Below are 144179 nucleotides of genomic sequence, written 5' to 3'. Positions count from 1 at the left end.
CATTTATGAGGAGTGACTTAGCATTATTTTTTTCAAATTTTATGGATAAAAAGAAACAAAGACTGAGCAGAAAGGCAGGGCAAGTGTGGTCTGAACAAGGACTGAAAAATAGTCAAGATCCATCAGAAATCTGAAAAAGTTTCCGTCACAACAGTAAAGATCACACAACCCAAACAGAAGTTTCTACAAGTCTTACATTGCATGTGCATCAGATAGTCATCACATATAAATTATTTGTATAATTACACTTACTTTCCCTATGAAGTTAAATATGAAACAGGAATAATAAAAATCTTTTCTATTACCAAGAACTAACAAAGTAAGTTACAAAGACTAACTGAAAAGGCAAGTGCATATTGAAACACAAAGTGAAAATAATCTTACAAGGTAAAGATATGTGGCAAAGATCTTTCTGTGACCCAGAGGCAGAAGTCCAACTACTCAGCTGCACTCTGATCAGCACCTGCCACCAACACCTGGGGAAAGCGTTGCAGATGTTACTTGTGGAAGCCAGAAGAAGCCTCTCACAGGCAGAAACTGGGACAGCGATGGCAAATTTAGAAGAACAGATGAAGATGAAAGTCCCATAATGAGGCTGATGCTGCTAGATGAAAGTTAGTCTCTAGTCCTTAATTGATTGCTGAAAATGAACATGCATTTATTTGCATATTTTAAATAATATTTGCTTCGATAACCATACCTAAAAATATGTTTATAAAGGTTTGTCATCTGATATAACTAAACTTTCCAGCAAAAAAACTTTTTCTTTCAAATGGAGAATAGTCACTGGTAGTTGGGGGAAAACCAAGGCCCCTCTACAAGCATCAACAACAGTCTTCAACCATTTCTTAGCTGTTTTCTCACCTTAAAACTAGTCCAGTTATACCTTTATAATGTTAACACTGTTTTACATGATGATATTGTCTTTTCACGCTTAGACAGTGCTGCTTTGAAAGTAATCAAATTCTCCAACTACGCATTCATTCCAACCTTGTAACATCCAGCAACAGCAGTCATCTTTTTCCTTGAGATACAGATCTCAAGGAGTTTGCTGGGAAACCTTGGTGTGAGAATAAAAGAATATAGAGATCCAGAACTGCATATGTTGCTTTTTTTTTTTTTTTTTTTTTTTAAACACTATTGGTGCTTCGAGTGTGTTATAATAATTTTGGTAGACTTTATCCTATCTCAGGAACAACATAATGCTAAGTAACATGCTATGAAACTCGTGTGAAACACTTGATTTATATATATAACAAAACTTTTTGGTGATCAGTATTCAACAAATTCTTACAGCTATTTTCTCTACAAGCTCATTCTTCCTCAGCAGAGGTAATAAATAACTAAAGGGAACATATAATATGTTACTGTCCTTGAAAGAGGTGGAAGCATGATTTGCCCTTCCTCCTCAATAGACAGATGGTGATGGCTTGGTAAATATCACAGATTTGTGGATCACAACCATTTACAACAGCTTCTACTTTTTTGCCAAGAAGCAGGGAGTCCCAATGAACTAGTTAGACACTTCACATAGTGTCTCACCTGCCAATAAAGACCTCTGGAACTTGAACCCAAAATACTGGGAGGAAAGAGACAGTGCAGCCACCAGCTACCCCAGCTTTTAGATGCTTCTGATGGGCTTCATGCAGCCTGGCCACACTCCAGTCTCTCCTGTGGAGATTCTCATTAGGTACAAGGCCAGGCATTATGATGAAGGAGCAGAGTCTCCACTGTATTTAGATTAAATCAGGGAAACTTCACTGTGTTAATGGCTCACCTCTTCCCCTCACTTCAACCAGCTCCCACCAGGGCTGGCATGTTCAAATCAAGGCTTCTAGTTTTTCCTGTTTCCCCCAACTGTGTTTAATTATATTCCTTTATTCTTTGAAGTCTAGGGAAATAGATCTACTCATTTCAATGAAGATTTGGGCTGGCCTTTTATTTGAAGTATTCCACCTCACTGTATCTTCAAAAACAGTTGTCCATAGGGACAGGAACACATCTATATGAAGACTAATAAAAATGCAATTATGGTATTATTAATTGAAGAAATAAGGTAACATTTTTCAGTGTCAGGGAACTTTACAACACCCATGAAAATAGTATGGAAGTGTCTTGGTTCTAAACTAGAAACAACATAAACACTGAACAGATCAGAATAATTTTCCTCAAAAATTGAGTAAATAATCTGATATTCTTCAGAAATTCTGAAGTGTTTCCAGTACTCCACAATGAAACTAAGTGAATTTCACTCAGTGAGATGTGTAGAGATTTATTTATTTTCATCTTATAAGCATGCAAAGCTTTATAGTTCTATTTCCTTCTCCATGTTTAAAAATAATCCCACTGAAAGGAGCATTTCCAGCGACCCAGCTGTCAGTACGCAGTGGTTTATGTGACTTGCCTTGTAGGGAGTTTTTCTTTCCACACTGCAAGCCCAGAATTGCAATTTGCTTTAACAAACCTGCTCCTGATTGCACCCTGATGATGTGCCCTCAGCGCAGCTCGTGACACCGGTAAGATAAATGAGCAGAATGAGAAGAGGGGCAGAACACTAATATACGTTGCTTAGCTCAAAGAGATGCAATCGGGCCCTTTCAATATTAGCTGGTGTATTCTAGACAATATTATGAGGCAATTAAAGGCTATATGTATTGGCTGCTGGAGGTGAATTACGGTAAATTCCAGGAGGCATTTGTCTGAACCGGGAGATGCTGATTAATTACCTAGCAATAACTCATTATTAAGATGGTCGGGTCTGCTTGTGCCCCACAAAGTCAGAGGGAGTAACAGACAATAAATTGTATAAAGTATTGAGACCGGACAATGTTTGCAGCTACAGCCTTAGGATCGTCTATATGCAGAGACTTTTTTTTTTTTTAAAAAAATGAGATCCTCAGAAGCAAATTATCAAATTAAGCCAGCTGAGGGCATCCATGCCTTGTGATGCATGATCAACATGTGCAGCAGCAGTGCCTACCATGGGAACCTTGTTACCTCCCAGATGTCCTGGCTTTCTACGGGGAGCAGCCACCATACACCTGACGGTACAAACTTGGAGCCAGACTGTACAGCCTCAGGCTCGCATCTCTTGCTGTTCAACCAAAGTGAATGGACATGAACTGAATAAAAACAAAAGCTGAATCCTGCTTTCAAGATAAAGATCAGTACATGAGTACTGATGTTAGTTGACTAAGTATAATTTAAAGCAGATATTGCCTGTCAACCTTATGATCACAGAACATTTTTCAGGTGTGTACAAATACAATGCATCCACATTATTTATTTATTTTTTTAGCTACCATCAAATCATTGACTCTTATTGAATTGGCCCATAAAGGGTTCCCTAATTAGTGAAGAAGTGGGTTACTACACAGTACTAAATTAGAATTATTACTTAAGTATTTTACAAAGGGAATTTACTAAGGTAGCAGTCCTCAGGAAGTCACGACGTTTTAAAGTTCACTGTCTTTTCTCACCAACTAAGTAGATCCAATTTTAGACGTGACTCAAAATAGAAAATTTCCATGCAATTTTATTCCTCCCCCCTTCTGACAGAGGGTTTTCCTCCAAGTTCTTTTGTTTTAAAAAGCAACTGGGTGACACCCTTAAAATCCAAGCAGTTGAATTGGAAAATGATTCTCTCACTCTTGCCTTGATCAAGATATTTGAATCATTATTGATTTTAATATTCTGTGTTATAGAGCTTCCTGAAGCTCAGGTATACACTGCCACATGGGGAGTAAAGGTATTCTGAACCGATCCCTCAGCATCCCTTTTGCCTGGGCCTTGCTGACCCGAGTATATTTTATAACACACATGCAAAGCATTTAATGAATCCCTCTTATCATTTAATATTTTCTCTTTCTAACATCAGTTTTTGACCAGAATCTCCATATTTTCAGACCAGGGAGTTGCTGAGATAAAGGAATTTTCCTGACAAGCAATATGTTTTGTGATCCATCTGAATAAGGACCGTCTCCTGAACCTTGCACATTTTACATACCCAGAAACCTAGGTTTTTGATTATTTTTTGATTGTTTTGATTAATCTTGGTTTTTACACTGCTTTTTGGTGTCCAAATACAAAAAAAATCACAACACCAAACACCTGAACATTGCCACAGAGTAACCTCCTTCTGGAGAAATCTCTCAATCAACATCTTTGGCTCAAATTTGCTTCAATAACAAGTTCAAACTGCAGAATCTAACTGCCCAGTGTTGTTATCCTTAAACGTCAGATAGACAGTTGTCTGCAGATAGATGGTCTGTCCGTCTTGTGAAGCTCCGGTGTAATTCACCTCAGGATACTGAACAGCTCTCACATCTCACAGATGATGCATTCATCCAAGATGAGGGAACTTGTCCACAGCAATCATATCATGTGCCTGAACAGACTCCTTAGGCATTTGAATTCACAAGTTTTAAGTTGTTTTGCTCTTCCACTCATGACAGGAGAAGGATGCTGTAGTCTGTCACAACATCCATGCTCTTTGCTTACCTTTCTACATTATTGGGCACTAAGTTTTTCAACAAGATTGCTAGAAATCAGCTATAATCCCTAAATCCTCCATGAAAAGATAACGTCATGCAGTATACTGTTTGCTTCAGCTGCTATCTCCTTGAGTAAGACAAGTCAGTACTAAAGGGGCATATATGGGACAGCAGAAATAGTTTTGTTCCTAACAGATGCACATCAAAGGTCAGGTTGAACATTTTTTTTTCTTCCAGTTCCTTATAAATGGATAAAGAACATAGTCTGTACTTGTTTACTTAATATTAAGTATTTTTTTTTCTTTCTGCAAATGCTTCCTCATTAGCTTTTCTCTGCTTACTGATCTTAATTCACTTTAAAAACAAAACAAGAATGAAAATAAGCCTGTAGCTGTACTAAATATCATTACTCAACTGGCATTCAATTCATTAAAAACAAAATTTACAGTCAATAACTTAGAAGATTAAAAACAGACTTCTTCAGAACCAAAACTCAAATAGTAAATGAAGAAACAGAAGTTGTCCCCTGACAGTAAAAGAAGTTACTTGTAATGCTATTTTATGCATGTTCAGGAGAGATTTCAGAAACTTTGTTTTGTGTAGTTTTTAATGTGACCAGTGGTGTCCAGCTTGACCTCAGCAGTAAGGAGAAAATGAGCACAGTGTTATTATTGCACTCAGGCACACAATACAATGACAGCCACCAACAAAAAGCAGAAAGCTATCAGCTCCTAAAAACAGGACAATATCTTTATCTTACTGCGTCGAGTTTTAGAAAGCACACCTTATTGGGCAAAGGGTGAGGATGAGTAAAGAAAGATAAAGATCTAGCACTCATTTCCAGTGTATATCATGTCCCAAATCTTTCATACATTTTTGCAAAAACAAAATATGAATTAGATCAAGTGTTTTGTATACTTGGTGTTTATCAGCTCTGATATTTTTCCTTCATTGAAAACCTTCACTCCATTTTTTTTTTTCATAAAACAAATTATGGGTAAGAGACAAAATCTCATTTATTCTCCTATCATTTCTACACCAACCTCACTACAATTCTCAGTCCAGATATGTTACCTAAGCAAAGAGAAGAACTGCTCAATATTTCTGTACGGTCATACTCACTGTCACACAAGGATTTCACCTCCTTGCTGGAGTCCAAACATGATCCCAGTTATAGTGGTTGCTACCTAGGGATCCCAGTACAGGAGCAGAGGAAACTGAAAGTAGCACTTAGACAGGTAGTGGAAAGGTTTGAGAGATTCCAAGTAGATTCCAAGTGAGGATTTATTTAATATCCTCCTTCATACAATGCTATAATAATCTGTGTGCATTTCAAGTAGAAAAAACAGTTAACTAACTGCAATCTGGTTATATTCTGGAGCCAGTCTACTCATACATTTCACGAGAGAGAGAAAAACAAATGTAGATTTCAATGAAAACTGCCTAGGAAGCAAACCTGAGGTTTTGGTCCAAGCAAGTTGGTCAACAAGCATGGCTGAACAGCCAAGAAACAGCTATTTCCATAGAGTATATTTGAGCCATAGTATATTTGGTTTTCTTGTAATATTGAGTTATGTAGAAATTAGTCACTGTATATTCTAAAGGACAAGTTCTGTTATCTACATACAAAGTCTATAATACAGGATTATCTATGTTTCAAAAGGAAATAGAAGTGCAGTTTTACATGGCTCTTGTCTTCTCACAACATCTATCTTCTGGAAAAATACTTACCTGTACTATCTGTCATCCGTAGAACCAGAAAAAGTTGTTGGAAAAGCCAAAACATTCTATATATTTGCATGTGTATTTCCACACTTAAATAATGTTTCTTTGTGTTTAACCATGATCTGTCTGTTTATTCAATAAATGCTGACCAGCATTCACAGAAGGTCTGCATGACCTTTGTGCAGAAAAAAAAAAAAAACTGGCAGGCCTTCTTTTGTCGTTTTAGGCAATCTGAAATAGTGGTTATTCTGCATAACCATCAAATATCAATTGCAGGAATTCTGTTATGAAGTCCAAAAAGTATTAAAATATATACAATCTAAATTCTGTATAAGCTTTACCCTGCTTTGCATTCAAAAAAAAGGCAAAAATGAAAGTGTTCACTATTTATGATCATAGTAGCTGTATGCTATGGTTGATAAAGTCATCAAACAACGACTACAGAACTTCATGCCACTCATCCAGGAAATTTGCAAGATACCCTCCTATATATAAAAAAAATAATAATACTTTTACTTAAATGCCCAAAGAAATTCATCAACACAATCCTATTCACACATAGAATTTCTGGATCATTTGTTCACATATATGGAAAACCTCCTGAAACATAACCTAAGAAAATAGAGCACATTTTTGATTAGTGTAAATGTGGAAGTAATGTATGACCTATGTGCAAATTTACTCCTCACAGCTATAGTCACTTTTGTATTCCACTGACAATTTTACATCAGTTACTGGTTTGATAAACCAACTGACCAATTTCTTGTAAACGTTATTTTCTCTCTTGTGGTGTTTAGTAGGCTTCTTGTCTGTTAAATAAATCTCATCTTCTTGAAATCCCCTCTAGGATTTTGATCGCCTAGCAAGATTACTGCTCAAGAATGAAGCCTGATACTCCGTGAAAACCCTATTCTATGATACATCCAATAAAATTACTTCACAAACCTGAAACCTCAACAACTTTTATGATTTATCCATGTAAACACCCATCATGTGTTGTTGAGTCTACAGGGATGTGAAAAAAAAAAAATGTACTTTTTAATCATTATTGAAGTATGAAGATGCTCAATGTATTTTCATCCCAAACAACATTTTTTCAAGTAAATGGTTACATGGTAAGTATCTTCTTCAAATATTTATTTGCTGTACCTTGAAGACAAAGGGAGAAAAATCCCTTATTAGTATCAACAACTCTGCCCTCTTGTCATTAGACATACAAGCTGTGAAATAGCAATGCAGAAATCACTGATGCATAGAAGATACTGTCAACTTTGTAAACAGATCTTGTCAAATGCTTCCCATCTCTGCCCAGGCTATTTTAAAATTACAGATGTTCCCAACAAAATAGGTGCATTCCACTAAGGTATCCATTCTCAAACACAAAATGCATTATTTTATTATTTTTTTTTTTAACATAAAGGTTACAAGTCATCCAAAACATTATTACTAGTATCATTTTAAGTTATTAGGCAGAGTTTAAACAACGGCCTGCAATTGGTCTATATCATTATTTTTGAGTAATTCAGCACAGAACAGATTTGATACTCACAGAATTCAATAAGAAAATTGCTGAGATAATTCTTGAGCTATTGATGTAAACTGGAGCTGCATCATGCCTCCTTAAATAACGGAGATATTTTCATGACATTTGGGTTTTTCTAAGTATCTTGAAAGAGTTTGAGGAAAGGTTAGTTATAGAAGTTTGTTATCCAGCCAGTACAGTTTATACTTGGCCTTTGTATAAGGCAGAGTTTTTCACTTCTTAAAATAAATAATAGTAATGTAGATAATGTCTGCTTGGTAGCTCAGCTTTACAAAAGGCATTATTGGATAATATTCTTTCTTTTAATCTCTTTGCAATCTCAAGGCACAGGTCTACAACCTGTAGCTATGCTGAAATCCTCTTCATGGGTGACTTTGGCACATCAGCAATCTAGACACACCCTAGAGAACTTCTTCCAAATAGGCAGATAAGGAAAAATATACAGATCTGAAGCGTGTACTATACACTTTCTGATATTTTCAAAAACAATTTTAGTAGATTTGCACAGTACCTCAACCAAGGCAGAAACACTATCCCATTTTCTATCATGGGAAATGTTGTGCACGCATAGGCATACTCACACCTTTTAACAGGAAGAGAACTATTTGATACGCCCTTTGCAGGCATATGTGTCTTGAGTTGCTGACCCTTCTCACTTGTTTAGAGGCTCTCTCTTCTAAACAATTAAAATCGCACAAGCATTCACATACAATAGATTATTTTTCAAAGATAAGTGAAAACACTTGCCCCTTAAAATGTAAATTTTGAGTATCTCATTACTCGTATTCCAGCAGTAAACTGTTTTAAATAGCTACTAATTAGAAGGTAGCATGGCTTTGAAGCAAGAACCCACTTTTAAGTTTAAAAGCAATCTATACTAAAGTGGAAAAATAATCATCACTAAGTCTGTTAATATTTTAAGCCTGTAAAGTCATATTATGATCATGGTGTTTATGACGTTAAGGCAATCCACACAATATTAACTGTAATTTTCAATCAATATTTCTTGCTTCAAATCTTTAGTATCATACTGGAATAAAGCATCTGTCAACAAATTATTTTCTACCCAGCAATAGTCATAAGAAATATATCACTATATACACTTAATAAAAACTAGACACCAGAAAAGTGCTAAACAGGGTTTAAGAAGCTATGTAGATTAACATTATTGCCTTAACAATTGGTGCAAGGCAAAGCATATAGCCTATGGATCTTTAGTAGGTAAGATCAGAGAACTTCACAAGAAAGTTTACTGCTCAAGTGACTGAATGCCTAATTACTCCTCCCCTACCCCTCCCACAAAAAAAAAAAAAAAAAAAAAGGAATGGAATCTAGCCTGCTACTAAATATGAAAAAATCAAGTTTTGGTTTCTTTGTACAACTGAAGTCAAGGAAACAAAGTTGACTTTATTCACTGGTAGAACACATCAGAATCTGCTTAGCATCTTTATATTTAACCAACAGATAAAATAAGAACACGCACACCTGCTAGTCCCAGCCCAAGCAACATGTCAGGCCATTCAGCTTTCCCAGCAGTCAATGGAAAGTGCTGACTGTTTCCACCAAGTCAACATAAAAATTTGTTAATAGATTTTATGTACTAGGTCTGCTTTGAAGTTGCTGAGCTCTCCTCTCAGCCTGTGTATTTAGCTGTTGAACCGATGTCTCTCCACTGTATTGGATTTTGTGCGACATTTCTCTACTCTTATTTTCTGCATTTGAAGAACTGAGCATTTGGCCCCTTACTGAAATAGCCATTTCGCTTTTGATTTAAAAAAATGCTGTGTGCACTTTTAGTTAAGAGACATCTGAACAGACACATTTCAATTTCTATATATTCCAAGGTCTAAGTTATGTTCTCAACTAAGTTGGGAGATTTGGGCCACTTTTTCTGTCTGTTTCCAATCCATTTTCATTTACACATAAAAATTCCTCATTATACTTTTCTGAGCATGAACTCTATCTTTTTAACCATATTGCCATTTCAACTACGTGGATAAAAATATCAGGAAAGCAATTCCCGACATAATTAACCCATATCTCTTAATCATAGAGTTAAGAGTACTTTAAAATGTGGAGCATCTCCTTGATTGATAATTATGAGTGATAAACAATCAATTTTTTTCAAATCCAGTTCTATACTGTTGAACTCTTGTTTTCCACTGTTTATACCTTTTATTATAAGTAGTAGTATTCACTGACAATGATTAGCTCAAATCATTTGGTAAAAAGATGACAATCAAGTAGTTGTGGAGTCTGTTCAAGTTTTTAAGCAAAATAAAATGGAATGGACATGCACAGAAACATAAAAGGTGCTATCACATGATTGGAAAATGAAAATTTCTCTGCCACTTCGCTTGTTCTTTTGATCAGGGAGTGGGATCATTAGTAAAACAACTTGCCTGCCTCTGTACACAGCATAAGAGGGTCCAAGTGCACACAAACATCTAGTGCTGTGGCAGCCACGTCCTGTCTTGTGTTCACTCACCCCTCCAGAAAGAATGCCATCTGGGTAGCTTGTGCCATATTTGCCAAGCCACTGGGGTTATTTTGGTTATCACAGGGCATCTCAGATGGCTCTAGGAAGCTCAGACACCTCAGTTCTTCCCATAACCTTTAAAGTATTGCATATTATATTTACCAGGCAGTTCCTGACCCATCTCTAACATCACTCGGCCTAGTCGTGTCAATCATGACAATTGGTGGGCTTTGTTGCTGTCCTTCGTAAAGATTCCACCACTTCTGTTGACAGAAGAGGTGTCCAACCTATTTTTCAGAAGTATTTGCTCATTCCATTTGACAAATGAAACAAGAATGGAGTTGCCCATGCATACTACTCAGAAGTACTTTGTACTTCAGTACAGCTCGGTATTGTGAGGACATTGAATCTGTTAAGAATAGCCATTGTTAGTCACAAAATAAGTCAGGTATTGATTATAATTTCCAGCCATCTCTAACAGGAGCAGACCTTACTTATCAGCACATCAGACAGGTAGCAGCAGCAGTGCTAGCTTTGTTATGGAAAGCATTCAGTAGAAAATACTCTAGCAAAGGAGAGATTTTTAAGGCAGATTTGAGTTCAATGCAGTGCTTATTGTGAGTCTGCTCAGGTACCCTTGAAAGAAAAAAGTAAAAAATACAATGGAAGTTTCTTGACTGAATCATCTTTTTACAGCTCTTTTTGTTCCCATGGAACTGAACACGAGTTTTGCCACTGCCCCTTCTGTGAGTAAGACAAATATCACACATAAGGGAGAAGTGATTCTCAGTCACGAAACCAACATCATTTCACAGTAAGTGCTCTACCAAGAACACAGATACACGAGAGAACACAAAGAAGGACAGATGTGCCGTGAAATCCGCTTCTGGACAAGCCCTAGTCCATTACAGCTTTTTCACAGCTGTTTCTTCTGTCACATTGTAGAAGGCCTGAAATATTGTTGACAGATTGCCAAGCCCTCCTGCTCCCCCTTTTATTGTCATCCATGGTGTAACAAAAGGATTTCAGAAAAAATTGAGGCAGGATGAGCAGCCTCTACAGACCAGCTTATCTACACAGCCTACCACAAGTTGTTTCAGGTTTCAAGTCATTTTGCATTTATAGCTCCAACTACGGCAGTGAGTGTAGTCAGTGGAGTATTTTAATGCTACTATTTTAAAGGTTTCACTACAGAACGTGATGAAGTTATTGGTTGAGTCTTTTCTAAAATAATGGATCACAGTTAACTCAATATGAATCATGATTCTGCTATATCACATCTACTCTATTACGATTTAGTTTTCAAGTCATTCATAAAAGTTTTTTTGTTTGTTTGTTTTAAAGAAGTAATTAGGAAAGAGAAAAGATGGGTCTCAGGCCATTTTAGTTTCGGCCCAGTGAGTATTTAAGGTTTACTCTAAAGGCTATCAATTTTTCTGACTGCCTCCACACAAATTTCAAGGGATTCATATTGCATATTTATTAATTAAAACTCAATCACAAAATCACAAAACGTTACGGATTGGAAGGGACCTTGAAAGATCACCTAGCCCAATCCCCCATATAGTGGAAATGCTTAGACTTAAATATTTAGAATTCTGCACCTCTTATTTGTGTTAAAATTAGCTTCTTAAGTATTAGCAATATAGGTCCAAGCCGAAAGGAAATGTGCATTTTGATTTTTAATAAAATCACATTACATTTCCCTGTGCGCTGTGCCCAAGCTAGGAAAGACTTCTCATTTCTACCAGCTTCGCTGAACACACTTCAACATGACAGAATAGGATCTTTAAATGACTCTACAGATTCTGACAGGTCTGATGGCAGTTTCTCTTTCCAGAGTATCTTAAGTCAACTGTGCTCGTCAGCTCTGTTCTTGCCCACATCACCTCATGCTACACAAATCACGTGGCACTCTTTGCAATCCCAGTGGATACTGGGAATGTTATCATTACTTACTAAATCTAATTGCTTGGCTTGCTTTTTTCACTATGCTCTTTTAAAATGCTAATAAATATTATCTTTGTTGCTTCTTATTGTCAACTGCTATTTTCTGAACAACAACAAATAAACATGAACCCACTGAGTAATATTAGAGGAAAGGAGAGTAAACCAAAAGCTAATCTTAACAATGAATGAAAACCAGCTTGGTTTATTAAGAAAAGTCACCACAAATGAGTTGTGATTACTTGAAACTTGTAAAAATAGGTATGTTGATAGGACTTGGCCAAATAAGGCCTGTTAAAAACTATCCTTTAAATAATTATGATTGAGTTTTTTGTTTGGTTTTGTTTTTTACATTTCCATCATTCACTGCATATAGACTTTCACTCCATATGAAGCTCCCATAAGAGAAAACTCTGCATTCAGTGAATGAAAAATATCAAGTTCTCAATTAAAACAATAGATTTAATACAAAAGCTTTTTTTAATTCCAGTTATGATCTTTCTGCTGTCATTATTGCCTTGGCATTAAATCAATATTTTTCTTACATTTAATTTTCTAGTTATTGAACTTCTTACTGTCTTCCACTGCTCTTCTAACATTTATTTGCTTTAAAGTTATTATCCCAGATATCTTAGGAAAACAAGAAATCAAGAGTGAGTTTTAACAAAATCATTATCAGAAAACTTGTTTTAAAAAGTACAAGAGAGCCTTTCTTCTTCAACCAGCACCTTCAAAATGGGAGTGTGTGTTTTCTTAACTCCTCTGTATCTTTGCAGTACCTTCAGATCTTGTCTTCAAAAACCAAGGTGTTTTTGTGATTTTTTCTTTGCCACTTCCCTCAAAAGAACACAAATTCAACATTATCCAGGTCAACCTGGCAATGAAAACTGCAGCGACAGAAGAGCATGGTTTAAATAAAACGTATTAATGGGAATTATTAACTTTGCTTATTTGTTTAAATGCTGTATTTCAACAGTAATTGATTTTAAAGATGCACTGACATCCACTGTCCCCTTTATATCTATTTCACACCTTCAGTTTGATTTTGACCAACAAGATGGTTCCAAAGGCAGTGGGGGAGAACTTGCAGAATTGAAAGTGACCTTCATGGATCACATCCTGCTTTACCAGCTGCTTCATCTGTGCACTAAACTATGGAAACCTAAGACACATTGAAGGGCATACGTACTGCTGCTTTTTATTCTGCTGTAGTAAAAATCATTAAGGGATTAGAGCAAAAGACCATGGGAGAACTGTTCTATACAAGTTTGAGTGATCGTAGGATACAGCACATTAATATATTTAATGGGGAAAAAAAATGGGCTAATAAAAGCCTTCTTTTATTCCCTCTGTAATACCTCCCCATGACTTGACCATCTGTACATTGATATATGCGTAAGAAGTATGAATGTGTTGTGCCAAGGGACTTGTAGATTTGTGGTAGCTGACTACAGCAGCACCAAGTTGAATACAGCCCTTGGGCATCCTTCAGCTGCTCACAAGCAGCCAAAGCTTAATGTTTCTCCCTTCACCTGTTTCAGATTCATGATGGCTAAACTAAACAAAGACTAAGTGGATCTTCATGAAACACTCGCTTAACTAAAGCAAAATATGAGAAGAGATCAAGACAGATCGAAGGTAAGAGAATTTAGAATGGTCTTGCCTCAGTACAGATGCTACTACCTATCAACTTAATTCAAATACCCAAACTCATTATTTTTGTCACCTCTCTAGTTTTATTCTTTAAGATAAATGTACTGTAAGTAATAATTTCAAGATTGTTGTGTGGAAGATGTTCTGGAAAATATCACACTTCGTACATAAGATTTAAAAATCCTAATTTTGAGCAACTTGAAATTCCATTTTTAATACAGCAGCTTTGTCAAAACTTACCCTTACAAGAAATGAATTGCTAAAGTCATCAATGGTAGAGCCATAAGATGAAGCTCTTTTCCAAGAGCTGAGCTCTATCCTGAACTCTAAGGTGCACTCAGTTTTGTTTCTTGATTGACTGAAATTTGTTTCTTCTGGTATGAAAGCTGTATGACAACCTTTCTGTTCTCAAAACTCAAAGAAATTTCAATGAAAAATTAAATATGAGAACAATTTATGAATATTTTAAAACACTATGAAAACAAGAGGTGTAATTCCTTCTGCTTTAGATTCACAGCAAAATAATTTTACTAGGAAAACAATTGCTATACAGACTTGAACTGTGGCTTCCAGAAGTTTAAGTGGCAAGAAACAGTTACTATAAATTCATGTCAAATCTGGCACTATACCATGCACTTGAGCAGATGAGGTTATCAGGAGCAGCTCTACTATGAGTGTTTTTCCCCTATAGTACACATAGGATTTTAGACTAATTGAGAACATAGTAAAAATGACTAGAGCTAAGCAGGGAAAATGCTTGATATTCCTCCATTTCTGCAAGAGAACAAGGTAGCCCTTCTACATCTTTGTCCTTTGTTCTTACTGAATTACCTACTTTGCACAAAATCAATGACTTTGGTGCTGAAATTGGACCTGCAAACCTCCCAACAACAGGGATGCAGTGTGCCTTTAAGAGCAGAGAAGCATCAAAAGATAGTAAACTTTGCACCAAATCAATGGTTTCAAGTACAGATAGCTAACAACAGAAGAGTTAATCTACACTAAATGAAAAAAAAAAAAAAGCGCATATCCACAATGCAGAGGTTGGAAATTGTTCATTAAAATAAGAAGTCTCCAGCCCTGGATACTGCTTCAGCTTTCTTTCCTTTTGATCATAATGTGAAACAATTTATAACATCAAAATGGTGTTATAGTTTAGAACTTTAAGTTGTAATGCCAGCATTCATAATAGTCATAATTTGCTTTTCAAACAACCTTTGAGAAGAAAAGCACATTAAAAATTATCATAATAAATCCCTTGGAGGATTATTGTTGCACTGGAATATCAAAGAATTTAGGATGCATTGAGGATTTATTGTCATATGAAACACTGAAATGTTAATGATATTAATCTCAAATTGGGTGTTCTTCCTTTGATTAGATGCTATACATCAGTCTGACAGTTAATACTTTCTGGTTAGACTGATAAATGAAATCAATTTTAAGTTATATTACTCACAATGCCTGCTAGTTAATCTAGAAATAAAATGATTTCTATATGAGATTTAAATGATAAACTATTGTGCTATGCTCACTGCTGCATAATGCACACAATTCCCCATCCCTCCCCAACCTAAGAAAATTATAGAAGTTGTTCTTCTATATATAAGGAGTTCTTCTAATATAACTTATAGAAGTTTTTCTTCTCAGCTGATGACCCTCCTTTTAAGAAACGTTGGCGTTTGAGGTGATGACGACACGTAACACCTGAATGGCCATCTTAAATTAAGTAGCAGCATCCATATCCTTACAGACTCGTTTATGCAGACTGTATATAGTTGGCTGATTGAGGAACCAAAGCTTATTAGCCCATGCTTATTCTGAAGAACTTGAGAACACATACCTAAATCCTATCCTTTTAAATTTGTTTCAGAAACTGTATTGAAAAGATATAGGCATGCTTAAGTATTTTCCTAAATAGCGATGTCCTTCTATACTTACACCTAGCAGTTGACTTCAGTAGACACATGGGAAATTCTACTCCAGCATCACACTGGATCAAACCATTATTTACATTATTTTTCTTTCTTAAGGATAATTTTCATGAGCCAAATGAGAAGTGGTATGAAATGAGATAGTCTTTTTCCACATAACATAAATGACAGGAAAAAAGAACATGGTTTAGAAAGCAACATTTGCATGAACTGCTAGCCTTGCCCTATCAGCCTTTGAAGTTCCTTTCCAACAGATTGGCACAATGGAAGGAGAAAAGTCATGCCATTCTATATTTGAAGTAAATAAAAGAAAAGCCACAATTTCAGATTGGATAATTGTGTGAAGTTCAATTCCTAGACAAGGGACAACTGCTCAAAGTCAGTGCTCCTGAAGTAATAAACATATTCTACAAGTTTTCCACCCCAATGAGTAAATTACAATCCCTGTGTATACACCACTGCAGATTCAGTCACCTACAAGGAACATGTCAGTGTTATTAGGTAAAAACGTAACAGATAACACTTGCACGCATCCCTAAGTCCACAAGATGCCTCTGACTTCCATTAAGATGACAAGCAACCCACATTTCTTTGAAAAGAATAATCAGCACTGTATTCTTGCCCATACAACCAGGTGGCAGCAGCAACAAGAAAACCAGCAACCAAATTAGAAATAGTATCAAAGCAGCTACCTGCTCTGCATTATTTCCATTCCGTCGTGCCACAGATCAAGGCATTTTTGATGACATGCAGTTTACAAACCATATATAAAGGTCCTTTGGAATAACTGCATGAACTCATTGAATCTAATGTAATTAAAGAATTCCTAGTCACAGAAAACACTTAATTACAGAAGTTTCTTATTGCAGTGTAAAACTGGACGTTTGACAGTACTGGCTGGGCAAATGAGAAAAGATTTAGGTTTATTATACGTAACACTTTTTTTTTTTTTTTTTTTTTTTAAACAGCCCAGTATTATGCTACCCTGTTTCAAAAAGCAGAAAAAAAATAAGCACTTTCAAATGGCAATGCCTCAAATTACACCTGCTCAACTCCACAGTAAAACAGGACCTACTGAATTTTCTTCTAAAGAATATTTAGTTATGGTGGGTAATACTCACGTCAGACTTTTTGGGTTGCATTTCATGACTAAGCTGCCTAAAAGAACATATATTGGTGTAACAACATCCAAACATTAAAAACAATACGAACTCGGTTTCCTAAGGTTCTCCAGTTTCGAAGCTGTCTGTGGCTTTGTGCTTCAAGAGATGCACGCCAGGAGCAGATTTCAACTGTATAAATTCTTTTGGCTCAGATTTTCTAGCAACACAGCAATTTTTCCTAAGTTTCCTCAGAAGTTCTGTATTCCTGAAAATGCCACTAGAAGGGTGAGACACCTCGTCTACACTTGACTTAGTCAGGAAGGCATGGCAGATATTCCAGATAACAAACTTAACTAGTCTAGGTTGAAAACAGTAGTATTTAAGAAGTGATAAAGCATCAAATGCTACAGATTGACATACTACTGCAAATCCTCTCCTTTAAGATCTCTTAAGATGAAAGTTTTCCCAAGAATGCCCTTTAATTCACCTGCATCAAGAGTCTTTTGAACTCCCTCTCCTTGTCACTTTCAATTGACCATGGTTCATCTTGCAACTAAACCAAGTCCCACCTAATAAAAATCAAAACCAAACCTAAAACCACCCTTTGCTTTCTGCAGACAGCTTCATATGAATCTCTTCATTACTCTTTGGATATTTCCCTACCAACACTATTTTCTTTTTCTTTATTAAGGGAAAAAGGGATGGATCTTCATCAATTTGGAGATGAGCATCAGAGCTGATTTCAGCATAACATCTCACACTCCATTATCTGTTTTACTTAATTTTATGTAAACCCAAAGAAGGGAAATACAGATATGCCCCCACTCATTTTCAATAACACTACTGTAAGTGGGCTCTATTGCAATGCTAATTTACCGTCAGACATTGATCTGCCCGTTGCACTTTAGGACTACTTGAATAGGACCAGTTTTAGACCTATTGATTTATTTAAATATTGAGATAAAGAAGAGTCAGTTAAAGCTTACTGTTCGAAAATGAAAGTTCTCATCATGCTAAGTGAACTTAATAGACAACGTAACTAGCTTTGTAAGGTGGCTACTGGCCAGCTTGTTACTCTGAACTGCATTCTCAAATACACCAGTCCTCACAAATGGTTACAGGTAAAACACAGTTAAAAATGAGACCAGTGGCTTATTCCAGCATTTAGATACAGGCACACGAAAAACTTCTGCTAATATGAAGTATAAAAGCACTAAGCGTGTATATTCCCTTTATTTTCCAGCAGTTCAGAATATAGGTGTGCACATTAATACACACAAGCAGATTTACGTAGTTGCAACACACAAAATAAAGTTGATCTCTTTAACCTGTAGACCACATGCAGAAAGCAAAACAAGTAACACTTTGACCTTAAATCACTGAAGTCATATTGTTAAAATCACAGAATCACCGAATTTCTAGGTTGGAAGAGACCTCAAGATCATCGAGTCCAACCTCTGACCTAACGCTAGCAGTCCCCACTAAACCATATCCCTAAGCTCTACATCTAAACGTCTTTTAAAGACTTCCAGGGATGGTGACTCCATCACTTCCCTGGGCAGCCCGTTCCAATGCCTCACAACCCCTTCAGTAAAGAAGTTCTTCCTAACATCTAACCTAAAACTCCCCTGGCTCAACTTAAGCTCATTCCCCCTCTTCCTGTCACCAGGCACGTGGGAGAACAAACCAACCCTCACCTCGCTACAGCCTCCCTTGAGGTACCTATAGAGAGCGATAAGGTCGCCCCTGAGCCTCCTCTTCTCCAGGCTGAACAAGCCCAGCTCCCTCAGCCGCTCCTCGTAGGCCTTGTTCTCCAGGCCCCTCACCAGCTTCGTCGCCCTTCTCTGCACCCGCTCAAGCACCTCCATGTCCTTCTTGTAGCGAGGGGCCCAAAACTGAACACAGTACTCGAGGTGCGGCCTCACCAGAGCCGAGTACAGGGGGACGATCACCTCCCTAGCCCTGCTGGCCACACTGTTCCTGATACAAGCCAGGATGCCGTTGGCCTTCTTGGCCACCTGAGCACACTGCTGGCTCATACTTGGCCAAGCAATTTTCTAACCACTCTTCTCCCAGCCTGTAGCTCTGCTTGAGGTTGTTGTGCCCCAGGTGCAGGACCCGGCACTTGGCCTTGTTGAACTTCATGCAGCTGACCTCAGCCCATCGGTGCAGCCTATCCAGATCCTCCTGCAGAGCTTTCCTACCCTCAAGCAGATCGACACACGCACCTAACTTGGTGTCATCTGCGAACTTACTGAGGGTGCACTCGATGCCCTCGTCCAGATCATCGATGAAGATATTAAAGAGGACCGGCTCCAGCACCGAGCCCTGGGGGACGCCACTAGTGACTGGCCTCCAACTGGACTTGGCTCCATTCACCACGACTCTTTGGGCCCGGCTATCCAGCCAGTTTCTAACCCAACGAAGCGTGCGCCAGTCCAAGCCAAGAGCAGCCAGTTTCTTGAGGAGAATGCTGTGGGAGACGGTGTCAAAAGCCTTGCTGAAGTCAAGGTAGACCACATCCACAGCCTTTAATAGCCTGTCAACAATGGTGATGGGTAACTTGGTTCAGTAGTATATCCACCTAAATGACATTTATACACCCTCCTTTATGTGATCTTTTTTTTTTTTTTTATCAGCTACAAAATACATGTAGTTTCATCTTACGTAGATATAATGGTAAAGCGATCACAGCATATTAATATGAAAGCACATCTCTGTCACTGAAAACACTGCTTAGGTTCTTAGACTGAAGCATGACTACAATATTGCTAAGATCAAGCAAACACTTCACCTTGTTTTTCTGTTAAGAACCGAGACTGATCTTGACCTTCCTGTAGATAATTCAGTTTAATATTTTTCTTTGTTCAAAAGTGAAAAGTCTTAATATCTATGATATCTATTTCAGATGCCATTTATGACACTGAAATTCTCGTAAGTCATTCCTGGCACAGTTTTAGATCACAACTGTGCTACTGCCCTAACAATAGGACTAACCCACAATTAGACAGACCTCTCAAAGCCCTGTTCACAACAGATTCAAAAATACATCACACAACACGTAAAGCATACCAAGCTTATTTTAAACTCGGCAGTAGCAGTTTCTTCAGGAAATACGGAGCTCCCTTTTACAAAGATAAGGGAGAATGCATAAACAAACAGTCACTTTGCACATGTCCTAAATCAACTAAATTGTGTTCTTTTAAAGGTAGAGTGGGTTGCCATAGTCAGTACATATTAGACTGAGATGGGGACTTTTTTTTTTTTTGAGGGGAAGGGGGTGGATGTTGTAGGCTCATCCATTAGCCTGCTGGATGACAATGCACCAGCTACTTCAGCTTTCTGTACCCCAAGTTGCTATTCATACAATACCCATCTCCCCACTACCTTCTGTTGTAAAGCACTGGCAGATGAATTCATCTCTCTCAAAACTGGGCTGCACATAAGAAATAGTGTTGTCATATCCTCAGATGTTAGCGTTTTTATTATAGCCATTTCTTAGCTGTCCTCATCCTGTAGCTACTTAACTGGAACTTAACCTAGATAAATAGAAATCACCTTAAGAGATAAATACCTTTCTCTTTCATTATATAAATACATATCACTATAAATATCTAGTGAAAGAGAAAGATTCATAAAGATTCAGGCAAACATTTCTTGAAATATTTACAACGTGCCCATACATACATCTTCAAACTCAGTTTACATTATTCCAACAATTACTGAAATCATTCTACTGAGACAATCAAGGAGACGGGAACTGTACCATCACCTAGCAGGAACTTTCTTCTACTTACACAAAAGGCATTTACTGCCACCTTCAGGAGCACCCGCCAGTCTTAGCCTACAGCACATACATGTAGTTCTTTACAGTACAAATCATATCATTACTTAAGATCGAGGGAATCAAGTGACCTCCACAAAAGATATAATTAAAACGAAGCAAGGTATGCCTTTTGTCTCCTTAATAATTAGACCTGGGTGAAACAATTCAGATAATCAAAACATGCTCAAACTTCGTCAAATTGCACCAAAGACTTGAGCCCAGAATGTTGTTTCATTTTTCAAGTAATTTTGCAGATACCATTATTTACAACCAAGTCAAAACACCAGAATGTCAGAAATACACAGAACTCTGACTCCAGTAAGTTTAAGGCAACCTAAATTCTAATACAGTTGAGATTTTTTCTTTCCAAAATCAGCAAAACTTTTACAAAATAGCATCCAGCTTTTCAGAATTTCATGACAGAAATTTAATCCACAGACCTGCTAAAAAAGATATTTCCAGTACTTCTATGTACATTATATATTTTAATGCAGTAGAAGTCATTCAAATCATTAGAGAGAAGTAAAAGGGAAACCAATGTTCTTTACTATTCACTGCCTTGTGCTTCTAATAGCCACTTATGCCATACAAGGTCTAAGTAAAGTATTATTCAGGGCTAAATCACTTTTTTCCCCATTTAGCATTTATACCATAAAAGGGATATGGAGCATAGAAGGTGCAGTAAAGTGAAGAATGAAGAATTTCTACTTAATTGCTAGCAGTACATCTTGCAAGAAAGTATTTTAGTATTTGTCATATCCTTTTTAAAATAAAAGGAAATTAAAAAAAAAGCTGCAAATGACTAAGAAAATACATCGAAGAAGGTTGTCCTATTATATTTTTAATAACTGCTAATAAGCTCAAACACAGGAGCTCCCTCAGGTCTCAATGTGAGAACAGTCAAATTCTAATTGCTGTGGGCAATTATTAATTTATACTGGCAGCTAGTGTGTATACACTAATTATACATATAATTATATGTTATGTTTTATGCATTACAATAACAAATTAGTCTGCAGAATTTTGAAACCTTTTCATAATTTAATACTTTTTCAGCAATCTTGTACAGGAAGTTTTGTGTCTAGCATGGAAGTCACCAACACAGATATCAACAGTGCCTGAGCATGTTAATGCCTCATCAAAAGAAATCCAGTAAACTTCAATTAAGAATAGCAACTCGGGATGATTGCCTGAGCAATTCTTTGTCAACGCGCTCAGTGTAAGTGATCTGTCACAAATATAGAAGAAGCGTAACTCTATCAAATTCTTTCCACTGAATTAACAACTAGTGGCAGGAATGACTACAAAAAGTAGTCCAGGCACACAGATTCTTGTGATTAAGAGGCCACTGAACTATACTAGGGATCAGAGTTGCTGTCTGCACTTCTTGTATGGAAGCTTACTGCAGGAGCCCAATGATCCCTAGGACGAAATCTGTCTCTCAAATAATAGAAGATTCTCTGAGCTTCTGACAGATAAACCAATTAGCACAACCTTATTTGCATTTGTTTATTATTAGCCTCTTTCTACCCTGACTCAAAATAACTTCCATGCCAACTAACTAAAAATTTTGCAAATTATATCCAAATCTATCTAGAAAACAAAAGTGTTAAGTTTACTACATCTCTACTTTAAGCTTCACGTAGTTTCCCCAGCTGTGAATTCATGTTACAAATACAAATTTTATTTTAGCTCTAACTCCCATCCCTCGCAAAGTACTGAGTCCCATTTCTGCTTAGGAATTCCACCATATCTTTATACCTTGAACAAAAATAAATACATCATGTCTTCAGTATCTTTTTTTTTTTTTCTTTAAAATATCCCAAAATCAATGGACTTGAAGTTTGTCACTGTTGGAGATGTCTTCCACACAGGGACATACTTCCATTCCTTCAATGACTGTTCACTCTTGACTCCCATGATAATCTCCCCATTTTTTCAAAATGCTTTCACAGTTAGTTGAGTGTCTAATAGGGATGTCACCATACAGACAAGTTTCCTCCCTGTTACAGTTAAGTATTCCCCTGTTTATACATTCAGCATCACTTTGGTCCTCGTTGCAAAAGTATCACACCAAGTGTTCATGTGGAATTGGAAGTTATGTCCAAAAATTACCTTGTGATCATAGGAGGTCCCTTTCCACAGGGTTTTACTTCCCAAAATAAACCTGATACCAGACTAAGTCAACTTTTATTATTATTATTATTATTAGCACAAATCACTGAGTTGTGCAATTATTCCACATAACAGATTTGTCATCCTCATTTCTTCTAGTTTGTTTTTAAAACAAGTGTTTTAGTGCTGACCATAATATTTATGGATGAAGTTTTGCAATTACTTCCAGTTTAACTATGAAAACATTCAGCAGAAATCCTCTGCTGGCCTGGACAGATGTTTCCCCAAGGGACAACTACTTTTGTGATCTCTCCTTAGTCAGTTCTTAATGCACTTAATACAGGGGTTAAGTGACAGTAATTTCAACTTTGTAAATCAGGAAACCACGTGGTAGAACTTAAAAAAAACTTGTTGTTGTTGTTGTTGTTGTTGTTTTCCCAAAACCTTTAGTATCCAGGTTCAGTTCTCCAAGTCCATGTTATTCATTAAAATGCCTTCATTTCAACATCAAAGGACATTTTTAACTGTAATACTCATTAACCTAGTATGGTGGTGAACCAAATACCACTGATAATGGATCACCATAATTATATAAGCATCAGATTTTTGAAGTCTTAAATTCATGCTCAAAATAGCTGTGGTATACAGTTGACAAACATCATCTATAATGTGGACATTAGAATAAAACCTGTTTCTTTCTTAAAATTCATGTTTTTAAAACTATTATGAATACCTCAGTTATTTCTTCATTCATGTTCTTGGGCAGGCTATAACGGAATTTGAAGTTTATCATATACAATTTCATACAGATAATTTTCTAGAATTCTTCTATTGTCAGTGCAAGCTCTGAGTACCCAAAAGCAAACCTAATATCCATAGAGAATATTTAGGACACCACTCTGGTTAGGATAATATGCAGAAGTAAGACAAAGGCTATAGTGTAATTCCCAGAGCACAAAACTTAGGCAGTATCATCGTGAAAAACACGTGTGGAACAATCCAGGCTACAGCAGGGTTATTCCAGGCATGGAGTTGATGATACCCCAGAGCAAACAGTGCTGGCACTGCCAGAGACATCTTGTCTGCCCTTCATATCCCATTACTCATTTAATAAATAATGAACACGATTGTTCATTAAGTGGTTCGAAGAGTATGGCAGGTGAGAAAGGTGCAGGTCTACAATGGGCAAGATTATAATCCTTTGAATCTTTCCTACTAAACCTGTCTCTGAATTTTGCACTCTTAAAATTCTTTTGTTCAATTCCCACTTTGTTTTCTCACTGCCTCATTTTCCATGTAAGAAGTCAAAAGGACCCTCTTTAAAGCTAAAATTTGAATGACTCCTTTCTTTATTATTTGTGTTTACATACAGCCATGATATGACTTTTCAGACACATGACCTGCATCTTGCTAACCCTCATAATTACATAAATGGCAGTAGAACGTAAGAGACTGGACAAGCTACCTAGTTTTTTGGGGCGATAAACTTTGAATATGGGGGAATTCTGACACCTTATGGCTGTTCCGGTGCATTACCTACAGTAAGCACTGAAAAAGCAAGGTCCCAGCACTAGCAGAAGCCAAAAGATCACTTAACTGCTATGCAGATTCCTTTAAATTAATTTAAACATTCGCACATACTTGGCACAGAGCTCACTGATGCTCAAACTATGTGTCCTTTTTAAGCTTGAACTTGTTTTGTGTGTCCTATTCACTTACAGCTGCACTCATTCACTATTCCTAGTGCTCTAGGCCCACTGGCAGCAATGCCTAATAGTGCTTTGTATTATTTAGAACCGTTCTTACCACCATCCCCCCAGATCAAGTCAGCAGGTATGGCAAGTGTGTCTCTGGTGTATGAGAGCTAACAAAACCTCTGCACAAGGTGCAAGTCATTTCTCACTAGTGCTTGGAATTACCATTGAGGTAATGACCATGAGTACATGACCACAAAACTTGAAATAGTGACTTACCCCTTTTTCACCACCAAATTAAAAGTGTGCGCCTGCCTATATTCGTTTCCAGTGGATTTTTCTCATTGCTTTTCCATATCAAGTTTTGCCTCATCTCACAATGCTTTTTTGTGCAGGACTCTGCTCTTAATCAAAACTGTCAGAACTTCTCTGAAAACTTGAGATTTTTTTTTCCTCAATTACTTCTACAATTACCTGAGGAAAAAGGAAAGCAGTGAATAAAAGGTTAGTGTAACACACACTGTTGTCAGAAGATACAGCCATGGAGCTGCACAGCCCTTCCTAAAAGCTGGCATGCACTCAGTTTTGCTTTCAGAAAGGTTTAATGAGATTTCTATATAGATAAGTGCAAATTACATTTCACCTGTTAATACATACGGCATTTTTCAAGGGAAAGGCCAATATATTAACCTTGCAGCTTTCCAGGATGCCCTATCATCCTTGTTTCTCCCATTTCATGGAGACAAAGGATTAAAAGCCTATTATTTCTAAAAGCAATTACCTACTCCATGGAATATAACAAGGTAAACAATTGAAGAGAGCCACTAAGAATTCTAAAGACATTCTAAGGAAGAGCCTATTTCTACAAATCCTTTCTTTTCTCCACATGTCACAAAGCATCGTTATTTTACGCAGGTGTTTAGGGTTCTCAGATTTACCCAAAAAGCATCAGTTGATGGGGCAGGTAAGGGGGCATCCCAGCAGACAGAACAGAGAAAAACACTGCTACACAGATTTAAAGGAGGGGTGGATACTAGGACAATATTTCAATGGAATGCCATGCAGATTTATAAAATCCCATACTGACAAATTAAATCTCAGTAAATGCAAATATATTTCCTACCCCTGCAAATGCACTTAGCTGTGAGTTCATGATCAGCAGAAATTAGCCTAACTGTAGGTTAGGAGTAACTTCCAGCAATTATGAGGTAGACAAATGTGCTTGTAGACATAAAATATTCTGTTCCTGTAACAAGACAGGTTCCTTCCAACAGCATTTTGCTTAGTAATGCAATTAATACTGCCAACATAAGGTAACTGCTCCCTAAAATCAGTGTCTGATGAACTAAGGAGTAACTTCTTCCTACCAAGATCTGGGTTTCAACTTGTGACAAGACATCACGGGATTATGAAATGTGCCAATTTGGGGGAAAAAAAAGTGTGAAGAAGTGTATTGACCATAGTAGTTTAGTGAAAATAATGAAATACCTTAAGCCTATTTAAAGGAACTATATTGACTAAATTCCCATTTTTCGTGCGGCTTAGGAGACAAAACCAGATGATAGCTAACATTAACTAACATAATACTGAATTTCTATATACTTGTTGTTTGAAACTAAAGGAACATATTGCATGTGTCAGAAATTAGGCGCAAATAACCAAGGTTATCAATTATCGAACAATCCCAGCCAGAACCACACTCCTGCGCAAGGTCAAGTCTGCCATCACCAAGCTTTCACAGGACTGAATTCCAATTGAGAGAATATATCTACTTCATTTAAGTCTAAAACAAAATCTTTTACAAAAAAAAAATCATTTATTAAGTGCAATATGCTATTACAACAATTATTTAGCACTATTTTTGATAGCTATAGTGTTTAGTTATCTGCCACTGCAACATAAATGATGGCCTAATGACAAAGAAAGGAGGGTACTCTAACACACAAAGCTCACTTAAACAGTCCAACACCTGACTAATACCAAAAGAAACAAGATTTTATTTTTTTTTTTCTAAAGTTCTAACTCCCATCTTTAAATAATTTCACTGCAGGAAATACCATGATCCTGTTGAGTAACAGGACTTAAGGCTAGGCCTGCAACAACAGGCTCCCGTTGATCTTTGCTACCTTGTAGGCCCATAACTAGGCCTTTTCCCTCACCTTCCTTTGTATATTCATGTCTCCAATTAATCAATCATGTAATTATAAAGGAAAGGTGTTAATCTAACATAATACAAGATTTTAGCACAGATTGAGATTATTTCTCTTGAAAAAGCAGATTATTGGTAACTCTGTCTCAGTTTTTAGTTTTTTTTTTTTTTTTTTTTTTTTTTTTTGTGGATATTGTGTGTGTGTGGTGGGGTTTTTGGCTGGTTGTGGTTTGTTTTTTGTTGTTGTTGTTAAGATTAATACAGCAACTGATCTAACAGTAATCCAAGTATCAACGAGGCAGCCAGCAGAGGAGCCTTCTCTCAAAATGGCTGCTACCCACCACTTTTACCATTTCTCTGCAGGCTCGAAAACGCGTTTAGGCTTCAACATCCACTGATGCTGCCACAGAGGAAACAAAAGTTTGTTTTTCTATGCTGTTTTTAGAAAACTGCACACAGGCAAACCAAGCAACAGCCGCGCAGCAAGAGGCTGGCCTTCCCTCACAGCGGGGCAGCAATGGCATCCATCTCGGCTGGGCCCTCTCCTCACACGGCAGGCTGCGCAACAGCTGCCCTGAGCCCAGCCTCGTTCTTAAACAAAACTTCTTTTCTTCACATCAGCCAAGTCTAATACCTCAGATATGTGACAGAACAGGGCTTGGTTTTGTCTGAAATTCACCCCACACATGTACCTAGGCTGTGGCTTGCCTGTTCATCATACTTCCGTTTATTTTTTGGTTGTGTTGAGAACTTACTAGAAGCTGTTTGCTTTCTTCCCTTTCCTACTTTTTCCTGAGGGGAAAAAGCATGTTTTTAAGTTCCCTCTATTTTGTTCCAAAAAGATCCTTGCAATTGGATTATACAGCAAAGCAACTTTAAGGGTATATAATATTGGATGAATTTCCTAAATATTAAAATTTTCAATCACTCATCTTAAAGGCCGAAGTCTCTTCAATTTCTCAATTAATATGTCAAAAGTAAAAAGATAAAGACTTCACAACTCTAAAAATTGTTTTGTTGTATGTTTTTTTTTTTTTTTCCACCCTTTTTTTATTAGGTTAATTGCCTTCTTTTTAAGCCATGTTTTCAGAAAGATTTTTTGTCCTTAAAAGATAACTTAAAGCCTGAAGGACCTTCTCATACCCACAGGCCTTGAAAGATAACTGATAAAATTAGTTATAGGAAAAACTAGTGTAATTAAGATACAGCACAAGTAAGCAGTAAGTTAGTCACCTCAAGAACATCTAAAACAGGTCTTTCTTGACCCTTATCAAGCTTAAAACGTTCTTACCCCACTAATACAGGTAAATAACTCTCTTTAAGCAGCACTTACGTTACTCTATTTACATTAGCTTTTATTCCTACCGTGTGAGGCAGCCCACAAATCCAGACTAACATAAAAAACTTCCCTTAACCTAAGCCTACATAAATTTACCCCAGGCCTTTCTCATACTTCACCACCACTAAGCCCCAAAATATATATATCAATATAGATACAATAAATAAGCAAACAAAAAAGCAAAAAACTATAACAGAACTCACTTTTCAATACTACCCTGACAGGAATTACAGGAGATTTATCAGTTGCTCAGAAAAAGTATATACAGCACTTTTCTCTCCCTCTGAGACTAGTAAATAATGCTATCCAGGTGGCTTTTACCATTACCCATAACACCCCCCACTTAATTAACCAATTAAATTAAGTAACTTAAGTAACCAATTAAGTTACACTTGTTCTTATAAAAATGTTCTGTTAAGGGGGAGAGTAGTGTTTTATAGGTATATCTTTACATTGTTGTTTGAATAGTATGATTATAGGGGCTGTTTTCGATTAATGGAATATTAGGATTCAGACATTTTAGGAAGGATAGGCTGAGAAGACAAAGAGGGAATGTTGGTCTTTTTGTCGGCGAAGAGTTGGAGCTTGTGGACTTTGCCTGGTGTTGGATGAAGACTTGACTGAGAGTCTATGGGTTAGGGTTTGAGAGAACATAGATTGGTGATGATACAGTGGTAGTCTGCTGCGGGCCCTCTTACCAAGAAAACCCAGCAGGTGAAACCCTATATAGCCCCATAAGCGCAGCCACATGTTCACAAGCCCTGGTCCCCGTAGGTGATTTGCAGTGCCCCAGTATCTGTTGGAGGGACAGCACAGCATGGCATAAGACAGACCTGGACATACTGGAAAGAGTCCACTGGAAGGCCAGTGAGATGATCAAGAGACTGAAGTATTTCACTTTCATTGTGACACTGGAAGAGGTGGCACTGCTCAACACGGAGAAGAGGAGTTCTTATAAATAGTCAGGGGGAGGGAGGGGAGCAAAGAAAATGGAGCCAGGCTTGTTTTGGTGGTGACCAATGGAAGGATAAGAGGCACAAACTGAAATACAAGAGGTTCTGTCTAAATATTGGGAGGCAGTTATTTACTATGTCCCTGAAAGAGCACTGACACAGATGTTGTGGTTTAACCCGGCCAGCAGCTAAACACCACACACTCACCCTCCCTCTGCCCTCTCTGGTATGGAGGAGAGAAATGGGAAAGTGAAGCCTGTGAGTTGAGATAAAGACAGTTTATTAAGACAGAAAAATAATAACAACAACAATAATAACAATAATGATAATAGTACTACTACTAATAATGTGTACAAACAAGTGATGCACAATGCAATTGCTCACCACCTGCTGACCGATGCCCAGCCTAACCCTGAGCAGTCCAGCCCTCCTCCCCCCAGGCTAGCCACCCCTATGTATTGTTCAGCATGACCCCAGATGGGATGGAATGCCCACCCCTTTGGCCACTTTGGGTCAGCTGTCCTGGGTCTGTCCCCTCCCAGCTCTTGCTGCACCCCCAGCCTGCCCACTGGCAGGAAGGACAGAGTGAGAAGCTGAAAAGTCCTTGGCTTGGTGTAAGCACTGCTCTGCAACAATTAAAACATCAGCGTGTTATCAGCGCTCTTCTCATACGAAGCCAAAACATAGTGCCCTACCAGCTACTAGGAAGAAAATTAACTCTGTCCTAACTGAAACCAGGACAACAGGTTGCCTAGAGAGGTGGAGTCTGTCTTTTGAGATCTTCCAAAGCTTTCTGGACGTGGTTCTGGGCAACTTGCCATAGGTGTCCTTGCTTGAATAGGAGGGTGGTACCAGAAGATGTCGAGTGGTCTCTTCCAACCTTAACCATTCTGTGATATGTAAGGTAGCTTGAACTGAGCTGATGACAATTCGCTATTTCTGCTTGGACTAAGAGAGAATAGCTTGGAAGAATATGCTATGTACATGTTGTCTTTTTCAGTCTCTTTATGGCAACTTTGAACCTGTTACTGGGGTTCAAGACAATCAGGCAAAGGTGTAGAGGGCCAAAATATTATTTTAGTACAACTGTGAAAACAAGTGGGTCATAAATGTTACTGGGGGATGAATTATTCAAACACAAAAGCAATACCTAAAGATGAGAAGCATCAAGATTTTCTGATGCTAGTGAAAATTGCTCCTTGTTCAGAACCAAATGCCAACTGTATTTCTTTGACTGCGCTTTTGTAAGTTCATGCTCACTTTACTTTCTCATTTAGCATAAGTACATGGTAACATTTTTATTTCACTGGAAAGAACAGTACAATGCATTAAATTTAGCTTACATTTTTATTTGTGGAAAATGCACACATAACATGGTGAAACAATAATTTGAAAAGTAAAATTGGTGCTTGAGCTACACATAAACATTTTAAATTCAGTTATTCATTTGTTATTCATTCAATTATTCATAAAGCAATTGGTGTTAGTAAGAACTTAAGGATCTTAATTGTCATGGTACAGAAAAAGAAAAGAAAAGAAAAGAAAAAAAAAAAAAAAAAAACTAGAATTACCTCAACTGATATCTCTATGGTTAATTTAAGACCTTTTAAAATGAAATGTCATAGGTAGCACTGATCTGTATTAGCTCACAATTTGAGCATCAGCTAGTTCTAAATTTAATGGTGAATGTCAGCTAGAACCAAGTTGCATAAATTTCCAGGAACCTGAAATAAAATGCTGTTATTCACGCTGAGATGGATAACCCTTTTAAGTATGCATTTCATAAAGAAGTACATCTGGAAACAGACAACCAAGACCCTGAATTATCTTGCTGTCTCTGGTAGTTTACAGTGATTGCACCTCAAGTGGTGTGATGTATTTCAAATGTCTGCATCCAGGCCACAAAACTGCAAAAAGATGTATGCGATGCACTCCAGATGGAGTGCGTGTCAGGGGCACACAGGCTGCAGGTCAGTAAGGCAGGGAATGCACAGAAATACTAGTCTCAAATTCCCAACCATCAGCAATGTTCTCCCAGCTTGCAACTTCAGTAATTCTAATCTAGTGATTAGAAGAGGCAAAGATAACTTTTTTTTTTTTTTTTTTTTTTGAGCATGCAAGCAGTGACATGTATTATAGCTGGTAGTTATTTAGCTCAGCAGTCTGAAAAATCAGGATCCTTTCTTAAAGTAATAGAATGGCTTCTGTTGCAGATCTTCAGGTGTGTACATTCTGGTAAGAACAGTTCTCTTGGTAAAACTGCCTGTTGTCTTATTTTGATGTTCATGTTGTCTCATTTGGAGTTCATTCAGGTTTCCTACACCCTTTCTACAGAAAGATGTGTTATTCTCGGAGGAACCCAAATCCAGCCTTGGCACTTGGTAAGATGAACTGAAAGCTTTTCTCCTCTCAGGCAGGCTGCCACTGTTTTACAGGCTAAAACCTGGCCTAGGCTGACTGCACTGAAGTGCAGCCTGCCTTCTGCAGTCAGACTCCTTATTTACACGTGATGGTTTATTTAGTAGAGTTCCACTGAGTAGCTAATGCCCCAACTAAGCTCTTTACAGTAGCACATCATTCTCTCCCTTCAAGCCCTATCAACTGGGCTTCAATGCACCAAAAAATCGTGACATTCAGTACAATTTTTGGGGGGGCAGTCTTCAGAGAAAAACGTGGAGTTGTGGGGAGCGGCTGACTTGAGGTTTATGTGTTACTGTAAAGTTGGAGTAGACTGGGAGAGCGTCCTTTTCTCTGCCTTGTGATTGCCTGGCTTGTAGGTTGCCCAACATACTGGTAGCATGGAAACTGCTGCTGGCACTAAGCTGGAAGGCACTCCCAGAGCAGCGATTTGATTTTCCTTCACGTGGCAGAGAGCAGCAAAAGCCATCACCCTGCCCAACACGCTTCATCTCCACAAGACACATTCCTCCCCGAGCACTCGGGTGCTGCGTGAGGGCTTCCCCCATCCCCTCTCTGCGCCACCACAGCCTGCGGGAGGCTCCCCAAGATGGCGGCCGCGCCTCAGCGCGCCGCTTGGCGCCTCCCCGCCCGGCGGCGCGCGGCCTGCCGGGACGCACCGGGCGCTGCCTTCCCAGCCTGCCCCGCGGCACCGCCGCTTTCCGGTGCGGCCTCCCCGGTGGCGGCGGCGGCGCTGTCCCGGCCGGGCCCGTCCCGTCCCTCCCGTCCCGGTCTCTTTCCCTTCCCTTTCCCTTTTCCTTCCCCCTTCCCCGCCCGCCATGCCCCCCAAGAAGCAGCAGCAGCCGGCGGGGGGCAGCAAGAAGGCGGACCAGAAGAAGAAGGAGAAGATCATCGAGGTGAGGCCGGGCCCCGACAGCGCCGCGGGGAGGTGGAAGGGGGGGGGGGGGTTCTGGTGTCGTTGCTGGGTCCGGCTGTGTGGGATAATCTCGCTTTTATGTCGGATAATTTCGCTTTTATGTCGGGTCATTCTTTCCCAATACATTTCTTTATTGATAGGCTTTCCAAAGGTGTGTTTGAACTACGCTGTGATCACTGGGTGAACATTGTTATTTGTTCCAGAGAAGGGAGAAAAAAAAAAGCTGTCAAATCAAAGGCACAGAGAGTTTTAAAACGCGGGTATTTCAGCTACAAATAATTTCTGTTTCAGATACGTGTGTGAAACAGAGCCATCCTTTTTCTTTTAATGGAAACTTGAACAGGTTTGGTATAGAAACTTGTCTCTAGTAATAAAACTGAAGATGTGGAGGAAGAGTTGGCTCAGGCAGTGTAAACAGCAGCTTATTGCAGCGGAGTTTAGGATATGCAAACACACGTCTGGACTGGATGTGGGGGAAACACTTAAATCAGTACCGTAAGAAAATGAAATGCTTACAAAATACTTGGGGAAAAAGAGGAAAATGTTGAATGCGGCAGTGTTGACCTGCATGACGTGAAGATCAAAGATTTATGTATGAATACTTGCAGAGGGAAATAGTAGGTGGTTTCAAGCAGATAGAAGGAAAAGACAGTGTTTATGACTATTCAGGGTTTTTTTTTCCAGATGTAGCTTGTAATCAAAAAGATCTTGCCTATTTGTCTTGAGGAGTCTTAAAACACTGCGTGCAAACACGTGCATTAATATTTGGACGTGATTGGATCTGGGGAGAAAAGCAATAGCTCACAAAGCAGCAGCATTTAGTCCTGTCTTTGGAAAAGCGAATTTTAAAGATTGTACAAATGGGGAATGCTGTCCATCTTGTTTCTTGGATTGGTCACGTTGCTAGATGTGCTAAATGTTGCTAAATTTGTGTTTAACTAACAATCTGAGAGGAGTGGCAAGGGTTTTGTTATGTGTTTTTTTTTTATTTTATTTTGTAATAACTTGAACTTGCTCTAATTGTTGGTCAGTCTTAAATAATTCATGCTCATCTTTTGACTTTTAGGACAAAACCTTTGGCTTAAAGAACAAAAAAGGTGCAAAACAACAGAAATTCATCAAGGCTGTGACTCACCAGGTTAAATTTGGTCAGCAAAATCCACGCCAGGTAAGCAATGCATCTGTAACGTTTTTCCTACTGGGTAGTGGAATCATCTTTACTGTACGTACTGATTGTCACATGATACTCAAGTAGAAAACAAGTTCAAATGCTCTTTTTTTTTTCGATTCTCACCTAATCTAAGAAATAGCAAACCATGAAAAATAAAAATAATTTGTATTTAGTTGGGCATTGAGGTAAAGTTTGAAACAGTTACAAACTCTCATGTGCTTGTTATTCTACCCATGGAAGTACTTACTATAATTTCAAGTGGACACAAGTCTTACAATTGCATGTCTGCTTGATAAATTGGTCAGAGAAACTGAAATTTGGAGACACTGCTATACTGCTTTGCTCTTATTTTGTATCATGAAGTAAAATGTGATGTGGCTGAGTTACAGTGTTTTGCTTTGTCAGAAAGCACAGATTTCACAGAAATATTACTCCAATGGATGCAAGCCAGGTCTTGCTGCTACAGTGCTAGAGAAGTTAGCTGCTAGGTATTCAAACAGCTTCCTGTTACATGAATAAGCCTACAGAATAATGTCAGCTAACCTCATGATGTCATAACTGGTGTTGAATTCCTTACATAGCATTAGGATAATCTAATAAATGTCAAATGCAACTTTAATGTTGATGCTCATGTCATGAGATGTAAAATCCTTGAAGTGGTAAGGATTATTTGATGGCACTTTGAAAGCATAGATACTATTCAGGCAGTCCTGAAATTTCTATCTCAAGTCATGTAGCACTTAAAACAATACTATATGTAAATTAATCAGACAAAAATAATTTGTTCCTCAAATACTCCTAGCTATTAACTGGTGGATGTTAGAAGCTAGTTTCAGGACAGTTTATGCCTGTCTTATCTTGTAAAATACTTTTCAGTATTTAAATCTGTCAAGATTAAAAAAAAAAAAAAAACAACTATTTTCATCTTCATGCTTCTGGAATCCTAGGGTGAATCAAAAAAAAAAATTAAATAAAAAGATGTTTTTGTTTATAAATTACTGCTTATTGTTGAAACATTAATTTGTTGAGTTCATATAGGTTTAAACAAATAGTGTTCCAAAAGTAGTTTGCTACTTCTACAGACAAATACCATGAACATGCTACTGGTATACGTGACAAGAATAAAATAGCACATGGGATACAAAAGAGAAGCTTTTTGCATGGATCTTGAAGTACCTGGATAGATTAGTTGCACTGCTAAAGCATCACAAAAGAGCAGCTAACTTTTCCTTTCCTCGTTGTCCGTCTTGCACTTGGTTTACGAGCTGGTAAAGGTGGAGTAGAGGTAGCAGCATCCCAGACCTTTGACAGATTCTATTTAAAGTGTTTTCTGTTTGAAATGTCACTGCCAGTAGATGGCGTTCGCCGTTCATAAAAGGACAGGAGTTCGGAGAAACGAAGAAATCACAGGCTCCCTGTCTGCACTCCCCTCCCTTGCTAATTGAGAATGATTTGCTGTGCTATTTTAATTTACCATTCATATAAAGTGAGTAATGGCATTCTAATTTTCTATTAATAATTTCAAATTGGGGTCATTGTAGGCTGCTCAAACAGAAAGTGAAAAGAAATTAAAGAAAGAAGATAAGAAAAAAGAACTACAAGAATTAAATGAACTCTTCAAGCCCGTGGTTGCTGCACAGAAAATTAGCAAAGGTATGAGTAACTAAAACTTCCTTTATGTACTGTTTTCATACGTCTACTTCAGGTAAAATAACCTGCTAAAAATGCCAGCTCGCTGGCTGGCTCACTGCCAAGTAGATAGGTCATTTCTTCATATAGTGTACATAGTATTTTGTCTGTAACTGCTTGGCATTTTATTAGGAACTCCTGTGGGGTTACTGGATCTTTAGAATACTGAAGGCTATATTGATATCGACAGGACTTGTAAATACTTGTCCAGTAGATATGTTTCTACTGCCTTTCATTTCTTACTTCCTGAAGGTCAAATAATTACGTCAGTGTGGTGGTGTTTACTTCAAAACCGTAGTTAGTGGTTGAACAGTTCATACTGTAACAACATGTTTATTTTGGAGCCCATGACCAGCCACCTGATTTCTTTATAAAAGAAAGAAAATGATCTGAATGGGTGTGGTTTAGGTTAATGTAATTTATTCCAGCATGTTACTGATTATATTACGGAAATGTTGACATTGAAAAGATGCTTTAACATGTATTAGAGGCAAAAACAATTGTTGTATAGGGAAGATTTTGCATAGAGTGCTATCTGCTATGCGAATAGTTTGTTCAGGCACACGCTTCTGCCACATTTATTTAAGTAGTCAAATGTCAGCTTTGAAATTCAGTCCAATTACCCCACTGTATGAACTGTAATGACACCTTTATCTGCTTGAAGGAAGGAGAGGTGATGAACTCCACATGAAATAACTTTAATATTTAACAACGTGTTTTCATTCTATGCAGATCCTAAAGATGGGATCCTAGCCATTGTGTCTCAGAACTTTTAAGATGTAGCTTTTGCTCCAGATTAGTGTTTACCTTATAAAAATCACTAAAATATGACAATTTTCCTCACTCAGGTGCTGATCCCAAATCTGTAGTTTGTGCTTTCTTCAAGCAAGGGCAGTGCTCTAAAGGAGACAAGTGCAAGTTTTCTCATGATTTGTCTTTGGAAAGAAAGTGTGAAAAACGAAGTGTCTACATTGATGCAAGAGATGAAGACCTTGAGAAAGGTATATAATGCTTCTATGAAATGATAGATAAAAGGTGGCTATTCTGGTTTTGCAATTGTATTGTTAAGATTAAACGAGTTGTGTTGCGTTATATGATCCTGAAGACCAGGGCAACCCATACTGCTGTTTGAAAGGAAGAACAACAGTGAAACATGATTTTAAAAACTTTCTTAGAAGTATTTTTTTGAAGTTATTTTTGATAAAGTATCACATAATGGTCTTGGTGTATTTTAAACCCTGCTGTGTGAAGCGTTATGTTATACAAGTAGCAGTTTGTATGGTGTTTGATCTTTGTTGTAGTTGCTAATTTTGTGCAAGTTCTCCAAAATGCGAGTGCGTAAGGAACAAGTGTGATGAGCAACTGTAGCTGACTGAGAGAACTGTTTCTAATGTTTGCCAGTTGGATGCGGTTTTTGAATTCAAGCTGCTTGAGATTTTTTTCTGAGTTTTCACTTCCTTTTCCCAAATTATTTGCTGGCAAAGTACTCGGGGTTTTACTTTCCCTTAGCAAAGATTAGGGATCTTTATATTAAAATAAATTATTCTGGTTTTCCACAACAGATGAAGTCTCTGACCCTATATAAATTGTAGCTTCTGTCATCCTACATTAGTGTGATTGGATCCTATAGATGCTACTATCCTACTGTTACTGTTCATAATCTTGCTTCCTTTGATGGCACATCCTTTTACCACTGAAAATTTGGTATGTTTAGTATTCAGTTATGTTGTCTGTTCTTCTGGACGTTAGTGTCCAGCCTTTTCTTTTATTCTGTCATCTTGTTCTTCTCTCCCCTTTTCCATTCCAGATAATGTACATATGGAATGACATGTTTCCTAGTCTTTAACCGAAACACACTTTATGCATGTCAAAAGATAAGCTTCTAAGGTTTTTGAGGAAAAGGTCTTGTGAGCATCACAGGAAAGTCTGACAAGTTCACTACAGAAGTCTGAATTTATCTCCCATTCTGTAGATTAACTAAAATGTAAGAATTACTGATTAAAACTGCTAATCAGGAGAAAAGCCACAGGACGGTGCTGTTTAGTGTTTGGTGTGTTTGTGAAATGACCTGTTGTCTTCTTCTAGATACAATGGATAACTGGGATGAAAAGAAGCTAGAAGAGGTGGTGAACAAGAAGCATGGTGAGGCGGAAAAGAAAAAACCCAAAACTCAAATAGTATGTCTTTTTGTCCTTTTTTTTCATTGAGTTGTACTATGTGTTACTTAGCAGCAGAGAGAAGCTAGTTCAGTCATTTGTAGTTCCTGATCTCTTACTTGAAGAGTATTCTTTAGTTTGTGTGCTAAATGCTATGATACCTTTCTGTTGTTTTTTGGGACTATTCACCTTATTTTCAATACCAAATAATTATATGTTCTATTGATTCTTCCTAAATTTGCAAAAAAAATTTAAATTCTGGTGGTTGTGTTACGAATTGCTTGTGGGAAGTTCCAGAATGGTGTATCTTTACCTCAGGATCATGAGCTGGAACGTGTAACATCTGCGATTGGTTACATTTATTTTGATTAAAAGTACACTGGCATTGGTGGGCTGGAATAGAAAGATTTTTAGCATTCTTTTACCTGTGCTGCTCGGTTTACAAAGTACCCAGTTGTCAGTCTTCTGAGTCATCCTGTCTTTCTCAGATTGATTGATAATAAGGGAAAAAAGCTATTGGAATACCTGATAGCTTTAGATAATTAGCTGCACTTCTTTTGTCTACCCTTTTTTAATAGCAGTGCATTTCACACGTTTCTTATCTTCAGTTTTGAGCACACATGGCTGATTTACTGTACTTATGTAGTAGCTATACTAGTATAAATGGGGCTGAAAGAGAATGCAGTGCTAGTGACCTTTGTTTTATGCAGGTCTGCAAATACTTTCTTGATGCTATTGAAAACAACAAATATGGATGGTTTTGGGTCTGTCCGGGTGGCGGAGACAATTGTATGTATCGCCATGCGCTCCCTCCAGGTTTTGTATTAAAAAAAGACAAAAAGAAGGAGGAAAAGCAAGACGAAATTTCCTTAGAAGATCTAATAGAAAAAGAGGTAAAGTTGTCAACAAGGTACCTGTTGGTGGTGTTTTCTTTTCAGTATAATGAAAACAGATAAAATTGTAAATAACTTCCTAATGAATAATTGAAAAGTATAAAATGGTTTTAGAGGCTCTATGAGCTAGGGTGAGGGATACATAGCAATTAATTCATGGTTTCTATTTCAGTAAGTAATTTTCGAAATTAGGTCTGAATATTTACTGTTAGGGTGGATATCCCTAATCCTGTTTTAGGGGCTTTCTCTTTCTTGCTTTTTCCTCTTTTTATCTGTTACAACTGCTTCTATGGGCCTTCCTCGTCCTCAGTTCACTGCTTCCTTGGTTGTCGCATAACTCAATCATGAGGAAGCAACACTAAGAACGGGGCCTCCTCAAGACTTTTCAGCTCTGCTTCTGGCACCGTTGCCTGACAGTGTCAGTTTGAGGAGAACCTAAACTAATGCCGTTGGTTTCTTTCCTCCTACGCTTTTCATGTTAGCTTTCATGTCAGCTCATCTCACTAACTGGAAAATCGTGCGTGGAGTCAAACTTTATGTTGATGGGGTGTGTTTAACAGTGGTAGGAGTGCAAAAGGAATTAGAAAGAAATGTTTTTAATTAGATTCTGGAAAAGAGTAATTAAATCTTTAATATATAGCCTTTGGAAACAATTTCTACCATTAATCAGTCTTTTTACTTGACAGCGTGCTGCCTTAGGACCAAATGTTACCAAAATCACTTTAGAGTGTTTCATTGCATGGAAGAGAAGAAAAAGACAAGAAAAAATAGATAAGGCTGAGCAAGATATGGAAAGGAGGAAAGCAGACTTCAAAGCTGGCAAAGCATTGGTGGTACGTTCTACACTTCAATTCTTTAATATAAGAAGAAAGAGTAAATGAGTTTTGCATTAAGGTAGCTGCCTTGGAATTGTTTTGTTTTTTTTCTTTCATTTTCCTTAATGGCATTTAGAATTCTGTGAAGTGATAAATTAGATTTCTTTCTGTTACTAGATTAGTGGACGTGAAGTATTTGAGTTCCGACCAGAGTTGGTTGATGCAGATGATGAAGAAGCAGATGATACCCGCTATACTCAAGGAACAGGAGAAGATGATGAGGTAAAGAACACGGGCAACTCAAATAATATTTCCAGTTACAGTATCGCAATTTACATGCAAGCTTTGTAAGTTTTTTTGGAGAGTTTAGTAAAACTTAATTTGAGAGTGCAACTCTTACAGTGCAATTCATGTGCTGGGTTCACAATTGAACACTGCTACAGAATATATTTTTCTCAGTTCTGGTGTCAAAAAGGAAGATGAAAAAACATGTAGAAAAACTGCTGAAATTAGAATTTCTGTGGAAGCATCATTTATAGACAGCATCTTGGTGTACTTTTCAGATGGAAGATCCTGTGTGCATAAACGATGTGGATTTGAGCCTCTATGTCCCGAAGGCTGTTGATGAGACTGGTATTACTGTGGCTAGTCCTGAGCGATTCAGCACATACACTTCAATAGAAAAAGACGGTAAGTTCATTATTTAGGTGTCACTTCTAAGGGAATGAATTGTTAAATGCTTCCCAAAAAGCAGGTAGAAATGAGTTCTTGATTCTCCAAAAAGCATCATTTGTTATTTTATTAATTTAAAAAAATATGATCATGGTGTTTGTCGTTACTGAAGGTAAGCAAATGCTATACACTTCAAATTTTTCTGAAATTCAACTTTAAATAAAAGGTAGTGTGTTTGTCCACTTTAAGAAAATCCATGCAACACCTGTTTATTTGGGCAATTCCCCCATCTTTAAATTTAGTAAACAACCAAATGAATAATATCAAAAAATCCAAGCTTCTCTTAATATTTTTCTATCTATCTTAGATTAACTTGTAATTTCTTCAAGTAAAGACTTTATCATTCTTTGCTTGTGGAATGCATACCCCAATTTTTAAGGTTTAACCTTAAAAAAGTCTTTAAAGTGCAGGTGTTGAATTGGGAGTAACTCATTGTTTGACTCAGTTACAATAATAGTAGTTAGTGTTTGAGTTTGTGTTTTTTTAAGCCCGTTCTAATTAATGATCCAAGCCTGTGTATTAATTGGATACATGCAATTTAGCTTATAGAAGTTTGCATATGTAAATTGAAACTATATGAAAAGTGATGATCTCAAAAATTTCAGAGCCTCTTCAGTAGGATTGTGGACTAGTGATTAAGAAATTTTTGACATTGTCATGTGTAAAATCAATATTTTCATTATTTTCAGATAATAAATTAAGTGAAGCTTCTGGCGGTGAGATAAACATCAGTGAGCAAAACGATTTAGAGGAAGATAATGATGGAGATGGGGAGCTGGAAAATGGAGTAATTGATGCAGTTCCAGTTGATGAAAATCTTTTTACTGGCGAGGACTTGGATGAACTAGAAGAAGAACTAAACACTCTTGATTTAGAAGAATGAATTAAAAAGTTCAAGTGCGGATTAAAATCTATGTGACAAAGTGAAAACTGACTACATTTTTTTCTCCTTTTTGAATAGAATTCTTAAACAGGATGTTTATGGTTACCCAGCTGATTCTGAGGGGCATGTGATATACCAGGAGTATTTTCCTTCAATCTCATCTACTCCAATCTTGACTATTATCACAGTAAAATATTCAGAGTAGTTTGTAATTACCTGACAGCTGAATTCACAGAAAATGAGCTGGTATATTTCAACTAAAAGTAGGAAGCGTAACTGCTTTGCCAGTGTGCAAGTGTAAGTGGGCACGTTGATACCAGGTACAGTATGAAATCAAAGGGAACGTTCTTTACCAGAACTTCATTTTAAATGGCGATTGTGTTGATTTAGAAACTGCCTGAAGTATTTTTAGGCAGTATACTAATGGAGCTGATGCAGATATGCTTCTTGAAGTTCTGATAAGCTTTATTTGATCAGCTGGATCCTGAGGATACGGATTGTGAACTGATACATCATACTGTACAGTGATACAGTGTCCTCTGTTTAAAATGTTTTAAACTTTCCCACTGCCTTTTGCCAACAAAACTGTAAATAAAAATTATCAACTTTAAATGACCCGTGTTGGTTTTCTCTTAAGTGAGGATATTACAGCAAACTGTTAACTTCATTTTTTTAATACACTGATAAACACTTTCTCTCCAGTCCTGATACAGTAATGCAGATGTTGGCTTAAGTTAAATTAGGGCTAATTGCAATTAGATTTTTTTCTACACTTTGTGCAGCCTGTAAAATTGAGCAAATTTACAGATTTAAAAACAGTGACTTTTCCCTCCTCCTGTTCTGCTCTCCTACCTGTCCATTAACAGTTTTAATACACCATACGACACTTGCTGCTGTTTCCAGCTAATGCTTTCCCTGCTGAGTTTGTATGTTAGCTAAGACTGGGAGCACTGCAGAGCAGGGACGTTATGGTCTGTCTAACAAATGTCTGTCAGATCGTTGGTGTTATAGGTAACACCAAATTGTGCAGTAATAACACTCGCCTCAAAGTGGAGCAGTGGATTTCATTGCATACCCTGCAGGGAGCAGTTACTAAGGTTTAAATAAGTCAATATGCCCTTTGAAAATTTATCAAAACCTTACCATAAGGACTTTCCTGTAGCAGTGCTTTTTCAAGCGGGCTGTGGGTTATGCCTCATTGCCATGGTACTAAGTGTCTATAACAGTACTGCTGTTCTAATGATACCGTTTGTATCAACGTTTTTCTAAAGGTTTCAAGTTACTTCTTAAAGACTGTTAAAGTTCATGGCATTGCTAGTGAGCTTACTTGAACCGCTTTTGATTGGGAATACTAGCTTTAATGGTTATTTTTGACACTGCTGAATCAACTCTTATTAATGCTATTTCTAAAATAGCTGACCTTTTTTTTTTTGCCCTTTTAGGAATCTTTGTGGACTTTTTTTTTTCTTACAGGAACAAGAAGCAGTGTTTAGGAAGCAGAGACCTACTGGAATTGACTTGTAACTCTAAGTGTTTAAGGAGAAGCTGCAATATCAGATAATAAATGTTTATTTCTGGAGAATTTTCTCTCGTGGCCAAAAGTAAAGTGTTGAGAGATTATTGTATTACACTGGCCAGCGACAGGACAGCTGGATATCAGGACACTTAAGAATGCAATTCATGTTTGAATGTATGATGCGTAATTTTTCAAAGTTGTATATTTTAAATGGGAATAAAAGTGATTTAATCATCATTACGGACAAAAATGACTTTTGTCTTGGAGGCTGTTATTTTGTGTGTAATAGTGATTTCTGTAATGCTGATCCATTGCACTGATCTAAAAATCTTAGGTCTTCACAGTTGTGCTAAATGTTAGGATGGAGTGGCCTTTGATACTACTTAAATACATTGAATATCCATGAGTTGAAGAAAAAGTTACTTTCATGGGCAGGAGACATTGTATGTTAATATTTCTTACTGGACAACAGTCCTCAACTATTTTTTATGGGGTGGGGGGGGGGATGTCAATGAACTTTGAATGAAGCAGTGGTACTTTTTGTGGTGATTCAGTACTGTAAATATTAGATAGTTTTTCATTTCCCAAATAGATTATATAGCAAGAACTTGCACATACAAATCAGTGTATTTTATGAATACTTTCGCAATTCTTTAGTCAGATGTATACTTCGGCACTCATTCTATGCATCAGATATCTTGAATGCTGATTTCAAGCTATTTTGTAATGTTTATGTGCCTTATTTAGAAAAACAAAATCACACTACTATAATAAGCTACGCAAATTGAAATATTTTTATACTTGCTTATCTGGCAAAAACCACATTTGGAAGCTTCATGAGCAGTGTTTGTTATTCCATGTGTTGCTTTGGAATAATAACTTGCTGAAACTCTAGGGGTGATTGACTATAGCAAGTCAAGTCTTACAAGGTTAGATCTTTGTTTACCTCACAGTGAAATTATTACAGTCCTAAGTTGAGAGAATGAAATTGCTCATGTGTAAATATAGCTCATATATATTCACCTAAATATCTCAGGAGAAATACCCCCTGAAGAACAACAATAAGAGTAAGATCGCTGGAGAAGTGAGACCTGGGAAGCCAAAGGAATAGCAAGAATCAGACAGGGAGACTGCTTATCACTCCAAAAAGCAGGCACGTGGACTAGAAAGAGACAAGAACAGGGCGAGCCCATGCACTTCTCAGCAGTACTCGTCATACATAGTCTCCTTTTTCTGTCTAGACGATTTCCTCAACCCAGTTGTACTTTGTGGCTCTCTCTTTACAGTATGTGCCCTCTTCTCCCCCTTGAACCTCTATACATCTTTAGCATCTCTTAGAATGCCAATTTGAGTATTTCAGTTCTGAAGAACACCAACTTCTTACTGTGTTTCTAAGCTAGCAATTTTTTTTAATACAGAATTAGAAACTCTACCTCTTCATGGTGCTCAAGTTTTTGCTACGAATGGGCCTTAATCAGCAAAATCCTTAATGAAGCAAATAGTCTTTGCTCTTGGTTATGGACCAGATGTGTTTTATGTCTCTATAATCCCATAATGTGCTTTTTGTAGTGATATCTGCAAATCACCTTTTCCCACATGCTGGTATTAGAGACTTAAAAGTGACCTTGGCTTAGATCTGTCGCTTGTAGTTTTTTGCCTTTCAATAGATGCTCTGTCTTTTTACAGAGAGTGGCTGTTGCTGGTGTTAGCAATAAGGCCAAGATGTTTTATTCATTTATGATGTTATAGCCCTAATATTTGAACACAATGGGTTCCTTCAGAGCACACTATTGAAATGAATGGTGAAAATAATCACTTCTTTTGATCGTAAGTACCAGCATTCCAGTTGTGTTTTGTGAAAGGGACTTCAGTTATCTTTATTTTACATTTGTGATTAAAAACTTCAGCAGTGTAATGCACTCAAGAAAGGATGGCATGAAAGTGTACTCAGACTTAAAAATATGAGATGAGCTCCTAAATTCGAGGAAGATAGAATGGAAAACCGTGTATTACAAGTTGCCTTTTAGAAATTGTTAAATTGCTATAAAAGCACACGGGAAGATGCAAAACATTCCTGAAGGGCAAAGATGAGCAAGTTGTTCTAGAACTAAGTTCACAAGGCAAAATCTTGATCTTTGTATGGTAAGCCATGAGGGAAATCTGCTCTACCAGTGCTACATCACTGGATCCATGTTGGAATGAAGCTGTATTGTTAGTGTGTGATACCTTTTTAGAGCATTTTTTGTAGTTGTAGAAAACCTTTTATTAGTAACCTAATAAAAAATAACAGGTTTGCTGTTCCAGGAGAACTTTTGTCCTGTTCATGTTTGATCTCCACTTCTGCTTAATTCCTTAGTTTACGTCCTGACACTGGGGCTGTCACTGTTGTGCTCTGGGTGCTGCATGTAAAGATTGTCTCGAGGACTTTACTGTACTTGGGTGTCTGCAAGATAATACAAGTCCATCATAAGCTCTCTATCAGTTTTCTACTAATCCTGGAAACATTTAATATTTAAGTAGGTGTCATGGTTAGAGAACAGTAGACAAAGTCTTTTTTTGTTGTTGTTGTTTTAATGGTGATTTGATGGCCATTTAGAGATCCATAGTTTCAGTTTAATGCCTCCTAAAAGTCTCAGGCACAAACGAGATGATAGTGACATTTCTAGCCAGGAAACTTTTAATCTGCCCTCTTCACCACCTTCTTTTGTGTCTTCTCTTCCTTCTCCCAGAGGCTTTGCTGACTGACCTCTCTTGGTGGGCCTGCTGTGCGAGCCAGCTGGCTGTGTGAGAGCAGGCGGCCTCCAAGGCTCCGCAGCGCCCAGCGGTGTGCTCTGCTGGGGTAGCCCCGGGGCTTGGTTTACGAGCGGAGAGAGGGGTCAGAAGGGACACAGCGAAGACGTGATCGTGGTAAACGTGTCAGATGAGTCAAAGTGATCAAAAGGAGTTGATTTAATCGTGGTTACCTTACTTTTGTCACCTTTTTTCTTGACTAGGAAGTTAGTGGGTGTCAAAAACTGCTTTTTGTCAGTAGTATCGGCCCTATGCTGGTCTCTTCAACCTTCTTGCTGTCAATACAGAAAGTCTGGGTTCTGTAAATAGCAATTCTACATTTCATGTCCCCCAGTGTTTTCCACACAGGAAACACCAAGTTAGTTTGACAGAATATTTGCTATAAATAGATGGATGCACATTCTTTGCACGTATGGGAAGCAGGAAGAAGTGAAACAAGAACCCATACATGGTAAAAAAAGGGAAAATCTTTTAAATGTGCTCTTTATTCTTTACAGCATAGAAGTGTTTGCATGTTCTATCACTAGGAACTTGTCAGCCGTAATGGGCAGACGTCTTTTGATAGAAGCAGAAAGAAAATTTACATTCCAGAAATTCTTTCGCCACCACTACCCAGCTAGGAGCCTTTAGGAATGAAATCCTGGCAATTGAAGGGTAATGTACTCAAAGCAAACAGTAGCAACTTAAAACAAAATAAAAATAAATGTTAGAATCCCTAGAGACTTGATTCTGTGTTGATCTGTTATTTTTAGCTTTATTTTCTCACTTAAACATGTTTGTTTTTTTTTTTTTTCTAATGCAGCAGAAATATAGTCACCAGTATGATATTTTGTAAACAATGGTATCCTTTGGTTTTAATATTGATTCCAGACAGGATGATATTTCTTGGGTGTAGGTGATCAAAATACAATGGTTTTTGGCATGAGGCTGAGTGTGGGTTCTTGTTTTGCTTTGGGAGAAGGGTGATTTTGTTCTTTGGGTTCGCTTCGGAGAGGAAAGAGGAGGAAGTTTGAGCTTTGAGGCATTGTGTAAGATGGTGAAATGTTTTCTGAAGTCTAGAGGCTAGAGCTGATGGTTGAGCTGCATTATCATGCCTGAGTTCAAGCACTTAACACTCTTTTTGTTTGAGAGAGAGGGAAATATCTTTTTATAGATCAGTTTATCTTACTACTATCCTTTAGTGCTTTTGTATTTGAGTGTAAAAGAATATTCAGAAAAAAAAAAAAAAAAAAAAACAATTTAATTAGAGCATTTCTGAAATATTACCCTGTCATAATACACCTTTCCATATCAGCTAGAAAGGAACTCAGCTTTAATTTCTTCACTGCCTTCCGATCTCTTTGTTCTGCATGTTATTATTTTGCTATATACTCCCTCAACACATGCAAAACATGAAGTCATTGCTAAGCACTGAGAAGTCTGAAGATATATATATTTTTTTCCCTCATTGCTAACTAAGGAATTTTTCAGAAGTTCTAAACTTGGTTTTGTTCCAAATCCTTTGGCAAGGATGTAGAAGTGCCTGTGAAGTACAGAAGCACTAGAAGACTGATGGTTCAAGACAAGATGTGGCATTGTTTCTGGAAGAGCTAATGCAGAAGCAAAAATGGCCACTCTTTGAGATAGAGCTTTACTAAGTCACTTCAGAAATCCATGACAAAAAATAATAATGAAATGTGTGAAAAATTCTCTAGAACTATGGAATAGGAAGAAAAAGTTGTACATAAACTGTCGCACTTTTACTAAACATAAGATTATGTACGCTAAGGACAGGAATGGCAATATCTCTGTAACAGGAAGCAGTGACCTCCAGTACTTCTGTATAAGCAGAGGCAGGCAAGAATGTCAGAAAACTGGAAAATGCCTCATCTTCTGGAAATTCTCCATAAATGGAAATTTATAGAAAGAGACCCCTGTCTTCTACGCCTATAGATCAGGGCTGCTGGGAAGTGCTCTGTTTCTCTGTGCTCCTAGCAGAAGACAGTTTCAAAAGTATTTCTGCCAGATATAGTTGCTTTCTAAGTAAAAACTGAGTGTAGGTTCTAGTAACGTGTTCTATACCTTTGTTTTGTTTTGTTTTGTTTTGTTTTTCTGGCTGATAGTTGCATTTGGTAAATGTAAAGAAGTACAGTAAAGTTAATAAGATACAGTATGCAATTCACATTATCTGGAAAGAAAAAAAGCAGCTACAAAAAACTGGAGGAGAGCATGGTGAAAAGATGGTAGAGATCACTGCTTGTTTATTTGAGTGTAATATTAGCACTCTTGTGACTGCTGCTTACTTACCAGCCCCCCCAGGATCAAAACAGAAGGGGGGATGCGGGAGAAGTGCAGTTGTGATCCGATAATGGCATCGGCCCATACAGGAGCTGTCGTGGTAGCAGTACCCAGCACAGGTAGCCCAAGTTTCTTCATGCAGTGAGCTACATAAATGCAATGCGACTACAGCCCTTTGACAGGTGCAGGAGCAGCAGGAATACGGAAACATCCTCTATATGTAATGTGTGTGTTACACGCAGGATGACAGAGCAAAGAAAGCCTGCGACTTTGGTATTTCTGCTTGTCTGTTCTCATTTTCTGGTCTAGAATTAGAAAGCTAATTTTGTTAAACTCTCTAGAGAAGAAAATTCCCTCGTCCCCTTCTAGGAAGTGTTGCTGGGACCCATCCTGCTGGAAGAGGCGAGAGAGCCCCATCTCTGCCAGGTGGCTTAGCTGAAGGTGCCTCACTGATGCTGAAGGCCCCTGGCTTTCCCTGTGCTCCTATCCCTGAATGCTGTGGGGCTGTATTTAACTTGGTTTGTCCCTGCTACATCTCAGACATGCACAGATACCATAAAGACATTTTCACTGAGATTGCATATGGAAAATTGTACAGAAGGGTGGACTTTTCCCTACCAGTTTGTAGGTTACTACATTACTTCCTGATAATCCTTTTCTCTAGAATAAAAATGCTGTTTAAAAATATATTCAAATCTTTTGGGGTGTTAGAGAGCAACATCAGGGTAAGCTGAGTTTGTTGGATCTGCAGAAGTGCTCTCAAAAACTGCAAAAGAGATGCTATTTACGATGCCCGCTTCTGTCAGACAGAAGAAATTTGAATCCCTTTGTAAATCAAGCAGAGCTCTCTGAATTTGGTGGTATGAAATCCCACCACATAAAAGGTCCTGGTGAGTAACCAGCGTCCTGTGAAACACAACAGGAGCTTGGAGGAGCCACTGACTAACACTGAGGTAATATTGTTATCAGTGCTGAGCGCATGAGAAGAAAAAAAATGGTACGACTCACTTCCTTTCTAACTGGAAGATTTCTATTTCTCTGCTGAGAGTCATTCTCCAGCTAGATGCTGCTTTTACAATCATGGTTATACCCTCATTGGCCCAAAGAAAAATCTGCCTTCAAGCCTCTGGCTAAGGACAGCTTTTGCGTCACCACTGAGTGAGGATTTGCTGGTCTGGTGCATTGCTGGTGGGACTGAAGCAACTCCGGATTGCAACATCCTGCAGTGGTTTTGCTGTACTCCTCGCCCCGCAGAGCTTTTGTGCTTGGCAGGTTTCATGGCATTTCAAGAAAACTAATATTCATGTGAATATTAAACAAAAATAGAAATCCAAAGCACCAAATGCCCAAAACGAAATAACAAAGGCAGTCCATCTTTTTGTCAAGTTTGGCTTGCTTTCTGCTGTTTGGTTAGAAACTGAGTTACTTCTTAAAGCTCTGTTCAGGAAATTTAAGCCACTCTGAGTTGGAGTGGCTGAATGGCACAAGAGCAAAGCACGTGCAGAAACTGTCCCCTGGTTGAAGGTTTTTCTGGGTGCCTTATAGAGGTATCTATGAACAAATTGGTGGTAATCCTTGCTGTGCTCCAGACATTAATACCATTCCTACTATAAAGCATTGGATTGACTAAGAGGCTGAAGCTTCATACTTATGTGCAGGACATAAAATCAATAAAGAATCATTACAGTTGGAAAAGCCCTCCAAGTTCATCTGGTCCAACCCTCACCCTACTACCAATGTCACCCACTGAACCCTGTCCCTAAGAGCCATGTCCAACCTTTCCTTGAACATCCTCAGGGACAGTGACTCCACCACCTCCTTGGGTAACTCATTTCAATGTTTGACCGCTCTTTCTGGAGAATTTTCCTCTAATTTTCCTCTAATTTCCAACCTGAACCTCCCCTGGCACAACTTGAGGCCATTCCCTCCAGTCCTATCGCTAGTTACCTGTGAGAAGAGGCTGAACCCCAGCTCCCCACACCTTCCTTTAGGAAGTTTATCAGTAAGGTCTCCCCTGAGCCTCCTCTTCTCCAGACCAAACCCCCCCAGTTCCCTCAGCCGCTCCTCACAGGACTTGTGCTCCAGGCCCTGCACCAGCTTCATAGCCCTTCTCTGGATGTGCTCCAGGGCCTCCAAGTCCTTCACGTACGGAGGGCTGTTGGCCTTCTTGGCCACAAAATTATTTTTTGGGGAAGACCACGGGACGTATCACATCTTGCCAAGCCTTTTAAGCTGGACCTTTGTGGCTTGCACATTGATAATTTCTGCCAAAGTATAGGACTTTTTCCATTTCTCGCTGGTGACTGTAATGTCATAAGGTGGAAAGATAGCATTGCAAAGGAAAAAAATTCTGACGTACTCTGTCCATATTGCAGGCTAAAGACTAAGGAATAATTTTTTAAAACGGTGCTTGTCCTCCAAAAACGTCTTGCATCAAGCAAAGATTTGTTCAGCTGTGTTAACAGACGGTTGCATATGTAAAAACTAACTAACAAGATCAGCAGATTGCTGCCTCTGTTCTTCTGCCCGTTTCGTAGTGGTTAATTTTCACCACTGAATAACTTTAGTAGACTGCAAATCATAAACTAGAGATACCAGGAGAGTAAACAGAGATGCATATAATTCATGTGCTAGCATTATGTGATACGATCCCAGTAGCTGTTGTTTATCTACGTGTTACTCATACTGAAAACCAGACAGGCTAGCAAGGAAAATCACATCCTCAATGAACGGGTGGTTCCTGCTCTAAGTTAATAACAAAGTCCGCGTGGGGCTGGCGTTCTGTCCGACATCGTAACTCAGTGCACACCACAGCATCGCTCGCCCGTCCGGCCTGCAGCAGGAGATGCTTTCCGTAGCGGAGGGTGAGATAGCTCGGGGTGGAAGCACAGTCCTCTTGGGAGGAAGCTGTCCCGAGACGATATCCCCAGGGATGTGTCAGCACGGCTGGCAGGGCACTGCAGAACCAGCCTCTGGCCCTTCGCTTCAGCCCTTAGGGGCTGAAATGTACCGAGCAGCCCTAATACCCTAACAGCAGCCTACCCCAACCCACCTGTAGCCTGAGCTGCTGACACGCACAGAGTACCCTTCAACTTCTTTGGTTTGTTACCGTCTGCATTTGGGAGCTCTCAGGAAAATTAGCCACGAGTATCAAGTCCGGGTTTAGGAACTCTCCAGTCGGGGAAAGAATTATTGCTTCCCGGCTGGCTTAATTAAGGAGTTTCTGATAAGGCTTGGTGCTGGGAAGCAGGGGCTGGAGCATGGGGTTACCTGGGCTCCTCCCGGCTGCGCCAAGCACTTACTGCGCGTTAAGTCACAGCATGTTTGTGGCACAGAAACACCTGATTCGGCCCCTATAACCCCCTATAGCCCCTATAACCCCCCTATAAGCCCCTATAGCCCCACACGGACCCCATGCCCACGGCCCCGAGGCCCGGGGCGCTGTGGGGCCGGCTCTCCCCGTGCCCCCGCCCCTGCTGCGGGCCCCTCCCCGCCGCCGGGAGGAAGGGGAACTGGGCGCCGGGCCCGCCCCTCTGCCGCCACCGCTGCCGTGGGGCCGGGCCGGGCCGATCCGAGGCGAGGCGAGCTGGGGCAGCACCCCAGGGCCATGGCCGGGGCTGGGAGCGGGTGTGGGGCCGGGAGCGGGTGTGGGGCCGGGTCCGGGTCCGGGTCCGGGCCGCGGCTGCTGCTGCTGGGCTGCGCGCTGGCCGCCGGCAGCGCCGCCTTCAACCTGGACGCGGAGCGGCCGGCCGTCTACTCGGGCGCGCAGGGCAGCTACTTCGGCTTCGCCGTGGATTTCTTCGCCCCCGACCCCTCCTCGTAAGTGCGCGGCCCCCTCCTCGCCCCGCCGGGACCCCCCCGGCTCTCGGGAGGCGCTGCCCGGGCTCCCCGTGCAGCTGCCGGGGCTTTTTGGGGCGCTCCTTCGGTTGGTTTCGTGGCTTGGAGTCCGAAGGGTTTCAGGCGGTGAGGGAGAACGAACAACTCCATGTGTTGCTCCAGCAAAAGTTTAGTTATCGCCTTCTCTTTGCTTAATGTTAGTAAAAAGCAGCAGAGGAGAAGCACCCCGTGTGTGCCTTGTGCCGGGCAGGGGCTGAGCGGTGTCGGAGCACAGCTGGACATAAAAAACTCCCTTGGACATAAAAAAACTCCCCTCTGTGCCCATCCTCCCTGAAGTATGCAGGTTAAAGGCTTCTTTGTATTAATTTAACCTTTATAATTCAATTATAAAGGTTAACGTAATAATATCTTCTTCTTAAAAGCAAATATTTCATCTAGGGTCTTGTCAAAGCTGGTGCACCAAGGACGAAGTGGGAGGCAAGCTGGTACCCGTGTAATAGATAGTAATTATAATAATTGATGTGTTTCTTTACCTGGCACTGTGGTGTTTATTTTTAAGCATTTCTGTTATGCCCAGAGAGAAGGTTTTATATTCATTAAAAGCACTTCACATTTATGTTCTTGGAGTTGAGAGAGTTTGCGGATGGCAGCTCAGGGAAACAAATGGCTTGCCCCAAAGACTAGCTTTCCTACCCAGGTCCGTACCAGGAAATTTTTAAGGTTCTAGAAATTAAACGCAGTTGAAAACTAATCTTGTGTGTTGGTGTTCTTATGAGTTGAGCTTTGGTAAGGCACTGCATGTTTATAGGTAGTATTTACATGCTAAGGAGAAAAAACATAGCTTTTTGCTCACGTCTGGAGGATGCCTATCACAACCAGAACGAGTTGTCTAAGCCTGGATCCGTCTACCTGTAGATGTCTCCAAGCAGCTTGTTCAGCTCAGCCAATTCCCAAACCAACCAACTGTGCTATCTGAAATGGGCTGGTAAGACTTGCTTCCACAAGCTGTGCCCCTGTGTTAAACAGTCTAAATGGCAGCAGCGGGGCAGATTCTGCTAAGAGGAAGTATTTTAGGTTTTTCATCTTTACTTCTTCTTTGCCTATATGTCAAAGTGACTTTTTAAGGAAAGTGCTGATCAATCAAGTGTGTCTCAGCTGTCGGAGTTCCTGGAAGATGTTAACAGCCTTCTTTGGTCTGGCTTTGTAGTCGGGCTGTTTCTGAATTTGGCAGCTTCTGAATTTTACCACCTGCAAAAGCCTAATCTCTTAGTGGTTCCCGCTCAGAATGCACTTCAGTTATTTATTTAAGCAGAGATGTATAAAATGTCACAGCCGTGTAAAAAAAAAAAAAAAAAACAAAAACAAAAAAAACAAAAAAAAAAAAAAACAAAAAAACACAACAATGACTGTGTAAAGAATTTCAGTAAAGATTCATTAATGCGCAAACCTGAGGTTGGCAGTAACTTGGGTGCTTGGTGACTGCTTTTAGAGGAGTGTTTGCTAATGGGAGGCTGACTCACCACTTAATACTTCCTGAGCTCAGAAGCACTGCTGTTTTGTGTATATATCACTGAATATTTTTGTCTGACTTCCATGAATTACTCTTACATACAAACTGAACCAGAAATGATGTCAGACAGTGACTTCTGTAGATTGCAGCAATACACGACTTCCTATTCTGAAGCATAAGTGCACATTTTTGAAAGGGAAAAAGAAGGAAATAAAAGGCATTTATCTCATTTTAAACTTGATTCTAAGCAGGTCAGAATATTTTAATTCACTCGTCATCATCTTTTTGCCTCTTCAGTCAGTTTTTTCACTTACTTTTGTTTGCAGAAAAGAGGGAGTCAGGCAGGACTTGAAACTCAGTAAGAACTCCTGTGAAACTCAACATAGTTTTCAGCAGGCTTAGATTTGAATGGACAAGACCTTTGCTTCATTAACTCTTTGAGTGTTATAAAGTAGCAATGTCCTGCCTTAAATTTTGAAACTTTTATTTCCTCTTTTTACCCCAGGATATCTCTTCTGGTGGGAGCTCCGAAGGCGAACACCACCCAGCACAACGTTGTAGAAGGAGGCCAGGTGCTCAGGTGCAACTGGGACTCAAACAGGAATTGCCAGCCCATAATATTTGACTCCACAGGTAACAAGCTGTTCACTTGAGGGGAAAGAGAGGTTTCTGTGCTCTAGTCCTGTGGCAGCACAGCAGGGATTCGGGTGGACGCGGTGATTCCTGATGGTCAGTTTGAATGCAGTGGTTTTGGGACTGGCAACAGGTCAAGGCTTCATTTTGTTGCTCTTCTCCTCTGGCTTTGAGAACTGTTGTATGTGGTAGGTGCTGAAAGCCTGAGCAAACACACATATGTCTTCTGTTTCAACTTGAGGAGTTATTTCCATTTCTTCTCTGTACTGGCCAGCAGTCTTAAAGCATTTAGCAACCTACTTGCCAATAAAACCTTGAGGGGAATGACATGCCCATAACAACATAGCATACGAGTAAGGGTCCTTTTTCATATCAGCAGAGGTGGTGGATGCAGAAATATTCAGAAGTTTCATCTGAAACTGGGAGTATCAGCCTAAAACCACAGAGAAAATACCTTTTGAAATTTTTGTCTCTTGGATGTATCTTGATAACATTTGTGACGTTGCTGATGCCTCTGGTCAGGCATTGCTGTCCATTTCTTACGTGTGTTGAAGCCGAGCAGCGGCGATGCTGACAGGCACCATTTCACTCCACCTTCACGCTCCGGTACACACAGTGATTTCCACAAGCTGCAGCAGGTCATGTGTGAGTGCACTGCATGAGTTTTTCTGCTCGTGCCACTCAGGGCTGAATCCTCTTCTCCACAGCCGGGTTCAGGCCAGTGGAAAGAACTGTGCGTGTCCTGGGAGCGGATTAGCAAGACCCGCATGGTATGGTATGGTGGAGGCAACACCTGTGCTTTAAGGTCTGGCTGGTTATATATAATTCATTTCTGCCTCTGCTGGTATTTTGACTCGGTAGTCTGAAGGCTGTTACATTTATTCAGCCTTTGTAAATTAGGTATGACACACTGGAGAGTCTCATTCCAGTCCCATCATTGAGGTATACCACAAAATGCTGTTGATGTTCAGAAAAATACGTGCAGGCTTCAGAGCTCTGACAACTCTTACTGATTCTCTTGCCCAAAAAAAGAAGTATGTAAGGATATGTGTCAAACTGAAGTCACTGTCAGCCTCTACATCATCCTACTGAAACCTTTCTGCCAGATTAGTGGAGACAGATCTCCAGTAAGCTGCAGAAGCATGCCATTTTGTCTGCATCAGTGTAAGACAGCAGAAAATGGCTTTTAATTTTTTTTTTGGTTTCATTTTGGAGGTTTGGGCTTAATCTTCTCACCAATACACTTTTTATCTGACAATAGTCTTGGTATCTGTAATATACACCACTAATATAATAGCTAAAAAACCTCCTGTGGGGAATGATGAGCCTCTTGGTTAGATACATGCTCTGCAATTCTCATCTGAACATGTATCTGTTTGTGCTGTGAACGTTTGCAAGGCACTTCTCAATATGCCAAGCACAGTAAATAGACACAAAGGCAACATCGCTTTGCTTTGTGTCTGTGTTTAAGGTATATGCTACTGGGCAAACAGACAGCATTTTGCTTACCATTTGCCCTTAAAGTAATTGGGCATGTAAATCACTTGAAATTCAACAGCAAAGCTAGCAGGCCATAGTGGCTAAAGAGGATTTCTGCCAGGCACATTTAAACACGTTCCAGCTTTGTGGTAGTGGAGTGGGAAATAATGTATTTGTCAATTATTCTCTGGGTGAAAGGGGGCATTGTATTTCAGCATAATAAAATAATCAACACGTTGAAACAAAATAAAATGTCTTTTTCTTTGTGCACAATACAATGGCTGATTCCCTGCGTTCGGGTGACTGCATCTTACTGCCAGCACGGTGCAGTCCCCAGTTCCTGCCTGCCCCGACGCAGGGCAGCGATGGGGATTAGGGAAGGCTTGTGATGCCCTTCACAGGAAATGGGGAGCAGATGATTTGACTGCTGATCTGTACTGCTAACAGGAAGGGTTTTTTTTTAGATGGCTAAATGCAATTTCTGCAAGAATTGGGGCTTGTCAATCCACTATGTCAACATTTGTGCACTCGGGTTGGTAACTGCAGGCATTCTGCTTAGCCCTGCCAATACAAAGCAGATGTATTTTCAAGCTTATTTAGTTCTTATGTTAATGGCAGAAGTAACACACCTTCTCTGCTGGGTTTCTTTGGGGTTCTGTTCCAATTGTTCAAGGCTGGTGGGAAATCTGACCTCTGGGAATGAAAATGCTCATACTTCTGGCTTCCTGTGGATCTGCGACCTGCCTGCGGCTGCCCAGCTGTACATGGAGCTGCAGGCTGCGAGCTGCCCCCAGGAAGGCATGGTCCTGATCTTGCCCCGCAGTGTCCCATGCCAGTCGAAGCTACTGCCTAGTGTACAGCCTGCAGGCAAGGAAGGGGCTGTGGCTCCGTGCCCTGAATGTGGCCAGGGTATGGAGGAATGGGCGAGTCTTGCTCTGGCTGCCCGAGCTCTTCTGTGCCCCTTTGCCCGGCGGCTGTGCCACAAATAAATACAGGAGTAGGGTATTACAGAGGTCAATCAAAGCAGGGTGTTTTTTCTTCCCTTTATTATTTGCTTTTCTTAGACATATTCCGTATTTTCAGTTAGGTTTTCCTCCAGCCTTGAGTCCTTCTTTCTTCTCCATCCATATCCAGGCCACGCTGAGCTCAGCTGTGCAGCAGTGACTGCATCAAAATGGGTTTATTTTCCAACACTTGCTTTTGGTTTAGATATTGTTATGTGTAGCCACTTGGTTGCTTATAAGTGGCTTACTCTTGGTTGGTGTGCACTGTGTTATGCACCCAAAGAGAGGTGCTTGCTGCTTTATGCTCACCTTGAGGAGCATAGGAAAGTGCTCCAAGTTCACTTACCTTCTGCTGGCACTGCTGCTGAGTTGCACTTGCTCTCACCCACAGAGGAGAGCAAAATGTCATCGGGCTGGGAGGGCCCGCTCCTACCGAATTTGCTGTCTGCTTCCTTCCTTCCTGTGCATGACAGCTGGGCTCTTCTGGGAGGGATAGCTGGGTGCTCCTGATAGGAATCCCTCTGTGGAACCCACATCTCCTGTGCTGAAAATGTGTGCATAGACATGTATGGGTACTGTTCATATACATATACGGGTGTAACACAAAGCTCATTGAAACATGTTACAATTTTAAAGTCCTAGACAGAAATAATTTATTTCATGGTTCCTACACAGGAGGTTTTCTCATTTAAAGCAGCAGCATGTTTGCAAGGGGAAGGGGTGCTCTCACCTTCTCCTAGGTGTCCTAGGTCCCCCTGCATGCTGGTTACACTTGTGTGGAAAACACACTGAGGAATATTCTCCATGTGTGCCTGCGTGCGTGTTTCTGCGTGCATATTACACTAATTGCTTTTGACGTTCTGGTATACATGGTGGCTTTGGAAGGCAAAATGTTTATATCGCACATTAACACTTCCCAAATGTAAAGATGCTTCACTGTGGGGCTTCTCGGAGTTTTAGTACTGACATCAGTTGGCTTTGATTTAACATCGTTATGACTATGTGAAAATTGCATAACAAACATATGTGGTAGAAAATGCCCTCGTATTCGGGGGTGTCTATAGCTGCGCTGCGTGTGCTTGTGTGTACATGGCCAGAACATGAGCAATTTTTTTTGGAAAGGCTTTCACAGACCGTTTGACAAATGCTTCAGGCAGGCTTTTCCTCTTAGGAGCACATAAAGGGTAAAGTCGAAAAGAAACCAGCCACGCGAGCAAACTTCCTCACATCCACAATTTGTTGGCCTGCTGCAGAACTGAAGTAAGAAGCAGTGCTCGTGTCTGCTACTCCGACAGGTTCTCTCCCCAAACTATTGATAGAAGGAGCTCTTGCTAAATAGCAGTACATAAGCACTGAACTTCCTTGCCTTGTTCCCGTTTGTCGTGTGAATTCAGTAGCTAAACGTGCCGCTGACATAAAACTGAAGGTCCTCGTGCTTGTGTTCTTGTACATCCTGACTTATTACATTTGCCACAGCTTTACCACAGTTTCAACTGAATTGTTATGTAAAATAGTTGGGATTTTTTCCCTCTGTCTCAGTCCACTTTCAGAGTTTCAGAATGTGTAGGAGGGTTATTGCTTCAGCTTAAGCAGCCAGGGGAAGCTTATGTTGGAGATGGTGTGACGTGCTGTCTGCCAAACAGCATTATGAAATCCTTTCCTTTGCAAGATGCCTTACATTTCACATCAAATTACTCAAAAAACCTGAACTTACAGGTCAAGGTGGATAAATCTTTGTCTTGATTTGTATACACCCTTCACGTGAGTTAATTTGGTGACTCAACATTTATTTATTTATTTATTTATTTAAAATCCATAGCAATAGGGAAATGTATCAAGCTTATAAAGAAAGAATGGGTCTGCAAGTGGGAAAATTGCTCTTACATCTTGCCTTTACAAGCATGGGTGTGGGTGTTGTTTTTTTTTTTTTTTTTTTTTTTTTTACTTCTATTATTCTTTAGCTGAGATGCTAAAAGATGCGATTGAGTTGTGTTGCAGGATCTGTAAGCCTGTTTGTTCTGTGGGTACTGTTGTCTGTATAGCACTGACTGGAGAGGTGGTTCCTCTCTTAGAAACCTTAGCAGTGTCTTAACTGAGTGGTTGGCTTCGTTTGCCTTTTTACTTAGCGTTTTTTTTTCCAGGAAAAACACACTCTTTGCGGTACGCTGTAAAAGGAATGCACTTAATATAGCAGCCCATTTTTCTGTTTCTGATCAGTTCTGAGACGGAGGTCCCAAAAGGCTTGTTTTAAAGACACACCTCTTCACCCTCCCTTCTCTCCTTGCACAGTCTTCAGTGACGAGCATAGCAAAGCTTGCACAGATACTGCCACGTTACGCAAAGTATTTCCAAAAGCTTGCTCAGGGAATAGATTCTTGAAAAGTTAAAGGTTTTTCTGTAAGTTATACTAATTTTCTACAGTTCTCCATTTTAGTATACAAAACTAATTTTTTATTTTTTTATTTTATTTTTATTTTTATTTTTTTTTTGCAAGAGGTGGATCAAAAGCTTACTGATCCAGACAGCAGAACCAGGGAGATCACCCGGTCAGCTGTGGTTTTTAGGAATATCAGCAGGTCATCGTCTTTTCTTTCCTTTTATTTATATATTTTACAGTTTGGCATACGTGGAATAGTGGGGTGCATAAAACTAGCTGATGTCTGACATCCAGATAAGTACAAAGAGGGTAGGTTTAGATGAGACATCAAGAAGAAATTCTTTATTATGAGGGAGATGCTGGCACAGGCTGCCCAGAGCAGCTGTGGCTGCCCCATCCTTGGCAGTGTCCAAGGCCAGGCTGGATGGGGCTTTGGTGGGCTTTAAGGTCCCCTCCAACCTGAACGGCTCTGGGATTCTTTTGCTGTAGGATTTCAGAGAGCGGGTGCACGCTGCTGGTTCATTCTGACATAAGAAATTCTTCAGAGGCTCATGTAAGCAGTCAGAGTTAATCAGACTGTACACGTGTGAGAAATATATGGAGCAAATTAATGTAAACCAAATGAGTTCCCCATGTGCTTGTTTTCCAAAAGGAAGCAGTCTTCTTTACAACGTGATTTTACTTTCCATCTTTGGGCCCTAGCTCTCCATCAGCCAGGAATACCGGGAAGTGGCTCGCTAGCAGCAGCGTCCCTTCGTGCTCCCCGTGACTTATGATCAAATACTAACAGCACGGCTTGGTGATGTTGCTGGTTTTTAATCAAAACTTTCAGTGGGCTGTGTACAAGCTCTGGTATGGGGTGCTTGGAAGTGCAGCTTGTGATGGCAGCATCGAGAAGTGCAGCGTTCAGCCTGCTGCAAGAGCTTCTGCACGCGGGGTAATCTGATGAAATGCAGACAGTTGGACTAACTGTTACAAAGGAAAATATGCTCATAAAACAACTTTGAACTTCGATGCTAATGAGTTGCAGATTTCTTGAACAGATTTTGTTTTTTTGCAGAGGAAGATCTGGTTGCTCAGCTCATGTATTGCTGTGCTCTTGGGATGTGCCTGGTGTAACAGATCGATGCGCTGTGAAATTTTCGGTCCTTTTAGTGAGAAGCTTTCCCTGCTGCGGTGTTAGATAGCAACATTCAGGACTGGGGAAACTGACTGAAATGGCTGAGTACTAAAAGCTAAGAGCATCTCCAGCAGTCAAGTCCAGTTCGGCTCTGTGTGATGTTTTTATTGCTTTGGAAAAATAATTCCATGTAGCCTCTGGCTGTGTGCAGTTTTTGACTTTGACAGCTGCAGTGTTCGTCCCCAGCCTACCTTCCCTTGTTTTGGCACACCGGAGTCATTTTAACTGAATGACTTGTTCTTCATTATTTCTGGATGAAATTCCTTTAAGACCGGTTATTTTGATCTGTGCTAAAAGACAGGAAAGCAGCTTTTGAAAAGGAAAACACTAATAAAAACCTCCCTCTATTCCTCCTTACACTTCTGAGGGTTTTGTTTTTTTCCCCTCCATCCCCGAGTGGGTGATTGCAGACAATAGCAGTCTTTGTTTGGAAGCCTAAACCACCAGTCTGGCATGGCTCTGTCTATCTGTGACCTATTTAGTTTGAAGTGGATATTTTAACTGTGCCGTGCAGCTTTATTCCCCGGCATTGCACAGTGCAAGATCTGCTGATGTTGGGAAGCTGTGACTCGCGTGGGTGTTGTGAGCTTGCATTTGGAGATCTGATCATCTGTGTAAACGTGTCAGCTGTTCATAACTCCCATCTTTTCCACCTGTGGAATAAGTGGAAAAGAATAAAGAATTGGAGGGGAGGTCAGCGTTTTGTTCAAGCAGCATGCTTTAACCAAGTACTCTTTTATTTGCAGCTGATAGGTTTATTAGTATTTGGGTGCAATCAGGATGGGGATTTCAGTTTTGATTTAGTCAACAACAAAGCAATAAATCTTATGAAGACTATTCGTTCATCTGTAGTAGAATGGACTGATTCTTATCTCGCTGAAGCTGTCATTACCTCAGTCCCATTGAAGTTTGGTTGTTCTCCTTATCGTGTGCTGGGATAACTGAAGTCTGCCTTGGGCTTTGGGTACTGCTCTGAATACAAAAGAGGGAGGTAAAACGTATAAAACCTCCTCCTCTTGTTGTTAGAGCTGACAGTGGAAAAATGCTCATGCTTTTGTGATTAGGTAGACTCCTGCATGAAGCCTGTTGGCTCTGTGTGGGGGTAGCTGGATCTCAACTGTATGACTAGCTGGAAAAAAAAAAAAGCTCTTAGTTATATTAGGCAAAGGGAAAAGGCCCAGTCGTTCCAGCTCCACCCAAAGAGAGAAACAGGATTCGTAGGTCGGGAGGAGGAAGGGGAGCAGTGGGAAGCTCTGTATTCCCCTGATCCCTGAGTCACTGGCAAAACAGGATTGCTAAACCAAGGTGAGTCATCGGCTGCCTCACAGCCTGGGGACTTTCAAGGGAAGGTAGCCCTGTACTCGCTCGTTCTTGCCTCTAACGAAGGTTGAGGTCTCTGAGATTGTAGGTGGAAGGACCAGCTTTATACTAGGTCAAATTCTTGTTCACGCAAACAGTGCTTTTGTATGTTTGATGAAGTTGTCTTTCTTCTGGTTAGCTGCATGATGTTTCCCTTTACCTAGAACTGGTCATACCATTTACTTTGATACTGTGAAGAGGTTTATTTTAAAAGAAATTGTGTGAATTAGGTGTCTACTTAAATTTTTACAACTTAAGTGTTCATAGCATGACGACACCAAACCAGGCTTCCTTTTTTCCCTTCCTTTTGGCTCATGGCTGTCTCAGTTCAGCCTGGCACTCCAGCAGGGGTAAAGGAGCCCAGTTTTCTTGTAACTGTACAAACAGGCAGGCTACAGGTTAGTCACGATGCCAGTCGCTTTGTAGCAATACCATTGTTTCTGTAGCTGATAATGTGTTAAAAATAGAAGGCACCAGCCACATAAAGCTGATAGCCAAAAGAAAATACACATCAAAAAAGCCTTTGATCTTTGCAGTTTGATTTGGACTTTCTTTCCCCTTTACTGGCAGTTAGCATCCCTCTCCATTAGTTTCCAGGTATAATGTTTAACCCCACATAGTGCAGTCAAGTGACACTGGTCCACCAATGCGCCTGGGTAAAGGATTTTTAAGGCAATTCTCTTCCTGATGTTTATAACCCCATCACCCCACCTGGGAAGTACTTTGTGAGACAAAGCAGTGTTGGCTTGGCGTGTCAGCCCTTTTTCCCTAATGACAAAGTTATGTAAAATCATCATGTGAGGTCTACTTCAGTGAGAGAGAGCACAGGAAAAACCACAGCATAGGCTGTCTTCGTAGATGCCAGCTAATACCCCAGGGGCAGGTGACACGCTGCTGGAATCCCTGACCCAGCAAGTAGTGGCCCCGTAGTGGCTGCGTTTTAATCTGCCAAACAGCATTGTAGAGCTTTACGAGTTGTTTCTTGAGTGAATGTAGTCAGAACCTAATTTGCTTCACCTCCATGTATTCATTTGAATGTGTCTCTAAAGTGTGTAGCACTGGTGTGAAGGCACTTACAGGGTATTCCTGAGATAGCCCGGAGCAACTGAGAAATACAGGAAAAGCAGCAGTAAGGCTGTGACTGTACTGTATCTCACAACGTTGGCTTCGATTTATAAATCCAAGCCATGTTTAAATCCTTCCCGTCTTAGCTTGCTTCATTTAATGCAGGTACTGGTTTTAAAAGATATAGGGGGAGGGTTTTCTGTTTTATCTCTATCACCGAGAAGTTGTACCACGATAAAATAATAACGAAACCAGGCTCTTTATTCCTACTAAAACACAAATGCTGAAGTCAGTCCCGTAACTTCCCCGTGTCATTTTAAATAAGTCAAGCTACAACACCTTATTGAACTCCGATTTGCTCCGTAGAGGGCTCACGTGTAACTGATCTTTGTTTGTTTTCCCTCGTGAGGAACAGAAACCCAAATGGTTTCTCATTTAATGGAAGGGGATTTTTGACAGGGTGTTTTCCAGGTTTCCTCGCAAAATTGGTTTTTCTTTGGAAGCTGAGGAAGAGGCTTATAATCTATTTCCCCATTTTTTTCCTGTGGGGAATTTTGAAGGGAGGTGGGTGGGTAAATGAAGGTAACTTCTTTAGTGGAGAGTTACTATTAGACTTGGCCTGCATTTTTAACGTTTACAGTTTCTATGAAAAGTCTGTCTCCAAAATAATTTTCTGGTCCATTTTTCTGTGTGTTCTCACGCTTCTGTGTTACCACCAGCCTTGAGCTGGACAGCAACCCCCGTCCACAACAACCCCCTTAGCTTCAGAGAACCTGATGAAGCTCAGAATAGAGGATAAACCCCATGTAAGGCATCTTATCCTTGAAGCAGATGTTGCTTTGTTATCTGCACCTGCACTGACATGAGTGAAGTTGTGTGATGGAGCAGGTTTTACTACGCTTGTTGTTGGTTTTTAAGCATGCAAATTTTAGGTTTGTTATTTAGGCTTTGAGAAACCATGATGCCAGTTTCTGAAGTCATGACACTTGGAACTTAATTAACTTGGGGTCATGTTTGTTTGTTTTCTGGTTTGAAGGCTTTTAGCTTGATAAATGGCAGCTTCTGACTAGATCTCGAAGCCTAGATGCTTGCATATTAAAATTGAAGACAGATTTCCTAATATTATTCTTAATTCAGTGCTGAACTGGGACTTCTCCAAAACTGTAGAAAGGACGATTTTGTCGCTGAAAGCCTGAAGAGGAAGAAGTCTTTGTAGCTGCCGTCCTGGACATTGCTGCGTTCCTGTATGTGGGCAGCACCTGGAGCTGCTGCAGCTCAGGAATGTGCTGGAAGAGGCAGAGCGGCTGTTCTGGCAGCGTGTGCTGGCTGGACAACTGCTTCCCCCCTTCTGTGGTGTAGTCAGCATAGACGAGGGATGGATGGCACCAGTAAGCATTAGTCTGGCTTTTTTTATCACCTTGTGCTGTCTCAGCTGATGCATTCGGCTGAAACTTGAAGGAGATAATTTCCTTAATGTCTGTGATGAAGTCAGATTGCTGGCAGTGCTGTACGGTTGCTTATCTGTTATTCCAGCAAGACCATTACTTCTACGTGCTGGCTGCTGTTTTAAACATAAATTGCAAGTCTCTATGTACCATACACTTCTACGGGATTTAGGACAGGATTCTGCTTTACCCTATAAAACTGCTACGCCACCCTCCATTTGAATCATAGATATACATCATTGCATACATATCCAATGGCAGAAAAGGATGTAAAATGCCACGCTGTGACTACTCCTGGTAAGATTTATATTGTCTAAAGCGTTACAGCTTTGTTTGGCAAGTAAAACTGTATTCGAGAGTAGCTGGACAAACAGAGGGTAGAAGCCAAATCTGTCTTTCTAGGCTGTGTAACCTTGGGTGTGGTGTTATAATCAGAAAAAAAAAAAAAGCCAATTTAAGTCCACAGCGCTGCCAGAAAGGATTTAGTTCTCAGCCCTGGCCATGTGTCCCTGCTTTCTCCCCAGCAGGTCAGCACCACTCCCCTCCCTCTGCAGTCAGCTGGCTTGGTACCTGATCGAGCTGCCTATTTTTTTTGGAGGGTTTGTGTTCTGGCTATGTGACCTGAAGGTGGTAGTGCCACAGCAAAAATGTGCTTGAGACACTCCCTATCTGAAAATATCTCACTCTGTCTTTGGTTTTCTATAAGAAGGTGGCATGCAGACCTCTGAACTCTGTTTCTGGCTGTGCACAGGGTGACAGCATGCGATGTACGTAAATCTGTGCAGATGTACTCAGTCATCCAGCCCTCCACGTCCTGAGCACCTGTTCAGTAAGAGTAACAGAGGGGGTGACAGGAGGAAGGCTTTTTTTTTCTTTAAATAGATTATCATTGCCATTGAAATCAGAAAAAGCACAATAGTTCTCTGATGCTGTGCTCTTGGCCTTGACTTCTACATAGCTCTCCTGTTAGAGCAAAATGGGACTAGTCCAGATCCTCGCTTGTTTTGGCTGACTGAAGATTAGACTCACTTTTTTGTGCCCTTTTTGTGGGATTTTCCTCATGGAAGTACCGCCGTCTCTCCAGATGGGACATGTTTTATGAGGTGTATGACAAAGAAGGAAATGTTGGTTCAAGTGTTTGCAGGTCTCGAGCAGCAGAAGTGCTGATTGATAACAAGGTTGGGCTTTGGGATTCCCCCACAGCCTGCGGAAGTGATGTGTGGTTGGTGACCTCATTAACTCCTTTGGCTCTAGGCACTGCAAACCAGCAATTTAGGAACCATGTAAACAAATTTCCCAAGCGTTACATTAATTTTCTCATGAGGATGGCCAAGTTCCTTTTGTTCCAATGAAAGCACATAGGAATTATGCGATGATTTAGGGACTTCTAACGTTGACAACTGCATGAAGGACCACTCATGGAGTTGCTTCTACCAAGTGTCATCAAGGAGCGGTTAACATACAGACCAACTCTTTCAACTCTTGACCCTTTTTTTGTTGCTGAAGAACCTATAATTTTACTCGTAACTTGTAAGAGTGCCAGTTGCCATGCTTTGTGTGCTGCAGAAACATTCAGAAGAGAAATGTTAACACTTGAGAGAACAGCAGATGAATTTCTGTCCTGACTCCAGCCAATGGTGAAATTCACATAACTTCATCAGGGCAATATTTCCTCTAGAAGCATTAGCCTCACTTGGTTTTGGCACTGGTTCTTGAGCTGTGCTGTAATCTGACTTGAAAATCAAATATTTCAAGTATGAGATACTCACTGTGTTCCTGTCAAAGATGCTGTAAATGTTGTGCTCTTGCAACAAATCACTTGTAAAAATGCTTCGTGTATAAAAATAGCTGCCTTTGGCCATAGATGTAAAAATAAGTAACAATAAATCACTTTTAAAGCCTGTTTCTGTAAAAGGCTGATGTCCTTCAATGTTGCTGTTTTCTGCTTTTCTGTGTGCGTCAAAACCCATGACTTAGCTTTTTTTTTATTCTTACTGTACAGTTTCCCATGAAATTATGCTGCTTTCTCATTTTATTTTTAGGCAACAGAGATTTTGCTCCTGATGATCCGCTGGAATTTAAGTCTCATCAGTGGTTTGGAGCCTCCGTGAGATCCAAAAATGACAAAATTCTGGTATGTTTTTGATGCTTTTCAGATGCCTTAGTACTGGTATGTTGCAGCCGACAAATAGTGGAAAGATCTGGATAACTCAGAATTTAAACAATCCTTCACAAATGAGCTTGATCTGCCTTTTTCAGAATTTATTGGCCAGCCTTCTCCTAAACTGTTCATAAACAAATGTTGTAGTATTTTTTTTTTTTTTTGAGGAAAGTAGAATTAGTTTGAAGTTTAAGTGTGTTTTAAATTCTTAATGAGTTCTTCACAAATGGTGCTTTAAGAAAATATTATTTCTAAGGTTTTTGCCTTAGGTCAGCTGTTTCTAAAAATACAAACACTTCTGCCTGGGTGGTGGTGGTATTAATCTCTGATAACACGTGGTATATCTGTCAAAACTTTTTTGGTTACTATTCTGTAGAAAAACTGCAATTCCATTGTATTAGTCCATACCCCCCAGCATTTGGAAGAAGAGTTTTTCTCACTGTCACGTCATCTTCTGTAGGCCTGTGCCCCATTGTATCACTGGAGAACTGAAACAAAACAAGAGCGAGAGCCTGTAGGGACTTGTTATTTGTTTGATGGATCTAAATCTGTGGAATATGCACCCTGCAGGTCAAGTAAGTGAAGAGCACTTCCTTGTGCTTCTGCTTGGAATTTCTCTCGTGTTACATTTCGTGTACATTTCAAGTGTGATGTTTTACAAGTATTTCCCCCTTTCATGTATAGCTTCATACCCATTCCAAATAAACCAGGCTAGATGGAGACATCTTGGTTCTCCTCAAGTTGGTGTTCAGGGTCCAGACCTTGTTTTCTCTACTGTAGGCTAGAGGATAATCTTTGACCCCCGTATCACTGGAACTTGAAGACCCAAACCTTTTTATTGACTGCTTCAGGAATAATGCATCTAAACTGTGCCTTTTTTTTTTTTCTTTTGGACATGTCAAGATGTCTGTGTTTCTCTTCAATAAGTGCAGTAAGCAGGAATTGTTACTATATTTTAGTTGATGCTCTTCAGAGCTGTCTGAATAGCGTAATGTTAGTACAAAATATCTGACACTTGGAAAAGCTACATGGGAAGTCAAGTTTTTGAAGACCAACTCTAGAATCTTCAGATCCTCAGTTGCTCAAGTAGCTCCAAGACAAAGGCCATGTACATAAGATACTGCACAGGCAGGTTCTGATTTCCATGTATACATATGTACGTGGTGACACATTGCCTTAATTATATTCGGTTTTGAACTTTGAGTCTTATTTTCCAAACGCTTTGCATCCGTACCATGTAATTGGCATGGTTTGTAGGCTTATAACCTTTTATTCTATTATTAAATGTGCAAGTTTTAAGGTTGAACTTAAGATCAACTAAGATGTACTAAGATCTGTTTGTCCTTATTTTGCTCCAAGTCATTGGTGAACAGCAGGACTGAAATCCAGTGTGGTCCAACATAAAAAGAGGTTAATAAGAATGTATGAACATGAATTAGTCACGTGTCTAGATCAGGATGTCTCAACATTGCTGTTTTGGAGCTGTATAATCATGAGATTAACTCAGCCTAGGAAATTCTTGCTGGGATAAGTCTCAGTATGTATGGATGTGTTTTTTTATTTTTTGTCCAGGTATACTTTTTTTTTTTTTTAAGGCAGTATTTCAAATAACTTATGGTTATGTATCTTTCCAATTTTATTCCACAAGAGGAGCAAACCTTATCCACTGATACTTTATGTCCTGGATAAAAGTTTCAAATACTTTTTCCCTGATATTTGAAGAGTAAATTCCAGAGGAATACAGAGTTGAGGATTACTTTGACTGTAATAGGCTGAAACTTACATTAAGGTTAGAATATATAATAGGCCAGCCCTGAAGTTCTTCAAGTATTTGCTTGTGAGTTATTGATACAGAGAAAATACTGATTTAGGAGAAAGAAAACTACACATTTCAAGGTCAGGAGTGCAAAGTTACTGTAGGAAGATATATTGGAAAGAATCCCCAGAACCATCTGATATACTACCGATGATATTTATCTGATTTGTTCTTCTTTCTTCTTTCTTTTTGTAGCCACTATTGATGCAGATGGACAGGGATTTTGTCAAGGTGGATTTAGCATTGACTTTACAAAGGTATGTGATTGTTACTTAATTCCTGTGAGTCAGCAAACAGTTGCAGGTTACCAATCACTCCGACACGGAACGCTTACACGCACAGATGCTATGGAACTTAATGTAAAGCACCATTCCTGGGGGATACAGAACAAACTCCTTCTAAATTTAAAAACAGAAAGCCAAGCAAACAGGCTGGTAGTGTAACTGTTTCTCTTTACATCTTCACAACAGCGTGCTTCTACCTCTTATAGGAATCGTGCCATAAGCAAATAATCTACTTTTTCAGCCTTATGCCATAAGCCTCTGCTGCAGCTAGTCCTGAAGTGAAATAAACTGTAGTGTTTAGGTTTTCTGAGAGCTTATTTTTAAAGGATTGGTGTATGGCTAATTTTATTTGCTCAGGAAAAATAACTTACTGCTAAAGTGAATTAGGAAACAATGCTCTTGTGAATGAGGCTTTGTTTTTCTCATCCGATGTGAGAATTTAACTTTCTTCTTTGTTGTTTTTCTTTTGTTTGTTCTAGTGTATGTTCTTCCTCCTTTTTATATTTTTTTTTAAATTCACAATTACTTTTAAACTCCAGTCAGAATAAAACAGTGCATAACTCTGAGCACTAACTATAGTTTTTTACACTGTACAATTAAATTGTTCAGCATCTTCTGGGCATGTTAAGACCTATTTGTGATGTGGCAATCTTTCGGGTTCTTCACACCTTATAATTGGGTCATATCCCTCCACTCTTTGCCTGAGGACACCCTTGCTTTTCCTCAGGAGAACTGTAGAAAGGGCAGTACAGGACTGCAAGTGTTCGGTATTTCTCCTGAACCCCCTGAAAACCCTTCAGGATTATAGTGCAGACTCTAGTTCGTGTTAAAACAAATGCTGGGCTCTAATCCAACTCCCTAGCCGAATGGGCAAGCCTGGTATCTCCATATCTCTGACCTAGATTGTTCTGAGTGACGAATATGGGAGCTTTTAGATTAAACCAGGATAAATGACTTAATTATGCAGCAAACCCTATGATTTCAGCCGCCGGATTGAGTAAGTCCTTATGGAGCCAGTTCCCAGCACTGCGGTAGCTAATGTGGTTTGAGTTTCAGAAAAGGGTTTGTGGATTGCAGTTGTACCGAGGAATGTGGAGTTGGGGGAATTACATCACAGCTTTTCTGAATTAAGCCTTTCTAACGATAAGTTGTAGAAACAGGCAAGACAAAAGATGAAACTAGTTTTGTGTCTTGACCATAAAACATGTTAGTGTTTTGTGGGATTCTTAATGTTATCTCCTGTTTTTGTTGTCTTAGATAATGTGGGCAGAAGGGTCTACTCAAATAAAAGCAAAATTCTGCTGATAATTTTAGATGGGTAGCATAGAGAAGCGAGTCACAGAAGAGGTATTTTTTCTTATCTTAGCATTTTACAAGACACATTTCTAACTAGGTTCAGTCATTCCTTCAAAAACATAATGTTTTGATGTGAAGATTCCCCTTTTCCTTTTTTCTTTCTCCCAAGGGAGACAGAGTGCTACTTGGAGGACCTGGAAGTTTTTACTGGCAAGGTAAGATATATTCTTGGTGTTGCAGAAGAGGCTGACCTCATTAATTTTCTCTTCATCTTTTTATTTCTTTCTATTCACTTTCCTCCAAACACTGTCAACTCTGTTAGTAAGAAAACTAACAAAAATGATTTTGCTCATCTGTCAAAGTATCTCCTGAATCATGGGAACCACAGATTAAAGCTGAAGTAGTAACTGTATAGATGTCTTTTGCCTTTTAAATAGCTCCATGACAATTTTAAAGGCATTTTCCTGAGAATGCAGAATTTGTGTTTGCACTAGCTGGATACATTTATTTTAGGATGCTTTGCTGCTTTTTTCTAAACCTACTACTTTTGTATTTTCTTACACACGTATCAAGTATGTATTTTCAATGAAAAACATACCCTGCAAAGAAAACTATTATTTTCATTTCAAGGCCAAGATGTATTGCATTTGTTTGACTGATCTGTTTGTGCTACGGCGCACATCTTGCCTTTTACTGCACTGCTCTGTTTCCACAGAACATTTCCTATACATTTTGGTAACATGGTCTTCACTGCGTATTTGCAGGATCATTCAATGTTTACCCATACCTGTCAGTTGAGATGGTGCTGCTACAACCAGAACAGCTGCCAAGCTCTGTTGCCTGGCTTGTTTTTTTTTTTTCATGTAAATACCAATGCTTTATGAAAGATTGTGTGTTTCAAACTCTGAACAAAATGGAATGATTGAAAATCAGCTGCAAATACAGGATAATATCGGTTGGTTTTAGAGTGATTTTACTACTTTTGGGCACAAGTGCTAGCTCATCTGCTGAAACAAACTTATTCTCTTCTGTTACTACACACAAAAAAATCTCAGCTCCGAATAGAAGATGGTAACAGCATACTTATAAAAACTAATTTTTCACCCCAAGTTTTTATTCTGTATTGTGGTATGCTAGACTTGTTGCCCCTATGCTTCATAAGCGTCTGGGGAATATGCATGTGAACTCAGTGCTCTTTTGAAAAAAACGCGTTTTGTGGTTTAAACTCAAAGAAATAATGTCGTGAAGTCACCATCTAGTGGCTAGCGAAATGAAAACAGGGAGAAGGCAGGAATATAATATGCCGTGCTTATTATCTTGTCTGCTTTATTATGCTTTCAAATTATTATATTTAGACAAGGATTGACTCAGCATAAGCTTATGCTTACTGTTACCTAACTCAGCAGTCCCATTCAAGTCCCAGCTTACATGTAGGAGCCGTGCCTATTTTCAGTGAGAACTGTTCATGTGCTTGTGATTAAATATGTGCATAAAACTTTGCTGAAGCTGGATCCCGACTGCCACTTTTATCCTTTCTAGTACTGCTGCTTTTGGTTCTTTTCTGGTCAGTATTATGAAGAGTTGTTGCTTTTAGAGGCAAGCATTCTGTAAATGTCTTTTTGTACTGAATGAGTGCACGTGCATTTTCCTGTTTGCTTAAGCTGTTTTCTTTCTCTTTAGGCCAACTTATTTCTGATCGAGTGACAGAAATTGTGGCTAAATATGACTCCAAAGTCTACAGTACAAAATACGATGACCAGTTGGCAACCAGACCTGCTAGTGCTGCTTTTGATGACAGTTATCTGGGTGCGTAACCTGAAAAGGAAGAAAACCTGTCTTTACTTGAAAAACCTTCTTCTGCTATTCTTAACATTTGACAGATAACTAAAGAGCTGAAAACGCAGTAATTTGTGTGACCAATGCATAGTTATCTTGCCTTAAGCCTGATTCAAAAACCAGATGATGACAGAAGAAATGGGAATATTTCAAAAAAATTTTCTCTGTAATTCAGGCCTAGTATAAATCATCAGGTATGATTTTTACATGATAAATCACTCACATAGCTATTAATTTTAGAAAAGCAGCTGTTTCTAAATCATCTACCAAAATAAATATGGGAAATAATCATGATTGGGAGTAAAACTAATAAAAAGACTTTCTTAGACAGCTAGGAAATTGCCATTTAACCTTATACTTGTCTCAGTGGTTTCAGAAAAAAACAAGGGTGGACCATGACATTTTCCAGGGACCTACTCTAAGAACCTACTCTAAAATCCTAAGATAATTTTAAAGAGTTCATTTTCTGTGAATATTATTTCTCTTGATACCAATGGTTAGGTATGTAGATTAAGATTTTCAAGAACAGAACTAACCATATGGAAAAGCATGGAATCCAGGGTTAACGTGGCTTTTTGCTCACTAAGCTTTAAGCTTGTTTTAGCTCTAAACTAAGCATTGTTTCTGACTGCAGGGCTTAGTGATGAACAAGCCCCTGTTTTTATTTCAAAAAAATCTATTTAGATATGTACGTGGTTAATAAATTTAGCAGAGAGCAAGTAAGTAAAATGTATGCTTTTGTTGCTGCATGTAGAAGTCACAGCACTTCCACATTCCAGACAGAAAGTAGAAAGAGTATCCAAACACAGAAAACCTAATTGTGTTTCTAATTAAAACTTGCATGGCTGTATGCAAATCGGTGTGTCATCCCACAATTGCTAACCACAGCTGGGAAGCTGTTTGTGTAATCCCTAGACAACCTGTTCCTAAAAGCTGAATCTCTCGGAAGCAGAGGTGCTCCTTATTTTGAGATAAGTAACATCAGTTGTAGATTTTTTCTGAATCTCAAGTGGACTAGCAACTCACTACTGTGGTAGCTGGAGAATAAGGAACATGAAATTCAAACAGAAGCTTTGTGATAATTAAGATGAAATGAGAGGGCTGAGACCTATGAAGAGTTTAGACAGATAAAAGGCTTTAAAAGGTTCCTGAAGTGATTTACTAATTCTGTCTGTTGATCAGGTTATTCGGTGGCTGTTGGAGACTTCAGCGGTGATGGAATAGAAGGTACGATCCTTGTTTCAGTTAAAATAAATAAATAAATAAGTAAATCATGGTAATATGTTGGGCAGGTCTTTCAAATAAATTGTACAGAACAAATGATCAAGTGCATAGGAAAATGTATAAAGCACTGGGACTGAGCTACCCTGTCCAAGCAAAGACTTCCTGCTCTGGAACCTGGATGTTACCTGGGTGTCTTGCTTTGTATTTCAGACTTCGTGTCAGGAGTCCCAAGAGCAGCAAGAACACTGGGCATGGTAGGAAATTTGAAACATTTGACTTTGTAATAAATAAAAAGATTACAGAATCACAATTACCGTTGTTGGTATGCTATAATGAGTATTTTCTCACATGCAGGTGTCCATCTACAATGGGAAAAACATGTCTTCCATGTACAACTTCACTGGAGAGCAGGTATGTACCTTCATGTGGTGCAGTAGGTGGCAGGAAGGTTATATTGGGGTAGTAGACTGCGTCAAGTTCTGTATCGTATTAGCTTAAGTACATGGGAAAAGTTAATCAAGTTTGTAGGAATCCAAAGAACATAAGCTCTGTGAGTTCTGGTTTGATGGTATTACTTAGAAAAGCAACTTTATCTGAATGGAGTAAATGCTGCCCACGTGGATAACTGGGAAGGAGGAGGGAGAATGCAGAAGGTATCTGAGCCTTTTACCTTCTCATAGGGTAAAGAAGAGAAATGAAAATAAAAGAACAACCGTTTTTGCAGTATATGTCATTCTCTCCCTAACATCTTTTTTGTACAGTTTTGTGTAAACTCACTGAAGAGTTTATACCAATACAACTCATAAATTTGTTTTGAATTTTGTTTTTCAGATGGCTGCCTATTTTGGGTATTCGGTGGCTGCCACAGATATCAATGGGGACAAGTAAGTGGGATCCCTTTTCTCACCCTTGCCATTTTATTGAAAAACAATTAAAAAAAAAAAAACCTTTCCTCTAATATACATTTCTGTTTTGTTTATCTAGTTAAACATGTATAATGTTTAACATGTATAATCAACTTCTTTGCTAGCCTATAACATTTTAACAAGTGTAGATGGTTTCTGATATTTACTCGTGAAACTATGTGTGTATTCATATAAAAAAAAAATCATCATTTAAAAGCATTAAGTTCTGCTATATTTGTGCTTTCTTTGTCATAAATATTTAGCTTCTGTTGCAATTTAAAGATAGGGAACTTTTACCTTAGTATTGACTTGAGTGCTGAGTTAGTCCTGCTAATGGATACTTGAGAGAATGAAACCAGACTTTGATATGGTTATTGAAGAACCTTGTCCTTCTCTGGTCCAGTTATACAGATTTGTTTATCGGAGCCCCTCTTTTTATGGATCGAGGTTCTGATGGGAAACTTCAGGAGGTCGGCCAAGTTTCCATTTGTCTTCAGCGAGCCTCTGGAGGGTTTCAGATCACAAAGCTGAATGGGTTTGAGATATTTGCAAGATTCAGCAGTGCAATTGCCCCACTGGGTGATCTAGATCAGGATGGCTTCAATGGTAGGATATCAATTATTGATCAATGTTCTCAGTTTATAGACTAAATGTAGACAGCACATGGAGTGTGGATTCTGCAAACAAACATTAAGTGTTCTAACCATGAGTGAATGTTGGACATGAAGGTCTAGACTCCTTTCGATGCTTGTATGCTACTCCCAAGAATGCTAACAGGAGTTACATGTATGCATCGAGCAGAGACTATACCATTTAAACTACAGCATGGATTATTTTAGCTGTTACATTAATCAGTGTTTTACTTCCTATGTGATAAGTACAGTAGACATCTTGATTAAATATCTGATTTTCCATTGTGACTTGTGAGGACTGATATCCTCAAAATAATTTTCCTGTTTATGTTGTTTAAAGACAATCTTCTTCTTTAGAAACACAAAGATGACCAGGATTAAAAAAGATTTGTTTGCTTTGACAGTACAGTTGGTGAAAATAGTCTGATAGAAGAGATCTTCCTGACAAAAGACTAGTTATTTCTTTTTTATTACTGCTACTTTGAAAAAAGTCTGTTGAAAATGTTTTGTAACAACTATAGTGAACTATACCAACTTCTTGAGTAAGTCTTTGGATGAGAAGTCTGAATCTGATGCAACTGAAGCTGTAGATTCCCAAGCCCTTGGCTACTGCTTCTTGTTCCTTTCACTTAGGAATGGGCAGCAGTGTAACAGCCAAGAATTGTATAATTTTGGGTCAGAGACTTGAAGGAATTGTAGGGAGAACATGCTTTGCAAGTCATAATCCAGTGTTTCTTGAAGAGTGGTGGGAATTTGAGTTTCACAAGAAAATCCTTACGGTTTATTTTTTTCCGTTCTGATTGTAAGTTAAGCATCTTCTGAATGATCAAAAATTATAGTAGGTTAATATTATAAATTCCCTAGTAGCTGTAATTGATTTTTTTTAATGAAATCACAGGCATTTTATCTTAATCTTCGCTTTTCTTTTGTTGTCTTGGAGATATCTCATTCTATCTGTAAAATAGTCATGCTTTAAAACCCTGTAAGATCTATAAAGCAATATAATTTGTTCCAGTGACTTATCCATTAAACAATATTAAGTGGATAAGTGGCTTACTTATTAACAGGTAAAATTTGATTTTGGGCCATGGGCCATCTGTGAATATCTTAAATTGAGAGTCCCTTTTACTAGACCCTATTTTTGTAAAGTGCTGGTTTGAATATGATGTATATGTTGTAGTTGTAAACGCTTTATGCCATTTGTTCTGATGAGGTTAATATTTAGATTTATTTTTTTAGTTACTAATTGTATATAGAATTAGTGTGAACATGAGATACCATGGCACCTATTTATGGAAGACATTGGAAAGGTTATAGGAGTAGCCAAAAATTCTAGTCACTTGATCAGATTATCCAAATGATGTTTTTATTCGATCCTATTTCAATCTGAAATATAATGTAGGTGAGAAAATTGTAGCTAAGTCTTCCTTATAAGATTAATTATTCTGTCATTAAGTCTTTTTAATTTCTTGAACTGTTTCATTTTGGTAGTGTTAATTAAAGTACTTTTTTGTCTCAGTAAGATGGATTGAAATTTCTACTGTTTTCATAAAGATGGTAAAGATGAGCCAAAACACAAAATGGTAACTTTTTGAGTGTTTGTTTTTTTCATGCACCTTTTTCAAACTTAAGAGAAGAGGGAATAATTTAATTACCTTTCCATATCCTGTTTAATATTTAAACACTTTGTTGTTAAGGAAGTCTTTGAACTTGCTGGGGATATCTTAAATTTAGATGACCTGTACACTTTTAAAGCTGTCTTTAGAGGTAGTGTTTCCTGTACAGAGTCCAATTAGCATTTTTACTACTGTTTATTGTTCATTGATAAGAGCTCTTTAATTTATTAAACTGAAGAGATAGCATAATTGCAGTAACTGAAGCTTCTCCATAAAATGTGTTGCCAAGCCATGATCGTGGTAGGCTGGAATTCAATATTTAACATTGCTTTAGGCTGATTTCAGAATCTTTTGCATGTGTTAAAATGTCACACCCTTTCGAGGAGCATGAGTGTGTTAATGAAATGGGCAGACAGGCCCACTTTGTTCTGTGATTTGTCTCCAGCATTGACTAATTCTGGGCGTTTCATAAATTCAAAAGGATCCCAAATCCATATGGTTTGTAAATCAGAAAAGTGCAGAAGTGTTCGCAGAACTGTTCCTTTTCCATAGAAATTTATGACATGTTCTTGTTAAACATTCATAGTTTTTAGGGAATATTTGCATTTAATTTTAAATGAGTAGTTTGAACTTTAAAGTCTGATCGTGCTTTGTCCTTACTGACATGCATTGGAACTGTAATATTAGAAATTATAGATAAACATTGCACAAATATGTTCCTATGTCTGTGTCGGGAGATGTTGAAGGTTGTTCTTTTGGCTTGCAGATATTGCAGTTGCTGCACCGTATGGTGGAGAGGACAAGAGAGGACTTGTCTATATCTACAATGGAAGAGCAACTGGTTTGAACGCAGTCCCATCTCAAATTCTTGAAGGGCAGTGGGCTGCTCGTACTATGCCACCCAGCTTTGGGTACTCGCTGAAAGGAGCCACAGATGTGGACAAAAATGGATATCCAGGTCCTTGGCTCTGCATATCACTTTAGATGAACTTAATAGTTCCACTGACTGACAATATAGATTTAAAAATAAATTCTAACATGAAGTTTTTGTCCTTTCTTCCCAGACTTGATTGTTGGAGCCTTTGGGGTTGACACAGCTGTTTTGTACAGGTGAGTATTGCTCTATGCTTTTTACATAAGTGCATGCAGAAGGAAAGCTCAGTGGCATCCGTTAGTTACAAAACCAAGCTAGATAAGAGGCAAGTCCTGAAATTCTGCTGATCCACCTTTCAGACTACTGGAAATAACAAGGGAAAAAGGCTGCACTGCTCTTTACGCTGTGTAAATCTGCAGTCTGCAATTAATTATTTATTCCTCTCAATATATCTGTTGTTAAGAGAAAATTTAAATAAGCTGTGTTTAAAGCTTTCTGACTAACAGTTTTCTAGATTCTGACATGTAGGGTGTTGGTAACTATTACATTGTGTAGTCTCAATATCTTCATCAAGGCTTGCTCATTTGGGGAAAACACCTTATTTGTCTGTGCTGAAAACAGGAAGGGCTTTGCATTAACACTTAGCCTTAGCTGTCCATGTTAAAACTGTAATGGTAGTAAAAGAGCACAGCAAAGGTTCTTGCTTTTCCTTATCAATTCCAAGATAATTTGTTTTTCTTGAAGTTCCAATAAATGTTTAAAAGTGTGTATGTGTGTACTTCATAGTTCAATGGAAGGGTATTGTCTACCGTGGTGCTGAATGCTGTTGAAAAGGGTATTTTCTTTGTAGGGCCAGACCAGTTATTAGGGTGAATGCTGCCCTGGAAGTTAATCCAACCATTCTAAACCCAGAAAACAAAGCCTGTATGCTGTCAGATGTAAAAGTTTCTTGGTAAGCAATGTTTCTCCATTTTCCTTTGAGGGGAGGGAACTTCTCAACTTCTATTTTCATAGTCTTCCAATTTCGAAAGGACTCATGAAATCTAACGAGCCAGTTAAAAAAAAAAAAAAAAAAAAAAAAGGAAGGAAAGGTAGGAGGCAATCCAATGTTTTTTTTGTTGTTGTTGTTGTTTTGAAAGAACAAGCAATACTAAATAAGAACTCCTCAACTACAGTGGGAGGACCAATATTGTCTTCAGTAGACACTAGACTGACTCTGAAGTTGCATCCTCCCTCCAGAGATTGCCACTTGTCTGTGTTGAATAGAGTAAGATCTTCCCAAGGTAGAAATAGACTACACCACTTTTGCAATGTTTTCATCTGGAGGCTTTCTAGTTGAAAAATAGAGTGGGTGTATGGAAGACATATGCAGAATGGTCTGCGGCGTGGACTGGTTTTGGTTCAGTGGTGTCTTGTTCCTGTACTATTATCCAAACCCGCTTATCCTTTCTAGTGCTGCCTTCCTTTTAAACTCAGTATGGCAGTTCCTTTTAGCTTTACGAGTTTATGACTCGCCTGTGATTGCAGGAGTAAACACTCTGCTACATGGGTGACTATTTCTACATGAATCATGAATCCAAAGCTTTGCATTGTTTTCATTGCTGTCTACTAATATTATCTACTAATATTAATAAGTTACAGTTTCTCTTCCACCAATAGAAAATGCGACTTGGGAGTGACCTAGAGTCTCAAAACATAAGACATTTGAACTGAGAAAAAGTGAAGAGTTCTAGAAGAAAATGAGGGGACACAAGTGTGTGAAATAAACTGAAATAAACTGTTCTTTTTTCCTCCAAAACAGCTTCAAAGTCAAGTTCTGCCTAAAAGCAGATGGCAAAGGAAAGCTCCCTAATTCGCTCAGTAAGTTTTGTTAGTTTAAAAACTTCAGATTTTTTATACTCCTTGCAGACATGATTACTGGTCACCGTTCTTTCACAGCACAATCCCAACGGTTTGGTAACCGTAAAGATCTACTGGATTTTTTTCAGTAGGTTTTTTTCTTCTGAAGTTGTGTTGGTTGAAATCAGTGTAATTTTTAGTGTACTTAGGACTTCAAGCATATGCTTCAACATTTTGTGGAAATAGTCTTGAAGTCCGTTGTATTTTGCAAAAATGAGATGAAGTCTTACTTAGAAAGGAGTTTTAAATAACAATGTTCAAGTACATGCATTGTTAGGCCTTAAAAATATAGACAAGCCACAAAACTTTTCATGTTTCTGTTGAAATTGTGAGCCTTTAATTGATGTAACTGATTTAGGGATTAAATTTTCTGGATCAGAATCAGAAAGATTGTTTCAAACAGGTTAAGTTGTCTGAGATTTTTGTAGTGTGGCAGATAGCCTGCTGTAATCACATTTTGCCTTATGACTGTAAATGCATTTCCTTATTTTCCATACGATGTCCATAAAGGAGGTATGATGTGGGAAAAATCATGTAAATAGCTGTTGTATATTTAAAATATTTGCTAATGTTAGATTAGCAATAAAGTTAATTTATATAAATGTGATGTGCAAGATTGTTTCAGTGTTTACTGGGGGTGGATGAGCTTTTTTCTTGCAGTTCCAAAGCAATTATAAATGTATTGGTGCTCAAACAGTAATTTATTTTCAGTTTTGAAAGAATGAGCAGAGTCCAGTTTCGAACCATAATAGTGCTTCTTAGCTACTGTATTGAGAATGCAGGTTTTAGATTCAAACGATTGGAGGTTTTATAAAGCTTCAAGTGTTAGGGTTTTATTCTGGCAGAAATTAGCTTTTAAGCCCATTTCAATGTGAACGTGCTCTGTGTTTAATTGGACAAAATATCCCTAATCTGAATGCTTTGGATTGGACAGATTTCCAGGTGGAGCTGCTGTTGGATAAACTTAAGCAGAAAGGAGCCATAAGGAGAGCTCTCTTCCTCCACAGCAAACAGCCGAGCCACTCTAAGAATATGACTATTACAAAGGGGGGCAAAATGAATTGTGAAGAACTTGATGCTTTTCTGAGGGTAAGTTTCCATTTATGCCTTAGTGAAATCATTTCTGGTGCACTGTCTGTTAAAATTCCTTGTGTTAAATGTGTTTAAAAAAATGCTAGAGAAATTTTATGCCTGATGGATAAACCTAGAATTATTAAACCCATTTGTCTCTCCTGGGTTATAGCTGCTGTCAGAGGATGAACAATGGATAGTGTTGTGATTAAGGTCCTGGTCACTTAAGGGGACTGGAAATTGAATTTTGAACTTTGTTATTGACTTCTTGAAGAACTCGTCTAGGCAAAAAATTATTTATGATATGCAAGAAGCATGGAAGTCAATAAGCGGAGTTTGTGCTTCTATCTTGGAGGTAAAAGAGATGAAGAAAAATATGGATCCGCAACTAAAAAGCAAAGATCAGCAAATAACAGAGGCACCAGAGAAGGCTGAAAGGCTCTTGGCTCCTTGTCAGTCAGCCCCTACAAATTTCTGTGGGTGCTAAATCAATAAAATGTGTGACCCAGTAGGAGAAACACAGTCTGGAGAAAAAAAAAGGAAAGAAAGCTGAAAGTGTAGCTATGTAAATTAGATGCAGCCCAGATTTACCACTGAGTACTTACACATCAAGCGTAAACAATACTTAACACTCTCTGTCCCTCAAATACAACAAAAAATAAATAGAAAAATAGCGGTAATCATCAAGGATTCATTGAGGACAGGGAAATGGATGGAAATAGACATCACAGGTCTTAGTGTTGGCAAACTTCATTACTCTTCTGCCTGACATTATCATATGGAAAGTAACAAGATGTGATGATACAAGATGACCTTCAAGTTGATGTAAAAGTAGTTGGAAAACATCAGGAGGAGTTATCACTAGGCTTCTGTCCAAAGAAGATAGCTTCTGAAGTAAGGTCCTGTAATAAACTGTTCTAGGTTCAGTAATTTTCAGTATTTTTGGAAACAATAATGAAGCAGAGTTTACACTGATAAAATAGGCAGCTAATGTAAAACGAAGAGAATTTGTAAATACTCTGAAAGACAAGATCAAAACTTAATAAATGGAATGATTTGCAAAGTATGAAAATCAACAAATCCAAAAAGAATGTGTGCAAAAGAACATTTTTACGAAGCCCAAAGCTGAATATCTTTGTATGCTGCTAAACATCCCTGATTTGTCTGATAGAAAAGAGTGGCATTGTACAGGCTCTAAGCCCCTTGCTACTGAGCTTTGACTTAATCCTTCAGTATGCTCTAGTTTTACACTTGTAAAACAGGCATGTTAATACCAAAATTGCCCATATAGTGAGTTAATATTGCAGGTTCTCTGAGATTCTCTAGTCTGAACAGAGCTCACATATTTTAATGCTTTGGCTTTTTCCTTCCTAGCAGAAGGAAGTAAGACCAATAAACAGAAGTACTGGCCAATATTGTTGCTGGGATGACTTAACTAGGGATACTTTGTTTTATTTACACGCTTTAATTGTAATTCAAATCTTTGGTTTCCTCAGGATGAATCTGAATTTAGAGACAAACTAACTCCCATTACTATTTTTATGGAATATCGCCTGGATTACAAGACAGCTGCAGATGCAACAGGATTGCATCCTATCCTCAACCAATTCACTCCTGCTAACATGAGCAGACAGGTATGTATCTGACGCGATCTATGATGTGAGAACACAGAATGTATTTTCAACATTCAACACTTACTACATTCATCCTAGCACTTCTGAAAAAGGAGGATACAAAAATATGCATATAGGCTTTAGTCTCTGGGTTGTGGAACTTCTGATTGGACTTGTATGTTTCTCTTCTCTTTTTTCCTTTTCTCTGTGGCAAATTTTGACACGTTATACCTTAGCATTGGACTTTTTTTTTTTTTTTTTTTTTACCCAGACAGTGTTATTCTTTAGCACTGGATTTCTTTTTTCACCCAGACAGTGTAACAGTATTCTAAAGAACACAAGTTAATAGCAGTACTGGAGATGTTATCCTTGAAATGTTGGGAGTATTTCATCCATTCCACATACTGTGCTGCTCTATGTGTTTTATCAGTTTATAGCTCCCATAAGGTGACAGTTTTTTTGGGTTTCTACCCTTTTGTATAAAGTTTCTACACCTCTTTGGAAAGAGGATAGTGAAGATACAGCTCAAGACAAACAGATTATTCAAAGTAAGGGAAGAGGATGAAGACACTTAGGCATTAGTCCTGGATCTGCCAGGAACATTCAGGATTGTGGCAGGCTTTTTGATTCAGTGTTGAAACAACATTATTGGAAATGTGTGGTAGAAGAGATGCTGGAATTATTAAACCAAGATGCTTTTTATTTTTGCGTAGGCACATATTCTGCTGGATTGTGGTGATGATAATATCTGCAAACCGAAGCTGGAGGTTTCAGTAGAAAGGTAACTAATTATATGAGAAAAGTGGCGTAGGAAAAGCTAATGTCCCCACTTGATTTATAAAGTTTGAGAGCTTGCAATGCTGTTGTTAAATTAATAAAAAATAGAATAATAGTTACTAATTGTTTGCTCTCTGTCAAAAAGAAAAAAGTGTTGGGTTTTATGGTTTATTGCAGATTTTATTTAAAAAATTATCTCATAAAACAGCATATATGTAGTATTTGCTCCATTTTTTGTTGGTGATTATAGTCATGTTTTTTAAATATAGTGCAGTGCTCTCTTGTTATTCTTGAAGCATATGTACTGCCTCTGGATTTCTCTAATGCCTTCACGCAATTTCTGAATGCCTCATTGCTTTGAGTTAGTTAAATGCAATATACGTAGCAACCTGAATGCAGAACTCATTTTTACACATTTTTTTTCAGTGATCAGAAGAAGATCTATATTGGTGATGACAATCCCTTGACACTAATCGTCAATGCTCAGAATCAAGGGGAAGGAGCCTATGAAGCAGAACTCTTTGTCATTGTTCCTCCCCAGGCAGATTTCATCGGTGTTGTTCGTAACAATGAGGTAAAATTGCTTGTTTTTGCCTCGGCCACTCGAGACCTTTCTAATGTGGCTTATCAGTCATGAAATGACTCTTGCTTTGTGGATGTACACAAAATCTGATACTCAACAAGAGGTCTCAGAGGAGCTAAGCTAGTCAATCTTCATGTTATTTGGCCCTGCGATCCATATTTCCTGAAGAGAGTTTTAACCCTTGTCTGATTGTCAGTGCTTCTTGATGTATGTTTTAAAGAATCAAGTGCTTTATGTCACAGAAATCATCAGTGCTACCCAACATAAGAGTGATGAATTCTTTCTTTGATAACCTTGAAAGAACATGTCTCATACCAGAAATATGTCTCCATGCAGACTTCAATATTCAGATTTTATTAAGTTGGTTTAGTGATTATGTTACGACTTAGAAGTTGGATTAAAGTTAATGTGGCATACTTAATGCTCTTCTCCAGAATTTCATGCTGATGTCAAAAGGTAAAGAAAGACATTTGGTAATATTTCTTCTTATTTTTTTTGCAGGCTTTAGCAAGACTGTCATGTGCATTTAAAACTGAGAATCAAACTCGCATGGTGGTTTGTGACCTGGGAAATCCCATGAAAGCAGGAACTAAGGTAAGGTTTGGTCCAACAGGTGTTTCAGTCCCTCATGGGTTTGTCTTTAGATTTATCTGATACTGACTTTTTAAAGTATATAATAAAGAGCTAGTTCATAATACACCTTTCTCTTAATGGAAAAGTAATAGTGCTTCTGTCTAGCTTTGTGAAATTTGAGGGTTTTGTCTATCTGAGACCTCTGCACTTATATCAAGTGTAGCTGAAACTAGATGAAATCAAAAACTTAGTGGGACCTAGCAGATATTAAGATATCACATAATAGGTCTAGTTTTCTGAAGAAATAGAGTAAAAATCAGTCACAGCTAGAAACACTTTGACAGTGTTTTATTCTAAGAAGCATCTTCGCAGATGAATAATAAATGCTACTTCTAAAGCATTGAAGCAACTGTCATGCACTGATTTTCAACAAACGTTGTGAATTTTGAACTGTTAAACTATGCCTTGTTGTTTAGACTACAGTGATTTTTGCAACACACGTGGAGGCTCAGTTTTACCTAAAAATGGCTGAAGCAAGGGGGCAAGCATGATGTACACTATATAGTTCTAGTTTATGGCTGTAATCTGTACAGAAGGGTTCGTTTACTGCTGTGATGAACCGCCCAATTTTATTTGGCAATTCTGTATGTGTACTCCAGATGACCACACGCCTCAAGCAATTTCACTGTAGTACAAAAGTATTAAGAAGCTTTTATCTTGCATTTTATTGTGCTTCCACTGAACCATGGTGATTTTTTTTCTGAAGCTATTAGCTGGCCTGCGCTTCAGCGTGCACCAGCAGTCTGAAATGGATACCTCCGTGAAGTTTGACTTGCAAATACGAAGGTATGGTAATCTGTGAATATGCATGTCACCCGGTAGATCGTGTGCGAGGTATATAGACTGAACTGAGCAGCTCTAGGTTCACTCTGGATTAAATCTATGGTTTTTGCCTGGTAATGTTTTAAAAAACACAGACATTCTTCTATGATTTATGCTTTTAAAATCTAGGGACAAGGTAGGAAAATAGTCTCCTATTTAAGTGTAGTTTCTTTTGCTACTTCTTAAGCATGTAATGGCACAAGCGATGTATTGATGTTTTAATAATGAGGAACAAAAACATTTAAAGTGCTTCAAGACAGATCTTTTATTTTTGTACCTGCATGCTGTTGTGCTCTCCTAGTAGTTGTGTGGTGCCACAGAATAATTTCTGTTTTGGATTCTAGCCCTGTTATAAAACTAATGTTTGGACACTAAATTCTTTCTGATGGAAAAAGAGAATTTCAAATTTTACATATGTTGAGAATGAGAGGTCTAAGGCTTCTAGAAGAGGCAATTCATGTCATGGCATTAGCAGATGCAATATGCAGTGGACCATTTTATGTGCTGTACTGTAGCCAGCATAAGGAGAGTCTAAAAAAAATTGAACAGAACAGCAATGTCCTTTTAATTATAAGAACTTTCATATAAATGTGAGATATAAATATGTGTGTGTGTTTACTGGAAATACTTAGGATTTGGAGATGTGATTGAAACCTTTTTCCTCCACCATTTAAGGGTTTCATTTTTCCTATGTTGCAAATAAATTATTCTCATACACATGCATTTTTCATCTACAAGAATTAAATAACTGTAAGCCTGGCATTCTATTTTAATGATACATTCTATTTTAATGATACAGTGGTTTGCCATACTGATCAAAGGCCATGGCAGCATTCGATCTCTTTGATCTCACACAGCTGTCTATTCGATTTTCTCCCTCTTCTCCATCATCTAGTAAGCTGTGCTGGTGGCAGAGGGGTAGGCAAAAGTAGCTCGGGCACACTTTTCTGCTGTGGGACTAGGTCAAGGCCAAGTCTCTAGGCAAAGCAGGTGTCCTGAAGAGGAGCTTTAGGCTTTGCTGGCTACACAGTTGATGTTACTCAGCATCTTCTTAGGCATGGCAGCTAAGGAGCAGAGTCAGAGCAAGCTTTGTTTCCTTTATTAACTTCTCCCTGTGCTGAGTGTGGGACTGGTGTGCATGAAAGAAAGACTTCGCCGGAATGTGCTTTTTAGTTTTTAGCATATATTTTTTCTACAGTGACTCGTGAGTCATGTTCTGATGTTGCATGCAATTGTTTGAAATTTTTTGAATATTCGATTCACTTCATTTAAGAAATTAACTTCTTTTTTCAGTTCCAATCTGTATGACAACCTAAGTCCAGTAGCGTTCTACCAAGCTGATCTTGCCATTTCAGCAGCTGTTGAAATTAGAGGGTATGCACTGATACTTTAATACATCTTTTTTTTACCTCAAGTAAGCTTTGTCTGTTTGTTTCTTTAGAATTTAATAAACTTCCAGGACTGCCTATGTTAGTTTTCGGGAAGCCATACATAATTGTTTTAGCATAAAAAAGAATGGTTTTCTAGCCACTCTTTGGACTTCCAAACCTTACATAATTACAAAATGAATTCCAAAAAATGGGTGTTTGGCTTCTTTTCTCAGTTATTTTTGGGGAAAGGGGGGATCACACCTCATTTTTACGGTTAGACATTTCTCTAGATCACTTCCTTCTTCCACAAAGCTTTTCTAAAACCAAGGTTCAGAAGCTTTCTATAAAGATAAGCTTGCTTCACCTTCTTCAGTCTTAAGCATAATATTAATATTGTAATGACTTCATTACCTCCATTGCCTACTTATTATAAATACATACTTCATAACTAAAAGCTATACAGTCCTCTTGCTTAGCCAGTTAACTCAGCTTTCCGAGTCATCACGTTATTAAATTTTCATTATATTCATTATTGTGGGCTAATTTTATTAGTATTTGGGGGAGCAGAGGTGGAGAATCACTGAAAAGCATTATTGCTAGCTTCACTCTTTTCAGTGCATGTTGAATTACTCTTATGAGTACTGATGAGTCTCTACATCCATCAGTATTCCATTAGTGGAACATTTCACACCATGTTTTCTTGGTGACATGTATAGATCTTAATTCTTCTAATACTTTACTAAATGTTGTAGGGAGAATTCGAAGTTTAGGACAGGAAAAAATGACACTAACTACATGTTCCATTTTTTCACATAGAGAAGAAAATCAAACATTTAATATGCAAGCCACTCATCCTCTGCTTTTTCAGCTTATTCTAAATACAGAGAATGAAAAATTGCAGGTTTTAGGCACCTTGATTTTTTTTTTTGAGATGTTATAGAGAAATTCATTTAATGTTTCACACTTGATTGTAACTACTTGTTTGCTCCACTGTTTAGTGTGTCGTCTCCTGATCACATATTCCTTCCTATTGCAAATTGGCAGCCCAAGGAGAATCCAGAAACAGAAGATGATATAGGGCCTCTTGTTCAGCATATCTATGAGGTATGCCATTACTACTGATTTCAGGGACACAGTTCTGTGATAAAGAGAAAGAACTCTTTGGTGTCTCTTTTTGCTAGAATAAATTCTTTGTTTCTATGCAAGAACAAAATAAAGACCTTATTATGCTGGGTCAATAATTGATATGTGTAAGAAGGGTCAGAATGCCTGCAACTAGTGTAACAGCAGTGGACAAGTACAAGACTTTTTTTTTTATACATGATTACACATTTTACTGTCTGTAAGATTTTTTTAGCCCTTTGAAATCTAGCTAAAATATATGAAGTACCTTGAACTCAGAAAATGACTGATGGTTGTAAATTATTCAGTATCCTTATTAGTATTCCAATTGTTCTGAATCATTATTGTGAAAGACTTCTGCCGTGAAAAATTTTAAGTATTTAAAACTTCCTTAAATAATGATCACAGCTTTAATCTAGATTGTTTAATTAAACAAAACTGAGAGCTGTGTGAATAACTATTTGAAGTTGCTCTATAACTTATAAGAGACCATTTATCTGAAGAAACTGATGGGCATGTGTATCTGCGCTCAGAGTGTCTCGGATGAAATGTGCACAGTGGCTGTGATTCATGTAACAGGCAACAAAAACTACATTTCATCAGGGCCAAAAAAAAATAAAAATAAATCGTGCCATAGAGCTTTTCTTGGAAGATTTTTTTTATCAAATTACAGAAATAATTTTAAGTTTTGCCTGCTGGGGGACTGCAGTTTAGTTAGCGTTTTCATGTCAAGCTGTTGAGGGTAAGGGTCTTCATGTCAGTATCATTTATGGCTCAAGTATAAACTAACTGCTGTGTGTGCATTAACCAAGAAGGTTTATTACATGTGTGTTTTATTTTCATAATCAGCTGAGAAATAATGGCCCAAGCGCTTTCAGCAAGGTGATGATGACTCTGCAGTGGCCTTACAAATATAAAAACTACACACTGTTGTATATTGTTCAGTATGAAATTGATGGTCCCATGAACTGCACTTCTGATATGGAGATCAATCCACTGAAAATTAAGGTAAGTGGGGCTTTTCTTTTTGCTTGAGTGGAATGAAGTACGTTTGTTTGTTTGGAAAAACTCTTAAAAACACCCAAATCTCTGAGAACTTTAACATGCCGAGTTAGGTTTTCATCTGTTGCTGAGGAGCAAGACTCCACTGTTTGGTGGTACTTGTCAATGTATAGAAGTGAAATAAAAGGTAGACAACAGATTGTCAACCCAAATGTATACTTTTTTTTTCTGTTTATTCTTGAAAACCATGAGTTTTAAGTCCAAAGCAATGGAATTATGTTGAACGTGGTTTTAAAAACATTCTAAAAACATCAGGGCTGTTGATGTGAATTTCCTAGGTTTTATTGCCTGCAAGAACATTGCTTTATTTTTTTTTCTGTTACGAACTTAATTATCCTAGGCCAAAAGTCCCACCAGTTTCTCAGAGTTAAAAATCTGAAGCGTTGAGGTAAAACACTTAAAATATTGCAATATCAGATTTTTCACTGCAATCTAAGAGTACTTTTATGTTCTACCTAAACAAGAAAAAGTTCTGAGTTTAAGAGAAATTAAGATACTTGAGGCTCTGTGATAGTTCTTAGTAGAAATTTGCACCAGTGATCAAGAAAAGGGCAGGAGTAATGTTTTAATTACAGCTGTGGTTGAAACCAGAGTCCGAAGAACTGCAGATCTTAACTAGGATAGAAAGAGGGAAACCTCTGAAGTTCTATGTTTTCTTGATCCTTGTAACTTACATAGAGATATCTGTGAACTTCAAAGTTAAAAATGACTTATTTGTGTTTCCTTGATGTATCCTAGATTTCTACTTCTAAGGATGATGACAAGAATGAAACGCTTAGCAGGGAAGATAATCGTGATCATCGCATCGGTCGAAGGGATGTAACTGCCATTGAAGGGGATGTGCACACTTTGGTAAGCTTTCAACATTGGTATGTCCATAGGATGCTGGGTTCTTAAGGCAGAGGTATAGATCCACGAGACACAGAATCATTTCAGAAAATTGATCAGAGCTTGTTCTGTAAAGGGTAATAGACAAAAAGTCATGCTCTGGAGCTGTTGTTTGGGTGTTGTTTTTTTTCCTCCCCCTCCCCAATGCATATGTTTTCCTCAGGGTAGTCATCCAATGAGGCATGTGCCTGCAGTTTTGTGCTGCTAAGTTTTATGTCCGTAAAAACCAAGGTCAAATTGAGCACTTCATGCAGTGTTACTCTTCTATATAGCTCTGTTCCCTCAATTTGGAAATCAATGCTTATAGCATTGATAAACCAGATGCAGGTGAGTGCTGCATCATCTTTGCTGTTAAGAGTTGTAGTTAGACTGGCAGATGTACTTAAACTACACAGAGATTTAAGCTGTAGCGTAGCTAAAATCACGGTTATGAAACGAAGCCTTATTTAGCTCTGCTTTCTTCTTGAAATACTGATGGGGTTGCATCAATGTTATCTTACGGATTTTAATGGAAATGTGATTGAGAAATGCTGCCTAAACTTCTGACGTTCTAAGTATTGCTTATAGGTTAGGTCAGTCAGTCATGTTTGAAGTCTTCTGTTGAATCCAACAACGTGTATTTTGTTAGATGCATTAATTCCCATGAGTTTTCCCATCAAAAACATGTGGAGGGTGATAACATGAATTGATCAGAAACTGTCCTCCATGCTACAGATATTTTTTTAATATCTACATAGATAAAGCTACTGCCAGTAGTTTCATCTTTGGGCTCCAAAAACCTAGAAATGGCTTACATAGCACTTCTCTGAATGCAGACTAATGGAATATTTCAAGTAGTTATTTAATATTGGGTTTTATTTAGCGTACTTAAATAGCTTATGTTGCTTTGCCTAGTTAATAGAATAATAAAGTACACGTATGAATCCAGTAAGGCCATTAAATTTTCAAATATTTTCCAATATCCTTCCTTATTTTTACGCGCAGGGCTGCGGGAATGCTGATTGTTTAAAGATAGTCTGCCAAGTTGGCCACCTGGAGAGGGGAAAGAGTGCAATATTGTATTTGAAGTCACGCCTTTGGACCCAAACTTTCATGAATGTGAGTGACTGTGTGTAGTATGTCCCTGTCTCTGAAACATAAGTGATTTTATATCCACATACAACACTAACTTTGTCTTTCTTATCCAGAAAGAAAATCAGAATCACTCCTATTCTCTCAAATCATCTGCTTCATTCAATGTTATAGAGTTCCCTTATAAGAATCTTTCCTTTGAAGATATCCACAATTCTACGGTGGTAAGTCATTTACATCCATTGTGAGTTAACATAAATAACTATTTCAAAATTAATGAAAAAAGAAAGATTGCTCAATAGCTGTTTATGGTTTGATTTAATTCTAATTTCATCTGATACTCTATTCATAAATTAATTACTGTTATGCACACAATCTATTACAAAAAATATTTTTTGCGCTAAAACTAGTGTTCATAATATTTGTAGCTTTAAAGATTTAACTGAAAAATGAAAAAAGGAAGTGATGGTGAACAGGCCTAGTGTTCTTGGTAATGTCAGTGTTGCTAGAGAAATATGTGACTTGAAAATTGCACTCTACTGCATTAGTCTGAATAATGGACCTTGATTATATTATATCAAATACGCTGTGTGTGGAAGTAAAAGACCATCTGTGCTCTAGAGAGGTTTGAAGAGAAAGGAGACGGGGTAGAAACAGAAGGGAACGTGTGGGTCACTCCATTTGGCTGCCAGATTAAGTTTTTGGTAGGCAGTATAGTATAACAGATCTTTAAAAAAGAAAAGGGGGGGAACGCGCTGAAAAAGGATTATGATTATTTTTGAATATGGTTTCCAGTGCATGTTAGGAACTGCTTTTTATCTCTTAAACCTTGTGGAGTTGAATCCTTCTTCCCAGAGGAAGGTGAAAAAAAAATCTCCCTCTCCCCCATTTAGGGTGAAAAGAAAGGAAAAGCAAAAACACTTTTTATTATTTTTTCTCTAATTCTCAAACACTTCTGAAATCCTACCGTTGTACTGAAAATCACCAAGCGTTATAGAATACATGTTGCTATGGTATCACTGACTGGAGAAAAAAACAACTGAAAATCCTAATAAATTAGGGACAATGAAGCTTCTATGTCACTATTTAAACTTTCTAATTTTTTTAAATCACAGATTTTAAATATTATAGAATCCAGATAAGCACCACTTAAAATGCATGAATGAATTTACCATCCTGCTGCTGTGCAAAATGTCTTTAATTGCTTTTTTCACCATTAGGTTACTACAAATATTACATGGGGCATTCAACCGCAGCCTATGCCTGTACCAGTGTGGGTTATAATTTTGGCTGTCCTAGCAGGATTATTGCTCTTGGCTGTCCTAGTGCTTGTTATGTACAGGGTAAGTACTGCATTGTTCATTCTTGTGTTGGTTTCCCTCGTAGTCTGTATTACTTCAAACGGTACCAGCACCTTGCAGAAATACACCGTTTCCTTAATGACCTGAATCTGTGAACCTTTTAAATAGCTGTGAAAACATTTCAGCTTTGTCAGGAAGAAGTTGAATAAAAAATGATGTCTGCAGTTGTGCTGAAATACTTGGCTTAATTTTTTCAGCTAGTACTTGCTGATTACGGAGGTCAAAAATAAGGAAAAAGCAAGAGGGAGGAGAAAAAAGTATGGGTTGTTAAAATCTGATGAAGAAGCAGAGAGAAAAAGAAAGGATGAGTGTATATTTTGACCATCACACTGCAATTCATTTTTCTTTGAATTATAGATGGGCTTTTTCAAACGTGTGAGACCACCTCAAGAAGAACAAGAAAGAGAACAACTGCAACCACATGAGAACGGGGAAGGAACATCAGAAGCATAAGCAGAGTTTTATCTGTGAGACATTCTGAAACTTTAAAATGCCTACATCTTAGTTACAAATACTGGTTTCCTCTTAAGGAAGAAACACTCGTGACTGCAAAGCTGCTGGTCTCAAGCTATCAGCACATACAAAAGAAGAGCAATATACTTAAATCCTCCTTTTTGTATTAATCTAACATGTCTGCACTGATTTTTGTGTGAAAAACCTTAAGAAAAACGTAGTCCTATGATTTTGCTTACTGGGGTGTTTCACAGACCAACTTCACGTGAACTGCTACACAGACTCCATTTGTTGCAACTATCTAGGGAAGCTGTTGGCTTCAAGATCACGTTTTGCTTCAGTTGATTTGAGTTTTAGTACACTACACTTCATTTCCTTGCTCTGGAAAGCTGGTAGCACAAAAAATGAGCATAGCTTGTATACGCAGGTCAAACCTCCACAGGGTTTGAAGTTGAGTCTGTGTATTATTTGGGCTGAATTTCAGTTTTTGGCAAAACAATGGAGGTAATACTGTGTGACAGGTTATCTGATACATCCTGGAGAAACTGTTAATCATTCTGGCATTCCATGGTTGACCACCTCCAATTGCAAGATAGAGCAAAACAGACTGTTTGAACTATACTATCATCCAGCCAAATATATCTAGATGCAATCTAGATTGCATCAGTACTTTAGCCCCACTCTTGCGTGCCCTGAGAGAACAGTGAGCTTGTCTAACGAAGCAAAGTATAGCTGGCAATGTGGAAGAGCTTGAAGAGAGAAGGTTGAGTTGGCTTGGTTCGTGTCATTCATTCAGTCTTTATTTCCTAGCACAAAAGACATTTCATTATGCTCAATACATTTCATTACTGGTAGAGACACTAAGTATTTAATTTCATTGCTTGTTTATAAACACACCAAACTTGAGTGGGTTCAAGCCATGGGTTTACATTATTGTTAGCTTACTTCCCTCAGTATCGGTTGGGTAAAATGAAGCTATGTGTACTTACGAGAGCGCACAAGAACGTTGTCTATATGCATTTCAGTAGCCATGTAACTGTAAATTAGGAGGTTATTTGGCTTGCGACCACGCTGTGTTGCACACATCTCAGAGTGGACTTAGTTAAACTCATACAGAGAGGCCTTATATTGGATTTGTTTACTCTCTTCTCCAAAAAAGAACAGACTCCCTGCATGCAGCCAGATACAGAAAGAAGGGTTCCTGCTATAACTATTCCAATGGGTTTTCTATGTAAACAAGCTCTTAGAAGGATGAAAACTTTTGGTTTTGTTTTTGTTTCCTGTGTTGTGGTTTTTATTTGAGATGCGTCTCACTCATAGATACTGCAGTGCCCAGTAAACCCAGAATTATCTGAAATGAATGGTCTGATTCAACTCTCATTTCTGCATTCTTTCTGAGATGTTCAGCTCACAAATAGCTTTCGCTGTTAAGTCCATTCTTACTTACTGAACCGTGATGGTATTTGAGTCGTTAAGGGAGACAGCAGAAAGGCTGTGGAGACCAGTTTGTATATCAGATCTAGGCTTGCATATTTATCCATTTACATGTCTTTATTTTAGACAAGTTGTTTAGATTTAATTAGTTTGAGAAAAGTGTAGGGCAAAATTCTGGTTTCACTGAATTTTCAAGGTCTTTGGTGTGGCCCAGGTTTTACTTTTGCCTTTACTTCTAGTATTATTACTAGTAATACTGTAAGGAATCAGGAGACACTTTTATCCTGGCCCCAAAATGTGACTGTATAAAACACACTTTGTCACTTACAGAGGCTTCTAGTTCTCACACCTTGTCAATTTATTATCTATGTGCAAGAAGATTGCTTCTACTCAGTCTTAATCTCAGTAGGTTAAGAGGTTTAAGAAACTGCCAGACAGGTCAGTAGCTCTAATTCTTATGTGTGTGTCTTCCTTACATGTACACACCATGTTGACTTGAAATTTATTAGACTACTTGCATGTCTAGGCATTATAAGGAGATGAGTTTAAAAAAAAAAAATCATGGTCAAGATTTCTTCAGCTGACGTGGAAGGGATAGTGTAGCCCTCTTAATGTCAGTGCTAACTACATCTTGTTTTTCTGTGGCAACTGGAAACTCATTTTGCTGTTTTTCAGGATAAAGAGGTACATTTTATTGGTACATCTACTGTAGCTATGGAAAGTTTCTTCCATTTATTGAAGTCACAGAATTCTTATTTAAGTGATTTTTATTGTCTTACATTCTACTAGAGAATAAAAACAAATAGTTGCTTGTCTCATGTCCACTAGTTTCCAGTTTCTTTAAAAAAGAGAAGTAACATATGTAAATGGAGTATACAGGTTACTGTAATGAATATAAATAGAAAACACCCCAAATTCAGTTTAGAGCAACTCTTGTGTTTCAGGGAGATTGAACAGAATGCTCTCCCAAAGGAGGGTACAAGAAACCTTTCATTTTGCATTCTAGATTTGGCTGGAAGCATACAGAAAACATATATATATACACGCTTGCATCGCTGTAAGTTTCATAGTGGCTTACAAGCGTTGATGTATTCTTACAGCAAATAGTTCAGAGGGTTGTTAAAACTTTTAAAGGAACTTTAATTTCATTCCAAAAATACATATTTAAATACATATTTAATGTCCTTGAGTCAACTGATGGCCATATGATACACACCACATGTGTTTTAAAAAAACACAACAGAAAACAAATACAGTAACAGATAATTGACTTAGTCCTCTTGAGAGTTATGTTTCAGAAGCATAGTTTTTATATGTATAAAGTCAGCAACTAGGTAATTGTTTAGCCAATGAAAATATTTTATAAGTGATATATCTTTTATAATGAAATATGAAATTCTATAACTTTTCCAGTTTGCAATTATTGCAGCATCTCATGTTGCGTATTAAAAGGTGATTTATATTACAAAATGCATATTATCTAGTTCTATATTTGTCAATATTTAGAAAATATAAAGAGAATCCTAATTTATAGGTTTACATTGCTTTCGTGAAACACTACCAAATTATAGAGATGGCTTTGGTTTAAACATTACTGGAAAGTCAAATGTTAGTATCAAGCTTATCGTTTTACTGGTCCCATTTTTCTGATTTAAATTCTGATTCATACGTGGATCTTTGATTCACATAATGCTTTTGAAACTTTAAGAAAGTTTATTACATATGTCCGTCCTTTATGCAATGTTCCAAGCAAAGACTTTTAGATGTTCCTAAACTTGTGTCCATGGCTAATTAGTCACTGAGCTAAACTCTCACAGCTGTTTAAAAATATTTCAGCTATAATCAGCATGTTCTTGGTGCTTTGAAGGATTCGTATTGCACTTAAATTTTTGCAATGTTAAGATCTGCTGATGGTTATCCATAGGCCCTGCAGTACTTTTCCTACACCCTCCCAAACAGTAATGGAGCAGCACTACCATGCTGAGAATCTACTGTTTTTCTCTTTGGTCTAGAGTAAGACCTATTCCACAGTCTAATGAAATCACAGCAAACCTGACATTCACTGCAACTGGTTTTGAATTGCACCCTTTGTGTTCAACGCAGCTGACTGTTTCTGAGGAAGAAAAAAAGAAAGATTTTATAAAAGGAAAATAGGAATGCATACTAAAAAGTAGTTGGCCTAACAGTTGAGCGTTGCAGCAAAGAGACTTGTTTTTTTCTTTGTTTGCCTAATTCTGTGATGGGAAGAACCTCTAAGTGTTGGCAATGGCCTTCTACCACAAATAAGTGCCACACATTGGAGCGTGATTACATGTTGAGCTCTCCTGACTCACTGATGTGAGTGGGCTCTGAACTCTTTGGTACTGAATCTCTAGCTCCTAGTGCCCAAGTGCAATAAGACATGATCAGAACTGGTCCACTGCCAAGTCGTCTGTTTTTGTTTGTCTAGGAAGGCATGTAGCATTTGTTGACTTGCAGTGGTCAATATTTTTAAGGACATTAAAAAAAAAACAAGGTGTTAAAATGACACGGTAAACGAATGGCGCGTAGAAAGTTTTTGATCACCCACATTGGGTGAAACATGATGTATATTCTAAAGTGTATCCATTACTAACTCTTGAATTATTGAGAATTGGTACAAGATTAAGTTCTCTGTGGAAAACATGACTAGAGACTATACAATAATGGATTTGAGTCTGTAGTGCTACTACTGTTTCATGTGATTATGATATTTAGAATTTTGGTCTACTTCTTACCAGTCTGTAATTTTTTTTTAAATGATGACCCAGGAAATCTAGCATTACATGCAATGACCTTCGGCAAATATGCTGCATTAAGATTGAATAACTTGATCTTTGGCTTTTGCAAAGTAAATGATTTAATGTAGCATTTAAGCCTTAAAAAAAATATTTTCAGGCAACTGGTATTTGCTATGATGCACGTAAGTTCAAAATGTAAAGTTTTATTTCATCCTTTTAGAGTTTTTTTGCATTGATTTTTTGCTCGTGCATTAAATCAGTATAACGTTGTTTGCACAAGCAGAAAATTAACGTACTAACAAGACTGCTGCATTTTTGGTTTCTTAGTTAAGTAGTAAATATTTGTAACAAATGGGAATGTTTTCAATAACTATGAACTTATTTCCAAGGTCCTAGGTACATTTAAAGAGAGCAATATACATTTGAAGTCACCTTATTTTTATTAAATTATAAATCTTGCAAAAAGTGTGGGTATTATAGCACAGTAATTTTGTACTGATATAAAAAATAGCTATTGAGCTATGGTTTACTTTTCAATGCGTTCTTTTCATCCTACTTCAAATTTGATTTTTTTTAGGTTGAATTTTTCTACATATGTATTCAATTTCAAAATACTATGATTGGATAAACTGTCTGAAAAATGTATTTTAAGTATTAAGTTGATTTTGATGTTTAGATTTTGGAATAAAACATCTCTTCACTAACATGACTTCCTTCTTTTTTTCCCCCCTAGATTTTTAAAAATATATTCAACTTGCCTATAACTGTTTCATTATATATATTTGCAACCATGGTTATCTACTAACAGTCGTATCTATACAGCTCTACTCAGCTGAAACAGTATCTATTAACCTCAAGTCAAAAGAATTCATAATCACACACACAAAAAAAAGAGAATCTAGTCACAAATTCTCTCTTGTCACAAGAAAATGGCTTTCCTACAGAAATTTCCATGTCCCCTGAGCAATTAGTTTGGATTTTATAGCTGCCGCATCACTGTAGAATATGGCCAATACTTACCTTTTGGTTAGGGAAATTCTCAAAGCGGTGTTTATTTTCTTCTGTTATTCAACTGATTTTATCTCAGAATTGCAGTCTACTTTACAGTCATACCCATCTTTGTGAGTGAGGTGACAGTATATACTTTGCATCACAATACAGGCATACAATCCTTTTCCATCCATTGTGCATTGATTTGTTTAAATAAAAATGTTTGCGTTTGTGAAACCTTGTGGAAAAACTCCAAACTACTGAGTTTCCTGGATTGCTAGTAGAGGACTTGCTGACTTAAGGGAAATGACAAAAGAAGGTACACTGAGAACATGAAAATCTGGTATTTCTTTTATTTCACTGCTTCCAGTGACTTTACAGTAGCTACGCCTAATTTGTGTACAAAACATCACAGCAGTAGTCAAAGCACAATTCTCAGTGTTTGTTCAATATGCAATGCAGCCAACCCTGGTCCAGTTTTGGATAGCTTCAGTTGGTTATCAACACAGTGATTGTTAAATCTGTTCAGCAGTTCCAGACTAATGCACTACTGAGAAATTAGTGACAACAGCTGTATCATTACAGCAACAAGGGAACAGTTTTTTCCAAGTTCCATTACCATAACCCCCTTAAAGAAGAGGATGGTCCATGTCTTAAGGTCATTTACATCAATGGAACTTCGTTACCTCCATTTGAGTTATGCTTTCTTTTGTTGTCTGGGTTTCTAAGTGACAATACATTAATAAATATTAGTACATGACTGTATTTTTAAATTACCAGTTCAAGTAATTTAAGAACATGGTGGAAACTGAGACTTGATTAAAAAAAATTATGTGAACCTCTTCTCAAATATTGTCTCAAACAGATAAAGAGTTCCGTTTAGTGCTGGCAGAAGCCTCTAGTCACACCGGGTATTTCAGAAGCTGTGTTTTATTGTATCTTTCTGACAAAACTACCAATTCAGTGCTGAACCATTAACTCCCCTTCACAGACACGTACAGCACACCAAGACTAAACTTGCAGGACCCAAGTGCATTAATAACATAGGCCTTCCCCATGTGAGAAGCAAAAAAGATGTCACTAGTTTTTACAACATCACATGCAGACCATGCTTACGTATTAACTGCATATCTACATTACCGATTTCATCTCTACCAACTTTCCCTGAGGAAATTTTATCAGACGCCTTATTACATTGCTTCAGTGGTTAATGATGTGCACGTATTCTATAATCTGTTCAAAATTTGAAAAGTGTTTGAGCTACCTCTAAAGACAGGAGTTACTGCTGGACGTATACCTCAAATCAATACTCAGGTAGGTGAAGTAAATTATTCATCATCAGTTTTCATCTCTTTTCAAAGAAAATTTGGTTAAGAAAACATAACCCTGATTACAGTGTTTTTTTTTTTTGTTTTTTTTTTCCTCTTCCTGAAATGGGTTTTAATTGTTTGTACTCTTTAAGATACACAGTCCCTTCTCAGTAATTTACCTAACTTCAGGGCAAATGCCTAATTTCCATATTTTACTTTTGTGACCCATTTTCAATAACATGTTTGAACACATATTTAACAGATTTAGTTCATAATTTTAAAAACGAGTAATTGTGCATATTCACATCATCATTCGCTTACAGTGTTGTAGCTGCAAATGTGCTAAACCATTCCTCCCCAAATAAACTTGATTAATATATTTTTTAAAAGCCCCTCATATCAACAAACATTTAGAAATGAACATGTACATGATCTACACTTGCCCAATACCACATGCCCATTCAGAGACATTTATTAACCAGGGAAGTAAATTGCTTAAAGTATTTTGCTTGCTTTGCATCCCTTTTCTCCTTCTGAACACCCAAGATAATGGGGATTCCAAACTGATCTGAACAGAAGCTGTGCAGAAGCAGTTCCTTTTTCTTTGCAAAGCTCTGATAAAAGGTTGAAATGGGAAGCTGTTTGAAAGGATATTGCCTAGGCAAACAGGCACTGAAAAAATGTTTTCTAAATGCAAGAGAGAATCTCTCCTTGTGAGTCGTAAGAGGAAAGTTACAAATCTGACAAATGATGGCTTTATTTGTCTGCTTTTAGTGCCCTCTTGTTTACTCGAAATCAAGATTCGTTCAAAAGAATTCAAGTTTCTGTGGGATGCATTTTTTGGTGTTGAAGAAGAAAAGGGAGACCAACTTATTCAGCTATTCTAAAGAAAAGTAGCAAAGAGTACCTACCTAAAGCTGAGGCAGGTGTACGTCTCCCAGTGCAGCACAATTCCCACGGCAGCTGTTGTCCCTAACAAACATGAGTGGGTGAAGTCAGTCATTTTTCAGCGGTCCCCAAAGGTTCCAACAAACTGTCAGCAACTGCGACAAAATTGTATTTTCAGTGACAATCCCAAATTTATGTGACATCATTGTTATCCTAATGAATTAACTACTTGTACAGAATGGCATTAAATGATAAGGAAAATACATTTTTTTTAGTTTTGCTATGAAATCCATGTTAAATATGCACTGTAACCTGACAGCTACTCCTTTGAATATACGAAGAATTTTGCTCTTTAACAGTTTGTAATTGTGTTCCGCTCCTTTTTCCATTGCATAAAAATCTTCTGAGATCTGAAAACAACAGTTTAGCCTAAGGTGTTATGTAAAAATAAGATTTTATTGATTTTATTTGGCTAATTTTTATTTTATTAAAAGGGAAGTTAATCTCAAAGCAGATTTATACATTTCAAAGGGCTTTACATTCACTGTTGAAGCAGTACATTGAAAACATCAGCCGGTTTGAAAGCCCTTATGCTGAAGGAGACTTGGTCCTGTCCAACATTATTACATGATTACATGGGCTGCTCAACACCTCAGGCATGAAATTCAGTGTTAGGTGGTCCTGATGTATTTCAAAGACTTATTAAGGTTGGAAAAGCCCTCCAAGCTCACCTGGTCCAACCATCACCCTACCACCAATGTCACCCACGAGACCATGTCCCCAAGCGCCACGTCCAACCTCTCCTTGCACACCCCCAGGATGGTGACTCCACCACCTCCCTGGGCAACCCGTCCCAGTGCCTGACTGCTCTTTCTGAGAGGAAATGTCTCCTAAATTCCAACCTAAACCTCCCCTGGCGCAACTTGAGGCCATTCCCTCCGGTCCTATCACCAGTTACCTGTGAGAAGAGGCTGACCCCAGCTCCCCACCCCTTCCCATCACGATGCTCTAGAGAGCACTGAGGTCTGCAGCCCAAGCACCCCCAGCTCCCTCAGCCGCTCCTCACAGCACCCCCATGCAGATGGCCGCCTGCTGAGCCTGGCAATCACACATTGAGGGTTTGAAGGACCCCACAGCCCTCCGCTTCCCCGTGAGGGCCGCCCCCAGCCCAGCCCATCCCAGCCCAGCCCAGCCCAGGCTGTCGCAGCAGCCCCTCCCCGGCACGCAGAGAGGCAGAGGCGGGGGCGGGCGCCTCAGCCCCGGCTGCCGGAGCCTCCGCCGCCGGCTCGGCCTCGCCCCGCGATGTGCCTCCGCTGCCCCCGGGCCGGCCGCCATGCCGCGGGCCCGCGGGCACCTCTCCTCCTCCTCCTCCTTCTCCCTGCTGCTGCTGCTGCTGCTGGCCGCCGCCACCCGCCCTCAGCTGCAGCAGCGGGCGGCGCTGCCGGGGAGCGCCCCCGCCGCGGCGGCCGCAGGTAACGAGCCCCCAAATTCCCAAATTCGGGGCAGCCTCGGCGGAGGAGGCGGCCACGGTGTGGGGGGGGTCGGTAAAAGGGGTGCCGGGGGGAGCCGGGGCCTCACCTGCGGCGGGGAGCGGGGAGCGGGCTCCATCTTGGGGGGAGCGCCGGCGGCGCGAGGGGTGAGGGCAGGAATTGTGCTGAAATCATTATTTAAGAATTAATCAGTTTTTAAAGAGGTAAATTGCCATCTTTACTTACGCGTTCTTAAACACGTAAAGCATGCAGCTGGATCTGGTTGAATATAAACATGCTTACATTTCCCCAAGACCCTCTTAAAAATGCCTTGGATTGATTTTTTTGGTTTCTTTCTTGTGTTTTTTTCAAAAAGTCTTAACCATACGACTTGAAAGAAGGCGATGTGATGGGCAGCTTGGTTCTAGTTTTCCCTGTTGAACTGATGATTTTTTCCTCCTCCTGGTTCTTGCCCTGTTTTCGGAGGAGCACACCAGCAACCACCAGCAGCCCCCGGTAACAGCATTGTCAGCACTTCGAACCTGTGCAGTGAACACAACCTTTGCTCATAAATAGATAAAAAAGGCCAAAAAAGATGACAGCTTTTATCATTCATTGATCCTCTTTAGTCTTTCTTGCTATTGATTTTGCCTCAAGGAGCTCTGCCACCTTGTCACGTTCAGTGTTGCCCAAATCCTTGTTGGTACCAAAGGCGACGCGGCCGCCCGTGGATGCACGGTTGGTGCTTGCTGTTGCAGCTCCATGTGCCCAGCCCCTGTTGCTTTGCCTTATTTTCCTATCATCCTTCACGGGTTTTGTTGTATGCAAGTCCTGAAGCTGCTGTGTAGCACGCGGCTTTCGTGATCGGTCCTAGTTTATGGATGTTAAAAATGGTCATTTGTGCCAAGCCTCAGCATTTGTTTGTTGGGTTTAAACATGGTTGGAGCTGTTTTTCGGTTGTGGGCTGGCTCTCTGAATGATCTTGATAATTTCAATATGAAATTGAAAGAAGCCTACGTTGATTAATCTTCAGAAAAGACCTACTAATCACCATCATGAAACTCATTATTCCAGAGAAACTGCTAAACACCACTGTATTTCACGTGGTATTTCTTTTCAGTCAAGTGCCATTGGTAATTGTTGTTGTCTCGGTGCTTTTGAAATCTTAAAAAGTAAGGACCTGACTCCAGGTATGTATTTATCAGATATTTATGATGTTTTTTTTTCATGAAATGATCTTTTGATGGCTTACTGCCGAGGGGCAGGCAGGATAAATGGCTGTTGCATTTCCAGCAGAAGACTGGCAGCAGAGCAGTCCCTGAGGGGAATGCTCTGAAGAGGCCGCTCCTGCCGCAGCTGCAGGCCCTGTGCTGGGAATTTCCAGGCAGGCAGCAGCTCCTGGAGAGGAGGAGGAAGCTGACTGAATTTGGATTTATGCTGTTGGTGACCCCAGTGTAGAAGGGGGAAGGAACCTCAACCTCCTAATAGAGGGAAGATGCACAGCTGAGATTGGAGTTCGCAACCTTTTCTCATCTGACATTCATGTATCGATGTCCATGTTCTGTCGAAGCTAATTATGCAGTTTTACAGATCAATTCCCTTCTGGCTTAACAGGCTTCTGCCAGTGTAATGACTGTAACATTTAAGAAGAGAAGCTCGAGTCTGTGCAGCTGTGTACAACTGTTTTGGGGTGCAGGCTGTACTACTAACATGAAAATGTAGCAGGGAAAAGGTAGTTGCACATCATTTAATAGCTTTTTTTTGTTTATCTTGGCCTTCTTTGGTCTTAAAAGCAACAGCAAGCCTACCACTGCCAGGAGAAATAAGAAAATAGTAAAGACGAGGCAGCAAAAACATGCCCTAGCGGGACTCAGTTCAAGGAGGTGACCCATGTTATTTTATGAATGTAGCTATTTTTATGAATTTCAGAAAAAAAATACTCTGGAAGAGAAAGCCAGGTCTCTGTGGATAAGGTGCTGATTGCCAAAGTGGAGAACCTGTCTTAGTTCCTCATTATTCCTTCTGAATTTTTCTGTTTTCTGTGTGGCAGTTTAGAAATCTGGACTCTGGTGTGCAGAAGTGATCAAAGCGAAGTCAGCGGGAGCTTCAAATACTCAGCTTTGAGGTCTCCAGGAGCCACTAAATTATACTGCTGGCTTTCATCCAGGCAGATCCTTTTGTTTATTTTTTTCCTTTCTCCTTTTTGCTTATGCTTATCAACATGCATCCTTTGCAGGAGTGTGGAGTTGTATTTGTTAATGTTTGGGATGCACAGGATACTGTGGACGTGGTGCATTGTTCTTCTCTTCATAGTGCAGATGCTGTGCAATAAACAGAGGAGAGACCACTAATTGCATGAGTGATAGCTCACTGCATCTGTTCCATAGCTGGTCTGCTGTGTGCTGAATGAACAATGCTCTGGAAAAGCAGCCACTGTGTGAGTAGATGCTATCGCACTGTGCATAGGCTGCACGTAGGATGCCATCCATCGTCTTAGTGACGGACATTTGTTTCCATGTTGAGACCTGAAATTAGATTGGAAGTAAGTTTCATAGTAAGTATATGACAGAAACTTAATGATATGGCAACTGCACGATCTGCACCGTGGGTGCTTGCCATAACTTTTGAGGTGCCAGCACAAATAGGAAAAGACTTGCCATCGTATTTGTTACAGATCTTTGCCAATCTACTTTGATTGATACCTGAAGAAAATAAGAGGTTGCTGCTGTACCTGTCGAAGATGAATACCATGTCTGGATGCTGTCTGTGCAACTTGATTCTGTGCCCATTTCTCTATATTATCTGCACCTGATAATGAGTTGCTATCGAATTTGAGGCAGTGTTCTAGGCAAGAGAATTCTAGTCCAGGTTTTTCTGAGCTCTTTTGTATGTTGTCTTATTCTTTCTGATCATTCAAAGAGGACAGATCTTTCTTGTGCCTCCTTTTATTTGAGATACTGAAGCAGAAATATTTCTGACACAGCCTTGCGTGTGTCTTAGTGCTTTTGTAATCTTTTGTTGTCAGTGTTTCTAGCTGCGAAATATTCTTCCTGATGACAAATGTTGACGTGTAGCTGGTATTTAGGTATTCAGAGCAGCATTTGGTTTTGATAGCTTGTTCTGTCAGGCTGGGTTTGAATCAGTGACAGTCAGCTGTTTGGTTTGTTTGTTTGTTGTCTTTAAATGATGTAGTGCTGTGTGAAGGGTTTGTTGCTTGGTGGAACAACGCTAGGGTGTCCTGCCACTGAAGTCACTTGTAAGGCAGGAATAACCCCAGTTCTGTTTTAGAGTTTCTGCTGCAGTCTAAAAGAGACCCGAATAAAATAGGTGAGGTGATAAGGGTTGTATGGGAGTTTGTGTAGCCTTCTTAGACAGAAGGAAATCGGGCAGCTTTAATGACTGATTGCATAAGATGCTGTTTCTGTTCAAAAAGTCCAGGCTGCTGAAATAGGCGGTTCTGATCAGCACTGGGTTTAGTTGTCTTATACAACCAGCAATGTGGTTTTCTTATCCGATAGGTAATTTGAACGTAATTGGTGTCAGTGAGATCTATTTTTAACTTGTCAAATCATATGGGTTAACTTACAGTAATTGTCTTCTATTTGGACTTGGAGGAGATGGTTTACGATCCTGAAAATGTAAGTTTCGTTACTAGTTCTTATAAATCAAATATAAACTTTTGCAGGGAATCAACGTGTATTGCTTATATAAAGAACCTTCATGAGACTTAAGCCAAATTTTGGTCTGGTGGAGATTAATTCACCATCAAATGGAAATACAGAATTATTACGTGTGCACCCCAACAAAAAGGTTTTGTGTAAGCAACAAGTAAAATGTCAACAACTAACTGCTCCTCCTTGAAGTAGGCTTGGAAAGCGCCTTTTTATTTGCTCTTCAGTTTGCTCAGCTTCGGAGCTCTGTAATCATGGTTTCTCAGCTAGGTGAGAAAGCAGAGAAAGAATCTTAAGACTTGTCCTGATTTATTAGAGCTGATGGTCTTAATTGACTTAGCTTTCTGTGCTGCTCTAAAGCTTAGCAGTGCAACAAAATACAAGGAAGGGCGTTAGGTCACTGGGAGGTGATTAAGCATCTGCCGTTTGAGACAGAAGGGAGTCATGAAAAGAGATAATTTCACTTTTCTGTCCATGTATTCCACGGCTTAGTTCACTCAGTGACTAAAATAAGAAAAATAGGAGTTTGGGGTTTTCCATGGTCAAGCACAAATGGAAAAAATAAGTCGTTTTGTAACTTTAAGGAAGTGAGGCCATATAAGCAGAAAGGTACTGAGGGGCTCCAAACAGGTAGGCAGCTCTCCTCTGTTGCAAGCTGCTAACAAAACCTGCAGTGTGTTACATGGCATTGTGTTCTGTAGCTCAGAAAACCCAACTTCAAGGAACTTGGATTGATTGTTGCTTTTGTTATAGAGAGTCAAGAGAAACAAGGGCAGGAATGTGATTTACATTCCCCAGAAATGGGGCCCGCAGTTACACCTGGCAGAAGTGGCAGGAAGCGAGAGCAACCAGTGATGGTGGGAAGCTGTATACCGCATGGTAGCAGTTATTGCACTTCTTTGTTTTGCTCAAGTTTTTCATTACTTCTCATAATCTGTTGGCGCACAACACATCAAAGACCAATTGATGTGTAAAAACCATTCATGGAGTTGCTGTTAGGCTGAAAAAAAGCTGTTTACGGATCTGGAATACAACTGCGATCTGTGTCACCGGGGACCCGCGGTATGACTTATCTGTGAACTAGCTGAGTGGATGAAGTGTTTGAAGACTGAGGCGAAGATCTGAGAGCAAAGCTTATTCAGAATAAGCCTAATGTTTGGCATATTAAAAAAACTGGGTTACTTTGTCATCTTGAGAGCTGCATGATTTTATTTTCACTGTACCGTGCTGTAAAGAATGGGAGATTCGAGGCATGCTGTGAGAGAGCAGATGAGTCTTCTGTGTTAGTCTTGACTTGGTGTTTAATTCCTAATTCAGAGGCCTGGCAGTCTGCTGTACCATAAGAGCACCCAGATGCCTTGATCAGCAGTTTCCATTGTCCTGCAGAGGTTAACGTACTCCGAGGATGAAACCACCCGATGGAGCTCTTCCTACCGCATCCTGGTTTGCCCGCTGTATTTCAGCACACGTAATGGCTGCTCCTAAACAGCGCCTTCCACACGTCTACGAGAAGCTGTATCTAGCGGGCTGGGAAGGAGTTATTGCACTTCGTGCTTTGCTTTTCAGGCAGTAATTGCTTTAGAGGAAAGGTGAGGTCTGAAAGCAGCAAACTGCCATGTGCCATGAGTTGTGCCAGCCGCTGTATCTGCAGATGATACCAACAAACCCTCCTCGTCCCATCTCAGTTGGGGCAGCTGCTTTACCTGGTGGTTTCCAAACAATTCTGCTGTCCTTTGAGTGTAAGCACGAGGTGTTCTTGTAAAGAAAATGCTGGCTGCTCTGCCATTTGTTGTACGTGCAGGTGGCGTGACCCTGGTGATGCAGGCGTGTTCTTGCCTGACGTGGCTGCTGGGAGCCATCCTGCTGACTGCTAGGGCTGACGGGGCCGGGAGCACGGCTCCTTGCTGTCTGCGCTGCTCCAGCCCCCGAGGCACGCCGAGTGCAGACACAGAGCCTGTCAGGTTCCCTTGTTATCCCTATTCCTCCCCCCTTGCTTTCGTGTCCTTCTTTCTCTTCCCTCTAGGCTGTGATTGAGCTTTACCAGGTGGGCTTGAGAAGAGCTTCCACTGACTAAAAGACAGAAACAGTCAGACTTCAAGGCACAATTTTTACCCTTTTCAGTGTGAAAATGAGACATCAGAAGGTGACGGGTTACAGGGTCAGATCTTGCTGCTGGGCTTTCCCTGTGACCCTCCTAATTTCAGCATCCTGCACCTACCCTTGGTAGTGTTGGGTACCCAAGGCGTTGTGATCCTGCCAGTGGAAGAGGCAAGCGGTGGAAATAAATTGTGGCTCTGGGGGGGAGGAGGAAAAAAGAAATCTTGGCCCTCTGCCATCTCATTTTTTTTTTCCTTGTCCTTTTTGATAGGTTTGGACGGTTTTGATGTGGGCTTTACCTGAGCTCCTGGCAGCTGTAGCGGGTTAATCTGCAAGTAGTGGCTTAGTAGCTGTGGAGGGGGGCGATTATTCGATATCAAACCTGGTGCAGTGGTTATAGGGTACGAGTGTGGGGCAGGTATTGAGCTGTGTGCTCGATGAGGAATCTAGAAATGCTTCAACACCTCCCTGGCGTGCTCTCGATGAAACACACTATTGATGTGACCGCTGCACCCCAAAAGAGCTGTAAGAGCTGTGGTTCTGTGCTCGCCTGAGTGCTCTGACTGAAAACAGTGGGGTCACAGCCAGGCGAACCGGGGCACTGACCCGTTATCACCCAGCCCAGTTGGGAGGAAAGAATGGGATTTAGCTTTTTAGGTTTCTAGATGGTCATTAATAGTTCATCTGCCTCCTCTTAAGTATTTTCCTGTGGTCAACAAATCCTTTGCTTCTCTGTCATCTGTTTTTGTTTGTTTGGTTCTTAGCCTGCATGCAGCTGTTGAGTTTTCCCACTGGAGTGTGCATGTAGCTTTTGGGTTTTGTGTTGTAGTATATTTTATTTGCAGGTCTCATCAACCTTGTCATTCGTCAAGCAGAGACACCGATGGTGCTGAAAGCAAAAGCCTTCAGTTGTTCACTGAGGGTGAGTTAGAGTAAGCTCACACAATGTATGTGTTGTTTTCATCCCATTTCCTGAAGCGTAGGATTTGTGTTCAGCCCTGAGCCCCGACCTGTCAGGTGATGCCGTGCTCCTGAGGCACTCAGGCAGACGTGCAGAGCCTGCTAGGGTAGGAGCTGAAATGTGGGTCACCCACTTTATTTTTGTGTTTGTTTTGTTTTTCCTTTCGGTGTTTTCTGTGCCTTAGAAGTAACTGTGAGGATGTGAAATCATGAAGTGTTTGGGTAGGGCTACCGGGAGCTCTGTGGTCTGACCTCCTGGCTTGATTTTTTGACTGGGGGCTTGTTTTTTTTTTTTTTTTTTTTTTTTTTTCTTCTGTTGAAATGACTACTAGCATGCAATACGGGCTTACTTCCTCTTGATGAATACTTCTTTGGTTATAAAATCTGGCAAGACACCAAATTTATAAATTATTAGTTATTATTGACTGATATGGGCAAGGTTCCCAAATGAAGCTAATTAGAGCATTCCCATCTAAGATATTTTTCTATGAGGTAGCAAAGCTGGTTGATAATTTCCCTGTGATGTTTTGCTTGCACTAATGTGAGCTAAACTAGGAAAAAAAGTCAATGTTGCCAAGGTATTTGAAAATATAGGTCACTTTGCTGACATGAGGAAGGAGATGCTTGCCCCCTCGTACTGTTATGGACATTAATGGAATTACAAAAAGCTTTTTAATGTTGTTCTGGAAAATATTTTTTGTTCTGAAGCTTTTTGTTAAGTGACTGAACAGGGTAAATCAGTAGTTTTATGCTGGGTAAATGTTGAACAGCAGTAAAGCATGCGTAGGGAACAATGGGAGCTGCTAATGACACAAATAATACCCTGTGATAAATATCACCGGAGCTTATTCCCTTGTTTGTGAGAGCAGGGAAGAAAAATTACAGTCTCGCTAGGCTGAAGGAGAGAATTTCTTTGGATTATGAACTACTGGCATGCAGAAAATTGTGTAATTAGGTGGACTGAAACAGAGACCCAGCAAAGCCCTTGTGAAGTGCCACGCGGTTTTTGTGCGGTATTGGGCAGAAGATGGTCGTGTCTGTTTGCCTCTTCTCGCTTGTCCAGTTCCTTTTTATAAGCACGGTGTGGGAAATCTAGCCCTGTACAATTCTGTCTCTATTTTCCCCCTCCCCAATATTTCGTGTAACAGAAAGACCGAAGTGGATTCTTATTCCCCTGGTCCAGCTGGAGCTTTGTCAGCCTTTCAAAAGCCGGCACGATATCACAGGTGCTGGATCAGTCTGAGTGTTTTGGGGGAGAAAACAATGTTTAATCCCCGGTTTTTAGTCTCTGTGTCAATAAAAATCTTTCTGTCATCTTAGGAAGGTTTCCATGGTGCCAAGGTTTTTTCTGATTACTCCCTACTGGAATTTGGCCGCGTGCTGTGATGGGAGAACTTGTTTGACTCCTGGTGTTCGTGTCGCAGCTTTGGGCAGATAACTGCATGTGCATCTCTAACAGCTGTTGCTAAACTGGATCCTGCTAAACTGAACTGGATTCAGGTGTTTTGCTTTGTGATTTGACTTGGGAGCTGTTTCTGTGTTGAGATCTTTTTTGACATCTGTGGAATTTCACTTTATGAAATTGATCATCAGCAATCTTCACGTTGACTTACTGGGGTCTGCAGTCATTTTTCTAAAAGTTAGTATCATATTCATTGTTTTTTATAATTCACTTTATGAAACTCAGCCTTATTATAAACTTGTATACGAAGGAGTGGCTTGTTGGCTGCTCTTGTTTGGTTGCTGCAGTACGGAGCTCCTAACCAGTGCCTTAATGAATTCCTTTCCCACATGTGCAGGACTAGAGCCACTTAGGAAATGTTCATCTGCCAACTCCACATTTTCTCCATATATGCCTTTACACACGGGGCTCCTACCAAGGATGTTTTCCTGAAGAAAAAGATACAGAGCTTAAATATCTTGTATAACAGAGGTAAAATATCTTCTCCTCAAGCAGTACTATGAGATTTTGCAGCTAGTGGGGAAGCAAAGTTTTTTCAGCAACAAATAGTGACTAGTATGTTACTGAATCATGTCATTGAATGCATCAGCAGTTTTCCTTGGTAACTGATGACTAAGATGCTTTGATGTTTGAATTATTAGCTTGTACATTATGTCATTCCACTATGGGTATAGGCATATCTCTTAGTGTTAAAACCTTTAGGGCATTAAATGACGTGTCTGAAGAGGGCACTGCTTTTTTTTTTTTTTTCCTCTGAGTTTTTTTTTTCCATTTTCTGCCAAATGAATGTCATGCTTGAACTTGCAGAGATTTTTTACCAGGTAATTCTCACTAACAGCCGCTGAAAATTTCACCGGTTGGATCTGGTCCCTAACCCATCCGGTTAAAATCAGATGTTTCGTGCCAGGATTGCTGGAATATTCTTCCTCTGTCCAAGTGCGTAGATCAGGAGGTAGGACTGACAAACCCTTAGAAATTCTTGATGAGACATGATGTCATTTCATGAAGGAGATGATGCTGACTAATTTTCTGTTCTTACATAACAAAGGGTTGATTACAAATTTCATGAGTGGGAAATGCACAGAGTTCTCATGTTGCATGGTAGGCACTTGCTGATTTTTATTTTTTACTGTGTATAATGTACTCTGGGTATTCAAGTTAGCATATTTGAAGTGGGTTATTATGTAGATTTTGATGTTTCCCTTCTGTATCTTCTTCCCAATGTTGTGTAACGAAGTGTACATTTTCGATACCAATTTTTTTTCACTCCCTCAGCTGGTGCAAGGCAGAATGGCATGGGCAGCCTTTACAGATGAAAGAACAGCATTACAGGTTCACTATTAGCAACCAAGTAAACTGCGAGGAAAAATCTTAGAGCAGCCTCTGAAGTACATGTGCAAAGGTGTGCTGATGTGAATGTTTGGGGAATTACTAGCAGCATTTGCTTGTTCATTTAAGTCTCCTCCACTCACAAATTTATCTTTTAAATAAAGTAGGCTTTATTTAATTTAGATACTGTAACATTAATCATTTAATTCAGTTATTTAAGATTGCAGAATTAGTTGTGTATAATAAAGAAAGGAATCCTAACGAAGTGGAGCCCTGCAGACCCCAGCATTTCCTTGTCTTGCCCATCTCTGTTGCTTCAGGAAGGTGAGCCCCCAGCAGGGAGAACGGGGCTGGGTGGCTGGCTGATGCAACGGCACAGCAGCACATCAAAGTGCAAAGCTGCTATGGTAACTGTAATTGTCACAGCATCATTAGCACGTGTCACTTTGGAGCTGTATGGAAATTATTGTTCTTTATGGCAATGTGCTGATATGGCAAAACGTATGAACAAATGCCGTATGAAAATTCTGGCTCTGCGTATCCTGTGAGTTTAAATGTGTCGTCTTGGCTGGTGAAACATTCGGATTCTTATGTGGAAGTTGAGTGAAGAAGGCATCTGCTGGGGGTGGGGGAAATAAAATTCAGCTACTAACCAAATGAGTACCTTACAGCAGTGCATGATACGCATGTAAAACAACTGCTTTTTTATTGACTTCTGTGTACAGCACAGCATTTAATGAATACAGGGGAAAAAAATCACATTTAAATTTTGTGGCTGCTTTTATGTCTGAATTTCCAAGCTCTTGCTCATGTAGCCCATAAAAATATATCAAGCAAAATGCTCGTTTTTCTTCCATTTAATGTATATCTTAATGGGTGTGCTTGAAAGTGTTTGGGGATATATTCCCACTGGAGAAATGAGTGAGTTGTTAGCAGCTTTATGGATTAGCCTGATGACATTCTTGCCTAGTTTTCATAAGCATGATCATTCTGGGAAGGTGGTTATTGATTATGCAGTAGTAATCAAAAAAGATGCAGCCTGTAATGATCTGTTTTATTCTCTAGTTTTTCCAGGGCCTTGGTTTCGTCAATAATTGGTTCTTGTCAACAACCATGGCATGAATATTATGCTTACGTGTTTGGTCTGAGAGGCTGGTTGGAAGGTTAGCCAGTTAAAGTAGTATTACTCAGCTGCTGTGAGGTTTTCCTTTTTCTCATGATTAAAAAAGTCCATATATTCAATAGATCTTGAAAATGATTCTGTGACTTCACTAATTTATATACACAACAGGACAGATTTCTAACATTAATGCTGTCCAGACCATGATTTTGAAATAGTTAACCTTCTGAAACACAGCTGCGCAGTATTATGGTAAAATTTATTTGCGTATTATTTCTAAGATTTTACTATTATGCCTTACTTTTTTGTTTACAAATTGCAGACAGCTTCTTTGCAGTGTCTGCTCGTGGATGCTTAAATCAATAAAATACTGGGTTTCATCAAGTAAGAAACATTACATGTGTCATTGACTATTATATAAACCATTGCACTATATATAAAAACCCCAATAAAATTACTACAAGCACTAAAAGCTTGCATGTTAGAAGTAAGGTGTTTTTTTTTTTTTTTTTTTTTTTTTTTTTTTTAATTATGAACTCACAGTTGTGCTGCAATCTGTACCTGTACATGTTCAACACAAGTAGATGTCTGGGATGCTATGTAATGTCCGTTTTGATAAATCACTAGGAAGTTCTAAACCGAGTTCTCTGAGGAATTAGCTCACACTAGGCAAGTATATTCTCTATCAAAACATGATAGCTCAAGTTTGCCAGCGTTGAGAGCTGATCTGATTTAGTCCTGATTAAATTTACATTTTATTTTAAGTTACTTCTGAATTTGGAGGAACCGATTCCAAAAGCTGTAGGGAAATCAGCATTGATTTGCGCTGACCTAATGACTGTTAGGCTCTTAGGAAATGAGTGGCGAAGTACTAATGAGGCATGAATTTGAACTGGTATTTGAGGACAACATTTCCCTTTGGAAAGCTATGGTATTTTTTTTACCCTCCTGCTTTAAAAAACCAAACACACGCACAAAGTACACTCCTACCTCCAAACAGCAGCTAAGCCTCCTTTCACTTAGTTTGCCCAGAACTCGTGTTTATGCATACACATGCACATCCTAAATATAAAACAGGACTGTGTTGGTGTGAAAGGAAAATAAATAATTATCCAATTCCTAAGTGAAACAAAATTGTTGGTGTAAAAGTAACTCAAATTCTTTGAGTTACTTTTTTTTATAAAAGCATTGATGAAATTCAGTGCTAATTCTCCTGTGAAGATATGGTGCGAAGTCTATAAATACATCTGCTGGAAAGAAGAAGGAACAACTGAGGAAAACAGCCTGTTCCTTAAGCGGTGTGATTGTTGCTTTTAATTCTTTGTTAGTAAAATGCCCTTTAGAAGAGCAGTGGGTCTTGTTCTTACCTGTAAGGTATTTAATATTTTTTTCACTATTTCAATATTTGGTCAGTTTTTCCATGCTGTCTGGCAGCTTTATTGTAACATGAAACTGGTTTTTGGGTCAGTTTTGAACTAGACTAATTATTCTTTGACCTACTGATTTATTTGTGCCTTGAAGTTTGCTGTAGGTCATGGGCTGATTTGCCCTGGATGATGCAATGTAGTTTTTCAGTTTGCGAGATTTGTAGTCTCCATTTGAAGTCCTAGCAGTCCTGATCCAATGCGTCTGACTTTATGCAATATGTTTGTCAGTTTTTTTTTAAAGCTGATGAAATGGGCAAAAACTCATTTTAAGAGAAGTAACGATATATATATATATATATATATTATTTTTTTTTTTTATCATCATTGCTCTCACGGACTAAAATATTATGGGGATTCATCCCAGAGATCATCCCAGGATGGGATGAAGGAGACTGAGCCAAGGTCCTCAGAGAAAAGGGTGGTATGGAAGGCAGGGAGAAATAGGGACAGTGAATGGTTGACGAGGGTTAGGTGTTGTGTTTGTGATTGCAGTTGGATTTACAGCTCTCCTACACTGCCGGCTTGTACAGCTCTTAAAAGCAAACCTGTCTAGTAGTTTTAGGAGGTGCAACCTGGGCTTCATGTGGACCTGACAAGTCAGGGTAGCGAGTCAAATGTTTTCTGAAGCATTTTTGGCTTGTTCTAGTAAGGTGGGAAGAAGTGCCGTGTAAATGCTGTAGTGTGCACTGAGCTAATGCACGTGTGGACATGAATGAACTCGCAGTAAATAACTTCCATTTGTTCTTACTGCTTTGCAGATGCTTAAGGTCTTGGGCGCTGGGGTCTGCATGTGCCTATCACAGCATGTCTTGCAGATGTCAGGGAATTTCTCTGTATCTGAAATAAAAGCATTATTTAAAGGACATGAACAAGAATGTTTGAAAACCCCTTAGTCGGCACATTTTTCTTCTTGACTAGCAAAAGCTCACCCAAGTAGTCTAAGGGTTTCAAATCCCCACTTGAGTAAGTCTATTATTTTTTTTTTTTTAGTTTCTCTCTGTCTCTCTTAAATATGTGGTGTTTGCTGAAAGCATCTAGATTTGACTAGAATGGGTTAAACCATCTGCTGTAAAAATGAATGTAAATGCCTTTCTTTGTGTAAAAGGCACTGCTGTTCCCCTCAGGATCTGGCCTGGCTCCTTCATAATTGGGATTTTGTTGATGGCTTCTGTGGAAATTGGTTGACCAGAAATAGGGCAATGTGAATACTGTGGTGTCCTACTTTCCCAGCCCCCGTTTTGCTGCTTTGTCCTTGGAAATCAGTCATGTTTTCTGCACCACTGCATACGTTTTGTTTTTTTTTTTTTTTGGCCAAAGATGCTCTTCTCAATATACATCTTCCTGTTCAGGGAGTATGGAACCGCACAGTGTAGGTTATGTGGTGCTACCTGCATGGCATTGGCTGCTCGTGTTCAAGCAGAGCAGATGTTGATTAGTTCAGGGCACCACTTTTCTTCATAATTTATTTTTACTGAGGTCTCTGCATCGCCTGGAAGCGGTGTCCGTGTGTCCCTGCAGTGTAACGCTGTAGAGCAGCACGGGTGCATGGCAGTGAAACGCCAGTAGCTGCTTTTGCCAAAGCCTCTCTCAAGGAGCGGCCCGCGCTTGCTTTACAATTCGAGGAATTGTGCAGCTGTTTTGCTTAAGGATCACATGAAACATCTGTGTGGGTTTGTAATGAGCTTGAAGGCTGTAACAGGCCTCTCCATCCTATAGCTGTGCCACTGTAGTTTGCCACTGTCATTATTGTGCTTTTAAGGAGACTTTAAGTAGTATCAGTTGTCTTTGGGGCAGAAAGGATGTTTTTATGTAACCTTTTTACTAAAGCCAGAGGTGAATGTCGACTGTGGACATTATTTCACTGAGTCTTTTCAGTGGTGTTGCAAGGGATAGCCAAGGCTGATGTTCTTAGGACATGTGATAGCAATTTTACAGATCAGTGCATCTCTCATATCCCTAATTACCTGAAGCCAAAAAGTATGGGGGGATGCAAATAGAAGAGGGAAAAAATGGCTGTTGAGGAAGTCAAGGCCAAGCAAATTGCACATCACACACTTTACGTCTCTGGTTAGCTGAGAGCATGAGGTTGTAGGTAGTTTCCATAACACACATTTAAGCATATGCCTTTTGGGGACTTGTTGGTGTTAGTTTAAACATTCTCTAGGCAAAGAAGAGAAGTCTCCTCCTAAGAAAGGACCTAATGAATAATTTACCTGCCATTGCTGTTCCCTACAACCCGTAAGGTAATTGCTTCAGTGGAGGATAGCTGCTCCAGGAGGGCAGTGGCCTCCCGTGAGGTTAGGAAGCTCTCTCCCTGTAGGAAATCGGTGGTAAATAGGAAAAGGCAATTTGTCTGGGTCTCAAAATGTGTAGGGGTGGAGGAGCGGCTGTGTCCCGTCTCTGGCTGTGGTCTGCACTGACTCCGTGCCCAAGGCAGCAGGGCTGGGGCTGCACTGGGGTGGCTGAGCCCCACGGATAAATCCAGTGACCAGGTAAGGAGTTAACGACGTGGTACATCAGGAATATCATTAAGACAGATTTTTTTTTGCACTGTTTTATTTTGTACCCAGCTTTCAGTTCCAAGCAGCTCCTCGGCTCCGTGCTGTGATACGGTTTCGGAATTAGGACAGAGATGGGAAGCCAAACTCCAGGCCCTGGAGTTTGCTGGAAGTGAGATGTTACTTTATAGGCTGGGGCATTTCAGAAACACGTTCAGTGGGGTAGAAGGCATTGTTTCCTTTTAGATAAGTAACAGCTACGTTTGTGTGAACACTTATCAGCAAACGTTTAAATGTCTTGTAAGCTGGCACCTCCTGTGCTCTTGCCAAGAAACAAATCTCTATTCCTTGGAGGCAGCACAAACCAAATTAGCTCAGGCTGAGCTCTTTTTTCTAACTGCAGGGGTTCTGTCAAATCGGTTTAATACAGAGATACAGCTGACCCACTTGTGTGTGGCAAGTGGTAGTGACCAGAAAACAGCAGGAGTTTTGGAAATTATTTAATTTATGAGCTTTGGTTTTGTGAAACAGTTAAGCAGCAGTTCCTTTTTTGGTCTGCAGTACTTGGTTCAGTATGTTCTATCAGATTAAAAATATATAATGGGGACTGTGGTAGGATTTATTTGAGACTCAGAAGTACCCTTAAGGCTGTGTACATGAAGATCTTTATGGAGGGGAGGAACCAATGCCAAACCAGAATTTTCTTTGGAACTGAGATCATCAGTGTTAAAATAGCATCATTAGTAACTCGGTGGCATTAAATGTGCCTGATAAATTTGCACGCTAAATGCAAGGCATTTGAGGGAGCTGACTGGAGAAGGGAGTTGGTCAAGGGGTGTCAGGTTGGGAAAGGTGGACCTCAGTCACGGTGTCACATCACCAGTGCACGCAGCCTGAGCCCTTGGGACCAGAGGGGCGCTTGGCTTTGTGCTAGGCTGCTAGAGCTGGCCTGCTGGAGGGTGCCATCAGAACAACCTGGAAAGGTGGCTGAGGGAGGAGGAAGACTTGTGGGTACCAAGAGATTCTGCATTCCTTTTTTTTTTTTTTTTTTTTTTTTTAACCACAAGCTTCTAGAAAAATAGGTTTTCATTTTGAGTGCACCAAAGGAGATGAGGAAAAAGAAATGTTCTTTCATGAAACCATTTTTGCATGTGCTAATGGCTGCAGAAAGAATGTAGGGATTCCCCCGCAGCTTAATTTTCATTGATTTTTTTTTTTCTTTTTTTTAGGGGGGGGGTATTAGCAGAAAATGGAAAAATAAGCATTGAGTGAAATGATTAAAAGACAGTGCCAGAATTTTGAGTGTGTTCTAGGCTTTCTGTTTTGTGGCTTAGTTCAGCTGTTAATTCTAGGATCTTTATTTCCTGACTTGAATCCAGCTGTTAAAAATACCAGTTTATTCCAGGCAAACAAAATCCATTCCTACTGGTATGAGGATGAATTATATGCTACTGATTTTTCTTTTTAAGCACCATGTAGCAAAAGGCTCCTGGCAGCAAGATGAGGACATTGTACACAGCCTGTTTTCCCTACTTAGTGGCCTTTTCAGCAGTCATTAACAAGGGCAAATGAACTGTCTTCTAAGCCTCAGAGACCCTTGAAATCTTGCTAGTATATCTGTAAATAGCCTTTGGCTTGAAAAATCTGTTGAGTAATCATCATTTGCTTACATGATGATGTTTCTAATAATTAGATGATTTAAAAATCAATTATCAACAACAGATTAAGAACAATTTTCTTTCTGAAACACTGCATGAGAAAAAAAAACTAAAAAAGATTTAGAAAAATTATAATTTTTGTTTAATTCTGTCAAATATGCCTGAATACATTTGTTTTTTTTTCTTTGCAAGCAGCTATTAACTTGCACAGGAAGATGTAGTTTATCATGTTACAGAGGATCAGGCTGGCCAAGCTGTTTGAGTTTTGCTACATGTGATAAATAGTAATAAACTGAGGCCAAGGTAGCTTCTGCGTGCAGGTCATCTTTGTTTGAATATCTGGCATGCTCCATGCATGCAATAGATACAAGCAAATACTCATTTCAAAGAGGCCTCACTTGGATGTCTTCTGTACATGCATCCTGTTTTGATAGAGTACAGCCAGCTTTTCAAGGTCTTCTGATGTAAATCAAAGTCAGTGGTAGTAATTTTTGACGTGGTGTCAATCCTGGTGACAGGGAAGGCAACGTAGTGAAACTGAACTGTGTTTTTAGGCAGAGAAATTTCAAGCAAACATAGCTTGGCATTTGACCTAAATAGAAATGCATATTCATAATTAATGCTCATGAAACTATTTGTGTAGTAGCAGCGCAGTGGTACTGAACAGTAGGAAGCCCGTAATCAAAATATTGGGAAATTGATGATATTTTGTGGCATAGCCTATTTTAATAGGGGTCTGTAAATACTTTGATTTATGCTAAGAACTTTATTTCATCCTGGAACTACAGTAGAATTGTTTCTTAGTTTGGTTTGCTTTAATGCACCTGCTTGGTGGGAAAAGCTTCCCTAATGGTTTAGTTCCTATCTAGGTGGGAGAGAAATTGACTGTAGTTCAGTGTATCTAAAGAACATCATCCAAGTGGACTAATATTTTCAGCATCTCTTGCTGTAATTATCATCTCTGTAAGACACCAAGTACCCTAAAGGAATGTCAGACCAACTAATTAGCAAGAGGGAAGTGCTGTCTAGGAGCTGCAGTACAGAAAGGCAAAAGCAAGACGAGAAGGGTAAATCCAGTGGGAGATGGATTAAAACACGGTTGTAGTGTATGAATGCATTTGGTTATTGTATGATCATTTTACATGTGTAAAAAGAAATATGTTATTCCACAGTCTGTAAATTTCAGGTTCTGTGGGTTTTGGTTTTTTTTTTTTTCAAATTAGTACATCCCTTTTCAAAAAAGTACATCCCTAAAGGTGAGACCCGAGCTGCGGTTTACACTTAGGTAACAAGCCCAGCTGTAGTGTCAGAGTGAGATCACAGGGCGTGTTGAAGGCATGTTCAATCTCATATTGTCACATCTACATTTTTAAAATTTTAAATCAGAATGGGAAGAATTACTTCTTGATTTAGGGAGGTTTTACTTATTTTATTGTTATTAAATGGTCAAGTAATGTATTTCCTAACTTGAGTATGCTCTAGCATCTTTATGCCCTATCTTGAGGTATTTTGCTTCCTTCTCTGTGGTAAGGTCATATGAGTACAACTCCCTTTGGCCAGAATTTATCCTACAGTGAGACAGATTGACCATATGTTGCATGAACAGCTAAGGCATGAACTCAAGGATTTGTTTAAAAAACTAAGTTTTCACAGAATCACCTAGGTTGGAAGAGACCTCCAAGATCACCCCGTCCAACCTCTGCCCTAACACTAACGAGTCCTCCACTAAACCATATCCCTAAGCTCTACATCTAAACGTCTTTTAAAGACTTCCAGGGATGGTGACTCCACCACTTCCCTGGGCAGCCTGTTCCAATGCCTCACAACCCTCTCAGTAAAGAAGTTCTTCCTAACATCCCACCTAAACCTCCCCTGGTGCAACTTTAGCCCATTCCCCCCAAAAAGAAGCACTCACGTGACCCCTGAGAATTGGCAAGAGCTGTTTATTGCCAGGACACCTTGCAGGCAAGCCTGTGGGATGTCCATGGCATTTGGTGGCTCCAAACTATTTTCACCACACTTCCGCAAAGAAAAGCTTAACTTAATTATTCAAGCATAAAGCAACCAACAGTCTAACATTTGCAGCATTAGAATGCATCAGCTAGGTCTTTAGTGTTTCCCGGTTTTGTTAGGTTTTATTACCAGATCGTGACAAAGTTTGAAAACCAGTAATTTCGGTGATTTGCAATAAGTAATGGAATGAGAACTTAGTTACCATATGTCATGACCTTCCTTTTTCCTTTTTTTACTAGGATCTGTGTTTATGCTAAAGGTTCAAGTAAATGACATCATCAGTCACCAGTACCTGGGACAAGCAGTTGTGGAAGTGTTTGTTAACTACACAAAGACAAATTCTACTCTTACTGGAAACAACGGAGCAGTATTAATAAAAGTTCCCTACAAATTAGGATTAAGCTTAACTATCGTATCATACAAGGATGGCTACATGTTAACACCTTTGCCTTGGAAGACTGGGAGGATGCCAAGTACGTAAGCCTCTTATAGTCCTATTATTAAACTGTATCTATTGGTAATTAAATTTCTTTCTCTTAGCAGTCTGTGTGCTTAGTGTCAACTGAAAATGACTGAAGCCAGTCAAGGGAGGTGATGCCTGTCAATACAGATGTAAGGGTGAATGACCTGATAGGTTTGTCAATAATTCATACTATTGTAAAACTGAAAATAGCCCTTGCTAACTCTAAGTAGGTTATATTGCAATTTTGCAGGTATATTCTGAGCAATTGTTTACTTAAACTCAACAAAGGGCTGATGATATATTTTTGTTTCTGACAAAAATCATCTTTTCTCCATTGATTCCTGGAGTGTTAATGCTTTGAGTCCTTACATCTTCTTTTAAGCAGCATTTCCTCACAAGTTTTCCTTTTTTAAAGTCTCTTAAAAAAGGTTAAGAAAATAACAACAACAACAACAAAAAGAGGTGGTCTCTTAATAACGCTAGCCACTTGTATACCATAGAAAATGCACAACATTAGCAAACATACAGCACATGCCATCTGGTCTAACCAACAAAATTTCTGCTCTGGACAACAGAAGTCATTTATTTATCCAGTCTTCATGTATTCTTTTTTTTAACCGCTCTATTCCCTATTCTTTCAGAATCAGAGAGCTTATGGGATTTTTCTTTCAGTTGCACAGTGTAACAGATATTATCACTTTCCACAGTATACTCGTCTGTGACACTTTCATTATTCCCACAAAGTCAAGCAAATATATGGCTGTTTGAAGATACTGTTCTAATTACTGGAAAATTGTCTGGTAAGTTAATTGTATATGGACCAAAAAATGTCTACCTTGTGTGATAACAATCTGTTAAAAACACAAAACAAAATCAGCATCTTCATATTCTCTGTAAAGGGTTGTTTGTCAACGTTTGTTGATCTTCTATGGAAATAGAAGCCACTTAGGCAGAAACTACTTGAGCACTATTTTCCACAAGAAGAGGTAGATATTGCCTATCTACACAAGGTCAAAATTTCAGTTACTTGTTTAACTGTATGTTTGTGACAGATGCTGGACTAGAAATACACAACCTTGGAGAAAGTGGGTGAAAATAGATTACTGTGCTGATTGGATTTCTAGGCAGTAATAAAAACAGTGGTTGTGTTTTTTGCCATTGTTAAGACAAAATATTACTCTCTTGCAGATGCCAAATCTCAACCAAGTGTTCAGTTTCAAAAATCTTTAATAAAACTTCCAACAAATCACCATGTTACAAATGTTACAGCTTATCTGACAGTGCCAGAGCAGTTTTTGAAAGTGGACAGTTTTCTCTATACAACAGGAATACTTCTAAATAAATCAGGTATGGTAAATATGTTATTTAAATTCTTAAATACGTTTTTTTTAATATATTGCATCTGAGAAGTCATTTCACCCTTTAACTTGCTCCATGTAGTATGAGAGTATAATATGTGACTACACAGAAAGACTCCTTCATTCTGTTTTATATATATAAATATATATATATAAATATATATAAATATATAAATATAAATATGTATATATATATGTATCCATAGTTCTACGTAGTGCTGAAGCACAGCTGTGGGGTTCTAATGCACAATAATTAGGCTTCTGTATTACTTTCATTTCAAGAAGTTTAGGATTTTATGAGACTGCATCACTAGTCTAATAAACACATTGAAATACAGTTATAGCCAGTGTGTGAATTCAGGGAACCTAAAAAAAGTCAGTCAAACTGCAGCAGCTGACTTCAGCAATGCTTTTCTGCATTTTGACTAGAACTCTATGGCTTTGCTGTTGGAGCTTTACTCCTATCTTCCATGCTGTCTATATGCTATATTTTGGCTCATAGACAGTTGATCTGTGTAAACCTGTTTGAGACCAAGTAGTCTGTATGTATACAGAGCACAGCTGCAATGCTTTCTGTGATTCCTGTTTCACAGGAGAAGCAGTAAGTGATTTCATTAGTCATTGTAACTCCGCTGAGATGCAGTTGGATCTTTCAGCATTTGTCATTCTATTCGCTATTCCTTATTTACATGAATACAGTAATCTCTGGCAGATTGTACGGTATACAATTCCATGTCTCTTTTGTTCTTTTCTTTCTATTCCCAGTGGGCCTGAAGCCATGAGGCTCTTAATTTAATTGCAATGCATGAGGAAGCTACTAGTGGGTGTATTTCAACCAACTCTTCTGTAATTTTCATTGAATTATAATCATCACATATACTTGATATCGACTTGACTATTTTAAAACTGTTCTCATCTATATTTCACCTCTTAAAATTTAAAGCATAAGAGAATAAGCAGTGTTTCTCTTCATTGGTTTTTCTTTCAGTCTGTCTGGCGTGTGTTCTAAATTATTCATATGCTCCTAAAGGAATAGGCTTCCTTTTAGGGCAGGTGGAAGCTAATTGATATCTGATGTGCCAGGAGTTTTCTCACAAGCAGCTTCTAACAGCTTGCACAGATTTAATGGTATTCTAGTACTTACTGATTCAGTTTCTTTTTTTTTTTTTCCAATATCTTGTCATATTGTGGACTCTGAAATAATTGCAAATGCAAGGAAAACAAAGGAAAAAACTTAAAAGCTGCACTGTAAGCTTTGTATATGCAGTTGGCTTTGAGTGCTTTGACAAGCTTCAAGATTAACTATTCAGTTAACTCTCTAATTTGGCAGTTATAATTAATCCTTACTGATTAAGGAGGACTGATTAAGAGAAGAAATGTAGCAGTTACATGTTTGCAAAATATCTTCAGTTGGATTCAATGCTGCATATATTGCAATGATGAAAAAATTAGTCTTTCATCATATATTTTCATATTGACTAGCTACTTTGAAATCAAAATACGTTATAAACCTTTCTTTCTTCAACCCCAAGCCAAGTTTTGCCTAATCATCGGTTTTACAGTCAGTGCTGAATCTCTGTCAGAAGTATGTTCCTTTCTCAGATTTGGTAGAGAAATGAGTGTACAAGATATAAAAGGCTAGAAATATTCATTTTGCTTGTCCAAGTTAGTGACAGAACTGTGTAGCTTGGTGCAGATGAGTGCTTGCCTCTCAGTATAAGGATAGTTTCTTAATTTTAAGTATATTTTTTTTAAAGTACACTGTGAATAGAGAATTACAGACAAGATATTTCTCAAATTCAGGTTTCAAAAGCATCGAATTGACTCCTCTTGCTGCAATATGTGTAAATGTTCTTTTGGCTGGGAAAGAGCTGAAAGTAAATGGTCCTATTCAGATTACACTTCCTCTTCCTACAAATACTGTAAAATCAGGAGATGCTATACCTGCATGGACATTTGATATGAAAAGTGGTAAGTAGGCTATTTTTTTCTTTTTTTATAGTTCTGGGTGCATGCTATTTTGTTGTGAAGCATTGACTGCACCAGTGTATGGGTGGTGGTGGTAAGCTGTTGTGAATTCTGTTAGGGGGTCTGTGTTGCTTGTTTGATTGGCCAGCTTGAGTTGTTCAATGGGACATGCCCACTTCCATTAGTTCCAAAAGCCTTGGTAAAATGTATTAGCATTCCTGTTGAACAAATCCACAGTGTAACTGATGTTTGATTTCATGGAGACTAAGCATTCAAGGAACATAGATTTTGTAAGGTGTCAAACTTAAAGCCTGGAATTTCTGTGCCTTTTTAAAGGACAGCAAAACAGAACTGAATACACGAATGCTTTGTTTTCTAGGGTATAGTTCTCAAAATTAACATTTTTTCCAGTTTTTATGTCAACAAAAACAATTCACAAAGTGAAAAGAAAGGGGGAGGTAAGAGTTATCAAAGGGTTATCAGAAAGTTCTTCAAGTATGCATGGGAGGCTGGGGATTAGATATTGTAAACCTCTTTTGTCATCCCTTCATGTCTAATTTTAGTCAAGAGTAATAAGCTGCATACACTTATTTCACTTCAATGTCCTGTGTTAGATGTGTGTTAGTGTACTCATGTATGTACCTTGCACCTTATGCTTCCCATCGCACTTTCATCTTGAAATATGTGAGTGAAGAAGTAAGAGAGTCTTACTCCTTACCGAAGTAAAAAGCTGTTAATAACTGGAAGTAGAGAAAGGGATACCTACTGTAAAGAATTCTTGTTTACACATTTGAGAAATAAAATTATTATATTAATTAGGAACAACCAAAGAATACTGATTTGAAATGAGAACATGCTAATTAAAAATGACATATTGAGTAAGTTTTGGCATAAAGATGAAATCTGTCTAGACACCTAGAAGACTTCAGAAAGGGAAGTGGTGATTAAAGACAGCATTCTTTATCAAAGTAAGTCATAATCTGTGATGGTAAAATAGCATTAGGGGATTTAATTCCTTGTTCTTCTTGTTGCTGCAACTACCTTTTCCAGCTCCTGTGGTCATCTGTACCTATGCTGAGCTGTTTTAACTTACAAAACTAATAAAACTAGGTCAACAGTGCTATTAAAACAAACAGCTGATGAAGCATTGCATTTCAGCACCAGGGTAGATGAGAGATAAACCTGTGTAAGTTGCATATGTGGGTGTTCAGGAGCCTACTTGATGTGCCTGCTTGGGCATGTTGTCCTTGGGGGTAGAGCAAGAGTGTAATGTACTAACCCAAAAAGAAGAAAAAATAATAATAGTTGTCTTTTCACCTTTGGGGCTGTTCTCTGGTAGAGGTTCTGTAAAGGTGAATTGTTTGTGATGGGCACTGACTAAAGTGTCGTGTTCTTATGGAACCTCACTGCTGCTTGGTGAGGAAAGAACAGGAAGGGCTGGGAGCAAGGAGAGAGATCTTTCAGGCAAAACTTCAGCTACCACTTTATTCTGCTTCCTCATGTCTCCTCTACAGTGGGGTTTTGCAAACTGCATTCATTGTTCTGCATGTTTGTTTTTAAATACCTTTATTTTCCCTTTGGTCTGACGTACAAAATATGACTTGTTTCTCAGATAACTGAGTACTAGCAAGGTATTCCTTAATCAGAGCTCTGGTAACTGAGGGAGCTGAACACCTCCTCTCTCCAGCACACATTGGAGAGCACCCATGAGCAGCAGTAGGGCCCCATTTGAGCTGCATGGAGAGGTACCACCACACTGAATAATAGGTTCTGGCATGGAGCATCTTGCATGCAAGATGTCCTCAGCAAATGTTGAGATGTACTTTTGAACTCTGAAGTCCTTGGGTAATTTGTCATAAAGAATCAGTGCTTCCATGTCAGGTGGTGCATAAGAAATGTATTCAAATAATACACGGTTTAATTCTGTCTCTTCTACTGCATACATACTTTATTAACTATAGAAGCTGGCATACCATAAGACTTGTGTTTTGCATTGCCTCCCAGATGGTGTGGAATCTGTGGCCTAACAATAGACCTTTCTTGGTCTAATCAAACTGTTCTTGTCTTGGGGGAGGAAGGAGGAAAGGGAATATTCACGACAAGCATTGTTTATCCCATTGTAGCTTATTAGATTATGTTGCTTTCCCACTAAGTGGTATGAGCTAATGTTAAACTTCTGTTCATATGTTTAAATTACCTGCCTGTTCATTTTGGGGCTTGGCCTTAATACGTGCTTAAGCTCATATAGTAGGATTTTTTTTTTCCCAAATCGTTTACAGGCATATCTATGCAAAGCATTTACTAATTTAAAAGAAGTATTATGAAATTAATTGAAGTAATTTATTTTGCTACTTTTGTTTCAAAGTCAGTGTTCACACAGGGATATTTTCATTGAAAATATCAAGAGAAAGTTTGCATGTTTAGCTAAAGCTGTCTAACACATGGTACGTAGGACAGAAGCTTAATTTTTCCTGTAAACTTCTATTTTTGATCATAGTTAGATTGCTGATGATTTTAGATACAGAGGAATGCTGCATGGCATGTGCAATATTTTGTCTTTTTCAGGTGCTTGGGTAAGCCGTGGTCTAGGAATGGTAAAGGAAACAAATGGTCAATTAGTATGGACATACACTGCTCAACAATTAGGGTATTGGATAGCAGCTCCACTGCCTGGAACAAGAGGTATTGCAACAACTGTAAAAGAAAGTACTGAATAACCCCAGTACCAATGTATCATCAGGATGTCAGATTGTTTTGTTTAACAGTAGCAAGGGAAAATGACATAACATTTCAACAGTTGGGTAACTTTTGCTTGTTTGAATTCTGATAACGAGCCTTCATGCATGTAAGTGTTTCCTAGAACTTTTAACACATCCTGGACTTCCCCAGAGCAGCATTAGTAGGTTGGTGTTTATAGTGTTGCTGTCTCTTGGAAGAACCCTTCAAGGGAACTGTGAGTATGGCAACTTAAAAATCAGTGGGCTTATGTCCCTTACTGTTGAAGATCATGTATGACAAAGAAACGCAAGAAGGTTGGGCATAGGTACAAAGTCCCAGTGGAACCTGTTTTATGTGGGCTTATTGCACGTCTGGATCTTGAGGATTCATACTGAGAGCTTCTTACAGGAGAAATGTGATGTCAAGATTAAAAAACACTAAAAAGCGCTTTCTAACAGAAGTACTAAATGGAAAATGTAGATGATGTTTCTAAGTCGGTGTGGATACAAATGTAATTTGGCTGGCATTGAGTAGATGTCATGGTAAGTCTATAGTATTTGAAATGAATCTTAGAAGATCCATTATATTGTAACTACTGTTTATGTATTTTCTAGTCTGCTGGAATAGCAAGGTGAAGAGAAGAGATGAACATAGTGCTATAGGAACACAAAATGACTGGAGAAGTAGAATGTGACCTGTTAGTTTCAGCTCTGCCTATCAAGCAGAATTACTTGGTTTTGACGACTAATTCTTGTCTGGTTTTCTGTCTGAAAATCTAGAATCCATAATTAGTGCGGTTTCCAAGGACATAACAGCTTATCACACAGTGTTCCTTACAGCCATATTGGGAGGTACTGTTATCATTATCATTGGATTTTTTGCTGTTCTTCTTTGTTACTGCAGGTAAGCAAAAAGAGAGGCTTTAATAAGTTCAGTGTGAATGTAATTTAAAGTTGATAAACAGTTTCTTGATATTGAGACTGGTTTTCTTAACATAACTTAAAAGAAGTTAGGAATGTTTTTTCTATTTGTTTGCTCTATACACTAAGGTCAAATATATATAGCCTTTTTTTTTGGTGATTACAGAACTTCATTTTAAGTTTGTGACTAGTAACTTCTTAACCAACATCTAATGTTCAACTATGGTAGTGAAGTTAGTATTTCCTAGCAAGCTCTGCAGTCACTTTGCGTTTCTTTTGCTTAGGGATAAATGTGGTCGGACACAAAAGAAGGAAAAAAATACAACGAAACTGGATGTTGTGAAAAAAGACCAGACAACATCAACAACTCACATAAATCACATCAATACAACCAAGGGATCTTTAAAGTTAGAGGATAAGTCTCAGTTATATCCACCGAAGATCTCTTCGTACAGTCCTCAGAGAAGGATATCCATAGACACAGAAGATGGAAAATCAAGAGACAACTTTAAAATCTACAACGAGGATGCTTCTTATCAGTCAGCCTGTCAAACTGGTCAGTCAGTGAATTCATCCCATTCATTGGAGCCTAACGCTGGAGTCAGACACTTACAGCAGCCAAAGCATAGCAACAGTGCTATTTCCCAGGCTCCCAGGGACATTCAAGACCAAAACAGGTATCTTACACTGCAAGAGGAGATGTATGGGCTTTCCCATATCCCAGAACATCTAATGCATATTTACAATCAACCTATTGCTATTCTTCAAACTGCTGACCTTTTCCATTCCCCAGAACAATTGCATGCTGCTAAATCAGCAACTTTGCCAAGGAAAGGGCAGTTAGTATATAACCCCATGATGGAGCCCGTGAATCGAGACGGTTACATGCAGACATTACCGAAAATGCCAGTGCACTCTCATCCACAGCCTTCTGTCTGCAGAGATGAAAAAAGCACGTTAGATGGTGAACAAGGCTTACCATCTCAAACGTCAAGCTGGGGCCGGTACACTAACAGCTTACTGGAATCCGTCTCTGTTCCTGGGACACTGAATGAAGCAGTGGTAATGACTCCGTTTTCATCTGAACTTCAAGGCATCTCAGAACAAACATTACTGGAGCTCTCTAAAGGAAAGCCATCTCCACACCCTCGAGCGTGGTTTGTGTCCCTGGACGGAAAGCCAATAGCTCAAGTGAGGCATTCCTTTATAGATCTGAAAAAGGGCAGAAAAACAGAGAGTAATGATACCAGTCTGGACTCTGGTGTGGACATGAATGAGCATCATCCTAGTAGGAAACTGGAGAGAGAAAAAACTTTCATCAAAAATATGCCACACTCAAAGATCCTTTACTTGGAAGATCTGGATCTGAGTAGCAGTGAAAGTGGGACCACTGTGTGCACTCCAGAGGACCAGGCTGTGAGGCACATTTTGGATGGCGGGAATGGGCCAGTCATGGAACATCATGATGAAGAAGGTCTAAGAAGAAAAACTGTGTCAGGAAGTCAGGAATCCAGTATCCCTTCACCTAAGAAAAGAGAGAGACCACCTATGACCAAAAGAGATAGCAAAACAAATATTTGGAAGAAAAGAGAGGAGAGGCCACTTATTCCTATAAATTAGAACACAACGTGCTTTGTGCTGTTGCTCTCCCTGCTGGTTGTTGACCTCTTGGCTGCTTGCGTAATTCTGCAGTGTTGGGTTTACAAGGGAAATGTTGTTTTCTAGTATCAAGAAAAGTTAATTTTTTTTAATGTACAGTTTGAGTTACTTTGACTGGGCAATTGATATTCAATATGAATTGATTACAGGGAAAGACAAATTAAAGCTCTCCAGTTCCTAATTTTGATGGCAGTATAGGGAAGGCCCACGTTTTAATTAGTCTGTCATTCTTGGATGCACCTCTCAGAATGCACAGCGAGAAATGTAGGCACAACTTTTGTTTTTTACTTGTTGCTAATGCATTGGCAGAGTGGTTAAAGCCATTCCTCAGCCTTGTTCCTAATAAATGTGACCATCTGTACAGTATTTTCTATGTGAACTTTTCTAGGGATCTGTTGCTACTTTGTATGATGTTCAACGCTTCATCATGTAGTCCCGTGACACCAGCACAAGAGCTCTGTTGGATTTATCACCGGAGCTCTATAGCATCACTGCCCTTTCTCTGTGTCCATCCGTGTGCAAAATGTTACCATTCCAAACAGCAGTGCCAGCAGGGGGACATGTACAAGCTGTGTGGCCACTGCAGTTCATGGTCTCTGCTGTCTTAAGATGTTGCCCATCTGTTATAGTCCTTTTTGATACAAGCTGTGGATGTTGAAGATTGGCATCTGCTAGGAAGTGTCCACCTCTGCAGAACAGGACTGGTTCTGTTAGCATTTGAAGCTGCTGATCCTAGTGGCTTGTTTTGGCTTCATTTATCAGTTAAAATCTCTTCTTTCCTACTGTTGAACCAGTTTTGCTCCAAAACTGTCTTGAATTCCTGCAGGTGTATGTTAAGAGTTCGGCCCATAATGAAAAAGGAAGTAAGTTTGGACAAGTTATACCTTTGTAATAGTTCCTTTTAATGGGAAAGCTGTTGCTTTTTATTTTATGATTTAAAAAAAAAAAAAAAAGATAATTGGAGGCTTATGTGCCTACATTCTGCTAGTCTGAGCTACTTTTGTCCCAGATTGTGCATCGTAGAGGGGCTAAGCAGGCTTTCAAAAGTTGGGGTTTTTATGAGCATGAGAAGCAGACTTTAAAATTTGGTCTGTAATGCAATATGAATACTACTTATGACTCATCTTAGAGTTAAACGTACCAAAAGTCATGAATGCATGAAATGTAACTATGATATGTATAGAGGAAGGAAAAGGCCATTGGAATATTCTTTATTTTTATGTTCATCTTTGTCAAAGTGATAGTTTCAGCTTTGGCTAACAGAAAAGCATACACAACACCTCAATGTGCTTTGTATGGTGTATAGGATGTCTTTCCATGGCTTTCAAGATGCTTCCCTGATGAAATAAGTTTCAGCATTTTGGCTTTGGCAGTTTGATTACAAATCATCCTAAAAAAGCTTTATAACGATATTTCCCTTAGTTTGTAGTCGTTTAGGTTCAATACTGAGACCCAAGCATACTATGCCTGTATGTGAATTGTGAGGTGAGGTGCACTGAGTTGTCTGTCTTGTAGTTCTGATTCCCCTGCCAGTTACCTGTTACTGTTGTTGAAGTACACCCTGATTTTTTTCTGTGCCTGTGCTTCAGGATTTCTTTCTACAGGAAAAACAGGGAGTGAAAGGTGGTGGTACACATGAAGATCCATCCCAACCTTGCAGTCAGGATGTGGCAGCGTGATGCTCAGGGTCAGGAACTGTCCTGTGTGGCTGGGCTTCTGGGAGCATTGACTCAGGAAACTGTGCTGTGAGCTGTGTCTCTTCTTTTGGGATTGTTGGTTGTCTGGTGTTGTTTTTAGAAGAATACGTAGGGTAACCAGAAAGGTAATAGCAGTACATTAGTCCAACTTTTTTCTGGTATCTGTGATTTTGTTTGGCCAGAAGACTTAGGTTTAATGGTGCCATTCATCTACTTTAGATGTTAAGATTGCTTGCCATATTAGCATGCCTTTTGTACTTTCTCTAGGTAACTGTAATTCACCTTTCTTATACCAAATAATTTTTTACAATTCATATTCTCCTGTATTCAGTTTCACTGGATTTGGTGTATGACTAACTTTCTAGCCCAAAGTGGTGATGTTCTCATCCTTTCCTTTGTTTACATACTTTTAATTATCCATTATATATCTTCAGATCTATATTTTCATATAGATGCACACTTGATTTGAAAGCTTTAGCTTTCAAGGTTCAGTAATACCTTCCTTAGAGCTGCATCAGTGCTGATGAGTTCCTTTTCAAAGAGATAGCATCGTACATTCTGTTGAAATCATTGTCAGGGATCTTCTGTTAATTTCAAGTTGTTGAAATTCAAATGAGATGTCTCTATATTTAACTTTGTTCAACTCTGGTAAATTAAATATATAGCAGATTTTTTGTTGTTCTTAATGCATTTTTTCATTGTAGATATGAAGACCACCCAATTCCTTAAACTTACCTAAAATCATCAAAAGATAAAGACAACAGTAAATGGCTTTATTCATGTGAGTTCAGAGGAATTAAATTTTGCACTCCAGCGTTCCTGTTCTGCATCAGAGTAGGTATCTGGGCACCAAAGAAAAAGGATTGGAAATGTTGAAATGATCAACACAAGTATGTATGAGTACGAGATTTTAAAAGAACGGTACCAAAAGTTGTACTGATTTGGTGCAGGTTCTTGTCTGCTATGCCAGTGGGTCATGAGCGAAAAGTGGGGTTTGTCTTTAAACCATCCAGTCTAAATGAGCTTTTTGGTTGTCTAGATCTAGTCACAGTTTTAACTTGGACATACAGATAATGGGCATACAGAATGGCCTCTTCAGAGACCACGTGTAAGCGATGCACTTCAGCTTCTAGGCAGCAAAGCAAGTCAGAGGTGAACATGTTCTTGAAAGAGTTTCTTGCTGCTAGACTTTTTTGGTAGTAGGAAGCAAGACAAATTTCTTTCTGAAATAATGATCTGTATATTCTCATCTTCAATAGAGATGATTTAGCTGTATGTAAATACATGTCCTTAGAGGCTGTGGAGTAGCCATAGCATCCCCATGTAGGACACCTCCTGTTAACATCTTCCTTGTGGGTTGCCATCTCTCCTAGACTGTTGCCCTTCTCTTGCTAATGAGAGAATGAGTGTTTATTTTAGTAGAGTATTCAAATTTTTCTCTGGAGTGTACATGCTGCAGTTCTGATAAAACCATTTCTAAGCTGTTTTTAGCTGTTGCTTCTATCCATGCCATGCAAGCACCAGCTATCTTTCCTTGCTTTGTAGATTCCACGTACTGACATTTATGTGTGTAACTTGCTAGCATTTATCACATAATGTTTTATGCTGCTGGTGACACTTTAGAAGGCTTTTCCAAAGTCTAGTTTTATATGCAAAATAAATATATAATTTGTTTTCTGTGTCAGAATATGGGAAGCTAGTCTGTAGAGATATTATTCCCATAGCTGTATATGGGAAGGTAAATGTGTGAGAATTGCTAATGCCCCTAAGCACACAGTGACAGGGAGTACTTCCTTGGCCCTATCATGAGCATTAAATCTTGGATTTTAAATGCTATATATTCTAAAATACTTAGAATTCTTCATATTTATATTCAGTATTTACAGAATATATTGTCTGAGTCTTCATGTTCCAGTTGTATGTTGGAATTTATGCACTAGAAACCTGTATTACCTCTTAGTGACTGGAATTCTTTTTTTCTCATCCTTTTTTTTAAAAAAAAAAAAAAAAAAAAGTTTGACTACACTGTGTTCCAAACAATTTTAGTTCCAGATACTGTACATAGATACGCACATAGGTGGAAAAGACAAAACATTATCATGATGCTGAGATTCTTCTTGCAGATGGGTATACCAGTTCCAGGTGTCACCTGTTTTCAATGAGGTGGTTAATGGAGTTAGCGAAGGCCTGCTTCTGCAGATTAATTTATGTTGCACAAATCTGTACTTCGATGTATAATAATGCAGGTGATCAGATGAAATAATATATATGTGCGTCAGACTGGATATGTTCCCTAGAATAACTGATAGTAATTTTCATATTGTTATCAAATGTCAGGTATTAAAAAAAAAAAAAGTTTTGGGGGGAATGCTTAAAAATTCCGTTAGTTTAACAGGAAAAATCTTCATACTACTGCCAGAAAATGGCAGTTTTATAAGTTTGATATCTTAAAAACCTGAAAGCACAACTGATTTGATGATTAGAAACACTATTTATCAATGCAGAGCTAGAGGTGATGCACAAAAATAATCCAGTATGCAGGAATGAAAATGTTTAGTGGTATGCTTTGTTTTTGAGCAGTAGTTTGTACCAAAGAGGATGAAATGATTGGACAGCATTTGAAACTCTTGTTATTAGTTACATGCAAAACAGGTTAACAACATTACTCATAACAGTGTATGAATTAAAACGCAGTAAACTACATCCGTTGCCTATTACTGCATACGAAACATTGCATATTAGGAAAATCTGAAGGTAAGTTAGGCTGCTGAAGTGCCTTTGTCTTTCATCAGACTTATTTTATCAGTGGAACACCTGACTATTGGAAAAGCACAGGTAATTTTTTTTCTGTTAGCCAAAAAAAAAACAACCATGAAAACCAACTAATTCATACTTGCAATCTTGCAATTCCGTAGCTTTTATAGTATTTTCAAAGGCAGATAATAGTGTTTTTATGTTGGAATACTGACTCCTGCATGATGATGATGATTGTACACCCTGTCTCTTTTGTATTTTATGTTTGAAAAGAAATTAAAGAAGTATATCTTTAGCAATCTGATTAGTAGTATCTTTTAAAAATCCACATATGGGATCCAATTCAACTTCGTAAGTCAAGAGTAAGCATCTTGAAGTTACTGGATTTACAGGTATGAGACTGGAATTTTAACTCCAGAAATGAAATTAATATATGTTTATATGTACAAATTATTATTATAATAAAAATCCTTTTTTAGCTGCTAACCATTGTTGCCAGTAGAAGCAGAAACTATACGGACTTATGTATTTAATTTTTGTTTTCTAGAACCAATTTGTATCTCATTTTGGGGCGTAACTTGTATTGTGTACATAACCCAAGCTTCTCTTTGTTTAAGATTTGGTGGAATCATACATATGCAAAACACAATGGTAGGCCTACAGAGTTAAAAATGAGCCTTCTTTTATAGAATTCTCACTAAATTGTGCCACACTTCTAATTGTGAGCCGGTACATTTCTGATAAAGAATTCATATGAAAGGTTGGTTAAGAGATTTTTAATTTGAGCTTTGTTTTATTTTAAAAGCAGTCTTTTTGTGTTATGCTTATTTAAAAGAAAAAAAAATGACTTCACGTTATTTTAAGACTGGTGGGTGAAAGCTGTATTTATAATTTCTAGCATTAGCACTCAGCTTAAAAGTGATTTTACCAAATGTAACTTTTTTTTTGTCAGTTCATTTCTATAATTTCTTCAATCTACAATTTACAATTTCTTTGATCTACATTTCTATATTTGCGCCTCCCCAAAAGTGCAGTGGTACTTTTTTCTTCCATTTAACTGATTCAGTTCCTTTGAGGCACTTGTTGCACTTCAGTCCAATACCATTTTTACATCATCTTGCTACTGTGTAAAAACTTTTTCGTGCACACTAGAGCATGGAGATCATAAACCATTACTGAGGTGCTGAAACGTAGGTGAGCTGATGACACCGGCTGTGGTCACCACCTTGCATGTTGGAGCCTTACAATCAACAGAAACTTCATTACTGTGGCAGTCTTTCAGAAACGCTCAAGAGCAGGTATAGTTCATTTAAAACACTCTTGATATTCAGCATCCAGGTTTTAAGTATTTCTACCTTTTTATATTTTGTCAGAGGTGTATTTTCATCTCTGTTACGGTATCAGTGTGTCTGTTGCTAAAAATGTAACTAAGATTTGTAAAATGTCATAGTTTATGCAATATAATAAAATAGTTTTAAAAAGTCATCAGTCCCTTAATTTTCATTTCACAGAATCACAGAATTGAAGGGGTTGGAAGGGACCTCAAAAGATCATAGGGCCCAACCCCACTGCCAGAGCAGGTTCCTTAGGGCAGGCTGCCCAGGTAGGCGTCCAGATGGGCCTTGAATATCTCCAGAGAAGGAGACTCCACAGCCTCCCTGGGCAGCCTGTCCCAGTGCTCCATCACCCTCACTGTGAAGAAGTGCTTTCGCGTGTTGGTGCGGGACTTCCTGGGCTCTATCTTGTGACCATTACTCCTCGTCCTGTCCCTGCAAACCACTGATTTGAATGTCTTTGAAATAATACATTGTGTAGGAATGTATTTGTCTCATGTAACACTTCTTTTCTAAATAACACTAAAAGACTGTATTTCGCATCGCCATAATTCCAATGATAAAAGACTGTTATTGTCCTTAGAAGTTTACCAATTCTAATTCAGTCATATTCTCTGTCCCATTTCTAGTTAAGAAAGGCTTCTATATCCATGTTAAATCTGATTACTGTTCCTTGGATAGTGCAATTAAGATTACAGTGTAAATTGATTTTGCTTAATTGGAAAGGGGTACTCAGAGAACAAGAATATTACTTCAGGTTTTGCTCTTGCTCATAATCTTTCTTCTCCACTCTTCCATTTAGACATTTTCTGTGGCTCTGAGGGAAAAATAAAAGATTTCTGCATGTCTGCACAACGCAGAAGACAGATGTCAATTCCAACTACAAATCTCAAAGTAGATTATCTGAGTAGAATCCAGGTAGAACAGGACGATTCTGTGATACAGAAGAGCTTAAGTGGAACTCCAGGGCATAATGTCCTGTTTTTAATTTTATCTAATGATAGTATTTCTCAAGCTTTACTCTTTTCTAAACTTCACAAAAACCATGTTTCATGAATTTCATCATTGTTCAGAAACCCTACAAGACTACAGGCAAGCACTTTGCAAAGGTTCTCCTGCCATGTTAATTAAAATTTATTATATTGCCATTTGGGAAATAATTGTTATACTTGGTAGTTCTTTGGCTTGGCCACCTATACACAGTTGAAAATAGCTGTGGTTCCTATATGCTAATTCAAGGCTTAGCTCCTCTTCTGAGGAATTAATTATTAGTAAGTGACAGCAGATCATACAGAATGTACCTGACACATATATAGTTTCTTGCTCATCTTGCTTTTATTATTGCACACTGAAAACAGCAGATTTGATATGACTCAGCAATAATGTTAAAATCAGTCTGGCTTCGTTACACCTCTGAATAGGAACTTTGATCTAATTGGTCTTTAAGAATGATCTAATTGGTCTTTAAGAATATAAAAGCTCTCTACATTTTACATTTCTTTTGAGTAATTTACTTGACTGAAGGTTAAAAACTTGCAAATAAGAAATGGTGACAATTTTACAAGTATGTAGCTATTTTCTGAAACGTGTCTACACCAGCCAGATGAGTTCCTGTGTTTGAGGTGATCTAAGGCAAACATTTCTTGCAGCACTCAACAGCAGTGGGTTAGTTTTTGTAGTATCTGCAGTTCATGCCATGGGATTATTCACTTATTAACTTGTGTCTTGGTCTCTAAGAAATCCTGTGTATGGATTATAGAAATAAAAATACAGCTGTGTTATTTAAAACAAGGAAATCGTGAGCTGGCATGCAGTGGAATTCCTTCCAATAATAAATCTGTTTTTGTTTGTTTAAAGTTAAGATGGTTATCTTTAGGCAGTCGCTTTGTTAGGAGCCTTTGTTGGTGGATGGTGTTTCCAATATCTTTACTACCTTTTTTTGAAGAATGGCTTGTTGCACACAAATTGATTTTCAAATTCAGCTCCCTGGGGTATCTTTCATTTGTAGAATTATCACAGTAATCTTTTCTAATAGGAAATACTTGCCTTGTTTTGCTGCAGTCAATCAGGTGTGGGCTTCTGAAAGCATTATGAATGTCAGCCTTCCTAATAGTGCTGGACTTCACAGAAAATGCTGCTTCACAAGAGCTTAGAGAAATATCCTTACCGTGCCTAGAAAAATTGCATAGAGTTCTGCTGCTGTTAGGATCAGAATTACCTAGATGGAGGTTGCTAAAACTTCTTAAATCCTTTTGAGTTTCTGGCACACTGGTATTAGGAAGCTTTTTGAAGCTACTTCCAGAACTTCCTGATGTATATGCAGATGATCCTTGCTTGAGATAAAATTGACTTCCAGAGACACACATTTCCGGTTTCCCTTGTTTTACAAGTCTTTTAACACTTGTATGAGAACCTGCTGGGAAGTTCTCCTGTTTGGCTGGTGTATCCTTCCAAGTGAGGGGATTGTATATAACGTATTCATCAATAGGACATGTGTTTTTTCGGTGTAGTAGCCAACAGTCAATACATTCCCTATGAAACTTAAAAGACAAAGGTCACCTCTTTCATAATATTATATATAATATCATATTAACTAAATATGGGCTAATCAATGTAGCAGTGATTCTAAGAAGACATTTCTTCAAGTGCCCTGAATGCAAACCAAGAGGAACTTCACTGGGTGCTATGCTGCTGATGTACAGAATGAATGCACTCTAAGTTTGGGGCACTATCAGGCTAAAGGAAGCTAATTAAAAAATTACAGGCTGCTACAAACTGGGTGTTTAGATCACAGTTCTTAAGGTGCTCCAACAATGAAGTTACTGTCACAGAATAAGATTACACATGCTCATTAAAATGGGGAATCAGCACTGATCCTTAGTAGCTTTCTCTTTAATTCCCCTTTTGACTGTGTTCCATGTCAAGTCTGGGCTAAAGGGCAGTAGTAATTACTGAGACTGCACGTTTGGATTTACATTACTCCTATCAGGTTATCAATGAAAGAAAATACTTCTGACCAGGCAAACTAGAACAAGGTAAATCTGAAAAGGGCTATCTTCTGTGGGCTTGCTTAAGGCTGCTGGTACAAACTAACAAAAGTGAAATTTAAAGGCTGGCTGGGTCCTATATACTTCCAAATTATGTAGCTATGGATAACATCAGTGTCAACTGCACAATCTGGCATGCTACAAGTTAAAAGGTTATGTGAAGATTTTGGTCTTAATATTAAAGGCACTTGTTTTAACCTCTTACCTTGTGATTACATGGCAGGAGTCTTACATACTGACCAAGATGAAAGCTCTTCAAACAGAGTCTACATTGAATACCTGGGGCAAGTAAAGTACTGTGTTTGCTAACTAAAATAACAGGTAAAGACTTCACAATGTTCTTTGGGGTACAAGTAGTCCTAAAACAAAACAAAACAACAGTGAATTAAGAAAAATAGCAACTAAAGGTGAATACTTCAGAACGATAAATTGGCTTTGACAAAGGCTTCTCTGTAATAATACCTTTAATAATTAAGATAGTCTAACCAGTCTGCTAAACCAGAGCTGCTGTGCAAGTCAGACACTTGGATCTCTCAGGACACCAACTAGTATGCTCACTTAGCCTGAGTAGTTGCATAATGTAAACCATTGGATTTCATGCAACAATTTCTACATCAATTTTCCTGAACAAAAGCTATGAGTTACGAGCTTTTGAAATCCAAGCTCAGAATTCATAACCCAAATATTCTTATGCAAAACTACCTTCAGCTTGAAATTGTGGTATCAGGCTCTAAACTTAATCCTGTAGTGGTTCTAGTTTTGAATGAGAAGTAAATAATGTCTGAATAAATATCTCAACAGGTAATCCTTTTCAGTAGCTTTTACTTCTATATTTTTGATAAAAGCATAAGATAAGGATAAGAACATCATCTTCTAAGGTGTGACACTTGGTGTAGAACTACTACTACCTGGAACAGTTGTTTATAATATCAGAATATCAGAAATGTTTTCTTTGGGTAGTACTGATTCATTTCTGAGATGATCCTAGAATTATCAAGTTTTTAAAATGTTAATCTTCTATGCATGCAGTACCTACATCAGGTTATGCTGTTTTTCTAATGAGAGTCTTGTGCGTTGAGATAACAGATACAGAGATAACCAAAAACTTTTGTTTCTCTATATCATCTGTTTTATTTTTGTATGATAAAGCTGTCAGTTGAATTTTGTTCATTGTATTTGTTATCCAAGTTTGTTGAGTGAAAAATTGAAGGCACTTTGAAAAATACTATTGAACAAGGGATATTTTCACTTTTAGAATGTAATTTTTATTAGTATTGTGCTGTGACTTTCTAAGCTACATGAAAAGAATTACTTCATTCGCCATATATATAATTTTAACAATGCTAAAGCAACTTGTTGCTTCATTAGAAGTATTAGAAGAATGTTCTTACTAAAACATTTATTGCTTGTTAAAATTGTTTTAGATACAGTTAAAGAAAGTGTTACTGAATATGTTTTGTGTTTGTCGTACTAAATAGTAGAGAAAAGGACAAGTTCTTACTTCTGAAGATATAATAGCTTTTCTTCAGAATTATTTGCTGGGTTAAAGCTTTTATATGTTCCTCCTTGGGCTGATAATTCTGAAGGCTGTTCAAGAGCTCTCCATTTCTTATTTCTCTTCTGTAACATGCAAAAGGATTGAGACAAATTGAACTCAAGATATAAACACCTATAAGCAACACAAAGAACGGCTAAGAATAAGTTGTACAACAAATATGTTCCCTAACTATTTTTGGTGTGGCAAATAAAATTAGCTGTCTTAAGTGAAACCTCTTACTCAGATCTTTGCAAAGGCTGGAACAGAAAAGATTTACTTCAGCTAGAACTTGGAGACATTCTTAATGTTTGTCTTTTATGAATGGCAAACCTGAAGAAGTGTTTTTTCTGGAAAACCTAAGACAAATTGGCAGCAAAAATGACTTTTAAGGTGTGAGGATATCCAATTATGGTTGTTCTGGTAATATGACTAATTTTTCACTGCTCTGATGCTACATAGCTGCCTCTTCTATACCCCAAATCCACTATTTGTAGAACTGCATATATACATTATCACTGATAGTTATTTTTGAGGGCTTTGTACTCTTGTTCTATTCCTGGACTCTGAGCAACAATCTTGTAGCACTCATTTGGAGAAAACATGCTGACAAACTGCCACCAGCCTGTAATTGTCTCAGGTATGCCTCTTACAGAAGGTGACTGGTGTTGTGGGTAATACGACTGAGAATTTAATAAGGCACAGTTAAATTTAATTAGGGAGATCTCTAGTGCTGATTCATTGTGCTTCTGCCCTGGAGAAGCAGAGCTCAAAGCCCCTCCAAAATCTTCTCATTTAACGTTGGTTCCTATGACTTTTTTTTTTTTTTTTTCATTACATTGCAAGCTATAAGGGGTTATTTACATAGAGGAACTGGAAAGGTAGGCTGAATGAGCTAGGATGCATTTGCAGCTGCCTATATAAGGGTGCCATTATGCAATGTTTACAGGCAGAGAGCAACTAAGCTCATAGATTAAGGTGTTTTTTTTTTTTTTTTCTTCTTAGTTTAGTATCTTTCTGTAGCCACTTAGCTTGTAGCAAAGTAAATTTAATGCAGTGTCTGCATGATTTGCATAAGGGGAAACAAAATCAATTAATATTACAAAGGTCAGCATAGGATACAACAAAGAAAACCTGTTTGATACCTGTCTAAAAAGAAAAACATGTGGAGAATGGCAGAAACTAATGAAACATTCATGGCATAGGTGATAGTCAGCACACTCCGTGCACCTAAAAGGAAAAAACAAAACCACATCAACAGAACAAGGAGTTAGCACAGCAAACAGTCAACGCATTGATAAAGTAGTAGGTAAATTTATGATTCGGAAAAGGCCAATCCCAAATACATACAGCACTGCTTGGAGATGGGCTCTCTACACTGTAGATGAAGTCACTTCTTATAATAAAGACAGAGGAATAAGCAGTGAGCTAAGAGAGATACTCAAAGACACAACACTGTCAAAATCTGGATTTAAAAGTACATACTTGTAGCACTTTCCCACAATTGGAAATACTCTGCAGTTATTGCAAGGGATTCCGAGGTGCGTATCCAGTCTTGCTTTCTCTGTTGCAGTCACAAGTTGATTAGAGTTTCTAAATTCTTCTAGAATGAGCTTTAGAGGTGCAAATTTTTCCCTGCAGAGTGGGCATTTCACTACAGAATCTTTCTCAGTTTCATCTTGGTGGTCAGCCCAAATTTTCATGCATTTTATGTGTACATTGTTACCACAGCTGTATCTACAGAAAACAAATAGCTATTTCTGTCATCTTTTATAAGCATATTAGAAAAATCACATAGCAATACTAAGCACTCTTCCTTTTCTCTTCCTCGTTCTCTACCCACAGTTCAACTCCTATGATTGCTAAATTTTTAAGATTGGAAAAGGGCTACAATAACAGTCAGATACTCTTAATTGTGTATTGATGGTAACAGTATTAGTAGATCTTGTAACACCTATTCTATAATTATATATGTATATATATATATATAGCAAGACAAAGAATAAATGGTGCACTTAACCTGCAGTAAGTGATGGGAAGCATTTTCTTTAGTAACTCCTCCTGACAAATGGGACAAACATCCTCTTTGTCAATTTCTTTCTGATGAATGCATCTGTCATTCTCTTCATGTGGTGTTTGTGAGAGGAGAGCTTGTTTTGCATTTTGTGTTGGTTTCTGATGCAATCGCTCAAGTATCTCCTCAATTTCTCTTTCGAGAAGACCCGACTTACAAGCATCTAGCAAAAGTAAACACAGCTTTAGATTTTCTGACAGAACTCTCTACTTAGCTCTTCTAATAGTTTTCCATCTATAAAATGCAGTGGGGACCTTCTCTGTGGGGGATGAAACATATTGTATATATTACAAAATGATCTAAATTGTTTTTTTTTACAGCTTGTACAGAAAATGTTTACAATATTGTCTATGCAATTTTATTCAAGAGGCTTATCTCAACAAAATACTGATATTTCAGTAAAACACTGAAGGGCTCTCTCCTTGAAGTTTCCTTATTTTTGCGAGGGGGAAGTGATACAAGGTAAGACATTCCTCTGCAAACATGCAGTTTTGGCAAATCACTCTGTTCTCTGAAACACAGTCTGGATATAGTTCTGATACCACATGCCACTATAATTCCTCAGCCAGAAACTAGGTGTGAAGTTTTCTGAGTTAAGATGAAATCCAACTGTCTACTGAAATTGTTGCCTATGCCTCAGAGTAACTCTTCTAACAAATATAGTTCAGATAGAAATATACAAACCAGTTTCTGACTATGTATGAGATAGTTGATTTCATATGTATATATATAAATATATATATATTTTTTAAAGTATCTTTTGGAATAGTGGCCATTCTTTAAAGTTGGTTTGTATTTAGCTGTTTTGTTATGGTTACTACATGAGAAGAGATCTTTACACCAATAATTTTGTAGAATATTGAAGTTACTGGAGTTACTCAAGTCCTAGAAAAGGAAGTCTAAGAAAGTACTTGAGAACCTGCTTCTTAACATGCAGTTTATACGGTCTGTATTGGAAAGCTTTGTGGTTTGGGTGACAGAAAGTGATAAATGGCAAAACGAGTAAAGGATTACAAAATCTTTTTGACATTTACAGCATGCAGCAAATACTACAGTTTAGATGCTGCAAAAGTAGAAGTGGTGGAGTAACCTAGAGAAGTTATTACAGCTTTTTTGGTATAAAAGATGAGCTGTACTTCTGTAGCTACTTTCTGACTAGGGAAAGCACCAAGTATGTCAGTGGCTGCTCTCTAAGAGTGTCTGGAGAATACTGGATTAACTTTGATACAAGGTGTTTTTCTAAATTCTTTCTTCCTTCTCTCTGACATTGTTGCAACTGATTAGCTATTCTGTATTTTTATTTTTCCTGAGCCTGCAGCTGTAGTCAGTGAAGTAATGTAAGTTTTCTGTATCAGGGGAAAAGGGAAACAAATGGGAAAATGTGCTATATGCAAGAGTGCTATTTTTTTTTTTTTCTTTTTTAAGTGGACGTGGGAGAGGAGGAAGAACAAGACTGAAACTTGAGGACAATGCTTCATCCATTTAAAATTAGTAAACTCTACCTGCAACCCATAAAAGTGATGCAAATACTTACATTCATGATCTCTTGGTAATCGGTATTTTTTCAGAAGAATCCTGCAATTTATAACCAAAGTATCTGCTACGTAAGAACATCAATATCAAGTTAGTTGTTAGTTCAGCTTTAGAATGTAATTGGAGCAGCTTTGTAAGAATCTCAGGGCTTCACGGAGCATGTAGTGTGTGTGATGTGAGACAGTGAGTCATCTTGCTGTGGCAAATTCAGCTAAATACATATAAATTGGTGGAAATCCATGTTTAAAATACAAGGGTTAGTCCCATTCTGAGTATATATCCCTGTCCCTTCCCTGCTTTGCTGCTTTGCCATTCCTTCCTGGGGCTGTGAGGTGCTTAGGACCCGTCTCTCCCCTCCTGGTCCCCATCTCTGGGATGTGCCAGTGGCTGATACCAGCCTTATCTTTGTCCCCCCGCCCCGTCCCGTCCCCTCCCCTCCGGCCGCGCCCCCTCACCAGCAGAGGTGCTCGCAGAGCCCCGCTCCCGCCCGGGCGGTGCCGCAGCTGCACGAGTGCGGCGCTCCGAGCAGCACCTGCAAGGACAGCGCCCAGCAGCCGCCATGGCCGCCTCACCCCACACCCGGACCAAGCCGTGCGTGTGTCCCCACACACCCCCCAACCCCCCCACCCACCCTGAGCGGCGGCCCGCGGCGGCCGTCCTCCTGCAGCAGGAAGGCGGCGGGCCCCAGCTCCCTGACGACGCGCATGGTGCCGCGCAGCGCCCGCTCCTGCCGCCGCCTCAGCGCCGCGCCCGCCTCCTGCCGCCGCCCCGCCATGGCCGCGCGGCAGCCGCGCGCCTCCACAACGGCCGCAACCGCCGCCAACGGCCCTCAGGCGGCGGCGGCTCGGCCGCCATTTCGTGAGGCGACCCCGGAGCCGCCGGCTGCCCGCAGGTGTCGCGGGGCTGGGGCTGTGAAGCGGCGGCGTTCCTTGCAGTACCGGCTGCTCTTCGTGCTGTCCGTCAGTGGTAGCAGCATCCTCTCTTCTGGTACTCGCCGGTTCTGTTTTGACGCGGTTGGAATCCCCCCGGTTTATCTCACGTGCTTCTCGTGAGGGGGGAATGGCTCCGAAAACATTTACCGCAGAAAGGGGCGGGTTTTTCGGTTGTGTCACGGTCCCTATAGGCTTTCCAAAAATAAATAAATAAATAAATAAAAATCACTCTTCTGTTTGTTTCCACTTTCCTTTAAACATTTGTATCAATTCTTCAAACAGCACAGCTGATAGTTACAATTCTTTTGATAACAAAGTAGATTGCATAGTTTTTCCCCAGAATGTAAAACACACGGAGTAACGGGGGTCCAACTCCCTCTCGATGTTTGTTAAAGACATCAGGGGCTACTTTTATCATGTGGGAGGCTTTGCTGAACTGCCTTTTTATTTCAGAAGTGACTAAAGCCCCGCCGGGAAGCAGCAGGGCCTGGAGAGGTCCCAGGAGGGCAGGCAGAGGCAGCGGGGGGCCATGGAGGCGATACGAGGTTAGGGGAAGGCTGCGCCACCTCAGAACAGAGCCTGCCCTCACGCCAGGCGGTGGAGGAAAGTGTCTATGAAGAAAACCTCATCTAGCTGCAGGACCCCGATCCAAATCAGTGCAGAGGTGAGAAGCTTAGGAAATGTTGTTTTGTTGTGTTTTGTTTTTCTTTATTGAATGTTAGCTTGGAGAAGGAAGCAGCCAGGGAACCTGGTACAGGAAGAACTGGTGTGAGTGGTGTGAAGGATACAGGGAAGACTACAGGGTGACTTGGGGTACTGACATGATGCAGCCACTCAGGTTGGTCAAAAGAGTGATGAGTGAGCTCAAGTGGACAAGTCAAACCAGAAGGGCTGAAGGGGTAAGTAGGAAATGGGGTCTGGAAGTGCATGTGGTCAGAACTCCAAATCAAAGGCTGAGACCTTGCTTTTAAAAAATAAACAAGAACAACAAACACAAAACCACACAATTGAACTAAGCAACGTGTAAAATAACCATCAGACCTTATTCTTTTAACCAATTCACAAGCCCCTATACAAACACGTCAAGGTTCACAGGTAGGGAGCTGGAAGAAGATCAAGTGACGAAGATGGTGTAGTGTTTCTTAGTAAATCCTGCGTGCACTTTTTGGCCAGATGTCACAGACTTCTTGTGAAATCTTCTGGATCAGCTTGTTCACATCTTTTCTTTATCCTTACCTGCCATCATCTCTTTATCTTTATCCTTACCTTACATCATCTCTCCTGAATGACATTGTAGGAGATTAACAACCAACCAACCAAACTTTTTTTTTTTTCAATAACCTTAAGATGTCATACCATTAACAGCTGTACAGAAATACCTTACCTGTGGAAAGAGGAATTTTAAGAATGGCAAAGCCCAGTGCATTGTCTTGTGGTTTATACAATTTTAATTTCTTGTTGCAGTTAAAGATCCTGCTACGCCTTTTGCTGCCTGTACATGATCTATTGGTGTTCTCAGTAACTTTACCCCTGTAACTAACTCATGTGATAATGTATGCACATATTTTTGTGTGACTAAATATGTGTGACTAAATATTTCATATATATATATTTATATTATATATAAATATGTGTGACTAAATGTGACTAATTTTTTTTTTTTTTTTTTTGGGGGGGGGGGGTTGAACTTGTTTAAACAGCAAACTTTAGAAAAGAAACTGTTATAGTAAATATTACAGATTGGTAGACACAATATATGTATATTGGACAGGTTTCACAAGTCATGATATAGGGAGTTCTAGCACGTGAGGAATATTGTTATAATTGGTTATTACATATACAGTGTGACAGACCCTTTCTATCTGCAGATACAAACTAACCCATGTCACCACACTAGGTGTGACATTTTGATTTTACAAGGTGTGATTGTCTTTGGAACTATTTCTGTTGTAGAGCCCGTCTGATACTGATTCACCTTTTGTTCTGTCAAGTGTTTTCAATCCTTTTCCCCTTGAAGCATTACGAAAGGCAAAATGACACCGTTTTCTTCATCTTCAAAGCAGATCAGTTTGTACAGATCTTGGCCAGCGTGCCTAGCATCTTGAATAGCATATTCGTACCGTGACAGTCTTCACGCTATGTGGCAGGATCCAACTGTATGAATAGTCTTTAGAAATAACTGTTGTGTAATAGGGATTTTTTTCTAATATTGTTTGAGACAGTGTGTGCCTCTTATTTTGTTTTATTGTATTTTAAGGCAATGAGAACTTCATCTCTCACATCATTACATAAAAGTTTCTTGAGAGTTTTGTTGACTTTATAAGAGGTACAGATGCGTGGCATCATCCATCTTCATCTCTCTGAACTGTTACCAAGATATGTCCAGACAATAGAGATTTATTTCCCCCTTAATGTCATGCAGTTTTGAATACTGCTAGAGGCCAGTTCTGAATTGAACTCCGAGCTGAGGGAAAATTAAAGACAATTTCAATTCTCATCTCTTTAGAAAGTCAAATCTGGGTTTTCCTACACGCATAGCAAGTGTCTGATATCCAGAATTGAAGCTAGCTGAAATCAAAAAGAAAAGGGTACTCTGCTCTGTCTTGTTGAAATTGTGATGTTTTAAGTCAAGACTT

At 38.9% G+C, this 144179-nt stretch overlaps 4 protein-coding genes across 4 annotated transcripts; 3 read left to right on the top strand and 1 right to left on the bottom strand.

The window, feature by feature from the left end:
* Positions 1-32166: 32166 nt before the first annotated feature.
* Positions 32167-42392, top strand: ZC3H15 (zinc finger CCCH-type containing 15). The gene is made up of 10 exons (XM_032190223.1): positions 32167-32267; positions 33354-33455; positions 35000-35111; positions 35996-36148; positions 37233-37324; positions 38014-38196; positions 38883-39029; positions 39189-39293; positions 39575-39701; positions 40433-42392. The coding sequence occupies exons 1-10, from the start codon at positions 32190-32192 to the stop codon at positions 40624-40626; spliced, it is 1293 nt and encodes a 430-aa protein (XP_032046114.1). The 5' UTR covers positions 32167-32189; the 3' UTR covers positions 40627-42392.
* Positions 42393-47279: 4887 nt separating this feature from the next.
* ITGAV (integrin subunit alpha V) lies at positions 47280-95364 on the top strand. Its single transcript, XM_032189963.1, has 31 exons — positions 47280-47350; positions 50579-51028; positions 53062-53189; positions 65141-65232; positions 65720-65834; positions 67271-67332; positions 68825-68870; positions 70336-70461; positions 71674-71718; positions 71926-71969; positions 72070-72126; positions 72547-72599; positions 73024-73226; positions 75635-75826; positions 75933-75978; positions 76593-76694; positions 77544-77602; positions 78576-78730; positions 80209-80346; positions 81039-81106; positions 81529-81676; positions 82187-82279; positions 83025-83104; positions 84434-84514; positions 85509-85614; positions 86482-86640; positions 87433-87546; positions 88567-88680; positions 88770-88877; positions 89874-89996; positions 90372-95364. The coding sequence occupies exons 1-31, from the start codon at positions 47280-47282 to the stop codon at positions 90465-90467; spliced, it is 3474 nt and encodes a 1157-aa protein (XP_032045854.1). The 3' UTR covers positions 90468-95364.
* Positions 95365-99097: 3733 nt separating this feature from the next.
* On the top strand, positions 99098-131393 carry FAM171B (family with sequence similarity 171 member B). Its single transcript, XM_032190645.1, has 8 exons — positions 99098-99320; positions 117792-118025; positions 118723-118815; positions 119204-119362; positions 121177-121344; positions 123907-124023; positions 124839-124962; positions 125264-131393. Exons 1-8 carry the CDS (start codon positions 99182-99184, stop codon positions 126597-126599), a joined length of 2370 nt encoding a protein of 789 aa, XP_032046536.1. The 5' UTR covers positions 99098-99181; the 3' UTR covers positions 126600-131393.
* A 1375-nt stretch (positions 131394-132768) lies between these two features.
* Positions 132769-141386, bottom strand: ZSWIM2 (zinc finger SWIM-type containing 2). The gene is made up of 9 exons (XM_032189961.1): positions 141243-141386; positions 141067-141143; positions 140613-140653; positions 139025-139241; positions 138490-138741; positions 138150-138234; positions 136972-137090; positions 135676-135829; positions 132769-134963 (listed from the first exon to the last, which is right to left on the bottom strand). The coding sequence occupies exons 1-9, from the start codon at positions 141384-141386 to the stop codon at positions 134202-134204; spliced, it is 1851 nt and encodes a 616-aa protein (XP_032045852.1). The 3' UTR covers positions 132769-134201.
* Positions 141387-144179: the final 2793 nt, after the last annotated feature.

The sequence above is a fragment of the Aythya fuligula genome, chromosome 6 (assembly GCF_009819795.1).
Source record: "Aythya fuligula isolate bAytFul2 chromosome 6, bAytFul2.pri, whole genome shotgun sequence".
Classification (NCBI taxonomy): Eukaryota; Metazoa; Chordata; class Aves; order Anseriformes; family Anatidae; genus Aythya; species Aythya fuligula.
This window is presented reverse-complemented; position numbering and strand designations above follow the sequence as displayed.

Coding starts and splice junctions, on each gene's coding strand:
- ITGAV (XM_032189963.1), top strand. CDS start 47,280: ATGGCATCGGCCCATACAGGAGCTGTCGTGGTAGCAGTACCCAGCACA. Junction 65,835..67,270: donor ATATGCACCCTGCAGGTCAA/GTAAGTGAAGAG, acceptor TTCTTTTTGTAG/CCACTATTGATGCAGATGGA. Junction 75,979..76,592: donor GACACAGCTGTTTTGTACAG/GTGAGTATTGCT, acceptor TTTTCTTTGTAG/GGCCAGACCAGTTATTAGGG.
- ZSWIM2 (XM_032189961.1), bottom strand. CDS start 141,386: ATGGCGGGGCGGCGGCAGGAGGCGGGCGCGGCGCTGAGGCGGCGGCAG. Junction 138,742..139,024: donor CTTCCCATCACTTACTGCAG/GTTAAGTGCACC, acceptor TGTTTTCTGTAG/ATACAGCTGTGGTAACAATG. Junction 135,830..136,971: donor AAGCTATTATATCTTCAGAA/GTAAGAACTTGT, acceptor GTTTTGTTTTAG/GACTACTTGTACCCCAAAGA.
- ZC3H15 (XM_032190223.1), top strand. CDS start 32,190: ATGCCCCCCAAGAAGCAGCAGCAGCCGGCGGGGGGCAGCAAGAAGGCG. Junction 37,325..38,013: donor AAAAACCCAAAACTCAAATA/GTATGTCTTTTT, acceptor TGTTTTATGCAG/GTCTGCAAATACTTTCTTGA. Junction 38,197..38,882: donor AAGATCTAATAGAAAAAGAG/GTAAAGTTGTCA, acceptor TTTACTTGACAG/CGTGCTGCCTTAGGACCAAA.
- FAM171B (XM_032190645.1), top strand. CDS start 99,182: ATGCCGCGGGCCCGCGGGCACCTCTCCTCCTCCTCCTCCTTCTCCCTG. Junction 124,024..124,838: donor TCCACTGCCTGGAACAAGAG/GTATTGCAACAA, acceptor CTGAAAATCTAG/AATCCATAATTAGTGCGGTT. Junction 124,963..125,263: donor GTTCTTCTTTGTTACTGCAG/GTAAGCAAAAAG, acceptor TCTTTTGCTTAG/GGATAAATGTGGTCGGACAC.